This window comes from Nipponia nippon, unplaced genomic scaffold (genome assembly GCF_047370975.1).
Source record: "Nipponia nippon isolate SJK-2023a ecotype South Korea unplaced genomic scaffold, ASM4737097v1 scaffold_3, whole genome shotgun sequence".
Taxonomy (NCBI): Eukaryota; Metazoa; Chordata; class Aves; order Pelecaniformes; family Threskiornithidae; genus Nipponia; species Nipponia nippon.
This window is the reverse complement of record NW_028262347.1, coordinates 122,397,307-122,539,259: the sequence shown is the minus strand read 5'-3', so window position 1 is coordinate 122,539,259 and position 141,953 is coordinate 122,397,307. Positions and strand designations below refer to the sequence as shown.

At 40.4% G+C, this 141,953-nt stretch overlaps 1 protein-coding gene across 1 annotated transcript; it reads left to right on the top strand.

Annotated features, from left to right (window-relative positions):
• The first annotated feature begins 52,855 nt into the window (after positions 1-52,855).
• On the top strand, positions 52,856-131,795 carry CPXM2 (carboxypeptidase X, M14 family member 2). The gene is made up of 13 exons (XM_009475751.2): positions 52,856-53,318; positions 79,687-79,796; positions 86,191-86,330; positions 100,407-100,491; positions 101,030-101,180; positions 109,226-109,314; positions 114,494-114,617; positions 116,079-116,275; positions 117,142-117,321; positions 118,317-118,614; positions 122,780-122,919; positions 123,446-123,545; positions 128,873-131,795. The coding sequence occupies exons 1-13, from the start codon at positions 52,991-52,993 to the stop codon at positions 129,124-129,126; spliced, it is 2,196 nt and encodes a 731-aa protein (XP_009474026.1). The 5' UTR covers positions 52,856-52,990; the 3' UTR covers positions 129,127-131,795.
• Positions 131,796-141,953: the final 10,158 nt, after the last annotated feature.

The following is a 141,953-nucleotide window of genomic DNA, read 5'->3' as shown; positions in this document are numbered from 1 at the left end:
CACTCACACATATTCCTAGGTAACCACTAATGGGTTTGATGTAAAGTCCATTGCTGGCCACGGAGAACTTTTATGGAGTTTCCTCTTTAGTCGTACACAATTACTTTTCTCCATTGCAAAGAAATAAGCATTTTAAAATCATTATGAAATCTTGTTATTAAATGCATAAATGGACAGGATGCACAGTATTTTGCATCCTCATAGAAAGGATATGTTAGTTAATGAATCAGTTGCACATTACATGCTTCCCTCTTCAGGAAAGATATCTACATCTAGTTAAAAAAGTTGAGATATACAGACTCGAGAAAAAAAATTTTGAAAGCTATGGAGAAACTTTGGACTGTTTGAAAGCTTTTATTTGACTAAAATGGCCAAATTTTTATATAAATGTGAAATGATTCAATATTTAATTTCAAACACACCTGGTTAGGGTCACTATCAGCTACAATCTCTAGTCTTCCTCCAGGTGGAACTGGCCAGCATAGTCTACCTAAGCCAGGGACTTTTTTAAGAGATGAATGAAAATGCTTCCTGTTGATAATTTCCTTTCAAGGGCTAAACTGATTGTTTCTTCCCTGAAAGCGTGTTGAGTGGGTCAAATGAAGCTGGTATCAAGCTAGCAGGTATCAAAAGTCCAAAGAATCATCTTGAAATGGCTTCATGTGCCCCTTCAACCTTTGAATCCATGTCGGACCCCACAATACAGCCTACTGATGGATTCACAAATACATTTACAAATACTAAGGGTAACTATTCACCATCCTCCTCCATGAGGATGTATTATTCACCTCCTGTGTTTCTAAATTGAGAATTAATGCTGGAAACTTCATGAATGCTGAACGTTTCACATGTGAATATGATTGATGACAAGTGAGATTTTTTGTAACAGAAGTCCGTTTCTAGGTCCTTTGCCAACTGGTAATGCGCTGTTTAAAAAGGATTCAGTCTGGTGTTTGGAAAGCCTAAAGCAAGTAATTTAGGGAAGCAGTTCTAGACAACCAGAACAGATGAGTTCTAGTTCAGAAATGCTAACAGACCAAAAATGGTTAGAGACCTGAGAATGCACTATTTTACCAGTACAAAAAAAGTATCATGGCAGCATGAATCAGAAAATCGGAAGGAATTCCCCACTCTTTGCAAATGAAAAATTTTCAATCAACAGTTTATTTACACGGGAGATTTCTGCAAGCTGTGCTCTGAATTCGAGTCAACACTGTGTGGTCAGGATAACTCTCTACAGAATGTTTGCTAACCTGATCTGCCATGGTCAAATATTTCCATTTGGTTGTCAGCTACAACCACGATCTAATGATATTAGCTTACCAGCCCTAGAAGCTAATGAATGTATCTGCCATTATCTTTTAGCATGAGCATTAATTTAATGAACAAATCACACACGCTGGTTTGTGCCAGACTGATGTATGGTGCTGAAGTCTAATTTCTGCCAGCAGACCCATGCAGTCCACCAGTGGTCGGGGTCTCTCTGCCCTTTGCCTACGTATCTAATCTAAATCAAAACATGCTTCATGGTCAAAATTTCGACTTTAGGCTGAATCACACCCAGCACCCTGCTAGATCGAAGTCTTGCCTAGTTCTGACTCAGAGGAAGAAGAGAGGTTGGAGGTTCCCTGTGTGAAGGTGGACAGTGGTGACCACATGTGCCCAAGCGTGGATAAGCTCAACAGAGAGCGGTTGGTGCGCTGAGTGTCACCATGTTGTGTGCAGCACAATAACACGTGGAGAAGGGGCTATAGCTATAGATGATCTGGTAGGAGCTTGTGGTCCTTCCAAAAGTGAAGTCTCCAATAAGGATGCTTCTATGTCTTCATCTCTTTCATGAGCTCCAAAATATGATCTCTTGATTTAACGCATTGCAACCTTATGCTGTTGGGTAGTGGCATGGCTACATATCAAAAAGTAGCAAATTAACTGTCAAGAGGGGATCTTGGAGGTAAGGATGTTGCTCTCTAGCCCAGACTGTAAAAGTGGCATTGATCTGGTGACTCAGAATGAAATAAAATAACATTTGATTTTCTTGAGTGATGTGACAGCGCTAGGTATCAGACCCCTCTTCTTCAGGCACAGAGCAGACAGTGTACTGCTGCCATTCAGTGGCTTCACTCCCAACTCACAGCAAACCTCTGCATAGGATACAGCTCATCCCAAGTTCTTCCAGTTCCCTTTACCTTGCTGATGACAATTCTAGCTGTGAAAGGATTCAATATTATTGTTGTTGTTCACTGCAGAGCTGAGCAGACCTACATCCCCAGAACAGTAATTTGCTAAGATATTGGACTTACTATCAAGACAATATATTTTCATGTTTGCCAAAGTAGTGGCTCTTTGCAAAGAGCTGAGAAAATGTGTGGCTCATACTGTGTTTCCTCTTATCTCTGCTGGACAAAAGTAATCAGGCAAAGAGGCAGCTTTCCTGAGTGCGAAGGCATTGAGGAAAGCGTCGTTTCCAAATGTTCTCGCTGCTACTGCAGAAGAATGTGAAATGTTTTCTGTAAGACCTTGCGTGTTTGGGCCAAGCATGTTGGCTGGCTGGAAGAAGCACAGCAAAAACAAAGGATCTCCTTCTAAGAAAAACAGGCACTGGTTTACACAGAAAATGATATGTTGTTATCTGTTGAGCCCAGTGCACAGGCTTGTATGCTTCAGCTTAATAAACTGAAGATAAAGAGGGAAGTTCTCACAGTTCTGAATATATCTTTCTGCCAAGAAATTAATCTACCTTCCAACTAAGCCAAACGCTCTTTTATTAATGACAAAGCACAACGGTGTCACAAAAAGTTACTTCTGCTAAGTACCCCTAACGGAGGCATGTTTAATGATGCATTTCGTGAGTGGCTGTATTTTCTAACAAAAATGCTTGTGTTGCAGTACCATCTTGTGGTTAACATGGGCAATACTTTGTACCTGGACATGCATGCATTTTTTTCTACATGGAAAAAAGAAAAAGCAGGTGGAAAAAGAAAAAAATAGTTTCCACTTCTTTTCAGATGCCCACTGGACTAAAATTCCCAGTGCATCCAGTTGGGGATCCTATGGAGAAGCTCTGGCTCCGCACAGCCCCAGCATCCTTGCGGGCCCTCCTGGGGAGCTGCCGCAGGGTCCCACGGGCATTTGCCAGCACTAGTGCAGGCCATCATGCAGCACTTACCTCTGCATTGAGGGAATTTGTTGAGTCGTGTTATTTTAGTAGTACTTCTAGTTATTAATAAGTAGTCAGCTCAGAGCAGCTGCTAAACCGCTGTCAGGCGGTGGCCTGGGAATCCCAGTTTGCAGAGATGCTGCTAAGGGCTTTTATCTACACTTCTGTCATACAATCTCTCTGCTTGCATCAGGGGAAAGATGTCACCAGCGGCTGAGGCTGGGGAGATGCTCACCTCTGCTGATTTTGGCAGTGTCCTGCTGGGGACCCCAGCTTTTAAGTCACAGCTTCTGTGAAAATTCTGCCAGCTCTCTGTGCTGCCTCAATCAATAGAAACGTCCTTAAAATGATTGCCAGCATGGCAGGGGCTTAATGGACTGCCAGTCTGAAAGCTGCCATTGAAAATTAGAGGCCTGCTGTGTATGTATTAAGCCACAATTAGCAGAAAATAAGGTTTGGAAGAGACACAAATAGTAACGAATACATCACGTTTCAGAGGAAGGACACGCTTTCTGTCCCTCACCCTCGTAATTTCTGAGCATCCATTTGCTTGGTGACAAAGCTGCCCCTTTGAGTGAGTGTAGGTTGGCTGCTGGCACCCCCAGCCTGTTTCCAGAGGGGCACTGGGGATGCTGGGCTCCCCAGGTCTCCATCTGCCTTCTCCTGTCATGACCCACCAAATGCGCTGGTCTCCAACGATGTCTAAGGCTGCAGGAAGAGGAGGTAAGATTTGTATGCACATCTGTATCACGATGACTGCGTTTTGACTCCTCTGATCCTCACAGAGGTGAGAATTCCCAAGCTCATGATGTGGCTGGTTCATCATCTCCGATCCCTGGAAAAACAAGCCCCAAAGGGCAATATGAGTGCGGCTGGTACCTGGATCCGTGCCTCCAGAAGAGTCATGCCCTTCCTCTTCAGTTTGAATCCCCAACCCAACAGCAGGATCCCACACACTGCAATGCTCCCTCTTCCCTGACTCCCCATCCACTCACTTTCCTTTTGGCTATGGGTCACAAGCGTGGAAGATCTAAAGGAAAAATGCTGAAAATACAACTCTAAAACTTTAAAAATTGCTCTTTAGTTACTGACATAGCAGTTGCTGCAGTAATAACTTACTGCATGGCAGCGGTGGCACTGCAAGGCTGCTGTACAGGACATCTTCCCCAAGGAAAAACAGGCAAGCACTGTCATTTACTATCAAAGGGGGGGGGACACACAGAATAATTCACAGTTCTTCCCTCAGTCTGGGTATGTCTTGCACACTTACAAAATGATCTCTTCCTCTACTAATAAACAGGAAAGAAGAAAGGGTAGGGTTGTGCTGGTACTCAGAGCATTGCAGTGGAAGAACAGCCTCAGAGCAGCTCCCAAAACTTTATTTATTTTAGGCTACAGAGGCCTAAGCCACTGATGACTTGCAGGTAAGTTGGGGTTTAGCTTTTGATGAAGGTAAAGTCAGTGCATCCTGATGGATTATTGAACATGTTGGGTTTCTCAGACACCAAAGATTTGGGGCTGTCTTCATCACACATGTAGTGAGATGTCATGCCTCAGTGGCTGCTCACAGTTTAGCCAACCAAGCTGGGTCTTCTTCCACAGTGAAATTTTGAAAAAAGAGTTTGTAGAAAAAAAAAATGTGTTTAAAACTTCAGTGTTTATTTTTCTTGGCTTATAGACTTGTTTAACACATCCATAAGTCAGACAAGTGCATAATATAATTTAGATCATTCCCAGCTTTTCTGTCTTCCCAGCTCAGCCCTCGTGGTGACACACGGCATGTGTATATTTATTTATACATATTACTCTGGGCCAGAATTGACTTCATTTAAGTGACTGTTGCTTTCTCAGGACTTCTATGAGAAGAGCGATTATCGCCCCCGCCCCCATTCGGGGAACAGTCACGCTGCCATTAAATAGGCATTAAAGCAGATATACACTTGGATATCTCCAGCGAAGCTATCGCGGGCCTGGGTGGCCCCAGTTACTGGGGTGGTTAATTGGGTCTACACATGGTAACTTCTCCTCTAGTATGTTGAAATGAGAGATAGAAAGCAATGAAAACTGCTGTCCTTTGATAAGAGTGGGGGATCTGGGGCAATGTGGCCCTACAGCAGGGCAAGGAGGCAAGGGCTGTGATACAACAGCTACAGCAAGGGATGGAGGGGGAGCTGGGCGAATAAGAAAGAAATCCTGAAGTGGAGTAAAATTAAATCCTGGAGCAATGAGACAAATCGATCAGGCAAAATTGCACTGAATAAAGTAAAAATCAAGCAAGGTAGCCAAAAAGTAGAAGAAAGCAGACAGAAAAGTAAGCAGGAAGAGATGTACGGCTGTCAGATGAAAAGAAAAAAATTGGATTTTTTTTTAGAATTATGGAATCATTTAGGTTGGAAAAGACCTTTAAGATCATCGAGTCCAACCATTAACCCAGCACCGCCAAGGCCACCACTAAACCATGTCCCTAAGCACCACATCTCCCCGGCTTTTAAATACCTCCAGGGATGGGGACTCAACCACTTCCCTGGGCAGCCTGGGCCAGGGCCTGACTGCCCTTTCGGTGAAGAAATTTTTCCAAATATCCAACCTAAACCTCTCCTGGTGCAACCTGAGGCTATTTCCTAGAAATGATATAACTTGGAGAAACTATGTTGACTTGACTGGAAAGGTATCAGCTGAGCCCACTGCAGACTTGGCAAGGGCAGGACTCCAGTCCAGAGGGTGTGTAACAGATGACAAAAATATAATATGCCTTTAATTTTAGGCTCTGTTTGTGGGAAACCACGTTGGTGACTTGAGGTGGTGGGGTGTAATGCTGCAATGTGCGGCAGCAGCAGAGAGGTGGGTGCAGCACAGCGCTTGCCGAAACCCGGCTGCCTGCAGCGTTTGCACATTGCCACCCCATCGCCTCCAGCTGCAGCTTTGAGGGGTCACCAGGCATTTATTTTCCAGAGGTGTAGGATCAGCAAGAAATGAAGCGTGATTAGGCCAGCAGTGTACCACGAGAGGGCAGGGCATATCTGGAAATTCAGCTGCAGCTGGCTAGGCCCTGTGCAATGGCCAGACCCAGCTCCGCTGCCCTGCAGCACAGCCACAGCGAAGGACACCCGGGAGGTAGCAAAAGAAACCCAGGGCAAAGGGAGGGACGTGGCTGATGGTGACTGCAGCCAGGTGGGCAAAGCCTGCTGCCCTGGCTCGCAGCCTACGAGAGGTCTGCTCACAAAAAATCTTTTATCAGAGATTTCCCCAAAACAGCACGGAGTGGTGAAGGGAAAGCAGTTCTCATGCTACATAACACAAATGTATACATAACTAACTCAACATAACTCAGCATAACTCACACATAACTCAACATAGCTCACATATAACTCAACGTAACTCCTACATATCACAAAGAGCACCGGCAGAATTAGGCAAAAGGACCTAAACATGCCCAGCAATACAATTTACACACAGCATGGTGTTGATGCTATTCATGTAGTGGCATTGGCATTACGATCCCCCTTCTTTCTCCTGCATGAGCCTACCAGGACTGCGGTAGCCCCACACTTTCAAATTCACTATGACCCATGCTGCCGAATACAACCTCAAAGCAACTAATATGGATTTTGAAGGTACCAAATAAAAAATCACACTTCCTTATTGTGACTGGCAAACATCAGCCCAACTTCTGTGACTTTATTATTATTTCAGTGCATTATTTAGTTATCCTGTACCATGATATATTGGGAAAAGGACATATGAACAATTCATCCCCGCTGTAACATCCTTCTGTGACAGTTGCACACTAAGCAGGCAGATCAGTATTTATTGCATCATTAAACAATATTTGCTAAGTTCTGTGTTGCCTCACAGTGATATTACCAAACTGAGTGGTGTTGAAGCATCTGTTGCTTCAGTAGTACTATCTAAACCTGAAAAAAAATTTCTTAGACTGAACACCCCCCCTGTATTTAAATAACACCTTCCAAACAGGTGCATATGTGAGTCAGTCCTTGGTGGTGCTGTGTCATATGGCCCAGGGTGAATCCTGGAACATTTGTTCCCAACCCAAAGCCAAGTGTGCATGATGACGCCTGGCCTGATTCAACAGTTAATGTGTGCAAACTGGATTACAAAGTGTATTTCATTTCAGCAGGTGGTGCTGCAGAGCAGTCCTGTCCTTCTAACTGTGGCTGAGCTTTTGTGATACTGTATTTGAGAAGTACTGAATTTATACACTTACATTAAGCTGATTTTCAATAGTTTTCCTTTCTTCTATATGTGCTACAGAAGTGTATATTACTTAATAAACACCCTGGTAGGTATACGTTGCTGTGTAATTAAAGGCTGGGGGGGCTGAAGGCAGCACAGCATGAGCTAAGGCAGGTATTTGAAACAGAACAATTCAGCAAGCAATCAAAACCCTGAGCTTCTGAAGCCAGAAGGTTCAAAGTATTTGGACTGGCGTAAGTGTACTAGCATCAGTATGATGAAACCTCAGGAGGCAGAAGCCATAGGTGTCCAGCACTGCAGGAGGCAGGATCTGCTGAAGTTAACAGCTGGGAGAGCCAGGAAATTGGGAATTTTAACACTGTGAAGTTCAGGAACTGAAGTGCTGGAAAACTGAAGAAGTCAGGACAGAGAGACATGAAAGGCTCCAAGCGCAGTCCTAGCAGAGGTAGGGGTAAGTTGATTTATTTTAGAGAAACTCTGGTTTGTGCCAGAGAAATTTAGTCCTCCAACTGTAAAGGGAACAAACTAGCGAGAAGTGTTCACTGTTGTCTTGGCAGGTATCTAAGAAATCTTAGACTGTAAATCTTTAAAATTTGAAGTGCCCTCAGCTGTGGATGTTTAAAAATCTGTTGCTGCTCTTAGGACCACTTTTTTGAAGAGTTGCATATTCTTCGTTGTTCACATTTTCTTTACTTCCAAGAATGCTGCATCAGGGATTTGCCCCAGACAATAAAATACCCAGCTCATGGTTGCAGTCATTAAACCTAAAGGAAAGGAAGATGATCTTGCAGCTAATGCCCTTCCTTGGGACTCAGAAGATTTTAATGACCGTGTCTTCCCCAGACCCCCATCAGACCTCAAGGAAGCCTTTAACAGGACAGACCTGGCCTCACCTTGCCTGCCCTCGAGCCTGGCAAACATCAGGAGGCAAATCAGCCACATTGGTTTGGCATTACGCCTGAACTAATATTTCCCCTGAGAGGAAAAGATTACCAAAAGTTCCTTGTCTCATGAAGTAACCTGGCACTGGAAGAAAAATAGCAGGCTACTCTAGGAAACCTAGCCTGTGGATGGGCAGGAGACCACATGTAGCTCCTGGTGGGAAGCGTGAGGGACCATCTTAGAGAGGCTGGCAGGGCTTGCGTACAGGTATGGGGAGAAATTCCTCTGCTGCAAGGAACCAGCCTGGTATTTGCTTGACTGGTTGCTTCAAAAGGGCAAGGCAAAGGGGAATATGAGGAATGTACCTGATCAGAATAAGTAGCTTGAACAATATCCCGAGATTTTTAATACATGGAGCTTTTCACAAAGCTTTGTGAAGGTAGCCAGAAACTGGTTGTCTCTAAAGCCAAAAACCAAGAAAACATTGGGGTTTTTAATCATTTTTTATATTTGGAAATATGCACATTGTTCAGGAACTGTAATTTTGCATGCTTCTCCCCATAGCCATCCCCTCTCCTCTTTTTCCTGATAAACAGTTAAGGTAGATCCTCACTGCATTTCAAAAAAAAGTGTCTGCTATCTCATGGGACTATGGCAAAAAAGAGGGGAAATTTCTGTGTTAATAGTTCAGAAGACCAGAAATCTATAAATTACACAGAAGTCTGAGACGGTTTCCATTTCCAGAGCAAATACCGAGTTCCAGGCTTTTAGAGAGCATAGTTAGTGCTCCGATTAACAGCCTCAGTTACCAGTGCAGCATCTGAAGTTTTCTCTGTGACATCTTTGCAGTATTAACGTAGGTACTTTGCAATATTAGCATAGATACAGGAGCTTTCAGCATTACTTTTATGAAGTCTTTTAGGATGCTTTCCAATCGACATGATCTTACGATATCTACCATGTGCTTAAAGAAGAAAAAACTCTTAATTTACTAGAGGATTTTATAACATATTGGCAGTCTTACCGTGAAGAAATACCAGATTTTTATTTAGCCCCATTCAGGCCTGGTTTTTATAACGTTTGTCCTACTTTCTCCCAGAGCATCTGATTTCTAGACACATGCCGCAGATTTTCTGCTCTGCAGCTCACACAAGTCCCCAGAATAAGCTGAGCTGGTGCCTGGTTATCCTGAAAGCATTTTCACACTAGCCCACTTTTAATGAGCAGATGTAACACAAATAACACATGCTCAGGTTTGCAGGTTAGGCTCGTGCAAATGCTTGCACAATGCCTTTCTTCAAGATGCCACTTGAAGAAATCTTCAATATAATGAATATCCCCTAAATAAAGTGTAAATTGTCATTAAACACAAAGCCAAGATTACTGAGCCCAAAGGTGATTGTGAACGCTCCTGACAGTGCCAGCACGGCTGCAAGAGAGCCAAGCTGGACACCTGGATGGGGACGTGGAGCTACTATCTCAGGGCACGTTTTGATGTCAGTCTTTTACTGCACTCGTTAACACATCAAGAAGAATATTAAAGTATAAATATTTTTTCCCTGAATTAGAACCTTTCAAAGTTATTCCATGTTTAGTATATGGAAAATGTATACATCGAGACACAAGCCCAGAGAATATTACCCAAGAAAAGCACCTCTGAGTGTGTCACAATAGGAAACTTAAATGCCTAAAATGTATATGTAGTTATGTTCATTGCAGTTTAAAAATAATTTCACGTGCTTAAAGTCAATTATTTCCAGCATCTACTATCTTGTTTTTATGATTTATTTAATATATTTGGGAAAATAATTGTTTTCAGGTTGTTCCAGCATGAAAATTAGGTGAAACCCACCCCTGCACAGTGGAGCTGAAGCCCTGCACTCCCCTCTGTGTTGCAGTGATCTGGTTTGCATGTGGAAACCCTTCACCTTCATGAAGCGTGCAAGGCAGTCCAAGGGAAGTGCACAACCACCTTGCATCCTCCCATGCGATGGGCACCATGCTCCTCAGCGAGGGATGGAAATGAGAGCAGAGGCATTACTTTCAGGCTGCTCCTCTAATCCAGACAGTCCCTTTTCTGCACATTTTTTTCTCAGCGAAGGGAAAATCCATTTGGCGGGTGTCATTTCCTCAAAGCACCAGCTATTTGCCATGCTTTTGCATTTGCAGGCTTTATGGCACTTGTGTGACGGGCAGTTGGGTTTCAAGGCACTCTTACGAGCGGTGGCAGATACAGAGCACACCACCAGTCAATCCCGCCTTGGATCATAACCACGTCAGCTGCTGCCGTGCAGCCATAGCTGAGACTTAGGCACCTCGAGCTGATTTTTTCCTCTCCATTTGCACATGCTGCTCAAGTTAAACACTTGTCACCCACCACCCCCACCAGCGGGGAGAGAAGTGGGACCTGGGAAGAGAGAGGGCTGAGCGGAGCTGAGGGGCTCCACATCGACCATCCCCTCCCTAGCCTAAATGTGAGCTGGTTCTTGCTCTGGCAGTCCCAGCCTGGAGCTCTGCTGGGAAGGGGAAGAGTAGCAGGAAGGTTTCCCACAGTGGTGAGTTGTGGGAATGCTTTGGAGCTGGGCTCTGTGCAGGTAAATCATAGAATCATAGAATCATTAAGGTTGGAAAAGACCCTTAAGATCATCGAGTCCAACCGTTAACCTAACACTGCCAAGTCCACCACTAAACCATGTCCTCGAGCACCACATCTATCTGTTCTTTAAATACCTCCAGGGATGGGGACTCAACCACTTCCTTGGGCAGCCTGTGCCAGGGCCTGACAGCCCTTTTGGTGAAGAAGTTTTTCCTAATATCCAACCTAAGCCTCCCCTGGTGCAGCTTGAGGCCGTTTCCTCTTGTCCTGTCACTTGTTACTTGGGAGAAGAGACCAACCCCCACCTGGCTACAGCCTCCTTTCAGGCAGTTGTAGAGAGCAATAAGGTCTCCCCTCAGCCTCCTCTTCTCCAGACTAAACAACCCCAGCTCCCTCAGCCGCTCCTCATAAGACTTGTGCTCCAGACCCTTCACCAGCTTCGTTGCCCTTCTTTGGCCACGGTCCAGCACCTCGATGTCCTTCTTGTAGTGAGGGGCCCAAAACTGAACACAGGATTTGAGGTGCGGCCTCACCAATCCCGAATACAGGGGCACTCTCACCTCCCTGTTCCTGCTGGCCACACTATTCCTGATACAAGCAAACACCGACTCAGCTGGCTGGCAGCCCCTGTAGTAAGGATTTTGTTGCTTGATCTGAGGCCAGTATTAGTGGGGACTTAATGGAGCGAGGTCCTCTCACTGTTACTGCTGTCTTTGGAGCAGGCAGAACTAAAGCGGAGTATCTATCTGGAGCTGTCAGGGACCTGTGATTTCTGCTCCGGTACATTCGTCTGCTATCTGTCTCTGATTATTGTGTGTCCAGATCAACCTGCGGAGCAGCATAGTTCTGCTACTTCAAAGGATTTCTTACTGGCTAAGGATTAAACAAAAATTCAATCAAAATCACAAGATAGTATTTCAACTGCAACCACTTGAAGTTCCGCTCTGAAAATAAAGGCTACACAAAATAATATTGCAGACTTTGCACCGAAAAATGAAAAGATGTACTACAGTCAGAGTAAAACAAGGAAAAAGAAGATTCCTCTGTATGCCACCCCTACAGACACAAGCAGTAGTGAAGTGCCGCGATCTGCAGAGTGTGTTTCTGCCCTCTGATACATTTATGCATGCTGGGATGCGCTTTGTGGAGATGTATCTATCTTCTTGGCCTTGTAATTATTGCTTAGGAAATAATTCTACTGGCAATCCACTGAAAGGAATAAAATCCTCCTCTGCCCCTTCTGAGCACAGGTTGGTAAAACCCAGCAGGCAAAACCAGAGTGCAGGTTTCCAAGGACTAGGAGCAGACGGTGCCGCTGCATTGCTTCTCATCAGCATGGACATCCCCTCTGCAGATAAACCCCAGATGTGCACCATGGGGTAGGCGGGGTGGCTGCACAGGGACAGCAGGAGAAGGTGACAGCAGTGCCAAAGTCATCCGTGGAGAGAAGCTCCTGGGAAGCTCTCCAAAGCTCTGATCTGGGCCTCCTCCGGGTATTTCTTTTGGTGAAAAGAGACTTTCTTTCTTCTCTACCGATGTGTGAGAGTGGGATGGCATGAAGCCCACTCCCTCGGTCTGCGGGGACCTGGCACTTTGCAGGAGCAGCTGTGGGCGGTATTTCCCCGGTGGTGGTCTCACCATGCGCTGTGGGAAGGTTACAGCTCAGCACCTCCTGAGCAAACAGATGTGCATCCAACACATCTGCTGGGAACCGTCTGGTGAGTGGGAAGGTGCTTGGCTGTTGCTGGAGGGGCATTTCTCACAGCAGAAACTTGTTCTTACCAGCCAGCAAATCCAAACAGAAAGCGTGGGCTGCTGTCTCGGCCATGTGAGTTGATAGGCTGAAGTGGCCTAGTTTTAATAGAAGAGGCACTTTCAGGTGAAATGTTGAATCTTCTCAACCCCAGAAGAGCATGTCTCATCAAAATTTTATATGGCCTTGGGATCTTGGTGTTTTATAAACAAGGCATTTCCAGATGCAAAGATGAGAAAAGACTGGAATATCACAAATTGCTCATCCGGGGAAAAAAAAATTAAGACAGAAAAGCTCAGGAACTTACTTAAAATACACAGAAATTTATATACACATTTGGGAGTTTTATCCAACAGCAATACTGTTGCTTTTGCAGGCAACTAGAGTAACTGGGATTTTCCCACATTGTTCCTTCTCTCTTCCTGGAGGACTTTTGAGTTGAGGTACTGAATGTGTTGCTGGAATAGGTGGTGTAGTCTGGGGGGTGTAAGTCACCTCAGAAGGGGTTTAAGGGACCCTTCTGAACTAAACATCCACTTGTATGGCTACCTTGCACTGCATGGGACAGGACTTGATGACCCAAGCGGTCCCTTCCAGCTTCTCATGAAAGAAAATCAGTGAAAGATGTTTGTTGTTCTAGGGGTCTTTTTAATTGCCATGAGGAAGCTCTCATATAGTAAAGAAAAGATTATTATCAGTCATAATACTGTAATGCTAAAAAGAGGTTTGATCTCTCTGTACTTATCATCTGCCTCCCTAGTAAAAAATAGCATGCTTTTCCTTCATATGAAAAATAAAACAAAGCAAAAATTACTATTTGTGCTGAGTTTTTTCCAGTCCAGCTACACAAAAAGTCATTTTCCAAAGGTACAAAATTTATTTCAAGTCTTTAAGGAAAGAATAAGACATCTTTGGGCTGGTATTGTTAAAGTACTGTAGGGTCTTTAAAATGCTACATTAATTCCTATACAATCTTTTCCATCCTTTCTGGATATTCTTGTAAGGATTCAGATTGGTTTCTCTGTTGTGTATTGTCATTATTCATAGCCAGGGATGCTAAGGAAGGAGTAAGGCCCTGCAATGCTTCTTGTTGTGCTAACACAGAGTGGGAGAGGCAGCCTCTGCTGAGGGTGTCCCACAGCCTCTACACACACACACACACACACACACACAAACACACAAACATACACACAGGCTGATGCTGGCATTTCCTAACTTCTGAGACTTTTTAATCGCAGTGCTTTTTCAGTATGGATTTGGGTATCATATAGTCATATTATCCTTGGCAGGCAGTTGTATAACAATCCTGATCACACAATCATTGCAAGTTTTGGAAGAAAATGTCTTCCTTTCAGAAGAACAAGATCCTTGGCTCCTTTGGATAACCTCTTCCTAGCACCTACCAGCGAAAGGCTGCTCCCCTCTTTGACTCAGCTCTCATAGTATTTAACAGGTACAGTTGTTCTTCTGGCAGCAATACTGCAGTTCCTGGCAATTTTCAGAGCCTCTGATATACTGTACCCCACACAGCTACTTAGTGAACCTGGAAGGTATGGAGTGCTGAAAATCAGGGAAATACTTGGAAGTGCGCTTGCTTGGAAGGGCTGGGTGAGGTTTCCATGTCCTGCTTCCTCCACATGCCACTTGTCATTTGAAAAAGTTCTGATCAGGTTGTTAAATCACTCTGATGCTAATGTGCTCCAGGTGGTCCTACGCTGCTGGGAGCTGACATGTGTTTCATCACGGAGAGACAGAGCAGTAAGTGCTTATGAAATGGAAACACTGCGACGGCTGCCAGTTGTCATTTGTTCAACAAGCAGAACGGTCAGCGCTGATTGTAATGCACCACCACACCTCCAATGCAATCCCTGAACCACAAACAGAACCCCTGCAATAAATACAAATAAAGCCGAGAAAGGGCTGCTGAGATGTAAATAAATAAAACCATCTGCTAAAAATTGACCTCACCTCCTTTACGAAAGCCCTCCCTAAAACGGAGGGTGGCTGCCACATGCATGCGTGCTGCTTGCCTCTGTGCTTAGGGAACCATGGTGAACGGCATTTACAGGCTCAGAATGGATCCTTCTGGGGTCACTGGCTCTGCAACTGGATCCTTTTTGGTTCAGCGCTTGAGCCTGAGTCACGGCACCCTTCTGGGTCACCTCTGTTAAGAGCCTGGAAATCAAAAACGGGCAGTGGGATGCCTTGGCTGACAACAGGCTGTGTGCCATACCCATTGCAGTAGGAAGCCTGATGTGTTAACTTTTCCCTGAAGATGCCTGGTGGCCAGCCCCAGCCTCTGGTTTCTTTGCAGAAGACTATTACTTAGCATGAGTGGATGGAGTGTTATTTACACCTCAGTACCTTGACAGGAGTTAACCCAGCAACATTTAAGTCCACAGGAATATAATGTCCTTATGAGAATGAGATTTGTGTGCATTGGATACCCATTACCTTGCGTGTAGGTTGGGATTGTTCAGTGCCAGCACTGATCTGTGACCTTTAGCAGCCTAAGCCCTTCAGATTTGTAGGGATGTTGTGTGGAGTGAGAAGAGATTAAGAACCCCCTGGCCCAGGCTGGCTCATCAGAAGGAAGCCACAGACATTTGTTATTGAGAAACCCAAGGCCCATTGTTAATTTTTTTTTTCACTCTGAGTCTTTGACTAAGATTTTCAAAGGCATGTAGGTGCGGAGGAGGACTTCAAAGAGGTCCCAAGCAGGATACAGAACTGCGTTTCCCATGGGTGGAGTAGACCTAGGCTGCAAACAGAGAGTAAAATAGCTTTCTGATGGCAAGCATGGAGCACTTCAACCCTTCTCCTGAACATGGCCTGCGGCAAGCAGCTCTGCCTAGTCGAACATTGGCTGGAGGATAAGGAGACAGAAACAGGCAGTAACTGGACAGATGTATTCTGCCCTTTCCTGGGTCTTTCCCTCTGCAGGGCTGGTGGTTGGTCCTGCAGCCAGAGCACAAGTGATGGCCTGAGGAGGGTCAGACACCCCATGGCCTCCTTCCCCTTCCCGCAGTCTATCTGTACCTCATCCCGGTGTGTGGGATAGATTATACAGCCAGCGTGGAGATCGGAGCTCTTCCAGCAGTCAAAAATGTATGTTATGGCAAAGTCAACACCCAAATATAAAATGTCTTAGCAGAAGAAACTATCAGCCATCAGATTCTGTGACCAAAGACTTCTTTAAGATCCAAAATATTCTGAGTTAGCCAATACAGATGAAGGAATAAAAAATCTGTCCTTTTCTCTGGTCCGATGTTAGTAGACAATTTTAATAAATTTCTTGCTTCTGCACCTCAGCAGCATGCCCGTGCCAGCGTGGGCTTGGCACTCTGCCCATTTGGGTGATGCATACAGTCATGGCAAATAAAGCCTCCCCCCACCATTTTCTGATCTTGCAGTATGATCTTGCAGCTGACATGGACAAAATACCACAGCTGAAGGTCTCAGCACCTTAGGGTTGAAAGATGAGGCTAAGTAAAGCTTCTCCTCTCCCCTTTTTAAATGGTAGATTAAAAATTATTGAATTGAATCCCTTCTGTGTGGGAGCTCTTAGCTTGTAAAAGCAATTCCCATTGTAAACTTCTGGATAATAGAACATGGTATACCGACATATTTAGCATCTCCTCCATTTAACGGCAGTATGAACAGCGTAATTTTAATGGCAAGTTTATTATAATGGTTCCTCTTCTCTACTAAACCTCATACCGCAGCCCTAAATACTGAGCTCTTTTCAGCCACTAAATTCCCCCCTCCCTTTCTTAAAGTATCAAAAATGTCTGTTTGAGAGAATGAGCATCCAAATGTTTTCCAACTGTTTTGCTGAATTTGTCAGCTTGCTGGTTAAAAATATTTGAAGCCAATATTTGTTTCATTCATACTGGAAGTTCATTTTCCATCACTTCCTCTCTGCTTATGTCTGTCATTTCATCTACTAAATTTAAACTACATTTCTCAGTCTGTTTGTTAGAAGTTCTTTTTTTGGCTTCAAACTGTTATACTAACTAGCTACTATAACTAGCTGCTGTACAAACTATTGTACTAAAACTAAAAATGGACCATTTGTTTATGAAACTGTCTTTAGAACGGGGGAAACTTTCAAGCCAAGGGATAATTTTCTATTGAAATCTCACCATTTGGAGAAATTTGTCACTATTTCTGTCTTTATAAGCATTATATCCAGGTTTAAATTTTCCATTTATAAGGAAGCGTCCTTTTCCAGGCCAGTATTGCCTCATTTAGATTTAGTCTTGTTTCTATTCAACTCTGAATTCTCCTCAGGTTATTTGAGACCCACCATGTTTTTAGCTTAATTGTGATTGAGTACTGTTTGATACCATTTCCAAATATCATTTTCATCATTGTAATTATGCTTCTCATCCTCAATGTACTAGTCATTACTGGGAGGAGTTATACGTAATTATTATGCCAAACAATTATTTTTCAGATGTCAAACTGCAATGGCAATAGGTCTGCAAATCACCTCTCTGTGTGACCTAGCTGAGAGCACTGTGCCAACTTCTGGGTCTTCTGAGAGGGGAAAAGAAGAGCACTTCTACTGTGCACGTTCTGCATCTTGATATTTATCGATTCAGCTTTATCCTTTAATAATCCTGTTTTTCATCTACTGAATGCTGTGCCTTTTCAGCTGAGAAAGAGTCAAGTTCTGCATCTGTTCATTTTTTGGGGTAATATTACCATTAATAAGAGACTGGCACTTTTATTTTCAAGGGCAATTTATCATACTATATCTCCATGCTAAGTGATTGACAGGAAATCCAGTTTAATCCATTGCTTGTAGAAGAAAATCCCACCAGAATTTTAACTAGATGAAGCAAATGTGAATTATTTTGCTGCTTCTAAGTGGACTGCACACAGGTCCAAAGCAAAAAATGTCTTTGGAAGTTGACTTGGGAGTGCTGATACTAGACTGATTCTATTCATCCATCAAAAATACTGGATTTTATTGACATTATCAAGTACAAGGCTACTGTCTCTTACTAATCCTCAGCTCCTAGCAGTCTTTACTATCATACACCACCTCTGGGTTCATGTGTGAAAATCCAGGAGAGCATCTTAACTTTTACAAAAGATGTGTTTCAGCCAAAGCATCAGTAGGACATCTCATTCTGTAAAAGTACTGCTTCAGACCTCTGACAGATGTCAGTTTTACTGAGCACTCCTTGATAAGGTTGAGGATCTCCACTCTTGGACCACAGTGTAGCTGCAAGAAAACAGAAAATCTCTAAAAAACATTTGGTCACATAAGAAATCCTATACTTTCAGTTAATTCAGGTTTAATTAAAAGAAAAAATATTATATATTGCATGTGAACTGCTGCTAATCCCATGTATTGAAAAATGTGAGTCCAATCCCACAAAATGTGAGATTAATTAAAATAAAACATTTGGGTTTTTTCTGAAGGTTGCGTTTCCCCATTATCCATGGGTTTCCTATTTCATTTTCATGTTTGCCTTCCCAGCCATATGGGCTAGAATTGAACTTCTTTTTAAAAGAAAGTTGAGACTCTTACACATTAAATAAATTTAGCTGATGGACCTCTAAAGAAAATATTCATTACCAGGCAACTTGTAATAAAATCTTTCATCAGTGGCATGGTGTGTGCATTGTTGTTCTTTGTGGGCTGGCTTTTTCGAGTGTTTGGTGTGGAAGCTCTCAGGTGGCTGGCTGACTTCCAGCCCTCTTCCATGGTCAAGACAAACGTTGGAAGCCTACACAGTGAACACAAGTCCATGGATTGGCCTCATAATTGCTGCAGGTGAATTGGTTACTCTACAGGTAGTGTTTCTCAAAAGTCAAGTATTTGCATTCATCTATTTTCACAAAAGATTCTGCTTATACTTTTGACCTTAAAACAATGCCTTTCTGTGCTTTTACCATGACAAACACTATACAAATAAAAATGCGGTTTTTGTTCTAACACCTGAGACTCAGGAAATACCAAATCTATGCTGAGCTAAAGGAGGAGGAACTGCCAACACAAGAAAATAGAGCAGGCCTTGAACCAATTAGCACCACATGTTTTCATTTAATATATTTATTACAGTTTCTATTAAAAAGCCAGCACTTGCCCAGTTACATAATGCTATCATTTTGTGGATGGCAGGACTGGAACTGTCTTTATAAAATATGATATCATTTCGGGTCATTATTCCAAGAACTTTTTCTCTTCTGCTAAGTTTAAGGAAGTAGAATGAGGCTGATCTGATAGTTTAAAAGGAAACAGGTACAAATTTTGTAAAATGGTACTTGAGTCCTAGTTGTATAGGTACAGTGAAACGTACACAAAGACACTGTCACAATTCCAGTTGCCATCATAGAACCATAGAATCATAGAATGGTTTGGGTTGGAAGGAACCTTAAAGACCATCTGGTTCCAACCCCCCTGCCATGGGCAGGGACACCTTCTACTAGACCAGGCTGTTCAAAGCCCCATCCAGCTTGGCCTTGAAGACTTCCAGGGGTGGGGCATCCACAGCTTCTCTGGGCAACCAATGCCTCACCACCCTCATAGCGAAGAATCATGTTGCGTTGGACACCATTGATAGAGAAAGTGGAACAAATACACAAATCAAATGACTTTACTGCTGCTCAGGGTCTGCTACACAGTATTTTGTCTCACTTCAAATTATGCAAGCTCTTCACCTCCCTCAGCATGAGCAGGAGACTTGCCAACACCAGCTGATGTCACTAAGGAAAAACTCCCTGTGTTGTTGTTGAGGCTCTCAACAAGGTAATTTTCTCCAGGCTGCAAAGGTGAATGTAGCATGCCATCCTGAAATGGTAGGCTAGATTTTCCTCAAACTCTTAAAATAACTTTCCAATGTCCCAGATTATCAAAATGAAGGCCTGGAAAGTGCTTTCCCCGCACTGGTCAGGGAGCTTAAATCCATTAAACCTCAAACCTTAACTTTTATCACCCCTTGCTGCTGTCAGGCCCATTCCCAGTCCCTTAAGGTAATTTCCTGAAGGGTGGAGGAGCTGGTGACTTGCTGAGAGTCTGAGAGGGGAATACTCAGTTATCTATGTTGACATTCCTGGGCTGATATCAATGTACATCCACAGATTTATGTCATCTACAGATCAAGGCTTGGGGATGTTCCCATATCTTAAGAAAATAATACAGCTGATGTGCTCTTGCCCTTCTCTTCTTTTTTCCTCCCACTCTTCTTTATTTATCCCAACCTCTTGTTGCAACTTCCCCTCCCCTTCTGACACCATTTCCCATGATCAATTACATTATACTTATTTTTGGTTTTGGACTGGTACATATCATCTCACCATATACATTTCCAAACATGTTTCTATATGACATAGCATATATATTGCTAAACCTTGAGTTACATGAAGAATAAAAGGCATAAAGTCAGATGTTTGGTTAAAATTTTCAAAGTTTGATTTAAAAATTAAAGGAAGAGTACAAATATTAAAAAAAAAATAAAAAAGACTGGAAGAAGTGACATTTCAACACGTTATTCTGAAATCTCCTCTCTCTGCCCTGATTCATGGTTGAACTGTTTGTCAAGACTCTCTTCAAAATGGTATTCTGTGGATCTACTCTCTTTGCAGAGCTGGCAAAACATCTGAAAACAAGCACAGAAACAAGAATTGGTTTTCCTGTTGAATATAGGACCAATTCCACTGATTTCCATGGTATTCCTTGAGCGATAAGCGACTGTTTGACATATATTTTTTTTTTTAAAAAAAGGAAAATTCAGATCTAAAATCTAAATTGAGATCTCTTTTCCAACAGAAAATACTTTCAGTGTCTGATCTCATTCTGCTTAATGCCTGACATTGCTATAGGACTGAGTCCTTGTTACTGAGAAATTGTTTATTTAAATCACCACAAAATCGCAAATATCTGCAAATAAAGTACTCGAGGTTTTCTACTGTTGAGAACAAGGACTATATCCACAATGGCCTGAGTTTTGAGTATATGATTTCTTGGCCGTATCATTCTAAGTTAGTTAAATAGAACAGCGGGGTTTTGAGGATATTGTCTCTGGGAATTCCTGCAATAGTTACTGTGGGTTAGCATATAACATAATCACAGTCTTATAAGCGTTAAGTGTTCAAAAAGTAGGATAAAGATTATATTTCTGACACACAGCCAACTAGAAAATTACCCTCTTATTAATGCTTTAACCTGAGAAGAAAAAAACCTGTGACGCAGGACTCATTAGAACATTAAGAAATATAATAGGATCTTTTCTTCTTTTTGTTCCCTCTTTCCTTCAGTGATGATAATAATAATAATAACAACACAGGCTCTACCATTTATAAAATTGAATATATTTTCTTGGTTGCAACACAATGACTTTGCTTAGCTTGCCTGGACCGAACATGGCATTTGTTTATATAAATTTTTATTAACATTTAAGGTTAATCATAATTTTTTTTTCAGTAATCAGAAAACTATATTAATTTTTCTTGTTTTCAGATGAAACCCTATCCAAATGAAGCCAATGGGACATGTGTCACTGGCTGCAGCACTAACGCCACCAAATTCAGTACACGTTACATGTGTCGTGCACCACACAGCACAGTTATGGCACAAGGACCTAGGAACTTGAGAGGTGGGCCACCAAGCTGTCCCAGGTCCCATGTCCTTGGTGAGCCACATCCTTGTCCCCAGCACAAGGAAAGAAGGATGCTGAGTAACACTGTGGCCTTGTTCCTCCACAGACGGTGGTATCTTCTGCTGGGGACCGCAGGGTGATGAGTGCCAGGGTCAAGCAAAGGAAGGTTTTGGGGTAGATCATCACCTTGGCTCCACAAAACCTGAGCTCTGTGGGTCCTGTAATGACCTCTTCTCAAGAAACCTTCACAAAGGCACAGAGTGCATTTCCTCAGCTGGACTAGGGGAATCAACAACAATCAGGATTCAAAGCCATATAGATTGAGGAGTGCCACTGAAATCTGTCTGCTGGGCTGACCTTGTTTGTTTTTCTCTACTTAAAGAACATATCTGGATGTGCTTTTGTTACTGGAACAACCTCTGGAAAGCATACAGTGACTGCAAGCAACAAAACATATTTTATTAATGTACCGTGGGTTATTACCAAGACATGGTTGCAAATTTGGAAAAATCTGTTCTTGTTTAAATGTAATAAACAAGTTGGGTTTGAGATTTCAAAAAACTGTTTAATAAGATTTCTGTCTCTGAGTGTGCATTTGTTCACACTGATAGATATGAAGAATAACTTTATGGAAGTTGCACCAGAGAAAAATGAGTGTAGGAGGAGAACTAAGGAAAGGAAACTGAAGCAGAAACCATAGCCTCATGCTACGGGAAAAAAAGGAATTATCTGTTGTAACTTGTACGGGAAATTTATCTACTGCACTGATATTTTGACGCTGTAGTTGAGGGTGCTTTGAGAGTAAATATTATTATACAAAGAAAAAGAGATTGTAGGGTCCTGACAAAACTAGATGCAATTTGATTCATTGCCTCAAGTAATTCTTGCATGTAAACGGAAACCCCCAAACCCACCCCTACATACTACTGAAAATGTTCACTGTTTTGTTTTGTCAGCTGGGTGAAAGGCATGTCACAATTTGTTTAAAGAAAAAGCTTTTATTTCAGAAAATATATTTTCCAGTAAGTCACAAGAGACCAGCCTGTATAGCAGAAAGTGCAACAAACTGAGATCTTACCGTTACCCTGAGAATAAAAGGGTAAACAAAATATATTTCCTAACCTAAAAAATCTCTGCCTTCCCTGGACATACTGTGTGATGAAGCCACAGTGGTTTTACCTTCTAAAATATGAACAGAGTTCTTTAAGAAAAGAAGGAAAGGCTTCCATTAATGTTCCTTCTCTTGAGTCTGTCCTGGGGGTGTTATTTATTCTTTGTGTTGCTGCCTCCACACCAACAGTGTTTGAGTTCAGTGATATTTGCACACAAAATGTATCTACCTTTTCTGAGAACTCTAGATACCCATCATACATATACTGGTGACATTTTCCCTGGGACTTGTGATATTTTTGCCTTTAAACCCTCCCTACTCCCAATATTTAAATTCACATGCTCTTTGGGATCTGCTATACACATTTCAGATGCATCGTTTACCACTTAGTGATGATGGTAAAGAAGAAAAGACAAATTAGCCAGAAAAGTCCAGCTCCTCCAAGAGAACAGTAAATAGGACAACTCAACTTCAATTACCCTGTTGTATCTTGGGAACATTTTGAATACTTCTGGCTTGGTATTTTCCCAAAAAGTCAAAATTGTCCAGACACACTAATAAAAAAATAGACAACAATCCATTTCATTTCTAACTGGAGCAGATCAGAAAACACTCTTGCAGTTATTTTTCTTGTCCCAGTCCCAAACAACGTCCTTCAGCTCTGTGAGGTTTTGTGAGACTGAAGTCAGACAAAGAATGAAAAGCAGCCAAATAGTGGATAAACATTTCTCGGGGAAGGTGACTGTGATAGTCAGTCCATGATAACTCCCTGGCTTACCCTCTTTTTAAACGAAGGGGAAAACCTTTCATTACATAATAATTTTCTACAGATTTTTTAAAAAGTAATTTACAAAGGCAGTGAACATCAGCCTCTTACAATTCTATCAAAATTCTGTAATTTTTAAAGATGTCTTAGATATGTTCTGATTAGCTGAAAATAGAATCACTTGAGTAATCTTTTTTTCAACTAAGATGTGATTTTTATTAAAAATGGATGTTTCCATTAAAATATTTTCAGTTTTCTCTCTTTTTTTAAGATTGGCTCAATGTCTGTAAAGGCAACTGTGTGCTTGTGGGCTGCATGGGCTACGGCCTGAGACAGAGTTCTGACAGTTTATCATTCCCATAAAGCATTTTTATTGGAATATAAGGTACAGAGAGGCAAAAATAACTTTATTTTTTTGTTTCTGAAAAAAAAAAAACAATTGAGACGACAGCGCACCCAGGCTAAAACCAGACTGAAGACACTAAAATTAGATTCGGTTTCTCACCTTCTCATCTGGCAAAAAGTCTAAGTTAGCAAGGATTTGCTTTCATCAATTTGTATGCAAAGCACAATCATTGCTTTTTTTTTTTTTGCAAAAAAGGCTGAATGCTTTGCAGATAGTAGATTGAAGCTGGCATTTCGCTAAGCCATTTTCAATAGCGGTCTTTGCCACCATGTACTGAGAAGATGATTTTCCTTGCCAGAGAAAGCAGGAGATTGCTGTTCAAACACAGTGCACTCTGAAAAGGCAGCTGCAACTCCTCACCCAACGACTTCTTCCTTTGTCTCTGAACCAGATATTTACTCATTTTCCCCTTATTTACTCATTGGGAAAATCTCCTGACTTCCATAGTTAAAGCATTTTAACCAGAGGATGAGAGAGAGAAGAAAATGGAGGCAGAGGGGGAAAAATACTTTGCCTAACCCTTATTCATGAATTGAGATGGAGGCTGCTAATTGCCTCACATATTCACACCTTGATGCTATGTGTTTCAACCTTTCTCCCAAACCACATCAAAGCATCAGTCAACACAAATGTTGTCAGCACACATGGCCTCCCCCTCCATCACTGCCACAGAGCTCCCGTGGTTGGACAAGTGGTAGGACAACCTGCTGGGCTTTATCCCCACAGCTTCGTTACACTTAGGGGGTCAAAAATGAACATGCCGTAAGTCTGAGAATTGCTTTGAGCGCACGTGGTGAAATCGGCAGGTCTCAGTTCAGCGCCCCGGTCCCACGGCATGGGAGAGGCAAGGTTCATCGAGGCATGGCATGGCACAGCTGGCTGATAGTGACAACCACAGCAGCACAAGGTTGATGGTGGACGTCAAGGAATATTTCCTGCACATTGCAAAACCTGTGCCGCTTTGACAAAAGTTGCTATTTTCTTTCACGCTGGCTGATGCTAGAGTCCATGGAAGCTTGCTGGGTCTCCAAGCTGGTGAGCTCATGATACTTTTAATAATCAGAAGTTATTCCCATGTGCCTAGGTTGATAGACAGACTGACAGGATCTACCTGCAGGGTAGCTATTGCTCTGAAACTCTAACAGCAGCACTGAGGGACTGATGGGGAGAGGTGCTGGGTTTTCACGGCTCCCCTGGAGTCTGCAGGGGTAGGATTGCTCTGCGCCAGTGCAGGATAAGACGTGGGCAGAGAAACTCAGCTAGAAACAAACCCAGCATTTCTATTATTTGCTTTTTTTCCAGGAAGCAAGCCTGGAAGGCATTCAAAGCAATGAGATTATTTAATTTCTTTCTTTCTTTTAGTTTGTGTCTTTTGGGTGCTTTAATTCAACTGGAGCAGATTTCTGCCCATTACAGCCATGGCAGTGCAGCTGCCACAACACGGCTCAGCAGTGACAGCCACCGTGGGGCTGATGGCTGTGTCCTTTGGGGGTCTTCAAACCACCATGGACTTGTAGGGGAGCAGGAGAACCATCAGCCCTACTCATTGGGCACCAATTTCAGATGCCGCAAGAAGGGGGAGCCTGTGATCTGCAGCCAGGGTGGCTCATGAACACAGATTACAAGGTGGGAGGGACATTGCTCTCTTCTCCATCCCCTCTGCTTTTGTGCCCAGCCCTGGCTGCTGGAAGCAGAAACTTCCCTTTCCCCAATTTATACCTTCTAATTTTCACCATTGTGGATTTTACTGTTAATTTTCTTGCTTCTTCAGCTATGCTGTTTCCTTCTTATCCCCTGGATTCCCTAAGCTTTACATCATTATAGGGTGGCTGAACACTTTGTTTATGGTGGTAAATCTAAATTATATTCCTTAACCCCATTTGTATGGAAGATTAGTAGCAAAGCAGGCTGAAGAGAGGCGGTAAGTCAATCAATGAATTAACCTCCTGGTTAAATGCCATAGCATGTGACAGGACAAATGCATCATGATCGCTCTTTGGTTTAGAAACAAGGGAGACTAGCGCAGTTTATAATGACCTGGAATAGTTTGCCTTAAAAAATGACACCCCAGATGTTGGCCAGCAGACAAGGATTCAGCCTCTAGAGTCTCAACAATATGCTTGCAACATGAAAAATGTGCTCTTATCAAGGAGTGGAGACTCCAGGCTCAGTATTGATTTAAATTTATGAGCATATTTCAAAGGCAGCAGAGGGTTTATTTAGTGCAGATGACTGGCTGAAAACAGTATTTAGCTTGCTTCCCAGGACCGAGTAGAGAGGTGTATGTGCAAAATTGTACATGTAAAGCTGTTCCCATGCTGTACAAGGGGAAAAGCCCAATTCCTTCCATCCAAATGACAGAGAAGACAGATCACCCCTCAGCCTTGAAGGAGCAGCTCTGGTATGGGAGCTTTGCTTTGAGTCCACCTGCAGTACTGTGAAATTAGCTGCGGTGACAGCAGGAGTCGGGGCAACTCTTCATTTGTGTATCTGGAAGGAGAGAAGATAGGTGATCCCTGGTGGCACCTGGATGAGCTTCTTGCTCATTAATGAGGGCTGAAGAGCATCCTATTGCTTTCCTTGCATTCTTGAAGAAGAGACAGCTTATGAGAATGACTATTGAGGATCAAAGATTTACTGTGAATGTCCCTGTTTCCCTGTCGATTGGCCAGCTGTGGCAGGGGACTCTTTCTGAGGACATGTTCTTCCATAATTGTCCATCATGGATTGTCTCATGCCATCCTCTTCGGCAGGCTCACACCGTTTACTTTAGCTGCATGTAAACTGTCTCACAGGTCAATGTGACAAGAAATGAGGCTAAAGCAAAACCTTCAGCTTGCAAAAGAAACCTTTAGTATTTTACTATTCATTGATTGTCCAGAATTCTTATTTCTATTTTAAATTTAATGTTATGTATTTTTTAGGAAGGAATTCTAAACTTAAATGCTGATTGAAGCTTATACATTCTTACATACAGCATAAGAGAGAGATTTTAGATTTTCTTTAAAAATTAGAATCTTCCTTTTTATTTTTCAAGATCTTCTGCTGCTTTCCCAAAACTCTTTAACATTCTAGATGTGCCTTATTTCTTTCCATTAGATGACATATAGGTTTATCCATGATAAAATATTGGAGTTGAGTTCTCAAGGATTAATCTGACCATTTTTTTCTCTTTGATATACATTTTTAATGAATATATATATCGTTGGGATGTTTTTTAAACATCAGGAACATTACATGCATTTCAAAATGTACAAAAGATGTGCACTTCATTAAATACGATGACTAAAAGTTCAGGTGTCTTAAATTCTGTTCTTTATATAACTCACACTGGACAAAATTTAGAAAGATGATCTGATATCTGAGCCTATCCAGGATAGACAACTCTAGGTGGAGTTTAATAATAGATTCACAAGCTTACCTCCTTCACCCAGATAACTCAAAGGCAGAGAGAAACAAAAGATGGAAGTATAGAAGACAATGAATATAACTCTGAAAGACAGAAACTGTAGAAATAAATTATTAATGGAACAGCCTTGCTAAAAATTATATGGTCCTTTAAAACTATAAGATAGTTTTCAGGAACAGAATCTTGTCAGCTTTTAGAATGAGATGACTATTACATTTAAGTGAGATAGATTGAATTAGTCATGTTATAAAACCAGAGATCTGTAAAAAGAGATAATAATTTAACGGACTGCAGTTCCTAATGGAGACTTTCTGGAGAAAAAAAATCCAGTCTGGCCACAGGGAGAGCCCTGGCATCTACAGGGAAAATTGCCTGAAGGAGTCCAAAGCTACAGCATAACCACTGCTGTACGTCTTCCATTGACATTCCTCAATATCCAAATAAAGACATCCATCCCAAACCACAGGAACAGAACTATATCTAGAATTGAATTAGAATTAGAATTAGAATTAGAATTATTACAATTAAAACCAACCACAGTTAGATTTCTTAAAGAAATTAAAAAACATTTAGGAGGAAGCTTAAAGACGCAGTGATTCAGTGTGCAAGCGTCACTTGCCTGGTAGCAAGGTGAAGAAGGAAATAGTATGAAAAGTAATATAATAACAAAGAAAAATGTGGTGGATGATGCTGAGGTTGTAAACAACTGAATGAAGGGTTGTTTACTCCATGCCTTTTGTGAGACCTCAGAAGGTGAAGCTTTTATTTGTAATCATTTTGCCTGTATTTACATTGCTGCACCTATCATCACAAAGTTCTGCCTGAAACTTTGTAGATTAAATGTTTCTCAACTCTTCTGCAACCCAGAAAGCATCGACTAAAATTTGTCTTCTGGTCTGAGTGGAAACCCATTGCTGCTTTACTAGAAAATTTGCACTTAAGTTCTATTTTGAGGGCTTGTACCTGTCCTATGTACGAGAAAAATTTCAGTCGTCTCTAGATACAGCAGAGGCAATATGTGGCAGAAAATGCAGGAGAAAACTCATAGTTTAGATCTACACTTAGATTCAACATCTGGTGATTTAATCTAAATGAAAGCTTTGGGAAAAACAGAACATTTTGAGTAGAAGGGCCAATGACCTTTCTTTTTTTTCTGGATTATTTTAATAATTTAACAAGTATCTATTTCCATTACTTACAATTGGGAAAAAAAAACCCTGGCATCTTTTTAAAGGCATGTTTTCTTGTTGCAAATGCATCTGTAGTTAATATAAATCAAAAACCCCACAAAATTCTTCATGGCAATCTAGGGGAGGTTTAGAGGAGCAGACAAATGGGGATTAAAAACATGGCATAAAAAGTTAAGCTTGTTACTTAACAACTTCATAATAAAGGTCTTTGCTGCTCATATGATGTTCATAGGCATGACAGGAAAATACTACAGCTCTGTGCAGTAGTAAGTATGAAGTGATTGTCTTTTAAGTTGGGACCGTTCTCCTAACCTGAGAAGTGTTACAGCATAAAGTCACTCCAAACTGAACTATGCAGAGATATGTATATTATATACTACACTCTATTTTGCAGATAGACCCTGAAGAAAGAATTTCTCACTTAAAGGGAGGATAATTATATGGTCTTTGTATTTTGAGGATCCATCTGGAGAATTTTAATCACTCAGACAGCATGAATGGTTCAAGTCAGCTCTACTTACAATCAATTACAATGTGTAAGCAGTTTTGTCATTAGTATAAGCCAGCAAAAAAGGCACCTTGATAGAAACAATGCTGTTTACACTTCATGCTATAATATGTATTAAGATTTGTCTTATTCCTGATATTAATCCGGAAATCATGATACCAACCCTGATCAATGGATAGCAGCAGGGACAATGTTAGGACAAGGTGGAACTGAGAAGCAATGAAACATATTTTCCAGTTTAAGAACACTGACTTCTATTGAGTTTTTAAAAACATTTTGTGGGATATGCTGTTCTCTTTTACACATCAGTCCAGTGCCATAAACCTCTCCAGCATCCTTAGTAAACTCATCCTGTTACTAAGACCACAAAAGCCAAAAGAGCACAAAGGAGCCAGCACTGAATAGTGCACCTCGCAAAGGAGGCAAATATACTCTGAGGTTTGCTCCAAAGGAGCTAGAATAAAAGGTTTTGTAGGGTCATCTGTCAGCTGAGAGAGATCTAGGCATCCTCCAGGCTCTGAATTACACGAAAGCATTGCCTTTTGGTCCCCTTTGGACAGAGAAACACAGTCAGGTGAGAAAAGTAAAGAAGGAGATGAGACGCATAGAAGAGAGGCATTGATGGAGAAATTGCAGTCTGGATGGCAATAGAAAAGGAAGAGGATGAAAGACATGAGTGGAAGTGTTATGAAATGCTTGTGCTACCTCCAGTCTATGGAGATTTTATATATTGCTGTGCATTTCTCACAGTCATTAATAGTTATCAGACTCAGAAAAAAAAGCCTTGCATGTCTTTTGATAGGCTTGCCAGCTAAAGAGACCAAGAAGATCACTTATCCCCTTTCTAAATGTAGAATAGATTAGAGATAACTTGATTATCTCTGTAACTTGCAAAGGTGTTTTCAATACAAAGAGAATCTCAATCTTCACTTTGTTAAGCAGAACAAACGTGAAGTTTCTCATTATAAGGCATCTCTTATAGGCTTTGGATTATGTATTACTTTTAAAAAGTTCTGCTTCTTTTCCTTTTCTTTGTAGAACTTACATTTTGCTTACAATGGAACAGCTTACTCCCAGTTCCCACTGAAATTAGGGCATCAAAATACTTTTGAAGATCCTGGCTTAAGAGCTTACAGGTTTCACTAGTGACTGTTACATTCCTCCTGGTTCATGTTTCTCTTCTGATACCTCACATTTGATAATATCCAGCTACCTCAGCCACGTGGTCTGAGATTCATTGAATTATGACTGTTTAGCTTATTAAAAGGTATAACAAATACTGTTATGGCTACTGCTTAACAATGGGTTATTACAGGTTTTCTGTTCCATTGCCTTGTCAATAGCTTTGTTTCTTATTAAAACACTGTAGGTGGTGATATGTAGAAGGCAAAGAGCCTTTTACACCATCAGAAATGCAAAGTAGCTGCACTCTTTTGTTCTGGAGCAGTTCAGTACATTTCCCTAAAAGACTAACCTGGCTTCCCCATATTTATAACGATGAATAGATTTTATTGTTCATTATTGGAGAAGCAAATACTGACTCAGTACTGAGTCACAGATAAGAAAAGGCCACAAAAGGACAGTTCAAGTCTTTGGCATTATTGGGAGATTCAGACGTAGAAACTCTTGCATTACTATTGCACTAATAGGGAATATAGGTTTTAAGAAGCACAAGACAGGCAGGACTGTATCTCCAGCCCAAGTAGATTGCATACTGAAATACTGAAACCGAGCTCAGCTCAGAAGTGGTAGTTATCTCACCTTCCAGACATAGCAGATCCTTAGACCTGGGCTCATGTGATGCCTTTTCTTCCCAGATGAATCTAAGACCAAAGGGAATGTATTACACAATTCCACTTGGACCACAGGTCATGAATCAAATTAATAGCTCATACTTGAACTTTTAGTAAAATATTTTTTTATACACATCATATTACCAGCTAATGTTGTAAGAAATCCTTTGTTATTTTCTTAAATATTAGTTCGGCCTCAAGAAAAAACAAGAAAACATTTTGGAGACTTCATCATCATTATTTCAAGACTTATTTTTGATCCCAGTATCTGGAGCTGAACAAAAACATTTTCCTTAATTATAACTTCATGCAAAGATATTTCATCATCCTGTAGATAAACTGACACAGAGACAAAGAGTCACTACCTCTTCACGTCTCTTCCATTTTCTGCTTTTCTGATGAGAACATGATGAGGCAGGACACTGAGAGATAAAAATACCTACAGATGGTCTCTGCAAATTCACGTGGAGGTGATCTAAAAGGTTATTTCTTTGCCTGCCCATTGTCTCCTTTGCTCTAAGAACTTTCCATAGCACATTACAAGGCTTTTGCCAGCTCTGCTACAATGGTGGTGATCTGTAGTGGCCATGGAGCCAGCGTATCCTGGCCCCTGCAGAGTCTGTGGGGTGGAATTGTCTGGGAATCACCTGGTCCCAGGTATCTGCATAAATATGGAGACACCAGCAGCAAAAATCGGCTGTGAGGATTCCCTAGCATAGCACATCAAACCTGTTCAAATCCAAAAAGACGAGCACTTCCCCTTACTGAACAGGCGACTTTGATTTGATCCACTTCTGCATCCAAACCCAAGACCAGAAATTCTTGTTACAGGTTTAGGGATATTTATAGTAGTAATAAAAATAGTAACACATTGCTAATTTGAAATACATTATGATTTCATTTCCAGAGACAGACTCTGCTATCTGATGGCGATAGACATGAGTGAAGCCAGTAGGTGGTTAAAAGCAACATTTTATGGGATAAGCATTAGCCAGGCCTTATGCCCCTATTGCTGATCATGTTGAAAAACATGCTGGTATAGCTGGGGGCCTTATAGAAATTTGAGTCCTATATTCCTATAGGGGAAAATTAAATAAATAATTTTATGCTTCAATAGCTGTAGGAAGTGCTTAGATGTACCCTTTAATTTCCCTCATCAATCAGTTCAGATCGTTTTTAAATGGGGATCATAGGGGAGCCATATGCTCAGAGATATTCTTAACACATTGTTCAGTCTAACAGAACTGAATTTGCTCCGTAGGAGGCTAATTTTTCACTGTAATGCTGTATTCTGATTGAATTTCCTAGCAGTTGGTGGTCCGTTACATTGTACGACAAGGGCCATTTCAATGAACTCCAAAATAAAGTGGCAGAACAGCTCGTCTTGCTTTCTTCTAATTGCTTAAAACATCTCCATGTGTGAATGACAGCACAAAGGTTTTGCAGCGAACAGTGATAAGGGGAGCTGATCAGATCAGAGCAGAAGATTGTCGTGAGATACTTTGTTATTTGAAGAAAGTCTTTCCTTTGTCACAAAACTCATAAATGTGGCTTGATCTGCCTTTTGCTCTCAGAAGGAGAATGGGTCCTTCTTAGGCAGGTTCTCACCCCTCTGAGCACTCAACAAAGTCTGTGAGCTCCCCCCTATCTTTCCCTTTAATCTGCAAGGTCCTCTTATGTGGGGCTCAAGCTCTGCAACATTAAAAATTTGAAGGAAATCATATGTGCAGGTCCCACCTCAGACCCCTTTGTGTTTGAAAAACCGCATGCTTCTAAAAGGAGCAGTTAGGTCTGAAAAGTTGCTGGCATTGAAATGTCCGCGGTTGTTTTGAGAGGGAAATATTCACAGATGTCCATTTTTTTCATCCTTTTATTGCTTATGAAGGAGGCCTTTGGAAACAGAAGGGGAAGAAACTTTCAAGTCAAATGCAAAGTCTCCAGCTCTGTTCCCTAAAGCCACTCCTTCATCCTGGGAAGGTTAAAGACCAGGGCCTCCACCTGGCTCAGCAGCGATGGCCGTGAAAGTGGCACACAGGTGGCAGCTCTGCAATACGTCGGGAAGGTGCAAAGTGTGGTGTTGAGTTGTCTGCAATGAAATACCCCAGAATGGAAAATGTTCAGGTTTTCTGATATTATTTCTTTGTGTGAAAGCAGAGAAAGTGAGCCCAAGAACATATATTGAAAGAATCAGCAATAAAGGCAAAGCTTGCGTCCCAACTTCAGGCCAAAATCTTGTTCATTTTTTGAGATGTGCAGTTGTACCCTGGAGGGTGGCCCGGGAGGGAGGGACAGCCATTCACTTGCTCTTGCTCTTGAAAGGGAACAGGTTTCTGCATGCACCTCAGCCCAATGGCTGGGAGCTAAAAGGCAACATCACCTTGAAGGAAGAGGAGAATGAGCAGTCTTCAAGGCTAACGGAAATGCTGGCACTGGGCATTGCATAAATATAGCCTGGTTCTTCTTTCAGGAATGTGTAAATCAAGACTGAATTCGTTCTGAGTAAGAGATAAAACATTATAAACTGGTGTACACAGAGGAAAAAAAAAGGCAAGAACACTGTTTCTTTTGCTAACGGCATGTGCTCTTTGCAGCCTCTAGTAACAGCTCTCAGCATGGGAGATATTTTATATAACAACATCTGGCTACATAGTGCAAACAAAACAAGCATTTACACAAGGGCATGTGAAAAGGTTTGATATATGGTATTTATTTATGAATTTCAAAGAGCTGCCTGTATTTAGTTTTCAGTCAAATATTCCCTATGTCCCATGAAGAGACTCCATGTATAGGTTGTATACATGATCGGATCGTTTTGGTGTATTTACGCATGATGCTGAGGTAAGGTAACCTCTAATTGGCAGACTCAGATTAAGCAGAGATTAATCACAATTTCCACACAGTACAGAGAGATACGGCAATGTTTTCTGCGATAAATGTCACTAACAAGTTCAGAACTCAGAAAAAATTATCCCAATTTATATAAAAGGATTATGCACCAAATACATGCTATTTACTTTATTGTAAGAAACTTCTTGACGTGACGTTAAGCATCAAACACTAATACCAAGTTTTGATCAAGAATTGGAGTGGAGTCTCCCATTAATTAGGACCACTTTTTGTTGTTTAGATGGAACATATATCAGAGCACTTTCCTAATGCTTGTCCTGCAAGAAGATGAAATGTGCCTAATAATATAGAAGTCATATCTATGCCAGTCATTTGGTTGAGATCATGATGAAATCAGCCACTACAGGAGTATAAACTTTCTGCATCTACATGCACACCTGCTCATTTCTGCTCTTATCTTCCAGGATCCTGAGTGCACGAAGTGGCCTCAGGAATAAAAGAAGCATGACTAGGTAACTTTGTTGTTACTAAATTACAGATCTATAATGTCCACTTCATGCCTCTATGGGAAAAAAAGTATCATTTTCCAGTAACCAAGAACCCTAAGTTAGCTGATTTCAACTACTTTACCCAGATTTCTCTCCAAATCTTAAATTCAAGCCTCAGATGGTATTTCCAAACACTTTGTAAATGTAACAGTCTGGTGAATTCGTGTAACTAAAACTCAACTAAATGTGAAAATTCTGTGGACAACATTTCCATCAAAACACATTTCTAGAGTACCAACATACAAAACGTAAAAATTAGAATCATGTTAACCCCCCATCCTCAGCTCATGACATTTTCCATAGAGGAATGAGAAGCTGTAAATTTGGGATGGATTTTTGTGGTTATCCATTTTGAGCTACTACACAATACAGGCTAGAAAGGGAGTTTTATTTGGTTACTTCTACGCCAAAATTCATAACTTTTAAAGACATTCTCACTTCTCTATCACATCTGTCACCAGTTAAGTTGTTCCAATAAAGTTTAGCCTTGCCGTTAAACATTTGCAGCTCATTTCTGTTCTGCTTGTTATTTGTTTTATCAGTCGGTCTCAGCTACTAGAGCTGACAACCCCGTCATTTGCTGAGCCAAAAGAGCCCTCTGCTGTTGGAAACCTACTTCCACCCAGGGGACTTCTAGCCCACCGTCAAGTGTTTGGTTGCACAGTGCAGAAAACCAGTGGTTTTTTAGTTTCTGGAAGGCAGTATTTCTTATGCTGGCATCTTTCTTGTAGTTCTGTTCTGAAATGTTTCTAAAATTGGCAACAATTGTGTGGGTTGGCATTGCAAGCACTGGCATTTCAATTGTGGTGAAATTAAAAAAATCTCCCCTGTCTCCCTTTCTCAAATTTTTTAAGTCTCAGATTCCGCCCTGAAATAGTTTTTCTTCAAAACAACATTGAGAAAAATGGCTCAAGTTGAGACATTGTCTCTAGTGTGAACCAGGCAGCCGCAAGCAAAGATGCGTATGTGACACTGTTCACTCTTACAGAGAAGGCACCTTTCTGCGGTATGGTTTTGGACTATATGTTAGAGCATAGCCACTTCATCCAGAGTAGAAGAAAGGCATGAAGTTTTAAAAATGTAAGATGATAGTGTCTGCAAATGCAGGCAAGGCTACCAACAGTCTAAAAGCCGAAGCTTTCTAATTTATTTTCACAGCTCTCATGAAAATATGGCTCTCATTAAAAGTGTGGGAATGGACCTTTAAAAAAGGCTCTGCTTCTGCAAAGTGAAAACAATTTGCTGGTTGAAACTCTGGGTTTATGTTCTTTGAATGTTAGCTATGAGAGTTATTTCTATTCTGGCTGCGGTTACCCTTACCCTGACGGCTGGACCTGGGTGCCCTTGGGCTTTCCCTTGCGTCACCCAGCTGAATGCTCCGTCGTGCTCTGGGGGCTTCCAGGGGCTGAGTTGTGCAGAGCAATCCATGGTGAAGATTACAAGGAAGAAAGGAGGACCCCTTCTGTCAGGCAGAAGGAGTGTCGCAGACTGTTCCATCCCTCTGTCCACCACAAGCACTAAGGGGTACATCAAAGAAGAGAAAGGAGGAGTGGACAGGGCAAACTGGCTGCAGACACATCGTTAAGGACAGTCTTTCTTCCCTCTGACAGCTTGGAGAGTAAATTGACTCAGTGGAAGCCAGGACCAGGTCATCTATTCCAGAAAACCTAGGCAGCCAGAATGAAATACGAATTTTCTCCACACCAGATTTACAGCAATTCAAACCCGCATGTGCTTCAGTCTTGTGTGATCAGCTCAAAGCAGCACGTCTGGTGTACGTAGCTGTCGGCAGCACTGATGGGTCTCAGCATGAGCCATGCTGGAGGCTGGCTAAATGAACATGTATAGTCCTTGCAGCTCCTTTCATTATTAATTATAGTGGGCATCTATGTACAATCTCATTTAAATGGATCCATCACATTTGGGATAATTTCAAGGAAATGTTCAAGAAGCTGAACGTAAATAGGCTCCCTTGAGCCACAGAAGCTGACCTTGGTTCAGTCACCGGTGGCACTGCAGGAATCTCTGCAGATCTTACCCTGTAGTGCCTCCTGCATTAATTGATGCCCAACAGTCAATCTGAGCAATGGCTTGGTCACAAGATCTTTCTTACTTTTTCCTGATATTCAAAGGAGACTCTGAAGTTATAATCTATTGGCCCAAATCTTCACAGCATCTAAATTGTGTATATGTGATTAATTTTCTTACTGCTCTGGAGGTTGTTACCAAATCCCAGTTTCATTCTCCAATTAGCCTGTTTTGTTAATTAATTAGGCTTTTATATCCATACTGTGAAAATGTTTTCCCTAATAACTTTTGTTCCAGTTGGCCTGGCTTATTGGATTTTGACAGAGAATATGGAGGCTGCAGAGATTTAAAGTTACTACTGATTTCCTTTCCCACGTTCTCATTTTTATGAAATACAGATTACTGATGCTCTGGGTAAGGAACAGCCCGTAGCTTGAACTGACTTCTTAACAGACAACGGAGAATTTATGTGGGGAGATACATCGTAAGTAGCTCAGTCACAATAAAACGTTATTAATTGTAATTTTTATTGCAATGGGTCATTATGTAATGTAAACTGTGATAGTTTCTTTTCTGGTTTTGAGACAGATATTTGGCCAGACCTTGGAATGCAGCTTCTTCTTGGTGTCTGCCTACACGCAGCTCTGCTCACCATGGCCCATGGACTTCAGGGAAAAGCAGCAAGGCTAATGCATCTGGGGAGCTCCGAGCCACCGATGTCCATGTGGTGAACCCCCAGAGAGCAGAGGGCTGTACACAATAACATACTAATAGAAGAGGGAAGAAAAAAAAAAGGAAAAAGTATATCAGTCACAACTCACCATTCCAACAACACAAAGCAAACGATGGAAACGTGGTGTTTAGCAACACAAACCCTAAGCTGCCACGTTAATTGTTCTTGAAACGGTGAGGAATAGTGAAGTGGTCTGGAATAACTGACGGTGACTCTCCACAGCACATCTGCCCCAAAGCGTGCACCGAGGTCCTGGTGAAAGCGTGACATCGTGATGGACAGACAACATTCTCGGGGAGGCCATCAAAAGCAGACAGGGTTTCACACTCCTGCAGCTATTCTTGCATGGAGATGGCTTCTAGGCTGTTCGCGGGGCTGACTCACTGCCCATCTGGGGGATACGGCAACATGTTCTGGGCATCTTCTAAAAATTCCATTTACAGTTTAAATTAATCTGTCAGCTCTGGGCTTGTCACAGGATACATACTGGGGGGATCCGGGGACTCAAACAGGTCTGGACAGGAGGGATTGTTTTTAGAACAAGTATCAATACAATCAAGAAGCAAAAAAAACCCTGAAACTGTGGCTACCCTTACAGAGAGGGACACTCACACTCTCTTACTAATGACCTAGGATTGCTATTTGTGTTGAGCTCATTTGCATGTTATACTTTAAGGTTGGCTTGGCCGTTGCTGCTCTTTATTTGGTATTATGATCTGCATTTATTTAGAGATGTAACAGTAGCAACTTGAGCTAATCCGTTCTGACCGCTATCATGTGATGGAAGTGTTAATCGTTAACTATCCAGAGCCACACAGAAAGAAGAGTTAATTAATACTGTAGGTACCCACACATATCACCCTTTTATTAAGAAAAGCTGCATAATGACATCAGCCTTCGAGAATGTCAACAGACATTTTTAAGAGTTTCTGCTGCTTTTGTCCAAGAACATTCAGCTCCTCTGAGCTTCTGTAAAGGGAGTTAAATATCCAATTATAACAATTTTTACCATCCAGATCATGAGCCTATTCTTCAGAATTAGCCTGAATTAATGATAAGTGTGGAGAAAGGAGAAGTTACACATCATTATCAGCTGCATGTTTTTCTGGACAAAAACAAATCCCTGACCTCATTTTAAAACCCTCATTAGCAGCACTTGTAAAGGAGGTCAGCCTGCTCTGCATCCAGCCCGCAGAGCCTGGCCCAGGAGAGAGGGGCTGCGCTGCCCGGGGCATGCCGTCCCTCAACAGCTCTCGCTGCAACACCTCTTCCTCATGCTGGGCAAAGGCTTAGCGATCCATCTTACATCTGAAATGATGGTGATCCATGGCCAGTACCTCTGAGAAATCAGCACTGACAAAGCCAACTACCTATGACAAGTCCACAAATGTGGTCTTCTTGTGATACTAACCCTAAATTCAGGAACTGCAAAGCTTTCAGAAAATAAACTTTTCCTTTCCCTTCCCTTTCTTTCTTATATCCAGCCCTTCCCTCTCCTGAGGCCTATCAAAGAACCTATCTTTCAATAGCAACCTTTGTTATGTGATTTGGTGGCAAACAGAGTCTATCTGTGTGCTCCCACCTTCATCCATACTTTTTAGTACAGATGTGTTTCCTAATAATCTGTATTATTATTATATATGGGGCATACAAGGTACATTACAATTATAAATTTACATATATATAAAATACAGCCAACATTGTATAGTTAAACATTTAAGAACACTACACTTCAACAACTTTATAGTAACTGTATAAAACCACCAACTAATCCCATAACTTTCTATAAAAACATATGCACGTAACACACTTGCTGTACGCAGAAAGTTATATTTTGAGTATAACTCAAAAACTTGCATGCCAAATTTCTCCATTAGGGAAATATCCTGATTTCAGTGAAAACTATAAACATTCAGTTTTGCCTCATTTACTTTGGAAAGTACCTTTTCTATGAATCAACTATTAATATAGCTGTCGTCTTACCTGTTCTTTTTTTTTCTTTTGTGGCAAAGGAAAACCACAATTATGCCTTATCACCATTTTTGCCAGGAAATTTGCACTGAGATGAGACCTCAAAAGTCATGTTAACAGGAGGAAGACTCCTCCAATCCCTTTTATAAACAGGATGTCTGTAAGAGTAGTTGGTAGTTTACAAGTTGTAGGCTCTTCAAGAAATAATTTGGAGAACTGGCTGCAATCAGGTGACACTGTTTGAGCAGATGCCAAGATTTTTCCTGCCTTCTCCTTGTCAGGATGGTGAGGCACCATTCATAGTCAACCTATTAATTAATCTTCCTAACAGGAATTTTCAAAAACAAAGTTGTCTAGTAATACTGAGGCTGTTTTCAATATACAAATGCACATGAAAGTACAAGTGAATAATGCTAACAGTTCTTATCAGCTGCATAAAAATGCATTTTTGCCAAGGGGAATAAACAGAGAAAGTGAGTTACAGAAAGTTTAAGCAACATGGTCAGGTTCACACAGCAAGTCAGTGCCAGAGTTCAAAGCAATAATCAGCTCTACTATTCCTCAGCTTTCTGTGCTCGTGGCTGGACCATGTCTTGTTGCTAGTGCAAAGAAACTGGGCAAAGAAAATATGCAAGGAGCACTCCTGTGCCTGGGGGAAAGGGAGAAACTTAGAGGGAAAAACTTTTCCTCTCTCTTGAGTCCTAAATCTGATTTTGAAAGAGTGCAGTATCGCTGCTTATCTGTTTAGATGAACAGATACTTCTGATTCTTCAGAATTGGTAGCTTTTGATATTTTATTTATAGAAGCACAATTATAGTCCACTCCGAAAAGACCAGAATCACAACTGTCCCATTTTAAACCTTTCTTTATAGCACAGATATTTATTTTCTGACAAGGAAATGAAAGAGACTGACAGACCAAGCAGAAAGGTCTGTCTGTAACGGCAGTGTTACCTCAACAGATTGCTGTTGGACTGATAATAAAACCTTCTGGTTTCATCCTGTTTTCTTAACAAAAATGGCTATTGGAAAAATTTGAGGCACTGAGAACACCAACACTGTAATCAATGGAGTAAGGAGCCACGTGAAATGATGGCACAGGCATTAAGGACCAAGCTACAAAATAACTGCGTTGCCTGAAAGGGAATTGAGGTATAAATTCAGGGGGTTGCTAATTGATGTGGCCTGAAGAAAGTCTCTTTGGCCTGATGGAGCCCGGAGCTGGCTGCACGCCTCGGCACCATGGGGCTGCCCACCGGCCAGGGCTGCACCACTGGCCGCCGGGCTCCCCAGCACTGCTGACATGCACAAGCAGGGCTCTGTAAACACCATCTCATTAGGGCTTTTTGAAAAGAAAATTGTTGTAAATTAGAGCTGGGAGTGATGTTTGCACAAGGTTTACAGCCAGCAGACTTCACATTCCCGGCAGGTCACAGGAGGGATGAGGTTGTGGTTTGCATCTGAACCCTTGCACGTGGTTCACCTCTCCTGCTGTCGCTGTGGTAGATGAGCAATGGCAATGTTATTTATGCAGGAGTAAGTATTTAAATACTAGAAAGTTTAAATGAATAGCAACCAACACCCACTTCCAATAATCTTAGAAATTGCAAGGATTTTATTCCAGATTAATGATTATCCATGGCATTTGGCTGTCTGTCTGGAATTTACTGTGTCTTGCTTTGCCTTCCTCTACCCCACTGTTTTGTTTTAAGCTTCTGGTGTTTTCTAGGGTATTTTCAACATTGCCTTTTAAGTATCTTTTTCTTTTGTGACAGTCTTAGACAAGTAGGCAGGAGGAATTTACACATGATTGAGCACAATAACAAGAAACAAATATTTTCCATTGCAATTACAAGGTTGGCCTCCTCATATAAATTATTTATGGGAAAATACACTTAATACCGTTAGCCAGATTTTCCAAGATAAAGGAAGATGAAGCTAAAGTTGCTGCACTGTAATCCATTAGTCTGGTATGTATGATGGATCACAGTTAGAAGCGAACCATGTAGAAAGTAGCTGTAAGTGATCCTCCAGCTGACTCGAACTTTTGAAGCTAATTTTCCACTACCAAGATACATCTGTTACAGCAGAAGAAAACTTTCTAGGCACATCACATCCTTCTTCCCTGCTGTGCTGGCCCTCAGGTCGCTTAGACACAGTTCACCGTTGCAGCCCTGGAGGCGGTAGATGTTTGTGGATATGGGAAGGCTCATGACACGGAGCATTTCACACAGGAAAATATGACACTGGAAAACCCTTAGTTTGTCTGAGTGGATTCTTGGGTCTCTTGAAGAACTAACACTGCCCTGCAGTGAATTGCTGACATGTGAAGAGGTGTACAGGCATATAAGGGAGATGACCACTGATGAACCTCATGTCTACCTGAGCATTCTCCTCCTCATGGCTCAGAGCCCTTCGCCCATGTTCACAGACTGTCAAGCGACTCAGGAGAGGGAAGGACCTTCCCACCCTGCTCAAATGGTACTCACCAAGGTCTCGAAGCAAAGCGCCTGCTGAATCAAGAACCAAAATAATTGCAATTCTAGGATTAAAGAAAGAAGTGGCTGACAGCTCGGCTCATCATAAAAATTCAGGGAAGAAGATCTACTGCCAAAGACTGTATTCATAATAGTTTATGAAACCAATCATGACGCATACTCACAGCTGTTAAAAAGCCCAGAAGTTCTCAGCTGCAACCTGAATTGCACATATGGCAACTTCCTTGGTAGGACAGGTATTGTGAGTGAATTTTCCTTTTTCGTCTGCACTTGAGTTGTATATATGTGATTTAAATCAAATGTGCTCCCTTCTGTTTGGTGATGTGCTGCCTACATGTCTGGAAGCTCACTCAGGAAGAGTTTTCAGCACTCTGCCCTCCTCCCCTGCCTGTTAACCTTGCGAGGGGTGTGGAAATCACACACCAGAAATGTTGGTGCAGAAATGGCATCTTTGGACCATCGTTGTCTGTTGCATGAAAAGAGCAGCGGTACCTCCCCTCTACAGATGGTGCATTTTCCCCCAAAGGAGACCTATGACACAATATTTTGGCCAGGGCAGAGGGACTGGAAGACCATTGCAGCCTTTGGGAAAAGGGAAGCTGATGCAGAAATAAGAAAAAAAACCCCTAAGCTTGCAGCAAGTGTCCTGGGGGGACATGAGGCACAGGTAGCATGTTATGGTTACTGACGTGCTACACAACTTAGACACACACAAGTCTATGGGGCCGGCTACCGAGGGAGCTGGCAGAGGTGCTCACCAAGCCACTTTCAATCCTTTATCAGCAGTCCTGGCTAACTGGGGAGGTCCCAGTTGACTGGAGGTTAGCAAGTGTGACACCCACCTACAAGAAGGGTTGGAAGGAGGATCTGAGGAACTACAGGCCTGTCAGCCTGACCTCGGCGCTGGGGAAGGTTATGGAGCAGATCATCCTGAGTGCCATCACATGGCAATTATAGGACAACTGGATGATCGGGCCCAGCCAGCATGGGTTTATGAAAGGCAGGTCCTGCTTGACTGACCTGATCTCCTTTTATGACAAGGTGACCCTCTTAGTGGATGAGGGGAAGGCTGTGGATGTCTGCCTGGTCTTTAGTAAAGCCTTTGACACTGTTTTCCACAGCATTCTCCTAGAGAAACTGGCTGCTTATGGCTTGGATAAGTGCACTCTGCTCTGGGTAAAAAACTGGCTAAAGGGCCGAGCCCAGAGAGTGATGGTGAATGGAGTCAAATCCAGTTGGCGGCCGGCCACAAGTGGTGTTCCCCAGGGCTCGGTGTTGGGGCCAGTTCTGTTTAATATCTTCATCAATGATCTGGACGAGGGGATTGAGTACACCCTCAGTAAGTTTGCAGACAACACCAAGTTGGGTGGAAGTGTTGATCTGCTGGAGGGTAGGAAGGCCCTACAGAGGGACCTGGACAGGCTGGATCAATGGGCCAAGGCCAACTGTGTGAGGTTCAACAAGGCTCAGTGCTGGGTCCTGCACTTGGGTCACAACAACCCCATGCAACACTGCAGGCGTGGGGAGGAGTGGCTGGAGAGCTGCCTGGCAGAAAAGGACCTCAGGGTGTTGGTCGACAGCCACCTGAACGTGAGCCAGCAGTGTGCCCAGGTGGCCAAGAAGGCCAATAGCATCCTGGCTTGTATCAGGAGTAGTGTGGGCAGCAGGACTAGAGCCGTAATTATCCCCCGTACTTGGCACTGGTGAGGTCGCACCTCGAATCCTGTGTTCAGTGTTGGGCCCCTCGCTACAAGAAGGACATTGAGATACTGGAGCATGTCCAAAGAAGGGCAACGAAGTTGGTGAAGGGTCTGGAGCATAAGTCTTATGAGGAGCGGCTGAGGGAGCTGGCGTTGTTCAGCGTGGAGAAGAGGAGGCTGATGGGAGACCTTATCACTCTCTACAACTTCCTAGTGAGGTGGGTGTCAGTCTCTTCTCTCAAGTAACAATAGATAGGACGAGAGGAAACAGCCTCAAGTTGCGCCAGGGCAGGTTTAGATTGGATATTAGAAAAAATTTCTTCACCAAAAGGGTTTTCAAGCATTGGAACAGGCTGCCCAAGGAAGTGGTTGAGTCCCCATCCCTGGAGGTATTTAAAAGACGTGCAGATGTGGTGCTTAGGGACATGGTTTAGTGGTGGACTTGGCAGTGCTCACTTAATGGTTGGACTCAATGATCTTAAAGGTCTTTTCCGACCTAAACGATTCTATGATTCTATGTGCAGGCAGAAAGGACACTGAGCATAATGTCTTCTGGATCTCCATTCTATGTCCCCTATATGGCTCTGCTCTAATGACTTGATGCCTATGACTGTTCATTACAGTGAGTTCAGTTTTTCTTCATATCTCCTGCTCCCCTGTCCTGATTGAGAACCTTTGGCTCTCTTCCATACCCCCAAATTGCTGTTTTGGCAACAGGATTCATGTGCTTGAGTTGGTCTGAAGCTATCTATATATTGAGAAATCAGCTAACTATACAGAACAGAAAATCGTTACATTTGTAGTGCAGTTTTCCATCTCTGGGGTTACTAATTTGGCCGTGTTTTCACTAGTCGGCCAATTTTCATACTATGTGAAGGAAATTCATTTGCCAGCTTGATTTTTCTGTTCACTTCAAATGAAATCCATCAGGGATTCCAGCATCACTAGCAACAAGGGCACTGCAGATGGACAGACATCTGGGAAGACAAGCGGACAGACAGCTTGGTGACAGTGCAACACAATGGGACATGCATTTCCAAACTGCTAAATAAATTATCTTCCATGGGGCTTGAGAGAGTAAGGATAGAAAAATGATGCTTCTGTAACACCCTTGGCAGTTTGAATTTCTTGGAGATAATCCAGATGTATAGGAAGAGTGTGCCATTTTTGATATAATCACAGTTTTCAGATGCATGTTTGCAAGTGACTTCTACAATTTATAAAACGTCATGACCTCATGACTGTAATCTCATTTAAAATACATGTTAAGTACCCTTAAAACCTAAAGCTGTCACTCAGCATTAAATAATCAAAATATGTGAGTGCATGATGGAGTTCTCTGGAGAGAGAGGAGGTAAGTTTTCATTTTTCCTCATTTGCTGGCAAAGAGGCCTTTGGTAATGTTCCCTGCAAATCATCTGGAGCCTCTTGTGAGTTTCTGCCAGGATTTTGTCCGAAGTGAATAAAATACGGACGATGAATGCATTTGAAAATGCTTGTTTATATTCAGAAAAAGCATCATATTTAATACGGCTTCAAATCACCTGTGAAACTAGATGGGAAAGATCATTATGGTGCAGTGTTACGCCTACATAAATATCAGGCTAACCTCAAGGCTCAGATCTGCAGATGTCCCATTCCCCAGGTCTCCAGTCTTGCAGGAGGTCTGCTGATCTCATTCCAAAACCACTGCAAATCTTCTGAGATTTCCCATGAAATGGAGCCCTGAGACTGTGGCCACTGAGAAGCAGAAAAGGAGCAATGAGACAGAACACAATCACAAGTGTGAAGGCAGGGCTCGGTAGCAATATTTGTATTAAAAGCTGGGAAAGTGACACTGAAGCATCGGGGAGCCTGCTTGACTATGTAGCGCCTCACCATCTGGAGAAGCAACATGGTCCCTGCTCTGCCAGCCCTCTGGGCTCAGCCTCTCCCCCGATGTGCTGTGGTCAATGCCATACAACATCATGGCCAAAGAAGAGGGGCCCATCCCAAGGCAAATGTGTAGGGACCATGGGCAGGAGAGGAAAAGAAGGTCATAAGCAATAGTAGCACATAACAGCATCTTTAAAAATGCCAGGAGAATTCTGAACTCGCTTTGTACCAGTTTAGTTATCAACCCAGCTATAGCAATAAAAAAGAAATGAGAAACTCACTTGTCTGGATACTGTTGCAAAGGAGACAGCAATTCTTCTTACAGTTAGTCACAAGTGATTGCCTTTAAAAAAAAAAAAATTATTATTATTATTATTGTTGTTGTTGTTGTTGTTATTGTTATTATTATTATTATTGTTATTATCATTATTTCCAAGATAAACCATTTAAGTCCTGATGGATGCTTCTGGAAATTACTCCCCACTCAGCTGACAAGCTTATCTGGCCTCAAGTGAAGCCGAGATATTTTACTTGGACTGTGTTTACCATAACCAGTATGAAGCAAGCAAAACCAATCTGAACTGCACTGTGAGGCGTATTTGGCTAAGTTTCAATATTTCCAAAACTCAAATTCAGTAACCCAAATGTTAATGATACCCTTTGTGATAGAACTCTGTTAAAGTCAATAATATCTCTAACAGTGGTGGTCCCATTAATGAGTGGGATATACAACCACACTGTGAGAAATAAACTCTGTCTTAGAGATCTTATAGTTTAAACATACAAAGGGGATTAAAAAGGGAGGTGCTGGTATCCCAAAGGTCCCTTTCAACCTAAGCTATTCTATGATTTTTGGAAACTAAATACTTAAGATAGATTTAAAAATGCAAGGCAATTTTCACCATCCTGCTTCCTGGGTGGAATTAGTACCAAGGACCTATGTGGAAATATATATTCGTGTGTTGCAAACGGTTGGGCATTTGTGATATGAGATGGCAAAAAATGCTCTGGAACTTTATAATTTATGTTATGCCACATATCAGGAAACATCTGCATAGCCTTAAAGCTTCACTGCATCTTTAGAGCCTATCACTTCACCTTTCAAGGAGCTTTATCCAACATGCTGGCACAAGCCCTTTTTTAATGGCTATGAGTCAAGTTCAAACAAGTTTATTACACAGCTGTGAAATTATATTGGCATAACCGGTAATGTAAGTCTGACATGAAACTTTCATGCCTTCTGTATGACAAGTGAAAACTCATTTCAGAGCTTTTCTTTCCCCTAAATTTTTGCATTTTCACTGTTTTTGTACGTGAATGCATTATGGAAGGTAGTTCCAGCATATTGTCAAAAATATGTGACTATGAAGATAAACAAAATCAGCTCTTCCCACCTTCAAACAAATACATTAGCTATAAATAATGAAACGTCACTAAATATCGTTGAATATGTTTGGATTTGGACATAAGCTATGCAGAAACATAGTTATCATATGGAAGTATCACATTATGTGTTATTCACCCAAATGAATCACAGTCCTGAATACTACTTGCATCTGAAAGGAATAATTCCTTGCTGTTTTTTTAAGGACTACTCGCTGATGACGTTTCATTTGCCAGCTTGATTGCATTTGGCATGACAAAGATTTGTGTATCATCTTCAGTTCCCACCAGACTTTTGACCAGGACTTTTCAGGCTACACTTAGGCTATGAATATTGAAGAAATCCCAGGAAAAATGGCCTTTGAGTAGGTTTCAGACAAACTCCGCATTGCATTTCCCTGCTGCTGCCTGGGATGTGTTAAACATACTGCTCACACTCCGCATGGCACATGTACAGCGATTTTGGTCCAGGAAATACCAGACTGAAATGTGAGAGTCATTACTTTTTGAAATTCAAATGTTGGCAGGTAGGTGATGTCCATGGGAATTTGCTGGAAGTGGCTGTTTTCATACAAGTAAACCGAAAAGAACGTTCCAGCCACACATCACCCCCAGCCTGGCTGTGTGCACAGCAGGGGCATTTTGTCCCATTTTCTCCAACTGTTCCATAAAAGCACTGTCATCCAGTAATCTCCGTTGTCCTAATGCTGGCTCAGTCCTACAGTTAAAATAAAATGCAGATAAAATTTGCCCATTTTTGTAAAATGCAAAAACCCTCTACTTTAAATCATTGACGAATGCAGACCTACAGTCTTTCAAATGCTGATATATCAACCAAAAATAAATAGCATTAGAAAAAAAATATTATTACTTCCCCTTTTTGTACTGCTAGCATTACAGACTTTTTAATCACAAGGCAGCCTCTTCAGTCCCTTTCCTTATCCAGTGATAATCCTGCTGGCATTGATCCAGCAGTGGCTGCCAAATGCCAGGGCAATGTGTTGTCAACATAAAATCTACAGGCATTCTGGGGCATGAAGAAATATAGTTCCCATCATAAAAAAAAGAACTATTGCATTCTTTGCAAAAATGCCAGAAATTCTTTTTGTCTTTGTTTATGTCACTGGTTAACGTTGTCTTTCTTAAAATGCTGTTTCTTCTCATTGCTTCAGCACGGAAGGAAAAGTAAAGAAAACCCTGGAAAAGAGTACATAGAGATTTTTCATTTCTCCAGCAGAAATGAACTGGTGCAGATGTATCTGATCTAAATATCCTTAAATAATAATGATGATGGGTGCAGTCTCTGTTCCACATTCAAAACATTTCTGCCGTGACCTGAGCCATCACTTAAGATGATGACTTTGGGATGCTCAAAACACAAAAATCCCACAATTCCATTTCTTGCTAAGAAAAGGGTTCATACAGTGAAAATGGTATCATAGCACAGGGAAGTATAAGAGAACAAGGAACTTTTGTTTCCATGGCAATTCGAGCTTCTTCAGACACGAGCACAAAGGCAATATGCTGAATGATTATCCGAAGGTCATGTTGTTCTTACCATAAAAGTTAGAGAGAATACACCGGGCTAATTTCCCTGGTCAGAATGCGTGCTGCATTTCTAACCAGATAAAATAAGCAATTGCTAAAGGAAATAATTGCCTTCATTAATGTCATCTGTTTATTTAAAAATCTGCTTTCCTAAAGGAAAGAGCAGCCTGCTCGTGAGGGAGGGGAGCATAACTGGCTGTTCTTTAGACTCACTCATATTTCGTAGCATTATTTGATATGCTTAGAGACAAATGTTAAGATCCCGCATATTTTTGGCATCCCTCACCTGGTAAAATAATGACATTCCCTTTAAAGTCAAATGTCTCTTAAAAATGAGTAAAATGTCTCCATATGAGAGCTTGGTTTTGTTTCCAGTCGTTTTTGCAGCAAGAGCCACTCTTTCAAGGATCTGCCTTATCAACAAGTGCAAATAGGCTTTTAAATGCCTGGATACCCCAGGGATGTATGTGGTGTACGCAGGGAAGCAGAAGGACAGCTAGGTAGTAGCTGTCTCTGTTACATATGTAAGAAACAGGCATCTAAGAGATGCATAAATGTTAAATGCCGTTTACTTTGTATTTCCCAATGTCAGTTTTAGGTTTCCATTTCCTCTGAGATGGTTTGCCCTTGTCGACAGCAGAGGTAAATGCTTTATGGGGAAAAGAAAATGACTGTTTAAAAAGTGTAATTCTATTTTCTTGCTCCATTCTGTGCTTCATGATTTACTACAGATCTGAAGTACAAAGGAACAGAAACTTTACTGGGATTCGGAAGAAAAGTTATTTTTAGTGTTGTTTTGTTGCCAAGGCATATAGAAACCTTATGTGCTACCTCAGAAAGTTACCGTGGAATGGCAATGCAAGAGGGATGCCTATTTCTTCATCTTTTCTTTCCAACCGCAAAGCTTTTCTCCAATTAAAAAATGATGCACGTATTCCAAAGGAGATGTTGCAGGAGTCACTGAGCAGTCTGAATTTGAATTAAGCATAAACATGCAATTGTGTGATATAAATACAAATTAAGATCTTGAGCAGGACAGGGCTTACACATACAACTCTGCCTCTCTTCAGTAAAAATGCATTCCTGAACCTGAACTTTGTGAAGTTACAGTTGTTGACAACCAGATAGGGAGAAACAAGGCTGCAGAAGTGGAAGGGGAAGAGTGCGACATGCTGAGCCCTGTTCTCCCAAACGCAAACCACTAGTTCCGCTAAAGCCATATATTGTCAAAATGGTATATGTGAAATAAGAGCTTGGAAACACCATCTCGAGGCATAAGAAGGGCAGAAAAGGGTGGCTCACGCGTGTCCTCCTGCTGCTGGCACCTGAGCATCTCCAGCTCGGGGGTGACACGGGGACTGGTCCAGCTAAGGACAACTTTTTGCCTGTGGCTAGGGGCAAGGGGGTTGGGAGTGCCTCTCTTTCCAGGGGTGTTGCTGAAACTGGCTCAAAATACACAGCTCAAGAAGTGTTAACTCAGCTTAGAGGGTAAACCATCATCTTTCAAATAAATACTTGTTGGGAACAGAGGGGGAAAGCCCTGCTCGTTTGCAGATAACAGCATGTTGTGTTTCACTTCAGCAGGACAAAGATTTAAAGCAAAGTGCAGAATGACTTACACATTATCCCTGGCATCGGACCAGGAGGGGAGGATAATGTGTGTTACAGTTGTGCTACAAAAATATTAGTTTGCTTTATCTCCTTGCACATCAACTGCAAGTTTTTAAAAGCTATTGTGATAGTTCACAGGCAAAAATAAGGAACAGCCCTTAGGCCAAAAACATCTGAGCCTTCAGTGAAGTTAATACTCCCGTGCCACTCTAAGAAGAAAAAACATCTCCTTTCCTTTAAGTTGTATGTTACTAGGATGCTAACAGAGAGGAAAAAATAGTAAAAGCATCTTACAGTGAGGAAGACCAAAATTCTGCCTAGAGACAGACTTTTGTGTGGTCCCAGCTGGCTGGATGTATGCACACCCCAAAAGCAGAGAAGGGTCTGGAAGGAGCAGCACTGCAGCCATACGCACACCCATAGAAAGCATTAAAATTCAAGAGAAAGAAAGATAGGGGAGCTGGTTAGTGACACAGGTCAAGACCCAGGAATAGATATTGATAGGTGTGTTTGGGTGAATAAATCTTTCTTAAGGTAAGTACATACGGAGCGAAAAGAGAGAGTTATTTGTGGTGACTGCAGGAGGTGCAGGAGTGGGTAAGGCACTGCCTGAAGTTCTGCAAAGTTCTTACCTGCAGAAGTGGAGGTGTGCAAGCAAACCTGCTGCTCCTTCAGTCTCTTGATGTGTCTTGCTGGGTATGTCCTCGTGGCTGACCATGATTTCCTCACCAAGCTTCTCTTCTGTCTCAGGTGTCCCCAGAGGAACGCTCGGGCATGGCTTCTCCTGTTTCCAGCAATGTGCAAGCTCATGTGGTGGCGGTTCGCCTCAGATCACTTGGTGGGGAGGCCCTTGCAGGGACTGTCATCTAACTGCTGTGCATGGAAACTTCACTGAAGTCCTCACTGCTTTGATGCATTTGCTTGTAATCTGCCAGCAAATTCAGAAATTATTAGAGGCAAGATGAAAGAATGAGATGAAACATTGCTGGCACATGATTTGGCCCCTAATTTTACCACCAGCACATCACTTAAACAACATGAACATACAGAAATGAGTTGTTGGATATATGAATAATAAGGTACTGTGATGGGTGATCTGGGTAACATTTGGGTGAATATTTGTGTCACTTAAATGTATTTTTTTAAATGTAAGTATATTTTACATGTAAGTACTGGTCTGACATTGGCAGGAGAAGATTTTGGTGCTATACTCTATGCAGCTATAATCATGCATCTACATATGTACAGCTACTATGCACACTCACCTATTAAAGACATCCAAATCTAATATGACACATTGTTATAATACATAAGATAAATTTTTTAAAAGCCCACACAGTTCTCTCTTTAGAGAAAAGGTATTGTACGGAAGAGAAAATACATGATGTTTACATACATACATTATTGAAATGTACGCATGTAAAGTTGCCAAAAGCAAATAGTGTAAAATTCCCCCAAATTGTGTTCCTCAGATCTTTAATTAATGTACACTTGACTCTATATTTTATGAAAATACTTTTTGTTATGCTTGGAAATGTAAATCCTCTACTGTTTCTATGTTTCCTTCTCCGACCACTGCAATGGGTTAAATAATAATTTGCAGCTAAAGCTCCTTCAGTTACCGAAAAAATAGGTCATTAATGATGTCATGGAAAAGTCTATTTTTCTATTACTTCTCTAGGTATGTGAATGTCCACAATATTTGCAAAAGAGTGACTGTGCTGCAAATGGCAACAAAATTATACACATTTTCTGTAGCTTGTGCTCTGCCCTCAGAAGTCAGGACCAAGGGAGGAGAGGACTGGATACTTTGGAAAGGGAAAACAAAGCAAGAACATCTGTGAAATCGCTAAGACGGGATATCCAGGATATCCAGCCTGCCACTGCATACAGAGAACAAGCAGTCTGTGTCACACACCATATCCAGTGCGTCTTAGCTCCCACACTTCAGCCGTCGCTGCATACCCAGTGCCAAAGGTGACAAAGCCATCTATTCCAGATAAAACTATCTGAAAAGTTTGATGTGAAGCAGTTTTCCATTAAAGGATTTAAAAAAAAAATTCTAATTCAGTAAAGCAATGAAAAAGCAAAGTATCTTTTATTCTAGTTTTAGAAAACGAAAATTCTTATATTTAAAATAGAAAAAAATAATAGTTTTCAGATTTTAAAAAATGTACAGCTGAAGAATGAAAATAGAATTGCTACTGAAAACATATTTCAATTTGCCTAAAAGGAAGGACAAATAGAATCCCTAAATTGCTTTTGAGATAGTGACTAAGGAAGCAAGGATGATCATTGAATATACGGGACTGGATCACCAACAGTCTGGAAACCAAATATACCAAAAGATACAGGTACTGAGATATGAAATTATGCTTACTATAGTATTAAAGTTATGAGAAACACACACAAAATGCGATTGCAAAGGCAGAATAAAGAGTGGGGTAACAGATGTAATACTTTCTCTTAGATGACTGGACAATGGCAAGAAATACAATATACATGATGAAAATATAAGTCGGTATTTTCAACACGGGAGTAAGGATTCATATTTCATGTAAGCCAACTGCTGCACATTTCCTTCAGCACTGAAGGTTATTTTAGAGGTATGAAAAAGATGAAAGATAAGGTTTTATTCTCAGACAAATTGATTCCATTAACGACACTGGCTTGCATGTGTGCAGCTGCTAGCACAATACATCCTAATCTGTTTAGAAGATGTTTCAGAGAGAACAAAAGTCAGGATCATTCCAAAAAGAGTGAGAAAAAGGGCCACTGATGAAACATGTCCTTCCTGGTTTTCAGTTGGGTTGAGTCCAGGGAGCTCCCATATACCCTAGGAGAAGCCTCTTATAAACTGGCACATGCTATGTGTTGAGTTATAGTAGTTATATATAAGCATATATATTTATATATAGCATATATACATACATAAAGCATATATATAAAGCATATAAATATATATGTTTTATATAATTATATATATATAAAAACTAATATAAGGTATGCATATAAACTCATATAAGTTTTTTATATATATAAACTAATATAAGTTATCTATATATAAACCAATATAAACAAGGGAGGCTGAGATTGGTGCTGGAGAGGGATCCTGCATTTGTCAAAGCTAAAAAGAAAAATAATACGATGAAAGGGAATATAGCACAACATATATGGGATGAGGATTATTTGCCATAGACCCCCATCACACGTGTCTTCACGTACGCCCAGGGTCAAAGTACAGACAGATGAACCCTGCCAGATGCAGGCAGCGTTCATTCCCGGCTCTGTGTGCCCACCCGCATCTGCACAGCATCTCCTGGGGGAGGGAAACACTTTTGTACGCAGGCTGGGAGGCAAAGGCTGGCTGCCAAGTTTACTTTTCTTTGAATAAATGCTCTCTTGGATTAGCTGCGTGCGGGAAGACTAAAGAAACTGTTAGCGGATTTAGCTGAAACAGTCTTGTAACTCGGTTTTTGAAAGAAAGCAGCAACGACAAAAAAATGAAAGGCAGGAGAGGAAAAGCAGCAAGCTAACCGCGCTGGAGATCCCACCTGCCAAACGCCAGCGGAGCGGAGCGCTTGTCCGTCTGGCTGGCTGGGGAGCCTGACGATCACATGCATCCCCGTCCTGCCCCCTCCCTCCGCAGCCCTCCGTCCCGCTGCGCTCCTCGCAACTTTTGCAAAACTAGCCCAAAGCAGAGGCACTTTTCGCAGGCAGGCTCCTTTAGCCCTCTGCCTCTCCCGGGGGGGGGGGGGGATTGCCAGCTGCCAAGGCTCTCTGTTTTCCCTGTTTCCAAATAAAGTTCTGGAACTTGCAGAGGAGATTTTTGCAAAAGCAAACGATAATGATTGCCCTTAGCAAGAAAGGCTCATGTTCTTCTCAACTCTGCTTCGCTCTCTGCGCCTTTGGGCTGGCATTGCTGGGGGATGTGTCCCGGGCTGTACCCATGGACGATCAGGATTATTACCTGCAGGAGATTAGCAACAGGGATCATTATTATTCCTTTCCATATCCCGGTGAAGAGTTTTTTCCTTTCACGGAGCAACCTGGAGAGCAAGGACCTATCCGCGCTGCAGAGACAGAGGAGCACCCAGGGTTCAAACCGAGAAAGAAAGAGTTAAAACCGAAGAAAAGCAACAAAAAAGGAAAATCTGTTCTTGAAACTCCACCAGGTAACTTTCCACCTCCTCCTCCAGAACTTGGAGTCTGCTGAATCTCATGCTGACTGTGACTTTTAGCATTAACGAATATCCAGTTAATGGCAGCCTTGGTAATAATAACCATAAATGTGCTCGTGGTGGTGATGATGACAACACATTAATTTTTAATATCCCACAGAACAGATCTACAGAGCTTTCGTAGGCTTTTTAACCCTTTCCTCATCAAGTAAGGAGATTTCAGAGTGGTAATGTATTCATTATGCTGCACTCTAGCTAGTATATGGACTTTTCCTTCTTCATTACACTTGACAACTGGCTTGCTTTTAAAGCTGCTGTTCTATAAGCAAAAGAAGCGGGACAGATTCCGTAGTAAAAGCTGACTTTATATGGTGACACCTTTCTTTATCCCTTGTCATTTTAATCTAAGAGAGCTTCCTGAATTAATTTTACTTATAAATCTGTGAATTTGAGATTTCACTTTAAAGCCCTCCAGAGGAAGATATGTAAACAAAGATCTTCCTGTAAAAGATTAATCCATAACAAGAACAATTTAATTATTGACCTGTAAAATAAAGAAATTAAACAGCAACAAAAATGTCTTATAACAAAAAGGCCACCCTTAATTCCATTTTGTATTTTCTGCATTTGATTGGATGAAAATATGCAATTATTAAAGTTTTCAGAAACTTGATCAACTTTTGCCATCCAGTTGTTCCCATCAGGAGCTAATTGTACCACCCTGAAAGAAGAGTAATTTCTTTCTCTGTTTCCCAAATGCATGGTAGATCCTTTACTGGTTTGGGACACTTAGGAGTGAGTTTGGCCCGTGTGATGAACTTTAGAGTTGTAAAATTTGGGGCCAAATCCCACTCCCCTACAGCTGAACTCCTCTTTATTTCAGAAGGAAACTTTTAATGTTAACAGCTAGAGCATATGGCACAAATTTGCAATACAGCAAAAAAGAGGATCAAAGGTTGTAGAGTGACATTAACTTTTCCCAGTTACATCTAGCAGATAGTAAACAAAGTATTTTCAATTTAACATTAACAGTAACAGAAATTAATTAGCCTTTGATTAGCAAAGATCCGAGTTTTTATCATAATTAATAGTGATAAGAAAATACCATTTCTGAAATCTGGAAAACCATTTGTGGGACAGGCAGTCTGGATTGCCAGTGTAACTCGAGGCTCACATCACAGATGAGAGCAAATATACCTTGTCCGGAGGAGCAGGGACACGAGACATCTGTGCCCTTGGCTCCATCAGGGGCCAGCAACTTCCCAAGCAGGCAGTACTGCCTGGCTTATTAGGTTTGTTATCTAACTATGGACAACACATGGATTTTAAAGCTACCTAATTAGGTACCAGGCTTTTTCTTGTTCAGTGTGCTGGAGACAATACAGATTTCTAGCCCATAGTGGGATGTTCTGCAGTTCAGCTCTACTTTCACCTTCCCTGTTGTCTTTTTCTCAATTTCCCCGGCACCATGGCTTCATACATACTCCACCAAACATGGAGCACCAGGACAGCGATGAGAATAGCATCCAATCTGTGAGGGTAATGTTCATTTATCTTTACAGACAAACGTCTTCCTCGTTCCCCACCCACTGCACTGAGCATCTTACAGGTGCAGAGAAGCAGCAGCCGTACCAATAACTACCTCCATCATTGTGGAGCACTCATCCCTTCCAAACCTGGTTTAGTTTATGCACTGCAGAGACAGCAGTACAAACTTCAGCCTATATTACACTGCTGACCTACCAGGGAGCATACTGAGGTCTTACAGGCAGTCTGAATTTGGTCATTTCCTAAGAATGTTTGATTTTACAGCTGGAATTTTACAACTGGATGTTGGTCTCTTCTCCCAAGTAACAAGCAACAGGACAAGAGGAAATGGCCTCAAGTTGCACCAGGGGAGGTTTAGATTGGATATTAGAAAAAATTTCTTAACCGAAAGGGTAGTTGGGCACTGGCACAGGCTGCCCAGGGAAGTGGTTGAGCCCCCATCCCTGGAGGTATTTCAAAGCGCTGTAGATGTGGTGCTTAGGGACATGGTTTAGTGGTGGGATTGGCAGTGCTGGGTTAACACCTGGACCTGATGATCGTACAGGTCTTTTCTGACCTAAATGATTCTATGATTCCATGAATCACTTTTGTTTTTCTATACAGGAAATTATGGAATTAGAAAGGGAAAAAAAGACCTCCTCAAACCTTCTCCAGAAAATACTCCACTGTGTGCCAACCAATTCACTTGTGCAAGATTCATCTTCTAATTTACTGCTTTTTACTTCCCACCCTACCTGACTCTCCGAGTCCAGGGAGTCATTTTATTTCTGCATTCAGTCAGGTGAGGTCCTTCCTCAGCCTCCTTCTCTTCCTTGGCATGGCCAAGCACAAGGTCAAGGGGAGCATGGGAGAGGCTCATGATGCACCACCAAAACCAGCTGGAAATAATTCAGTCCCTCCTTCCACAGCAGGCACACACTCTTTTGACACAGCTGAGCTACCAAGCTCCAAGCTTTCACCAGCCATGTGCAATAAGAGGCTTTAAAGCTTATGAGCTTTTAAAAAAATAACCAGGTGTACAACAAACAACTGATCCCCTCCACCAAACTTTCGCTCCTTGCTCCAGCACATGGAGACTTGACACCAACTCAACAAACTGGCTGTTAGACTTACTTTAATATGGGAAAATGCAGTATATTTCCTTGGGAGCGGCTGAACTATTTCAACTGAAATAGCCATAATAAGCCCTAAGGCAAACACCCAGCAAAGAGAATGGTTACCATTCGTTAAAGATGTAAGTGAAAACAGGGGGGTTTCAGCAGGAAGTATCAGGCAATTTTAACTGCAGACAGTGTTAAAAGTTCTGCCTGTATTATTTGAAACTTCTCCTTTCTCCTCTCCCAAAGGCAGGCAAGGGCCAGGTCCTGCCAGTGCAGTGACCTCAGTGCTTAGTGCCATGTCACCATGTCACCGGGGATCAGTTTGAAATGAAGATCTGAAAATCTAGCCCCTCACTGAGGTGCCTAAATAATACATACCTATAATTTCTCACATTTGGTCTGTTAAGAGGACAGCTAGAAATAATAATAGCAGTTGACAAACAGATATCCATGAATAGTAACTATAAATCTGGCTGTGTAAATATGTGTGTTGTGTATATATGTATACATTTATGTGTTTATAAATATTTCCAGACCTGGAATTAATCTATTGGACATGCAGTAAATAAAAAAATTTACTTTTTGTGAGGCTCGCTGGCAGCCAGGCATGCGGGATTAATTAATTGTAACAAACAACAGTCTGGCTGGGAGCTGGGATGAAGAAAGCAGAGGAACAGGAACGTGTGATCTGCCCTTTGGCTGAGCAGCTGGTACTGATCAGCCCTAGCTTTGAATCAAAGTTGAAATCAAACATAGCAGTCTGAAGGACACAGCACATAACAGATGACACGAACTCGATTTATGTAAGCTAATTACTGAAGGTGGTGAGAATATAGATATTTTCAATTTGTGAAATATTAATGTAGAAAGAAATCCTATTGATGTCAGTGGAGTTGCAATGTTGTTTTGGTTTTTTTTAAGTATTATTAGAATCAATATTTGCAAATACTCAATTCAGATAATAACAGTTTAAAATATCAGTCTGCCTCCTTGCCCTTTAAATGACTCATAAATGAAGTGGTACTAGGTCATCCTTGGAAGGTAAACAGTTGGATTGACAGGTTTCTGTATATACGTATTTCCATTTTCTCATTCCATCCCTGTTTGTTTAGGCCTCTATCCAAAGCCCATTCAAATCAGTGGAAAGAGTCTTGTTAACGTCAATGTTTTTCTTTTATGAGGCCTTTAACAGAGTTTAATATATGCCGTCTCAGCTACCATCTGTGGGCGGACCCCTACAAATGCTAAGCGAGAGCTTTATGGGGCTGAGGTACCCACGAACACTGCTCAGTGTTGCATGTTGTTCTGGGTCATGACTGAACAGTTCCCACCATCAACCGTTTTGCGCCCAAATCTGCCACAATTAGATCTGTAATTATTTTGATTTATAAAACTTATACTTTTTACAGTAGTTCTTGTTCTGGCCATACCTCAATTCTGACTGCCTTTAGAAAATAAAGGAGTGATGTTTATTTATATGGCAGTTCTCAGAAAGGATTTTAGTGCACGTTTATTTTGTATTTCACAGGTCTTGTGGTGTTTGATCTCTGTGCGATCCAACATATGTGTCTGTGTAGTAGTCATGATTTCCTTTGTCTTGTCTTACCTGTTGCTTTCCCCAGGCTTGATGGAACTCTTCAGATGCATCACTATTTACTTGCCCCATATTTGTTTATTTTTGTGTAATGTTGCCACCTGTTCAACAATGTAATTCTTAAGGGTTTTGGTTTGTGGGTTTTTTTTTAATTTATGTAGGGCACAGGAATCTCTTGGATGGGTCAGGATCTCATTGGATCAAGTGTCTGAGAAGGAGTCAGTGAGGGCTAAAGAGGATAAAACGGCCAATGCAAGCAACCACGAAAACTATCTTGTGGAAAGAATTTGAATGTATAAAAATAGACTGATAGTACATTAATTGAGGCGTTTATCAAGATTAAGATAATGAAGGCTTGGAGAGAGATCAATGAGTGAATAAGGAGGAAAAGATGAATCATAGAGATGTTACTCAGGAAAAACTGGAAAGATTTTGTTGTAAAATGGTGATGAAGACCTGAAGAGAGTGCGAAGTTAAAAACATGACAAGTTTATGGTGTTACTGGCATTTGAGTGGTGAATTTGTTCGCTAGGAAGAAGATAGGAGAGAGTGATGTATAAGGCATTGAACTGATAGCTGAAAGCACTTAAGAAGAGGTCACCAAGATACACCAGGTTTCCAGCTAGAACAGAAGGAAACATAGAAGGAAAAGGTAGTCTGTGAATCAGCATGGCTTGCCAAAATTGTGGGTTTGGATGGGATTAGCTAGAGCAAAGATGGAAAGGTGGGAGGCTGAAAACAGATAGGCCAGCTGAAGGCATACCTAGAGAGTTAGTTTGAAGTCTAGGAGCAAAGGGAATCATCAAAGTCAACGTTTCCCAAAGACATTGGAAGTCCAGAGTGTTGAACTTTGCTGGCATGTTGAAGGTGGGTTAATGCCTCAGAGCTCTGGCTAGGAAGAAGTTGTTAGAAACATTGGCAAGGTGCCTTTGTTTGGAGTGCAAGGGCTGAAAGCCAGACGGGGCAGGCGACTGGCATGGGTCTGGCAGGGAGCAGAGCCAGCAATGGCTTTCAGCGGCATGCCGGGGAGCTTAGAGGGAAGTTGTGAAAGGAAATGGGGCAGAGCTGGAAATGCAGAAGAGATTCACGGAGAACAGGAAAAAGGCTATGGGGTTAGGGAACTGAATCAGAGGATAAAATGAAGGTTGGGGGATGACTGCGTACATGGGCTGGTATGTAAGCGAAGGCTATTCAGTGATACATTACTCATCTAGGAACTAAGAAGAAATAATCACAGAATTACCCATATGCTGGGTAATTACCAGCGCTGCTGTTTTCTAGCCCGTTGGCATACTCTCTCTTAAATCTTGTAGCTGGCTTCCATTCCTGAGAAGCCCAGAGAAAGCGAAGCACTCCTGTGACCTAGAATGTAGATTGTCATTTTGAAGCTTTTGCTTAAACTTCTTATACTACCAACTTTTAAGAACAAACTCATTGGCCGTAGGTGCATATCCCATGAATTTTAATAGATCTGTATCACATCCTAATTGCCAGATGTGACAAGCAAAGATGAAAACATGTGGCTTTTAATGAGCTTTCTTTCATCTACCAGCTTCTATTTTCTCCTTAGCACTTCTGCAAATATGTAGAATAATGAAATGTAACATAGCCTTTCCATTTAAAAGCCCATCCTTCAAAGAATGTCACAACAAAAGAGGATAAAGGATGACTAAGAATGAATAATGAGCAATGCCCTCAAAATTGGCCAAACCTTTTTGATTAGCATCTTTCGTTACCCATGGCTTCAATGAATAATGCAACATGAGAAAAAAAAAAGTCAGAATAAACACATTTGATTATGCTAGAGAAAAACGTTTTCTACGATAATTCTCCTAGCAGTCTTCTCTGAATTCAAACTAATTTTTAAGGTGAGAAAAATACCTCTTTAAAAAAAAGGATGGTTTCACTGAATAGATTTTTATAGTATGAACCTGAGTCTAGACTTGTTCCTGAAATGCCAGCATATTACGAGTCACTCATTATTTGAATTCATCCTTGGTTTTTAATGTTATTTTCTGTTCAGTGAGCTGGCTAGACAGGTCAATCTGATGGTTCACAATCAAATTTCACTTATTTCTTTTGGTTTTGGAATTAAGACTTCTGTCAGCTATGTGAACTTAGAATCTGTCAAAAAGATGAAGTAGTGGAAGGTACAGTGCAGAAGAAGCAATTTCTTGAATTTTCAACATCTGAGCCTTTTCTTCCTGGGATTTTTGAGCCTTGGCCAATTCATTGCCTATGTAAAAAGCAGACTACCAAAACATTTGTTGTCTGGGTACAGAGCTGAGATTTGATTGTCATATTCACACATAGTGGTTGCTTGTGCTTGTATTATTCTTATGCAAAGGATGCATCAGATCTGGTCTTCTTGTCAGGCCTCTGGTGTGGTTGTGTCTTGTGGTACTGCTTGTTTTATAAAGCAAAGCTTTTTGAAATGAACATATTAATATGTTCCTTTAGCACTACATTTTTGGGTACTCAAGGAAAATGGGAACAAGCAAAGCTCTGAGATAGCTGAAATTATTTGCCTTTTAAAATCCAGTGGTTACACATGCAAAACACTCCATGGCTTTTACTCAGCTCAAACAAGCATTCACTGAGAGAAAACAGAGGTGATTGATAGGAATAATTACTCATGTTAGAAAAAGACAATCGCCTTTAATCTTTCTGTCCCTGGGAGCTACCTTAACAGACAGTTTGGTCCTATTTAATTCAGTAGGCCATGAATCAAAGACAGCATTCGAGTTTCCTTCATTTTTGCATGGGATTTCATTCAGGGATGGTCATGGCCATCATATCTGTGCAGTTACATCTCCAGTGTAGATGTTGCTTCTCAGTAACCTGCCTTAACACACTATCCATGCCCAGGCGAGAATAAAGCGCACGGACAATGGAATAAGGGTATTTAGAGGACACTGTGGCCAGCCCCAAGACAGGTATCTAATGCTGCTGCTGTCTGATTATTTTCCTGCTGGGGACTTCTTTTCCTGAGCCACAGATGATGCTGATCGCTGATCACTGAGCACCAGAGCTACCTTTTTCAGGGGCTTCCTAGCTCCTCTGGAAGCCTTGCTCTGGCTATTTCTGTTGACTTCCAAAGGTGTCCGGTGGGTTTTTTGTGTATCATCTCATCAAGTAACAAAAACCACCTACATTAAGCCCTTAGTGAAATACACTGCAATGTTAATTCATTACTTCTGATGCAAACACATTTCTAATTTCCTTGTAGCACAGCAAAAGGAACATTTATGATTCCATTCCCCTGTGGTTTTATCATCCCAGTGTGGGGAAGAACAGGGTACTCTGGGTGTCTGCTGTATGCTGGAAGGGATGGAGCACCGTCAGAGAGGAGCAAGGCATTTTATTCTTCATGCAGTCACCAGGCAGTGCTAAATCAACTTGACAGGTGTAAAAGGAAAACTGTTTCTCTTTTCTACCCATAGCTAAAAATGGCAACAAAAAAAAAAAAAAAAGGTGAGAAAAACAAGAGTGGGAATGAAGAGATGCCAGATGGTGACTCTGAGAGTCAGAGTGCCTATGAAGACATCAGAGGGAGTATGTGGGGATCATTTAAGGCATCTTTGGAGTACTTGGGTTTAGCTGTTAATCTCTCTAACCCTGTTTGAATTAAATTACAAAGGATAGTCTGGTGAGCCTGCTGGTAGATATCTAGGTCCTCTTTTGGACATAAAATAGTTCCCTTCTGATGGGTAACATACTTGTATTGGCAAGCATGGATTTGTACCATGTTATTATAGGTTAAATGGAGATGAGGAAAGATAAATATTTCATTCCTTGTTTCCACAGTGATCTACATCATTGTTCTAAACACAAAGAAGTTTTAAAGCAACTTTCTGATCCTGGAGAGGTGTTTAAAGGAGCTGTCTTATAAATGGGAATCAGGCCCAATACACTGTAAAGTATATTTTACAAGAATGTCTTGTAAAAAACTATATGAGATACTACTAATATGTCAGAGTTGGAGGAACACATTTTACTAGTGGATTAGGAAGAGTGAAAGATTTCCTATTCCGACACATGAGTGAGCCCCAAACCTGCACTGCATGGTCTGTGTGGGGTGCATCACACTGGGTCCACTGGGGTTTGCTATTGCAGAAAATCGCCAAGAAGTTGGCAAGCTTCAGCAGACCATAGTGACTTCCAGTAACTATTGCTCATGGGTGAAACTGAATATCTGATTTAGTAGTGAAAGCACCCAGATACAGTATTAATCTTCTGTTTACTTGTGGTTACTAACAGTATGGGAACCCTGTAAATGTACAGGTCTGTAAATAATAGTAAATAATACAGTTCTATCCTGCTTTCACACAAGCATTACCAGGATGCTGTATTTGTAAATTTGCTGTTGCATCCAACAGTCCAATGTAATAAAAGTTGTTGTATATATAAAGTTAAACATAGCTCATGTACTGGCAGTTAATTTAACTCTCTTTTTTTTTGGTTAATCACTTAAAGATTTATTTGGGGTTTTATCTTTTTTTTTTCATTAGCATGAATTGCCTGGCAGACTTCTTGTGTGACTATATGTCAGACTTGGGCTGCTTGTGTGTTATGTGAGGTGTGTACCTGGCAATAGTGTTATTCTGCTATAATCAACGATTCCCAAGGACCAAGTTTGACTAACAACGCGACTTAAATTTTCATGAAGTCGATATTAAAAGATTATGTGCATTTTTATATTTATAAACTTCTAAAAGTACAGAAGTTTTGAAAGAGGTGTGGTCTTGTTCTCAAGACAACAGATTAAAATCTAAGAGGGAAACTCCTGTCCTTAGACATATGGCCACAGGTAGCGATCATTTTGGTAGTGGTGATTGAAACTGTAGTTGATATTTCTCTATTATTTCATCCATGGGGAGTTAATGCAAATATCACAATAATCATCAGGGCAGGATTTCTCATCCCCTAGCCCTTAGGTTGGAGAATCATGCTCATCTTCATTCTCCAGCCCCCATTCAGCTCCTTTTGAGCTTTATGAAAAGAGGAGCATCTCCTGCAGCGTGGGCTGGGAGCACCTGTGTGCCTCTAGCTTGATGTTCAGCCACTTTCCCTGCAAGATGTGCGTTCACGTCAGCAATGAGAGTGCTTTAGCCATCTGGGCAATCGTTTGAAGTCAGATAAAGGGAAACATCCTGTTCTATCGCCATGTCTGGTGGCCATGTTTCACCCAGAGCCTGGAGTGTGGGACATGTTTGCAGTGTACTGATCTGTTCAGGAAATGCGGACAGACAAATGCTTAGTTTTGAATCCTAGTGCATGGTAGACAGATCTTCACCATCCAGAAGGAGACACTACTGGGTACGCCCCAAAGCTGAAGTCCCAAAGTCTATAAAGGGAGTCAGTTGGCCGTAAGCACCAGAGTCTTGTGTTCAGCTTGTTCTTTTGGACCTCAACAGTTCATCCAGACAATGTCTAACAGAGCTTCCTAAATCTAATTTGTTTGTTTAGATTATGGTGCTTGAGCACTTCCTGTAGATGATTCCTTCCTCACACTCCCACGTATCGCAAATTTAGTAGATTTTGTGGTATTTCCCTTCTTTTTGGCTCTACAACATTGAGCCTCCTGGCTGGGACCTAAAAGGGAACCTGAGGGGGAACCCCAAATGTCTCTGCTTGACTTCCAGGGTTTTCCTTGGCCTATGGAGGGGCTCAGGAGGTCTGTGGTCTCCATTGTCCCCAGATTTGCCTTTTACCTGTTTCCTCATATGAACTTTAGAAAGCAAAACCATCTCCCATTTCAAGGGGCGTTAAGTTTGACAAGAGAGTACAGAGAGAGGCCAAGTATCTCCTTCCTCTAACATATCCAAGATTTACTGCAAACTGCCCGAGTATGTGCTGAGAGACGGTGGTGTTTGCAATGGGAGTAACTGAAAACCATCTTTCTCATTCTTTCCCAGAAATTAGAGTATTTTTATGCTCTCCTCTTCAGACATACAGTGTTTTATGGTGACAGGTTTATGGCTCCTCTCTACTGTCAGGGTCCTCCTAAAACATCTGTCAAATGAAAGGAAAAGTTGAAAGTATCTTAGAAGAGCTGATCTCAAATCTGGATGTAAGTACTCCCTGCCACCACCATTAAGACCACCCTTTATGCCAGATTTGGCTTTAATGCATTCTTTTTTCCCCAAGATAATTTTCAACAGTGTAATGGGTTTGCCCCATACACCTGACAGAAGATGTCTGAACACAGGACTGGATTTCAACCCTCCTAAAGATTTGTCGTTGGCTTAGTGCAGGAATTGCTATTTCACCCAAAAAGCCTTCATATGTGGTTGCCTAAAACGAGAACTTAAAACTTCATCCTTTGATAACATGATTTTTCTCTTTTCCCCCTTAATTGCTTATGTACTGAGAAGTCACAGAAAACATTTCAGAAACAGTTAGAATTATATTTGCCATCACAATTTGGATGGCAAGTACCCTGCCCCAAAGGACAGACCCAGTTTTATCCCACAGAGTATTTAAACTACACTTTCTTTACGCACTTTAAATTCCAAGCAAAAATTCCACTGAGAACTCTGCCAAAAGTATGTCTGGGTTATATATGGCCTATATACATGGCTGGAGGGAAGGCTGGAATTTCCCATAGTAAATTTGGACTCAGATCTGCTCCAGGATGTGGGTCACCCAACAACATGGGGACGTACACAGTCTTCAGTGCATGCCATTGGGCCAGGAGGCTTCCCCTAAGGTGAGGCAATAGCTCTTACCCTGCTGGTGAATAGAGGGGAGAGGCAAGGTGAGGCGAGGTGAGAAGGGTCCAGCACCCACCCCAGTTAAGATAAAGAGAAAAATTGCTTACAGCTCTTTTGGAAGATTTTTTTTTTCCTCAGGCTCCTCTGGATGCTTTTGGATCCCAGCAGAGGACTGCAGTCCAAAACTCTTGCAGGCTCCTCAGATGAGTGTCTGATATCTGGTCCAGTTCCTTTGCATCAGGTATTTCATTAGATGTATGTAAGTGACAAAAAGCAGCCCCAAAAAGTCTTGTTTCCATCTTGTAGTGGAACAGATGATTGGGGGATCATATATAGAGGCAGAAAGCTATGAGTCTTCTTCCAAAGACCTTTGAAAATGCTGACAAAGTGAGTCCAGGTACTGCAGATGCCCAGAGATGGGTGGGATGTATGAGGCTCAGAGAAGAAAATGGATAAATTCCTCAGTTGCCAAACTTGCAGCCCGGGAGGAGTGAGGGTTGAGGTATCTGGTCACTGAAATCACAAGATACAGCATCTGCTCTCTGCCTGAATGACTGAACTCTTTATTTGAAAAGAGAAGAAAACACAAGAGGTAATGTACTTCTGATCCAATTTTTCTGCAAAACTGCTCCTTTTTGCTTAGGATCTGAAAACACTTCTACAAAAAAAATAGGGTGATGTCTGTCTGCAAGCAATAGTTCAAGTCCACAATGAACAAAGAGTAAAGCTCCCAACCAGTAGCTGAAGGCATTTATTGTTATTTAAAACTATTAAATGAAAGGGGGAGGGAAAAGTATGGTAGGTCTACTTTCTAAATAATCCAAATCATGGTGAGGGCTAGTAGCATGTGGAATACAAAATATTGCAGACACATCTGAATTGTTTGATATTGCTTATATGCAAACAGCAAATATGTACTTGGGGTTTTTTGATGCTTGAATGCTAGTCAAATGGCAATCATTACTGATGGATTGCGTGAGAGCCCCTACACTCTTACAAGAGGAATAGAATGGGAAACTTTTCAAAACATGATAAAAAAATGCAGGTATGGAGTTATGCAGCTAAAATGCCACAGAGCTTTTTGAGAAAGTGGAGAGAAAATAGCACGGAACTATTCCTCTGCAAAACCATTCCATATTTCTGTTCATTAATCCTGAATCAGATTTTTTTCCTCCCAATTAGCAAGTTGAAAAATGGGCGTTTTTTTATGCTCAGGGAAGCTTGCCTTGAAGCTTTCTCTATTCCACCTCTTTTCAAGTGCAGAATACCTATGCTTACTAAATACTTCCAGCTCCTGCGAGTGGGAAGGAGGATGGACTCTCTAAGGCAGCAGTTGTGTTAATGATAAGTCTCAAATCATAGCCTGCACTTTTCCCATTAGCACATTCATATTTTGCAGTGGAGACAGGGGCTCTGTTGGTGCCAACACGGGCTATTGCTAGCACAACACCATTCTCCAGGGAAAGGATGTCAAACCTCACTGGGCAAGCAGTATAAATTAGGGTTTATTTGAATGCTTTCCTGAGAAGTCCTCATGGGGTACACAGGCTGGGAAGTGCATTGCCTTCAGTTTGGGTCTTTGGGCTTTCAGACTTGAGCAAGCAGACATGCATGTATGCAATTTTAAACTCACTAATAACTCACATTTCATATCATTTGGAGCTTCGGACACACTTAGCTTTGAATCAGTGAAACCTCCTATGTGCTAAATGTTTACCCTGTGATTATAAGCCTTTGCTGGGCCAGGGCTAAATTGTTAAACAAAGCAGAAAAGATGTTTAGACAGAATGAATTTTGGGAATCTTTTGTGGGCTGCACAAAGCTGCAAGATCGTAGGAAGCTGGAATAAGGAGGAAGGACCTCTGAACACTCAGTCATTTGAGTTGGAGAGGTGCCCACGCTTTCAGATATGTGTCTGAACCTTGCTTGAACTGTTTCAGCTCCTTCGCTCTGTAACATGGAGCTGGAGCTTCATAAGAGCTTCCCTGCTGAACCTCCAGTTCTTCCCTCCGATCAGATTAGAAAATCAAGAGCCATGTCTTTCTCACGGTATTTTCAGCATTTCTCTTTCTGTGGGCAGAAAGCTCAGGGGCTTATGAAAATGCTGAGTGCTCAAAATTTAAAAGATATTAACTGAGCTTTTAAAACCGCAGAATCCTGGTGCTTGCTTGGTCTTGAGGCATTCTTTTTTTAATTATTTTTTTTAGTTCTCTAAATTGGTTTTTCCATGACTAGCTTGAGGGCAGGTAGAGAGGGGGAAGTAAAATGGATAGACTATGGTATGTGCCATTGCCTTTTTGACAATGAACATCTGAAAGCTAAAAAGTCATCTGGAAACTGAAATCCTTTGGGAAGTTGAGCAAAAGCTCATGGGAAGCACAGCTGGTGAAATGTGGGAAAGGGAGAGCCTGACTGCAGAGTGCATGTGTGTTTTCTGAGCTCCTTAAAAATCATGCCTTTTTCAGAAATCACTCTAGGGAACAATTAATTGCCTGTGCAAGCTGGGCTCTGTTCTTAGGTTTCTTTATCGATGGTGAATTTTCCACTGGGATTCCTGTGCTCTCCTGGGGTTTGTGTCCCCACAGGGAGCCCAAACAGCAGTCATAGACCTGCTCCCAGGGGAAGCATCCCTCCTGCACCCCTCCTTGCACGCCAGCAGTTCCCCCCCTCTGCTCTTTAGGCTCTTCCTTTCTTTTTGCTTTTTTTCCCTTTTTTTTTTTTCTTTTCTTTCTTTTTTTTTTTTTTTATTTTTAAATGAGGGTAGTCACGTTTCAATCCAGGCCTGGATTTGATTTTCTCAAATCTTAGAGATTTAATTGTTTCTTGAAGTTTTACTTCCTTTTGCTTTGAACTCTTAAATGCTCTGCTTCCAGGGTGCTTCTCAAGGGTGCAACAGCTTGGATGTAGGGTGCTTTAAAGGAAAGAAGAAAGATCTTTTATATGAGTTCCTAAATCTTTTGCTTTTCAGGACTTCGGGGTGTATCCAAAGAACCTCTGGTTATTTTCTATGTGCACTTGGCAAATTTTTCATCCCTACACTGCAACAGTTTTCCACTGTTTGAGACTTTAAATGTATTAGCCACTTCTGACTTTTTAGTACAGTCTTAGAGCTGCACTTGAATCAACCACACAATTAAAAAAAAAGTCCATCAAAAACAATAATTAAGTGAAAAGCAAACAAGACAACTAAACTTATTTTTTCTTTTACTGTGCTCTAGAAAATACAAACAGATTCCTTTTTCAGGGTTAGGAAAGAGCACAAAGTTTGAGTGCAGGTTAATTGTAACCACACAACTTTCTTCTGAAATCATTGTCTGAGCAATAGCTCCAGGCACTACGGTGACTTCTATGCTTTATGAGAAGTGTTTGGTTTTATTCATTCCTCTTATTATTTCATATGAAATAATAACAACAGATGTGATTTTAGAAAAAAAACCATATAAATGTCTAAACTCACTGCTAGAGCAGACACACCAGGTCTCCATAAAACTGAGACTTACACTTTATAAAAGGTTTTAAAACCAAGTTGGATTGATTTTAGGTATTTCCTGTCACAGGCTCTCTATATAGGTCAAGTATTTAGCCCAGATGTGCAACCTGGAGGAGGGCTAGGCAGCCACTCAGACCAGCCTGTGCAGGGCAACGACTCACTCACAAATAAACTCTGAAGCTTGAGCAGTCGCTCCCACCCCCTCAGCGATGCTTCCTCGTGTCAGGCAGCCAGTACTGCTGCGAGAGATGGAGGGCTGTTCATCGCAAGGGGTATAAGCAGAGTTGGGCGCTGGAGTGTGATGGTTGGCTTGGCAATCTCTGCTGAAGTGGTCAGCACGCCTTTGAGGGTCTTCTTGCTTGTGCATGGAGGTGTGTTTACAGCTATGTGTTTGTCTCCATGCAGAGGAGGCAAATTTTAATGTTGCTTCTGATTAGCGGCATATTCTTTGGAAAGATTTAAAATTGGCAAAGATTAGTTTTTCACGTACCAGCAGGGGAGGAATGACTCTCGGAAAGATGATCCTGTACTATTCACCTAGGTCTCACTGTGGATACAGGCTATTTCTATTCTACATTCTGTTGGTAAATGCATATTTTTAGTTTTAATCATGAAAAAATGAAAGATGACATTTCAACTCACAGCTAAGATGACTAATGACTGTCTGCTGCCTAAAGGCATAGCTCATACTACTTCATCATGCTGGCTCTGAAGTTTGCTGGCTCCCACCAAGAGCTAAGTCAGAAACTAAACAGCCTACTATGAAACGCAAAACTGAATAGCAAAGTGCTTCTCTCTTCATCCCTGATTTACTTGTCTTAGGCTTTGGACTGCTTCATCAAAGGAAGTTAATGCATCTGTTTCAATATCGTATACACCAGGTTTTCCACCTTATAAAAAAGTAAAAGAAATACAGTTTGGTCTATGCTAGAGCTTAACTTGGTTAAAACTTGAATAACATTTAGTAGTGCTGACTGGGAAGTGACTGATTTCAGTCTTTCTCAAGTGTAAATTTAGTACTTGGGAATGGGGATAACTATAGCAGTGGCGATAAAATTTAATGGCTCATCAGTACTAATGAGACCTCCTTTACAATCTCTCAAGTCTTTCCTGCTCTATGTGTGTGGGCTTCCTGTGTGTGCAAGGGAGAGCGAGAAGGTGAAAACTGGGTGATAGCAGAGTGGTGCCACCTATTTCAGTGAAATTAAGTGTTTTTAGAGAACTGCTGAAGCTAAAGGTCTACTATAGCCCCAGGAGTGTAATTCTGATCCTTGTGATGGAGCATAGGAGCAGCTGAGGGAGCTGGGGTTGTTTAGTCTGGAGAAGAGGAGGCTGAGGGGAGACCTTATTGCTCTCTACAACTGCCTGAAAGGAGGCTGTAGTGAGGTGGGGATTGGTCCCTTCTCCCAAGTAACAAGAGATAGGACATGAGGAAACGGCCTCAAGCTGTGCCAGGGGAAGTTTTGGTTGGATATTATAAAAAACTTCTTAACCGAAAGGGTTGTCAGGCATTGGAACAGGCTGCCCAGGGAAGTGGTTGAGTCTCCATCCCTGGAGGTATTTAAAAGCTGGGTAGACGTGGTGCTTAGGGACATGGTTTAGTGGTTGACTTGGCAGTGCTGGGTTAACGGTTGGACTCGATGATCTTAAGGGTCTTTTCCAACCTTAACGATTCTATGATTCTATGATTCTATATACAGCCCCTTTCCTATGTCCTCCCATGTGGATCCTTCCCTTGTGCTGCCTGGGATGCCTGTTTTGCTCCAAAAGGGTGGCTCTGCTGCAAAATCCTTAAAGCTGGCAGAATTCTTGGTAGATGTATATTTCCAGGGCCCAAAGTTATGGAAAATTTTTAGGTTATGTATGTTTAAGGAATTTCCTGACTATGCTGTTACTCTGTACAACTGCACAGCAAACGTGCTATACCTAACTATGGATATACTTGCTTCTGTATAAAGTTGCTACTACAGCTTTCATAGAAGAGGAGGAAAATAATTGCGCCATAAGTCAGTTTTATATTCATACAACTTTTTTTATGCAGTTGTACTATTTTTGGTAAAATACACTCAAATGGAATTGTTAAAGTGGTTAAACTTTAGCACTTTAAAGGTGTCTCATTTATTGGGCCAGGGTAGTATCTTAAGATAGTAGCTATTTTCTGTCTTGATTTTGTATTTGTTAATGGTATTCCAAGTGTCAATGTTTATTTTTAATGGCTACAATTAATGTTCTTATTGTAGAACCTTTGGTATTGCAGTATACCTCATTGATTTGATATTTTAAGCTATTTCTGGCATGAACACATTGGACAGATATGTGGTTTTAATGGTAATTTTAGTCCTATACCCAGCCATTGTGTGAGCAGGCTCAGTTTTTTTCTCCATCATTTGGCTAAGTCTATTTGTTTGGCTCTGGAGAAGAAAGGATGGTTCTCATTTTTGATGGCTGTACTCAGTTTTGTGGCTTTAGCTGGAATTACAGAAAGTCTTCATCCTGTGCTTCAGAAAAACATCAGAAGAGACATTTTACAATTAATAGCACAGAAGTCAGCCTTAGTCAAAGCCCATAATAAAAAGTTAAAAACTGAGATTATATTTTTCAGGCTGTATTTTTGTAGGTCATTAAAGGGAATAATATGTCTTTTTCAGAGCAACTAAATACACATAGTCCTTTGTAGAGAAAGTGGAAGACTTGTCAGAGTTGGGTACAAATGAGAGGGTACCTTGTATTACTGGCTTCTGGAAACCTTTCCTGGGGCTATGCCTACAGTGATACTTAATGCCTCCATAAGCTGACAGTCCGCATTGAATACAGCTTGTACTCATATCATTCCTTTGGTAATGGCCTGGATGCCATGACCAGGTTTGCAAGATGACTCCCGCCCTCATCCTTTCCCATGTCAGGTCAGCAAGGTGGTGTTCCCATGGGCAGCGAGGGAGAAACTCTGGGGTGCCTGCCTGCACCTCCCTTTCCTCTGCCTTTCTCTTCTCCTAAAGAGACATGGGGAAAGAGAGATAAAACCAGTTTAAGACATGCAAGAGCTATGGACAAGTGTTTCCACACCTACTCACCTCTCCACCTGGAGGAGTGTGCTGCCTGCAGACATGTATGGGTACGGTTGCTTCTTCCCTCTAAGCACAAGGGCCACAGGCAGCAAGAACCAGATCCAGGAGGAAAAATGGAAAATGCTTCTTGTGCCCAAGCATGCTGACTTTGTGCATGTGGGGTTGCGCTCCTGTATTGCCCATGTCATAAATCACGTCATCTCCTAAGGAGGCTGTACGGTGGCAACAGTAGGCAGCTCAAGGAATGTATATGGCGTCTGGAATTTAGATAAGCCACTTGAGTCTGAAAGCTTGGCCAGAAAACTCCCAGAGAACAGGCTTTCTGGAAATTCCTGCGTCCAGCTGTGCCAGGAATAATAGAAGCTCTTCCTGCTAAATGTGCTGTTTTGTTGCATCTAGAACCAGCCACAACCTGGGTTTGTGAGGGAGCAAAAATGTGAAAAGTAATGAAAGAAAAAAAGAAGTGTACTTTCTGAATCTCAGAAATGTTTGGTTTCATGTCAGACGTGACCTAAAGGATCAACATAATTCTTAATTTATTCTTCATTTGCCTTTAATTACTGAATTTTCCTTCAACCTTGGAAGCAGGAGAAGAAACACTTTTACCATTGCATAGAGTCTGTACCCTGCAACTTTTCAAGTAACTGTTGTGCCCAACCCTGCCAGCTGGTGCACAGTGTCCAGGTGGTGTAAAGAAAGCATGGAAGCGTTTGGTGTCTTTGCACCACGGGAGGGCTCTGGGTGTCACTGGTATCAGATTTGGTGACCTTGAAACCATCTCAGGGCTTTCACTCTCGCCTGCTGCCTCTGACTCCAGCGGACACCTTGCCTGTCCAGGACTGGCCTTGTGCCATCAGGCAGGAGTTACTTGCAACATCTCTGTAACTACCTCCTTTCCTAAAGAGCTGGTTCAGTTTTTGAAGCATGGGTAGTGCAGGACACATGAAAGACCATTGCAGCAAATCTTCTGGTGGGACTCCTATCAGGGAAAAGAGTGTGTTTACCTGGAAGACAAAGCAGTGCCTAGCTAGCAAGCTAGTATTAAAAAGCACTTCCCTCCCCCACAGGCTAAGAGGCTGTCAAAACACAGCTCCATGGCCCAGAGGCAGCCCCTGGAGAAGATGGTTGCAAAGAAGAGGCATATTTGATCATCAAAAGCAGCTCTGAGACATCAGATGGGTAACATTTGTGGGAGCCTCACTCAGGCTTTGCCCTCACCTAGAGCCCATGAGAATGTTCCTCCTGATTTAAGGAGGCTTTGGGTCAAACCTCTAACAGAGTTGGGTTTTGTGGCTTCTAACCAAAAGCGTTTGTGGCTTTTTTTTGAGTTAATCTTCAACAGCAACCATAGGGATAAGTGTATGTTGCAGTGCTGTGATAAATATTGCCTTTTCCTTCTGAGACAAGTCCCCGACGTCTTAAATCCCTGTGCAATATTTGTTCCCTGTCCTAGAAAAATGTACAGCTTTGATGCAACATTAGAGAACAATTAATGTTGTCTTAGGATAGAAAATTTTGGCATCTATTTAATAATGTATTTGATCTATGATCTGGGACCATAATTCAGTATTTTAACTTCTATATAGGGGATTTGTTGTAAGTGCACATTGCTTGCTTTGTTCTTTTAGTGCCCTGGGAATGGGTTTATAAGAAAAAGCAAATAAAAGCAAACTGTGTGTGCTTGAAGAACCTTCATCTGTCTGTACTGTTTCAATTAATCTCGGGTGCATGGGGGCTGGTGGGCTGAATTCAGGCCAGAGAAGAAACTAGTATGTATTGCTAGCAACACTTAGGATGTGAACAAAGTCAGAAAACCGCTCAGACTGAAATGCATGGACCTGTTTCCAGGGAGAAGCTGGGCCATACCAAGTATAGAGTCTGATTCATGAACATCTGTGGAAATTTCACACTTCCACGATCACATCATCAAAACAGCAAAATTTAGCTAGACCACATTCCCCCCACAAATGTCCTAAGACTGTAAATATAACAAATTATTTAGAAAACGGAGAACCTTGTTCTGTTTAATTCAGCCCCCACAAAGGCTGTCCATCACAGCGAAGCAATCAAAAGCTATTTTCAATAAATAGCAGGTCAGCAGAAATGTGCTTTTACTGTTATTTCACCTTTCAGGTGCATTACAGTATTAAAATACTTTGCATACCTGTGACCTAGGTATTACTTGGGACACAGGACTTAGACAGCGAGAGTTTCCATTAAAAGTTTCTGCTGTTGGAAGATGAATTATCAACCATACTTTTCATAGGGAAAGCTCTAAACTTAGCTGTTAGGGTAAAATATATTATATTGACCTCATTAATAATTTTTGTCCAAGACCATAAAGAATAGTATTAGTAGTATAATAAGTGTTAAAGTCTTCATCCCTCAAGATATATGTTTGATTGTGTGCTTGACTTACCTATATCATAGCTTCATAGATTTGCATCTTTGTTAACTATATGTTTAAGTGTTTTGCTTAAACAAGGCCTAAATTCTGCACCTGCACAGGGATGGCCCAGAAAAAGAAACAGGGAATCAAAACCTAAAACTAAATCTGTCTTAACGACACAGGATTTTGCCATGAGATACCTGACCATACTGTGTTGGCGAGATGTGTGTTGAGTCCCCAGAGAACAAGGTCTCCAGAGAAGGGACGAGTCTACAGCCAAGTCTGATAGGCAAATGGGTTTACAGAAAGAAGAAACTGGTATTAATTACAGTGATAGGCTGCTGCTAGAAATAGAAATAGCATCCTAGAACACATCATGCTGGCACCATACCTGCTTCCCTTCCAACAGTGACAGATCACCTCTGTTGCTGTAGGTGTCTGCTGGCCACTGTCATGCCCCGACTTGGGCAAACTCTGGCCACACTAAGGCCAAGATGTGCAATGTGGTTTTGACCCTCTAAACTGACCAGCATAATTTTTAAAGATACTTCAGTGTCCGTGTTGCTGCTGAATTCAGCTATAACTTGGGATGTGCTGTGTTATTGAAAATCATACGGGCAGTATATGTTTTGATGGAAAATGTATGGCTTAAAGAAATCAGTTATACTGGAAGGGTGATGAGGTCTTCATACTTATCATAGTGATGTTCTTCTGTTGACTTTGGTGCTGCAAGCTCAAGCCCCAAAGACAAAGGTACAGATACTGACAGCAACAACAAAAAATTCTGGCACTAACACCATTCTTCGCATAGATAAAATTCTGTGTTAACCCACCGTCAGCGCTGCCTTGACCTCCTCTTGTCTGCTGTGAACTGCTGTATCTCTGTAGCATGACATCCTTTCTCCCCAAACAAACATTTTGAAGTGCAAGGAGATTCTTACGTATTTAAAAATGACAAAGCTCCTGGAGCTAAAACACATTTAAAATCATCACAAATAAAGTACATTCTGCCTCCAAATGTCAAGGAGACTGTCAGAATGCACAAGGCTGATATTCCTCCATTTCTAGATCTGAGTATCACTGTGCATGAGGAGTTAGACAAGAACAGACTTGCAGGAATTGAAAAGGATTATAGGTATGGCTTTTAAAAATATAAGTGAAAAGGAAACTTGATGCTTCTTTTTTCTTTCCATTTGAAAAACTGAACATATTCCTAAATTGATGGAAAATATGCTGTAAATAAAACAATAATTTGTCTGTTTTGCCTCTGAAAGAACAGTACAGAATGATTTCCTAAATGCATCTTTATTAGATACAAAAGCCATAAAGACAATCTGTGCTTGTGTGACAATCTTTATTTAGACCAAAAGAAAATAAAATAAATGAATAATTTAGGCAATAAAGATGAACAGAAGTGTTTTCCTTGCCCTGTTCATACATATATCTTCTACTTACAGAATTAATATGTTTCTAAGAATGCCTGCTAATACAGTTTTATCATAAAGAACAGCTAATGTTGCAGCAGAGCAGCTATAATTATAGTGCAGCTGTAAAGACAACCAAGCTGGCTCTGCAGAAGGTGTTTTTTTTGACCAGCATTTCAGTGGAAGATGCTGCATCAGTAGGGCACAGCCATCAGGAGGCTGAAACTACTTTCAAACCTGGGCTAATATCCTTGCACAGAGCCATGCTGAGATTGCGAGATGAATTGGTGTTGGCTTGAGAAGAGAGCTTAGTAGCTTCTTCAGGTAGTGCTCTCGGTATAGGCAAGCCCTAAATTGTAACTGGTAAGTTCAGATTTCAAGAGATGAGGTTGTGACTGAAGTAATTATCAAGTGTTTCCCTCTCCTGAGTTCAAGGGACAGGCGATTGCTGACAGTGTCGAAGTATCAGAAATGCCTTGCTGCCCGTAGGTGGGATACAATCATCTGCCTGACTAGCAGAAGCATAACTGAAAATAATGGACACTGAGATATAGCCATTTAACATAGCTAATAGGAAAGCTATTTCGAAATGGAAACCTCACAAGAACACTCTTCAAGATACAAATGTTATTAAGTCTGAATCCAAGCCCCATCTCTTTTTACATCTTGGAATTAATTAATTTGATCCAGACATCTTATTAATGGCTTGCTTCTAAAGTGAATACCTATTCATGGTTGCAAATAACGCACAAAATCATGGTTGGATATGGGCCAGGAAGAGAGAAATGCCCATAACTCAGCCTCTTCCTTGCACCTGCAAGCTTAATGCTTGCTTTTCGGTCGCTCTGAAACATAGGTACTCTGGCTGCATTTTGTTAGTAAGTTGTTATGTACATAGTATGTGGATTTAAATGTCTTTCAAAGCCATAGCTGAATTTCCTGTATTTTATGATTACTTTTTCAACCAGTTAAAGAAATGACCAAATAACTAGGTCATTTCCAGTTGAATCTGTGTGGTATGAACTGCTCCGGTTGTTCATGCTACTCAATTTCTGTAGCTTCTGCAAGTGTTTTTCAAACTAGCATGGAGAATACAAAATCATTAAGACAGTCTTATTGATTGTGTGTCAATTTTCATTGTTATATGGAAGATTTCTTAAATAAAACATATTAAAACAATACTTTAAGAAGTACAGTATTTATGAATGCCATAAATCAGTTTCTTTTCCTGTACGTTTTTCAAAAATAGGGTTTTCCTGGTTATCTCTAGTAGCTTTAAGGCAGGGGACACAGGTACCAACAAAATAATTTATCTAAAATTAAATTCACAGTATGACTCAGGATTTATTTTTTTTTAGCAGTGAAATGGCAACTTTAAGTGGATGGTATTGTATTATAATGAGTAACTTGGAGTTAATCTGATGAAGCCATAGTGAAAAATTTGCCCCCACCATCTCTGTACATTACAGATTGATATTTTGGTCTAATGTGCTCCTCTCTTCATCCCTTTATTAACTCTGGAACTCATACGCATGTGGAAAAAATTAATATTCCTAAAGTGTTAATAGTCAAATATTATGGCTATAAATAAAAGACATAATTTCATTTAAAAGCAAAATCAACGGTCTTCTCTTGTGGAAAACAGCACAAATTCCATACATCAAAGCTACTGCAAACAATAGGCTTGATGACTCCAAGAATATCATCCCCGTGCAAAGCTGCACAGATGGAAACATCTAAAGGTCAATGGTCTTTTATGGAGAATCCTGCTGCTCTGTTCCCAGTTTGGGATGCTCGCTGGAGAAAGAGGGGCCAACTGTGAAATGAATGCTTTTCATTAATTTTCAGTTCAGTATTGGAGCAAAATACTTGATTTTTCTTACCAAGATAAAAGAAAAAAATCTTTACATGATTTGGTAAGTTAGTGAAGTCACAGCTTAAAGTCTAGTTCACTTCCAGAGAAAGCAAGTTAGGTGTTCTCCTACTAATTTATATAAAAAACAGTAAAAAATAAATTCCTGGGTACTATTGAACCGATGGTAAAGATCCTGATGATTTCACGTGAAATAGCATAAGGCTTGAGCACATTGAGAAAGGAGAGCGTATTGTTAACAACCTATTGCAGTTTTCATCAAAGGTATCTGTACTGCATATCGTAGATACCTCCTGTCTACTCTTAGAGCCTAATCTTGCTTTCATTGAAAACTCCTGTTAAATTGAACATTTCATAATATTGGCCTGTTAATCTGATGCATTCACAGACAATACAAATAATTCATCCTTGAAAAATAAAGAGCAGTCAGGCATGTTTAACTGAGATCTATATGAACATTTTTGAGTCTACTATTAGGCTTCAGTTTCTCTAGAAACAGAAGTAATACACACAAATACATGCAGGCAATTCTTGCAGCCTGTAAATATCCACCTTGCAGTCTAAGAAACCCTCCATGAAATCCACAGGCAACCCAAGAATATTGCAGTTTTATAGTAAATTAGTAACATTTCAGTCTGAATAAAACCAAACCCACTTACTGTACATACACTGGCAGGTGTATGTCACTCCAGGTAACTTCAGCCAGGTCTGACAGGCTCAAAAATAGTGCCTTTCCTGCAAGTTTCATGAAAACAGGGCTCTGTACAGAAGAGAGCAAAGGTGAGGAAGGGAACTGCGGATCGTGTGGCCGTGTCCCCCACGGAGCAACGATGTGCTGGCGATCCCCGGGGCGGCTCCGTAAGCCTTTGCTCCTGTTTGGTAGCAGAGAACGGGCTGTGAAACGCAATCTGGAAGAGACCGAGCTTCAGTGGATCCATTGCTGATGGAGCTGGCTGTTCACTTTGTGAGAAATTTTCTACTTTTTTATTAACTCCTAGCAGAGCAGTACCTGTAGATTGCCCCTTAGCCTTGTTAGGTGCAGTAAAAACATCAAATTAAATTATATTTTATAAAGCGAGTGTGTAAAAGCAGCTTGTTTTTATTTTCAGCTCAGAACTGGCATGGGTACTTCTGGATAGGTTTTGAGTGTCTGGGAACGGTGAGACTATTCACAGAGCAAAATATACCAAAGTGCAAAAGCATTTGCAGGATTACACCATGAGATTGATTTCCAAACCTGTCTTGAGGACTGAACTTGTTAAAGAAAGGCAGGCTGTTCCCAGCTATATAATTTACTCCCAGTAGAGATCTGTCAGAGCCTGAGACTTCTTCCAGTCGGAGTACGATGAAAGATGAAACACTCTCTAAAGAAATGCAACTAAAACGATCAGCCAATGAAACAAAAATCCTCTGAGCTACTCCTTCCTCTGGCTTTCCTTACACATCCTGTCTCTCCTCTGCTTTGGATAATTAGATTGAAAGCTCTTTGAAATGAGAAACTGTCTACATTTTGTCTCTTGTGTAAGACTAAGATCACTGCTGGTACTTTAGAAAATACACTAATATTTAGCATCTGTCTTTACTGTCTCTGATGGAGACATTTGGCCCTGGATTTGTGTGAGAACTTTCCTAAGGATGAACAAAGAAATACTAGCGTGAATTGACAGCACGTGACATTCTTCCTGAGGGATTTTAGGTTGTTATGAGCTCAGGAAGAGCATGGGAAAATCTCATACGTTTTGCCAGTTTGTGCACAGTAATGCAAAATGACACCTGAAAGTTAGACATGGTCAGGATGAGATTCTCAGGTACGTACCCGCATGACTTTTTGGTGAGTGATTAAATATATATATCTAAGTAAGTTGGATAGAGGTATAGAGCATGGGAGTGAGCTCTTGGACAGTTCTCCAGCAACCATGGCACAAGCAAGACGGCAATCCCAGCCGTCAGGCAGGTGGTGAGGAGAGATGGTTTGGGGACTGGAGGGGTGGTCTGGGGACTGGAAATGTGGCCTGGGCTCCACGACTGGTGCTCGGCTCCTGTCGCTGTCCCAGCCCGTTGTGCAAGTTACAGCAAACCTCCCACACTCAACTGCAGAAAAAATCTGTCCTCTCTCCAAACCCAGAAGTAATACGGCCATGGCAGTGCAAAACCTAGTCTAACCTAAAAGTACCTGATCGAAATAATAAGTATGACACTGCTTTCCACCTCTGCCCCATGCAGACTTTCTAATTCCAGCTGGAGCTGACTTCAGGGTCTCTAAATTGTGTTCTGTTGTACAATTTAGGTGCTCCCAAAGTGTCTCTCTGTGCTTTTGTTCACCTTCTGTGAAACACCGAGAGTGGGTCTTCCCCACCTCACCATGGTATTTTGAGGATAATATGCTAAGCGTTGTGAGGGACTTAAATACTGTGGTGGCTGGGGTCATTTTAGAGCAGAATATTTTTCTGATAATCATGAAGTAGACTCTTTCCAACATCTTATCTGCCAAAGCCAGAGCTCCAGGCTCTAGTTTGCTGCATTGCTGGCTAGCTGCTAAAGTAACGGCATCTGCTTTTCTTTCTTCAAGGCTTTGCACAATTTGGAGCTTAGAAGGATGGCCCCTTGTTTCAAAATTGCCCTCTTTGTGCTTAGTCATTCCGTCTGCAGAGCTCCGCTGTCCGGCCTCCCAGATCTCTGTAACAGATGCTATTGTGCAATGTGAGGGACTGATTGAAGTTTCCAGAACAGATTTTAATTAGAAACATAACTTCATACAGTAGCTTGGAATGAGTACGGGGCCGGGGGGGAATCAAAACAAGAGATGAAAAAGATAATGCCAAAAAGAGAGAAAAAGGTCGTTTTACTGGCATTTAGTACTGAAAAGCACTTGACAGGAAATACTGTGCATATTTGTGAAAAACAGGAGCATATAGCAAGCAGTGATAACTATCCGAGACCCTCAAAAAGCCAGATCCTCAGCTGGTGTAAATCAGCATTGCTTCAGCGATTTTATGAGAGCTGCCATTTCTCATTGACTTCAGCGGTGCTGTGCTCATTTATACCATCTGAGGACACCAGCCAGTTTGGCACAAGCGAAATCCAGAAACTTTGAATACTTGTTTGTTTTGTGTTGCTTTTTTTTTCTTTTTAATTAAATTTTAATCAATCTTTTGTTTTGTAGATTGCCCTCCACTTGGTCTAGAGACATTAAAAATTACTGACTTCCAGCTCCATGCCTCTACAGCGAAGCGGTATGGCCTTGGGGCCCACAGAGGAAGGCTTAATATTCAGGTAACATCAATTTTTCTCCTAAGTGGGAGAATGGCTTAAGGTTGTACTGTTGTATAAAGAGAACCAATGGATGGTTATTGGTTCTGACTACTTTGTCAGCTCATGTAATTCAAATGAAGGAGAAACACTGGAATTATAGAAGTGAGTAAGGTTGATGGATAACCTTTAGATTCATGGGGCTTAGGTAGAAAAAACTCCAAACTTAGCGTGCTGAGGGTGTAAATCCAAACAGACCTCTATGAGCAAGCAAAGGTGGAGGCAGCCCAGAAGTGCTCCCTTCCCAGCTGTGGGGAATCATCCCAGCTCCCTTAACAATCAGCCTGGAAGGGAGCTCACACAGCAGTTGCTTTTTTGTTGTTTGCCTGTAGTTAATGACAATGGTTAATTGAAAGTGTGGTTTTAAGTGAAGCACTTGCCCTAAGGCAGCTTTTCAGAGGCAATGATTATGCTGCCAAAAAATGCTTCAATTCGGAAGTCAGTAACATACAATCTGGTTTGGCTTCTTTTATTTAATATTACAGATGTGCTTAGGTGCTTTGCAGGACCAAGTTCTATTTTCCCACTTCTTGTGTTTCTGTTTTTCACTTTATTAGTGCTGTTTTCTGAATTACAGTCTTTTCCAGTGTAAAAATGTTACTTTTGCATAACAAAGTACAACATTTAAAACTCAAAGTCATAAATAGGATACTAGCAACAAGCCAATAGTGAAAAATCTCTAAAGACTATTTCATTTATTAGTTACCTTTCATTATTAGACCTTCCATTAGGTATTAATTTTTTTTTCTCCAGCTGAAGGGGTTTGCTAGTTAATGAACTTAGACTGGGACTAGGAAGGATGAGCTCTCATCATCAGTGCAATTTCCCATGGTGCCCACTGCAGTGTAACGGTGGGCAGCTGCTGGAAGGAGGGACCACTCTTGGCTTTAAAATCCCATGGTGAGGTTGCTCCCCTTTTGCTTCAGCTTTTTCTAGTGCCTCTGCACAAATGGCTCTGTGAGCTTCTCTACAGGGAAAAAACCTGCTCCCCTCTTCATTTTTTTATTGTTTGTTTAAATGAATTAATTTTGGTCCAAAAGCTCAGTAAATCTTTTTGCTCTGTAGCCATGTGAGCAGCAGAGCCTGCTGGAGGTGAGTGGCAGGAGCCCGCGGGCAGCACCGCGGTGGGAACAGGCTCTTCTTTTCCAAGCCAGTGTACAGGTACAGTGGGTTGGGCGCAATGCGAGATCTCACCTGCAGCCTTCATAGTTAATTCCTTTTGAGATCTGAGCGAGGTGGTTTGCTTCTTTACTTCATATTCTCTGCTAGGAAAATAAAAAAAAAAAAACCTCATGAACACAAAAATGGTATGCAGATGATATTCAGATAGGTTCTATAAGAAAGTTTAACTAGTTTATTACAGTTTTGTTTATATAGTATTTGGTTTCATACATAAAAATATATGGTTTTATATATAAAATATATAACATTGGGGGTTTATTCGTCTTTGTTCAAAAGATGGTGCCTTTTTTTGCTGTGAACGAAGGCTTCACGATGTCATGCTTCTGCTTGATACAGACTTCCGTGTTGTCATTTTCTTGAGTTGTATGAATTCTACGTGGATTGATTCTCCTTATTATCCAAAAGCTGTTTTTACTCTTTTCTGGTATAGGGACTTACCTGATCCCAGGACCATGGGAGGCTCATATACAAATAACCCAACAACACCTGACTTACAGCAACGTGACTTCTCTGGCTTACTTTTCTTGTTTAAATGTAGCCCTTTTTCTCTGCTACATCTTTACCTCTAATAAAGATTTCTAGTAATCCTTGAATCAAAGGCTTTTACCCTTACTGAAAGCTTATATGTATACTGTAGATACAGTAATTACCTAAACCCCTTGACCACTTAGAGTTACCACTATGACTGGCAGTGTTAAAAATATGGGCTTGCATGTATTTTTCTTTGGATAACTCTTCCCTTGGGATTAGCTTAAAATTAATAGCACTTTAAAATTTTTAAAAGCCACTTAGAATTTGCACATCTCTTCCCTGTCACTTGGGTCTCAGTGCTTAATTTTACTTTGCATTAAGACTTCTGAATTTCAGTGGTATTTAAAAGACATATGCTTATAACCAAGAATAGGTACTATGGGGACTGACATGCCGGATGGGTAATGAGGTCCCTGGTGATTTCTGTTTGCTGCTCAGAAGGGTGGGTTGTGGCATGCTGGGGAAAGGCAAAAGGCACTGGGATTGAAGCAGCTGTGTTTTCATGCTGTTTAGTACTGCACCTGAAGAAAAACACTTGGCCCAAGTCAGAGAGGCCAATGTGCTGCTGAAGTTTCACCAGAGCACTATGCTATATGTTGGGTGATGAGCAATTTTATGGGCTGCTGCCCTTGTGGCATGGTCTGGGTATTGCCCCAGTGCCATCACAATATTCAGGTGACTCTTGTGTTCCTCCCTGAAATAAGACAAAATACACTCTCTGCTCAACTTCATCATTTGATGCCAAGTCAGCTGAGAAGCTTAGGGCTCACCCTAGGTAACTGGCACTGCCCCAGTTCACAGGGAATTCACAGAATAATGAAGTTTTTCAAAGGCTTCTGAGGGTTATTTTTTTCAGTTTAGATTATTTGAACTGTGTTAAATTAATCAGGGAGCATATGCTTTATCTGAAGAAGGACAGGCTTAGCAGGACTGGATAAGACTTTCTAGGATCTGCTTCTCTTGGGACCTTGCACTGTGTGGGACCTGATTTTTGCTCCCTGTCCTGTACGAATGTGGTGGTTAAGCTGGGACCTCTCGAGGGCAGGAGCAGTGCTACTAGAGCCCTGTATATTGGAGATCCAGCCTGCAACTGCAATAGTGGCACAACCAGGAGTAATTTAACATCATCAGGGAAAATCATAGCATAAAATAATATTCATTGAGGTGGTCTGCCTTCAGGGATAAAAGTCATTAGTCACTTGTACAATAATTAGCAATGGTTAAAACCTGAAAAAATTAGCCAAATTATGTTTCTTCCCCTTCCTCGTTTTCCTGGTTGGAGAAATCCAAACAACACTGAAGATTAACCAAGTAATGCAATCATGTGTATGCAAATAAGCAGGTTGTGTTGCCTTTTGTCTTTTCAGTTCTTTGTTGCACCAGTTCCTTTTAAAAGCTCCATTACCAAAACACAAGCAAAAGACAGAATTATTGAAGTTCTGCTTTCAGCCCGTGTGCTTTAATTCTTCTCTACTGGCAGTGGTTGCTATAAATATCTGTGATGAGTAATGCTTTTTTTTTTTTTCCCTCCCAAACTTCCTATGGTAAAATAATGTTTGTGATCACCCTGCTGGGAATGGAGAAAAGTTTAAGCAGAAATGGTTTGATATTAGGTATATTTTTACTGCTGCTCCAGCTCACTTGTGACAGAAGACTGACATTTCTTTCTTCATTTGAATACATTAGGCAGTAATATCTTTCTCCTTGTTATAGAAATAAGGCTTTTGGAACAGTGATAACGTGAGCAAGAGTTTATTCTGTCTTGCACATGTCTAACTCGGAAGAGAAACATGAATTAAAATCAGAAGTCATATCAGTTGTAAAGGAATTGTAACCTTTTGATTTCCCTTCATCTTAGCTTCTGGGTACCTAATAAACAGTTGATTTGTTTTATTTGAATTACAGTTTTTAACATTCACATTTATAGATAACTTATTCAGGAGTGACAGAGAAAAAGTCCTTTTTCTTATATCAAAAAGGTATTTTTTCATAAGACACTGCATATTGAGAAATGTTTTTGCATTTGGCTGCAAGTGAAATATAAGCTGGGTTAGACTTTGAGTTATTCTTGAAAATTCAGTGAAGGAAAAAAGGCTTTGCTTAAGACCTAGTCCTTACTTCCAATTTTCATTAGCTCCTTCACTCTCCTACTTATGAAGATAATGTAAGTAAGTGCTTAAAATGTATAGCTTAAAGTTATACATGTCATAACTTGAATCCATTATCTCCATTAATTCAATATACAATTTTTAAATTCAGGTAAACATCTTACTGAGAAAACGTATCTTGATCTATATTCTTTGATTGAATATTTGATGATAACTGTTCTCATCTTTCAGGAATGAAAATTTTTGTAAAGAAATTTAATAGCAATTTTAACTACTAAATATTTGATTTTTGTAAGGATTTTTTTAATGGAAAAAATATTTTGAAGTGGCCACAGGGCAAATTCAAAACCTCAAACACATTAAGAAAAAATACAGACTTGAAGCTTGAAAAGAGACATTTTGATGCAAATTTGTTGGAATTCTTTTCCTTTGGAAATATTTCTAACAAGCACTTCTCATTGATTAAACTTTTTTTTTCCCCTCTCTTCTCTAAGCAGTACTCTGTGATAGTTATACCCAGACACGTGCTTCTTTTTACCTAGTAAAAATATTCAGAGAAGCTGATGTCAGGAAATAAGAGAGCAGGAAGAAGTAGCAGCACTTTTTTTCTTTTATGCTCTCTTTGCTTTTATGCTCTCTCTATTTAAGTCCATAATATTTTGAGCTGTGCGTAACTGTAAGCATGTCCTTTAGACTCCCCATATTTGATACACAAATTAAACACATGCTTAGCTTTATTTAAGTCCTGTTGAAACCATGGAGACTTGAGTACGTAATTTAGGGTTTCTTTTTTTTTTGTTTTTGCAAATAAGCTCTATTTCTCTCTTCTGCTTCCCTCTCCTCACTGTAATGTAGAGGGGAGATTTTCACCCTGATAAGCATCACACCAATGGAAAATATCCTTAGTCTGAATGAGGACCAAGGATGCCAGCTGAAGCAAAGAAAGATATGGGTATTTGCTCCGCAGAAATTGGTGGGATTTCATCAGTGTGAAGGGGATTAGCGTGATGCTGGTTCAAGGTGCCCTGCAGATCTTAACACTTCCTGGCAAGCATTGGTTTTAAACCCTAAGGCTACTTCAAATTCCATCTTATTTTAAAATGCATTGAAACCTTTTCTTGAAAAAGGTTATAATTCAGGTCAGTGATCATATTCATATTCTCATGTTTTCCCTTTGTTCAGTTCTTCTCGAACAATTTATCTTCCATTGTTAATAGAGTTTTTCTCTGTATCTTGTACCTTGACTTTTAAACAAACTTCACTTTAAAATATCAGAGTTAATACATAGAAGTAGGTGGCTTAATGTAAATTTGGTACATGCAGGAAAACAAGTAATTTTTCAGCTGCCCTGTCTCAGATTTGAATACCTGAGAAAACAAGAAATTTTAGGAATAAATTAAATTGTTTTGCAGCACTTCCTTCAATGCCACCAGCCTCGCATAGGGAAAAGGGGTTAACAACTGCATCTTCTCTTTGCGAATTAGACCCCCCTGATGCCTATTTTGGTAGAAACTGTCTGTAAAAATGGAGGTAGACAGACCTGTCAGTCTCTGCCATTGTAACCCAGCTATGACTAATATCTGCTAATACTGCTCAGGGGGAAGCTGAGGGATAATTCAGGAAATTTAATTGACAGTTTTATTCTTGGGTCCTTCATTTATGTTTTGTATATACACACTGCAACTGAAAATATACCATCGAACAGATAATAGCTGTATACCAGAACTTTAAGATCTGTCTTTAATGTAAACTTACAACATTGTCCAGACTCTTCATTTATATTTGGGAAATATTTAATATTCATCCTTTGAATTGCATGGATGGCAATGATAAATCCACATTAAAAACAGATGAAATATCATAAAAATACACATAGCCTCAGAGAACCATATGGAAAAGCTACTGCTCTCTATGGCAGTAGCCAGCTTGGTGCAAAACATTTCCTGGGCTTTAGTAATAAGATAAATATCTGAAGACCTCAGATGCTATGTTTCTTTAAATGCTATTTCAGATGTATTTAGAATACAGCTTGCTCAAAATACCTTGCAGCTATTTCTTTGAAAATGTTGAGAAGACTGTTTGTGGTGTTCTTGCCAACATAAACTGGGATATAGATTGGTACACAAGTCAGAATACAGCTGGGCATTCCCAAATTTTTGACCTTTGGTTTTAATTTGCTTAAGGCTTGAATATCCCTAGTGATGAAAATCAATAATTCTGGGATTGAAAATTGGTGGGAAATGGTATTACAGGTGGACTGAACTGAAGCTCTGTTTATGCTCTCTCACTCTAACTTAAGTTTATATGTAATGGTTCTTAGCTTTTGAAGGGAATTTGCACCATTCTCCCTGCTTCTAGTAAGAAAATGTTTAGGTTGTTCCATACAACTGTTGAAATTGACAGCCTCAGGGGTCTTAAAACAGAGCCAAAGGAGCAAGTGGAATGAATAATGACTTCATGTTTTGTTTTCTTTTTCCCATGAAAGACTTTCAGTTTCTTGGTTCTGGTTTAAGAAGACAATTTTGCCTTCTTTTCAGGCAGGTGTTAACGAAAATGATTTTTATGACGGTGCTTGGTGTGCAGGAAGAAATGACCCATATCAGTGGATTGAAGTAGATGCTCGAAGGCTAACAAAATTCACTGGAGTCATCACACAAGGAAGAAACTCTCTCTGGTCGTAAGTACATGCTTACTTTTCTCCACGAGATTCTGAGTTTTCAGACCAAGGAGTTCATGCTGTATTGTGCTTTGGGTTTTTGAGGAAAAAAGAAAATGGAAATGGTGTGTGACCATCAAGTAATTGAATGGAGGAACAGTAAAAGACAAAGTGTTTTTATATGGCATAAAATACAAGTTTAAAGGTAGCAAACTTCTATAGTCGTTACCTACATCTGGGAAAGGAAGCACCATGATTCCCTCAGATTATTTGCCTTTATGCTCACCTTGTCAAATTTGCTTGTGTGTAATATTGGAAAAGAATTAGGAAGTTTAACCTGATTAGTATGTCATACTAAAGAATAACCAATGGTCTTTGAGATTTCCTAATACATAGGCAATCACCAAATAATTGGTAAAATTCCAAAACAACATGATTTTTAAATGAGCAGTTAAAGCAAATTTTATATCTATACTCTTTTGTTCTATAGAGGAATTTATAATATAACCAAAACCCACACAGTATTTGTTGACCAGAACTGCAGCGTTTGGTAGCAGGCATGTTGTGCTGTGTTTATGGATGCTGGGAAGACTCCAGGTCAAGCCTGCTTGCTAACATGCTTTTAGGAAGGAGCACTTGCCACGAATAAGGCGGCCGCCTTGCTGCATGGGTCTAAGGAGGCAATCCAGCCATGTGTACCCCAGGAACTCAGCTTTGGTCTGATAGTGCTGCCTGCTTCCAACACTGAAAGCATTTGTGAGCTTTCTGGTTACCGCTTGTGTTACAGAATGAGTATATGGCGCTGCGAAAAAACTGCTTTGCACAGACTTGTGTGTATTTACTCCTTTGTGACCTGCTTCTGAGTGTAGCTGCCCAGATTGCTCTATAATAAAGCCAGTGTGAATGGGGTCAGAATTATATACCAGGAAAACAGCAGTCAGCTGGCATAAACAGGAATTGGAAGTGACGGTTTATTTTTTTTTTTTTTCCCCTGATCTTTACAGTGTTCATTCAGTCTGTTTTAATTTCTCGTTGGGTCTCACCGTGTTATGTGAGCAAATAATCCCACTTGTGCTCCTGGACCTGTTGACCAAGTATGCAGGAGATGCACAGCCTGAGATCTGTTCTGGTCAGGTCTCCTGCTTAAGAAAACAAGTGTGTCATATAATAAAAAGCAAACCAGAAAATTACCACTATAGCTAAGAAAAAGAGGTTTTTTCCTTCTATAGTTTAATTTTCTGGTTGTTTTGGTTTTTTTTATTATTTCTTTTACCATTGCTGTGGGAGTAGGAGCCTTTTTGCCAATAAGGTTTCTATATTTATTCCACATTGTTCTGTGTTAGGCAGATAATTATTGTAGCAAAGTCTTATTCTTTTCTATATTCATACTCTTGACATTGCTGTTCATATCAACACCAGTGCTGCACTGCTTTGTCTTGTCATATTGCTATTTTTAGCTCAGTTATATTGCAAGCTTACAGCAGGACTTGATGCTCTATTTATAGTTGGTATTCCTGGTGGTCTTTTTTTTGGCTTGGTTTTTAAATTACTGAATCTTGCTTTTGCCCTCTTCCCCCACAAAGAGTTGGTGGGCAGATCTCTGAGGGTCTGCAGTAGGAGCAGGGCTGATGCTGGGAGAGCAGGTCCAGGCTCCTCCTGGATTGTTACTCAGATTTGCAGAGAAACAGGCACATTTCTGCTTCATAGAAGCAAAGATGGTTTCAACTGGACCAGCTGCACTGTGGGGTGAGCTAATGTCTCCTGGAAAGCATGTCCTGTAAGATCAAGCTCTGCCCCGTGGAGGGGCCAGGGGAGTGTGGAGAAATGTTCCCAGGAAGGGGTGACTTCCTTCCCTATCTCCACCTTCCACACAAGGGACTGCCATGGAGGTGGCTTTTCTGTTGGAGTGTGATGGCCTCCATCTCACTTGGTATCTCTAGATACAGCCTTGGCTGTAGGACTGTTTTCCCTGGAGTTCACCTCATTTTCTCTCTCCCCTCATCAGATTGAACAGATAAAATCAGCGTAGTTGATGTTTGTGTGCTCTGCTTCTGCATGTGTAAGTCCTTAGATTTAAAAAATATCTTGGTATTCCCTGAGGTACCAAAGTAGATGTTCCTGTTTTCAAAAGAGTTTAGGCTGAGGTATGTGGCCCTCATCAGAGCCAAGAGTGGTGTCCTGGGGTTTCCAGAGTCTCAACACCTGGGAACATCATACCCAGGAAGGTGGCAGATGCTGCTTTCTGAATTAATCATGTCATTGCATCTGAAAGGTGATCTTCTCAGTATGACTTTCTACCCTGATTCCTCTAGCAGTCAAAAAAGTGAGAGGAAAGGAAAAAAAAACCATGAAATCCTGGTGTGGAGAAGAGCTACGCAAAGGGAAATTGAATCCAGACAACAGTAGAGACCCTGAGCTTGGAGCACAAGTTGCTTTAGGGTGGGGTTCAGAGGCACTGATGGAAGCTTTGGTACTTGTAGCAAACTCAGGAGACAATGACCTGACTGTAGTCATAGGGGCTGCATGCAGTGAAGTGACTTTTGTAAGCCAGCCCAGGAGAAATAGGCTGGTAGGACTCTTATTGTTGTGACTGTTTTTTGATTGTTGACTGTTGGCAGGTTGTTTTGTGACTGTTTTGCTATAACGAGCGCTAGAAGCAAAGGAGACTTGATAGCTTCCTTCTCTTATACTTAGCTACTCACTGTGATGGTATCAAAAAGCACCGCTTATGATATGAAAGTCTGCACAAAAAGATGCCATTCTGTTACCTGAGGCACCTTCCCAACTTCATGAAGGTATGTGACAAGAATATAGTGCTTTCATAACTAATAGAAACATATGTTGGAGAATAAGTTATTTCAGGTAGGAGAGCCAAAAAACAACCCTCTGATCTGTGTTGTATTAGAACCAAAAGTCTGCCAAGCTTGAGAGCCAAGGTAAGATTCTTATTTAAGCCTTGGAGACTTTACCAGCATTATATTAAAAAAAAAAAAAAAAAAATCAAGACACTAGGATATATGCTAAGTTCACCAATGCTATTATGTGAGAGTGATAAAGAATCAGAAAAGCAACCTTTTTTTCCCTTTTTCCTCTGTGTATTGAACAAGAAACTTTACCAAAGTGGAAAAATTTACTTAACTGAAAGTCCTCCCTGAACTTCCGCCTAGATCAGATTTGTACCTCTCCTGGTCCCTTTAGCTTCCTGCTGCTGACTCAATGAGGACATGTAAAATTACAAGGGAGGTCAAGCAAGGACACCCCACTGAATCCTGCAGCAAATAACTTTGCCTTTATTGCTGGGCTGCAAAACTTGAGTTATTAGCAATCTGGCCTCTGCTTCTGCTTGTATTTCTGATGGTACAGCCAGAGCTAGTACACTGGTGGTGGAAGCAACCCTTTACTCCTCTATAACAGCACTGGCAACGGTAGTCTGGTTTTGCTGATGGCCCGCTCCACCCAGAGACAGCCTATTCACATCAGCCTTGCTCATTGGTTTCTTGGAGCTTTATAGGCAATGGATATATTGCAGGTTACGCTTGACACAATGCAAAGAACACAAAAACGCACGGCTTTGTGGCTTTCTGTATGCTGGCAGGAACTGCTTCACCTCAGTTATTCCTCTCCCAGTTTCTCTTGGAAAGTTGCTATTTCTTGTCTGTCTTCCCCTGCAGGCTGGGGCTCTCCTTGCCTGTCCGGGGCTCTTCTGTTTGAGACGTGAGAGCCTTGAGGAGGAATAGGCCAAGGTGCAGAAACGGCTCTTGAAAGCACAGATGACCTGACTAGAGAAAGGGTTGGTTAATAACGAATACTTGAGTTGTTTAATCATTTCCTTTTTAAGGAAAAAACACTTCTGAGTCAAATTTTATGATCAAACTGCCTGTCTGTGAATTCCATGATAGTCATGTGGAATCAAATCTTTCTGCCTTTTTTTTTTTTTTCCTCCTTTAACAAGAAAAAAGAAGTTTTGAACTAAAACTCCTGAATTTGAGGAGTCCTTCCTTTTACCAGTCAAAGCAAGCATGTGGACTCAAAGGCTTTTGCTGTTCAGGCACCTCAGGCTTTCTTGGGAAACCTGAAGTCATGGCAAAGCACTCTTTTACCATCATAAATGGCAAAATCTGCTTAGATTATCCAGAAGATCTGCAGATGTTGAATTTCTCAGATAAAGTGGGGCCCAGCTGCAAAAACTGGGACTCCTTTGATTTTTACACTGAGGATATCCAAAACACAGAGGTGCCACAAGTGTGGGTTGCTATGAATAAAAGCTAACTCCTTGAGAGTGGGCAGAATATCAGTTCCTTTGTACGAACCGAGAACATCTGGAGATCGGTGTCTCTGGGCAGTTATCACACTCTTTCACTATAAATATTCAGTAGTTGATAGACTGACATTGGTGACATCTCTTTGCAAAGCTGTTTTGTTTGTCTTCTCAGGCTAGAGAAAGTTGTGCGAATGATGTGACATTTTAGAAAGGCATGTGACATCCTCGTTGAAGAGGTGGATGGTGCCGTGGCTGGGTTAAAAGAGGGTTTATGGCTGAATATTTGGGGGAGAAATACAATATATAATTCTTTATATTGCTGCCAATACATCCTTCAGTTTTATGAACAAAGTATCTTTAAAGAACTGCTGAGGCTGTTGAGTGGGACACTGGGAGCAGCACTGTGGAGTTGTGCCATGTATTTAATGATGTGATAGTTTAAAATATACACTCTCTTGACAGAGGGAGAAAAAATATTAATCACTCTTAGCAGTTTGGCAAGAATCTAAAAATATAGGAATATGTGTTTCCCACAACCCAAACAATCTTTTGTATCAAGAGAAAACCCATAGGTCTAAATAGACTTAATGTGTACTGACTGTAATACAAAGCTTCTGACTGTTTCAACACAGAGGATGTTTTGATTTTTAGAAGAGGACGCCGTGTTTCAGGGAGTAAGATGTTTTTGCGACTTGATGCATTTTATTAAAATTAATCTTTCAACCATGTTAAATTATTCACTCTCACTGCATGTCATGAAATAACAAAATGACAACAGTAATAAAAAGCATGGATGAAATAATTTGTGCAGAATGCTCAAATTCCAAAGAAAAATCCTGAATTTTTTAGAAAAAATCAAAATAGACTTATTTCCAAGTATGTTTTCTTTAAGACCTTTCAACCTCATGAAAATATTGAAGATTTCTTACTTTTATGCAAGATATTTGTCTTTAAGAAAAAAAATGGGGGGTGGTAGTTTTCAAAGACCGATTTGGGTAGAGGTTAGTCCACATGTCTTGCAAACCTGCAACAGGGCTTAAACAGGCAGGGTGGTTGGAGGAGACAGCAAATCAATGGTGGTGCTGGCTGGAAGAAATAATTATGGTGACTTATATTGCTTGCTTCTAAACTGACCCACTTTTAAACTGGTCATTTTTGTTCATCACTGTTGAAGCTATGTTTTAACTAGAAGCTAGTGTAGACACCATTACGTGCTCCCTACTGTGTCACTTGTTTGACTTCCTTGTGCTACTCTATAGGGATAACAAATAATAAATATCCAGTAGATTTGATCTTGTGTCTGATCATGCTTTTGCTAAAGACAAGACATTTGTAATTGAATAGGGGATAATTTTGCAGTTTCCCATGCTACACCCTCATCCTCAGCCTGCTCTGTGTGCAGTGTAGCCCTTCATGATCCCCCAGCATCCCTTTTGACAAACACTCCGTAGGGAACTGTAGGTCTGTGGCATGCTGGGTGCCTTCCAGAGATGTAGTTGAGGATAAACTTAGGTCAGTGCAGTTTACTTGCTTCTAATTTTGGCGGTACAACATTCTGCTCCTTCCTTAGTCACAAAATGAATGTAGTGGCCCAAATTTTAATTTATTGCTATACTCACTGGCAATTCCTCATTTGCTGAGGTTTGCTTTTATGGATAGTCTGTATGTGAGGATTGCAAGGTGGTAAACTTCCTTGCTTGCAAGAGGGTAAAAATTGTTGCTTCCCCCCAGTTTATCAGCCATTCGTGATATCAAGACCATGGTCTCAGCAGTAAGATTGGCTTCATGAAGAGATAATCACATCAGCATCTTCAGTATTCCAATAATCAGAGTATAAGGAGCAGTGATAATCCTTTCAGTGTAACAGCATTAGCATTTGGGACTGTATAGTTGTTACTCAAAGGTATCTGAGTCATTTCTACAGTTACCTAAGAAAACAGAAGAAGGGACAAAATAAAACAACAGTGCAATGCTGCTTTTGAAAGCATAGTAGAATAAACGCGAAATCCTGTCCAGCTCACAAGGACAACAGACATACGCGGCTTTGACTTTCAAAGCAGTACCTCCTATTCCCATGCAGAGGCTGTGAAAACACACCCTGATGAAACTTCAGCAAATCCAATGAAAATGTCTCGATGTTTTATCCAAATCATGTAATAAAATAAGCAGCTGCTGTGTACTGACTTGAATTGTTACGGTGCATTAAATCAGCGCAAACAGTTATTTGCCCTGACTGGGTGACAGGAGCGCAGAGATTATTACAACTTCCCCAAAGTCAGACTCTCATAGAGTGAATTGTTCCAAATACACTGCCATCTTATCAAGTATATTGATGGGAGTTATAAAACAACCTGAATTCAGTGTAGAAAAATCTCCCTTGATATATTAATGTCACTAGTTATGTAATATAGTAGTGTTTATGATTGGTTTTCTTAATAATTTATATTTTCTGTTAACTCTGGCTTGGTGGAGCCATCTCACGGTCTTTCAGTTGTTGCAGCACTAAGAGTCAGCCTTTGGCAGCTTCAGCATCGAGTGCTCTCCATCTTTTTACTCAACTTTAATTCCTGTTCCATGTTAATATTGTACCTCGATTCTTGTGCCCTACACAGGATTTTGGTACAGCGTTCATCGCTGCCGATGAACACTCACCATCAGCTCCCAGCACCGGGGAGCTGGGTTTGTGACCAGCTCCAATGATCCCATGTAGGTGCAGTTCTGACAGCACACCCAGAAACGTATTTACACTTTCACAAGTTTGTTTGACAAAAATGTCAAAGCTGATGATATTCTGTTGCGGGTATGATTTGTCACAGTGCTCTTGCTCTGGTTACAGCTCTCTTGCTGAAGACATGGTGACCCACCGTGCAGTGCTGGGAGGGAGCAGGTCGCTGCCATCCCCATGAGGAGGGCTCCTGTCTGGTTAACCACTCCTTTGTACTGGGAAAGGGTGGTGGTGTGTGGAGAGAACCTACTTTGCACAGTGAGGCTCACTGGGGATGTTCAGAAGAGGAAGGAAATCTTTTTAACCTCTGTGGAAGGGACTGCAATGGGCAGTTTGCAATCAAATGAGCTGAAGCCTTTAGGAAAAGGATACATCAAATGAATACAGGCATCTGTTGCAACAGATTACTCACACATATTAATCACAGCCTTGATTTGTTTTGCGTGTGCATTACGACTCGTTGCAATGAGAAGGATTGTGGGGGGGGGGTTACCTAGGGGACATCGGGCAGCTGCTCCTCTCCCCTCTGCCCGTGCCCTTCGCAGCCTTCCCGACTCGGCATCCCTTCTGCATGCGCAGCCTTCCCGACTCGGCATCCCTTCTGCATGCGCTGAGAAGCGCTTGGCCACATCTTTGTGTGCACTTGGTAGGTGTGAGCCCCTTCAGCATTACCTTAAATATGCTCACAGCTGTGCACACAAATGGCAGTATTTGCTGGTTACTGCCAGAGCTTTTCATTTTCCATTACTTTAATATTCATGGCAAGGAGACAAAAAGGCATAGTGAGGCGGTGCCTATATAATTCAGATTTTTCTCCTCAAATACGTGACAGATTTGCAAAGATGTGATAGGCACAAACAAGAACGGAAAATTAAAAATGTCACAAAAGGAGGTTTAGAAGAAAAAGAATCACAGCTTGGTTGTGTTTAGCAGAAATAGAAGATATGAAAGGGGAAAGTCTGGTGTAGGAAGAATTTCAAACACAGGCAGGCCTCTTTGCAAAGTGGCCTGAAATGACAGGTGTTAAGACCATAAAATCTTGGGGGCAGAGGATGTCTTTGACCCCAAACACGAGGCCTGGCACCTTCAGGTGTCACTGTCTGAATGTCCAACAGCAAAAGGAAACACCCGCAGCTGGCACTGGCTTTTCTAGAAAGGTCCAAAAGTCAGGGATTAAAATCTTGTAAAGCCTGGCTGTAAGTGGTAGCTGTTGAGTGGGAAATGCATTTGCAACCCCAACTCCTCCTCACCGAGAAGAGAGCTTTGAAAAATCTGTGCTTAATTCATTCTGAGCAAGTGAAATTCTGGCCCTGAGCTTTTCTTCATAGGGCCTCTGAAGAGCCAGATTTCAAAGCATTATATTCATTTAAGTCAGCTAGAAGCAATTTTAAAAATTAAACATTCAAAGATTTCAATTATTAAAAAAAATACCCTTGCTTGCTAGTCAAGCTCCAGCTCATAAATCATATTTATTTTAATTAGGTTGTAAAACTTGCTGGGCTACCTGTTGTTAGCCTGAGCATTTTTTTTTTTTTTACTTGGCTTGTTTTTGAAACTGTTGGGCAGTGGGTGATGTAAAATTTTAGCAGCATAAATATTATTATAGAATATTAATATTAATGGTTTTACATTTAATTGCATGAGACTATAAATTACTTTTTCAAGCAGAAAGCCACTTAATTGCCAGCATGCTGATTCTGTTGCATGAGTACAGTTTAATCTAAGGTTTGCCTAGCATTTTTTTTGGTACAGAGATTCTGCCATTTCAAGTATTTTGGCTTGTCAATATATTACTGGAGGATACACATCTGTGTGCCTGTCTGGTTCTGTTTTCTATTAATTTTAGGGTTTTGTAATGCAGATAAGTCAGATTACCATGACAGAAGAAGAAGAATATGGTCAACTGGAGCCAGGTCCGTTGTAGATGATGCTAACGTGAACTCTGCCAGTGTTTGCTAGTCTCATCCCCAGCATCTCTGCTACTGTGGGCTTGAGCTTCTGCTGACTGGCACCTGCCAACCTTCCTCATTTATGTCAAATGATGTGTGGTTTTAGTGATGTGAAAAAGCATCCTTAAAGACTAGTGTAAGAGTCTCAGATTTATTTCACTTGTTGCTTATTCAGCTTTCCATAATTGAGAAGCTTGGCCTTAAAATATTACATGCAGCAGATGCTGTTCAAACAAAATAAAACCGTATCCAAGTAGTCAGAAGTCTCAGCTGATGTACTCGCCTGCTGAAGGCTGGGCAGCCAAATGCCTGGCATCTCTCCACTGCTTCTCATTTAGCACTTGCTGTGTGTTGTGCTGAGTTGGGATTCATCTATGCGTCTAAAGAAAAGTAAGAAAACTATATCGGGGAAGGCAAGGCAGAAAGATGTTTGGTTGTTCTGGTGCTGTCATGATGCCTTTCCCTATGCTCAGTAGCCTGATGATGTGGTTAGATAAGGAAAAGCTGATCCTCTGGACAGGAGCCTGCCACAGCTGCAGGAGATCTGCTTTTAATTCTCCGCTATGATTCAGGTTTCCTCTCTGTTCCTGGGAAAGTCACTTAATCCTTCAGCTTGTCTTTTCTTGGGTGAAAATGGACAAGCTGGGCATTTCCATGCATCACTAGAAACTGAATTTAAAATCGAAGATGTTCAAATAAGCCTTGCCTAAAGCTAATGCCTTACAGGTGAAAAACAATTAATTAATAATAATAAAAAAAATCCACCACATTAAGTGAATTTGAATCATATTTTGATTTTCGCATTTACTTTCTGTGAAATGAACTGATTAATGTTGTCTGTAGATACCGAGATTTTTCAGATAGGTTTCCCCTGAAGAGATAAGGCTGGCATAAAATTTAAAAAAGATTATTAATGGGAAGCACCTGAATCCAAATGATTCCTGTCAAATCTCTATCTTGTGATCCTTTTCTAGCATTGATGAAATTTGTGAGGCAGCCATGTAAGTGGCACTTTGTGCTAGAGCACGATGAACTGGAGGTAACCTCGAATACTTTTGAAGATGCTGTCACGCAATAACTTCTGTGTTGCCTTGCTTCCTGCCAAGAAAGGGCTCGATAATTAACACACTCTTTTCTGAATGCTGGCATAGGACTTTCCCTGAATTATGTCTCCTTGATCCTATAAAACCAACAAATATCTGAGGAATATAATTGTAGGTCCAGGGAGATTTTATAGAGTGAATTCAGAAGAGCTTCCCTAAAACAACAGTAGGGACATCCTAAGTACTGTAAAGCTCTATCGCTTTCTTTCAGCTTTCCTTAGATAGCTTTATTGTTCAGTGCTGATGGGCCCCGAAAAGATTTGATGTGACGTGCTGCAGAAATTTGTGTCTGCAAATCCCCAACCCAATGAGATGGATCTTCCTGTCATCAGGTAACAACACAAAGCAGATGACATCCCCCAGTACTTCTAGCACAAGACTTTGCTTTAGCTGTCACGTTTCTGTGATGGATTTCCCTCAAAGCTTTAGATTTCTGTGTCTACATGAATAAACTGAGCACCATGTATGTATTAAACTCTGCAATTCCAGGAAGCACTGTGCTTACTGTAAACAGACTAGCTGTTGATTCGAGCATGTGCAACACATCCATCTGCTTCCTAGAAGCATCAGACCTCCTGTGCTGCACATGTGTAGAAAATCTGCGGGTTTAGTATGTGAATGCTCTTCTGCTGGTCTGTATCTGTAGAAATACCTGGGATTTGAAGATACTTAGCTGCCTGGTCAGAAGTGCTGTGCATTAGCTTCTGCTAGTTTTCCAGATACTCTGAACGCAGGAATGCATGCAGCATTCCCCTTCCCCACGACGGGGAATGTGATATCAAGGCAGAAGGTGCCATTTCTGAGGGGAATCTGACTTTACAGCAGCCTTCTTAATATTGACAGAAACTGTTTTTCTTAGGATGTTGGAAAAAAGGGAGAAGAATTTAAGCCCCTAGAGGTGGTTTTGCATTTAGTGCCAGTGGGAGAAGGATCTGGTCACCTGTGATGTTTTTATTCTGCATCTCCACAAATGCAAAGTGGATGCTTATTCCTTACAGGCAAGCACAGTTAATAAGGCGTAGTGTGTGACCTAATATATTATTCTGATTTATCTCCTCCCATGACCCTCTGTAGTCCTTCTGTGCAGCAAATGCACAAGACTGGACGTAGAATCATTCGTATTTTAATTGGCAGACTGCCTCTGAAAAACATGTTACTTGTTGTCACTCAAGATGGAATATGTGTACGGCTGATTAGTATACATTTTCTTTTGGGAGAAGTTTGAACCCTTGTAACTCTAGGGAGTGAGAATATTAAAATATGGTAAATAAAAGTCCTAGCTGGGAAATATTAGTGTAACAGCAACCTCTTCTCATGCCAGTAAAATGAGCCGGTTCTTTTAAAAACTTTGTGTATATACCATGATTTTCTTACAAAGTTCTCAATTATTCACAATATCCACTGTTATCTTGTTTTCATGTGGTTGTGATATTCTCTTTGAAAATTTTCTTTCAGGTGTAGAGTAATGAATATGGATGCATTGTGTTTCTTCTCCTAATCTTATTTGTGCAGTTGAAGTAAAAAAGTTTTGTAATACTCCAGAAGTATTGCTGTCTTTTCAGTTTGTAACATTGCCTCTTTTGGTCATTTACCCTGATTTTGAAAAATGTCCAAGAATATTAAAAAAAAGAAAAAAAGAAAATAAAAAACACCAAAAATCCCCACACCACCATTTTATGTGCACTGAAGAGGTACACTACCACCACCTCCCCCATTCAAACCCATGAGTTTTGCTCTCAAACTTGGTTTCTTTTTCATTGGGAAAAAGTTATTTTTCCTCTTCCTGGAGTTTTGATGTTGCCCAGATTCCTAATTTCAGTCTTTGCTAGATGTAAATCTGTGTTCCTTCAACTTGTGGTCGCAGTGAAATTTTCTGGTGCAACTGCCAGGTTATTGCAGAAGTTGAGGGAAGAAAGTGAAGTTCTTTATAAAAAAATTCTACTAACTCTTGTAATGTCCTGAAGTCACTGTCTGTTTTGTCATATATCATTTTACAGCCACGAAGTCTTGAGATGCCAGCATGGCACTTCACAGATCTCCGGCAAATCCCCTACCCCAGGAGATCTTCCGCTGACAGGCAGACAATTTGTATTTTCAGAAGGCTGCTAACTTCTTAGTTGTTTAACCAATGTTGAGGTAGTGTGTTCGTTACAGGTGATAGATATATTCATCTTTTCAATGCAATAATAAAAAGTTCAGTCTGCTTGGCAATAGTCAAGATTTTTCCATTTCAAGTAACATGAATGGCAATATCTATTCATTGAAGACGACTGGTGAAAGATTTGCAAAAGACTAGTTTAGCGTGTAAAACAGAGCTGGGTTTGTTCAGTGGGTTTTTTTCAAAATCCCATGATATCTCACCTTTGACTTTTGGGGGTATTAGTATACTACATACAGAAGTGCTTTTCAAAATCCCACTAAACGCTTATCCGATCTTTGGTTTTAGGCATCACTGTAAGCCTGGACATCAGTTTGAATCTTTTGTGTCAGTGGGACCGCTGTTACTCAGAAAATGGAATAGCAGATGGAAACCTAAAGTTATACATTTTCTGCTGCCGTGCATTGACTTAGGCATTGAATATCTTTCACTATTTTGTGAAAGAAGAAGCTGAGTGAATTTGTGCTGATCTTGTGGCTGATGAATTTGCTCTTGTTCCACCCCTGCCTCTTTTTTGGTCTTCACTAGAAGCCTGACTCTCTTATAGTGAATATATAAAGGCTAGTTTGTCCCTTTAAATGTAAACACAGTGAAGTCAAGGTGTGTGTTCATAGGTAGTTTGCTCATATTATTTGTTGATTTTAAAAGAAAGAAAAGCAAACAAAGTTATACTTGTATGGATGCAGTACAAGGGGAAGCTTTTCTTAGGTGTGTCTGTCCTTCCAGGTATTCCCTTATCTCCGATCCATATGCTCTGATGCTTCTCCCATAACTTCCCAAATCGCCCCTATTCTTCTTTCTAATCCCAAGATCTTTCCTTTGGTTTCAGTCCCAGAAATCTGACTGTGGAATTTAGCTAAGAACCCGTGTTCAAGTATGACTGCTCTAGAGGACTGTTGGTTACGCACAATCAGTTTATATAAGTGAAAATATAATTTAATCATCCTGGACTGACTTTACAGTACAAAGATACCTCCGAGCCACAACTCTCCTCCCAGTCACTGCCAGGAAGGTGTTAGGGAAAAAAATAAATTACTGCTGCCCTTTCAGACCAACAGATATGACAGGAGAGTCAGGGCACTACCCTCTCCATAGCCGTATACACATTACCATGGGGAATGCCCAGATGCTGTAAAGGCTACATGGCTTTAACTCCACTCAGAATATAGGAAGCAGTATTTTATTTCTCCTCATACTCTTCTTTAGCTAAATACAGAGAAGGCATAATTCAAGTACAAATGAAGATTTTGCTTTTTTAGATTAAAGGGGATTTTGCCATAAATCAGATAACAGGCCACTAGAAAGATCAGGCTACTGAAGATTGATCTCGATATTGTAGTAGCGCACTAGTACTGTGATCAATTGGACTCTGCTGTGCAGAGACAGAATGGTCTCTTTTTTCCTATCTATTGCTAATAAATACAAGAATGACTGCAGGGTCCAGTCATTCTTGTATTGGAAGAAATGGAAATTTTGCTGGCTGAAATTCACAGGCTCTTCATCCTAGAGGATTTATTACTTTTTTCCATCCTCTCTGATAATAACAGCAGAAATAATAAATGTCCTGTAGCTGACAAGGTAAGACTTTTGAACACTGGATGTGTCTGTTCTAGATAAGCCGTTTATCCTGAACTCTGCATATAAAAGGAAAGGAGAGCAGTAATCCCTCACCTCCTAAAATCCCAGAATATTATCTTGGTTTTTTGCTTCTACGTGCTAAGGTTTTTTAATTATCTATTGAATTTAGATATTCATGTCACTTTTTCCGCCAAGTGTTGATGTGACTTTGCCAAGTGGGATTTCCATTGCTAGCAGTCTTACAAGCTTTATTACATTAAACACAATTTGCAGTCATTCTAAATGATGAAAAAATAACTTAGATACTCTTTGTCTTTTTCAAGGAGTAACTGGGTGACCTCTTACAGAGTATTGGTGAGCAATGACAGTCATGCATGGACTGCTGTCAGAAATGAGTCTGGAGACGTGGTGAGTATCACGAAACAGATGTTTTATGAAGAAGAGTAGAGGTGGGAAAGTAAGGGCTGTCCACATGGAGTTTTCATTTGCCAGATTAGTCAGTGTAAGACTACAAGGCAACATCTCTCAGTGATCCCATTAATTTTAAGTACAAATCACATAATACAGAGAGGGACCCAGAATATCCTATGTGGCAAATCTGCATGTGTCTGCCTACAGATGTGAATGCCACCCTGGCAGTGGTCTTGCCTATGATGAGATATGTTTCTTGTTGCATGGCCCGTGCAAGGGTTAGCATCAGTCTGCTGATCCCTGAGGACCTCGTGCCCATGAGGTGCCTGTTGCCAGAGAGAAGGTGTGGAGCTCTGGCTCCTTTGCCCCTCTCTGAAGGGCATGGGGGGATTGTGCTCTTTGAAGAGCAGTTCTGGCCTGAACCACCATCAACCTGGGGCTGCACCAGGTGACTTTATTTGTTTCTATTACCAAAAGTACTAAAAGACTTTTTGAAGAACTGATCTTGCCATTTTCCTATGTTCGGCCTGCATAGATTTTTGAAGGAAACAGTGAGAAAGAGATCCCAGTTCTCAATATGTTGCCGGTGCCTCTGGTTGCACGTTATATCCGTATAAATCCTCGGTCCTGGTTCGAAGAAGGTAGCATCTGTATGAGACTGGAAATCTTAGGGTGTCCTTTGCCAGGTAAGAGTCTTTCTCAATTCATGTTGACATGGCTGCCTGTGCCTAGACTCAGAAATTTTATTTCCTTTGGACATCTTTGCTTTTGATATAATACCTGTCTTTAGTGAGTAGAGATACACAAAAAGAAACAAAAATATCTGTCGAGATACATGGACAGTATCAGGATAACTCTTCAAATGCAACCACATAGTACCTATAAGTGGCTTTATTAGTAAAACAAGATTGCATGGATGATCTAACAAGATTTTCTCTGTTGTTTGGGCTGAAGTGCAGTGCAATTAATCTTACTGAGTGCACATGTACTAGGGAGGCAATAGGATTTATATCGGGACAGTCACTTGTAGATGTCTTAAGCTTCTAAGGTAAGAAAGAACCATTAAAATTATGTAGTCTGATTTTTTAATCTTTTTTTATTTCATTGTACAGGCCGTAGGACTTCCCTGAATTAATTTGCAGGCAAATACTGTGACTGAACTAATGCTTATCTTGTAGGGGGGAGGGAGGGGAGTTGGGGATGTAAAGAATTTCTAGCAAATTTACAGTGTTATCAAATCCCGTATGATCCCTGGTAAATCTCAGGTGAAGGTAAATGGTCCTGTCCTTGGTAAAGACTGTGGAAAAGGCACGACCTGATGTTTAGCACAAGCTTCAGGTGTTAGCTGTTTCTCTTATCATATGAGTGCTAAATACAATTAAGGTTTTTGCTAAACAATGTATACAAAGTGAAACCTTATACAAGACCACTTAAAAAAAAGCATTCTATACGGCAAATTATGGCAAAGCCATATTTCTGTTAAGCACATTGAAAATAGTGTCATGGTGGATTTGTGTCTTCATATGTGTGTATATATATATAAATATTTGAAAAACTATTTGTTCGAACCTTTCCTAAGTTGCCTATTACTCATTCCACATCTTACAACTGCTTTTTTTTTCTCTTTGATCTTAAATTCTGGCACCTTGGGGATAGCTCTCTCTTTTTTTTGCAGGGGACTATGAATAGTATTTTCAGAAATACTAGAGCCAGAAAGAGAACTGCCTTTCCAGGGCCTATTGTTACTGCTTTAACTGCTCCTGCTGCTGTTCAGAGACTTGCTGCCTACAATTCCACTGTTGATGTAGGGTCTTCACATTGCAAGCAGAGGTAGCTTGATTTTTGTCCTTTAGATGTTTAAATACTCATGGAAAAAAACAATCTGGGGCACAGAAGGGGTAATTCTCTGACAAAGAGAAGTATGGGGCAAGTATTGTCATAAAACAACATCTGTAGGTGTATTACCATGAAGCAGTGAAAGTTAGCAGCACTTAGACAACTGCTTTTCTGGGGGTAACAAATGCATCCTGGACTGGAATGGCAATGACCAGGGATGTCCTGTTGTAACTGAATATTCATGGTTTCAGTAGGATTCTCATTTATTTCAGCTATGGGTTTAGAAGACTCCAGCTCTGTGGGTTGCTTGTTTCCCGCTGTACCTTTTACCCTGGAGGGGCAATTCCAGAGCCAGTATTTCCCCTCAGCTCTTGAAAGGGCTGTCGAAGAGCAGTGATCTAATCCAAATTCCTATGCAGGTTTGCAGAGGATCCACTCTATAACACAGGGTGTGAGGCTGAAGGAAAAGTCTAGCCTTTGTCAGCACCGTGCCTTTACTGGCATGCAGGACACACATGGAGGTCTCCAGGGAGTAACAGAGATGACACTCAAGCCATTTTGGAGAACGATTTGTAGGGAATTTCTCACAATCCTTTTCAGTTCTGTAAACCGGTACTTAAAGAGGAAAGAGCAAAAATGTCGATATTTGGAAAGGTGATTTTTTATTATGTACACCAGATTTTTATTAGGTATACACCCATACAGGGCCAGATGCTGTTTTGCAGTGTTAGCATTTGTCATCCTAAAGCGTCAGGGGGCTGTATCAGTGGGTGGAGGTGTTACGGAGGTAAGAACATATCTGCGCTTCCACCACTGTTGCAATGAGTGCTGTTGCTGCTTGTTGCGGGTCTTGGATGGGCATAGAAACAGCATCAGTGCTTCTTCATGGTAGTTATTTATTGAGTTAATTGCCTGCAGTGGCTGATTCAGTTTATTCTTGAAGGAAAATACTAGAATCATTCATTGAGAAACACAATGGGAATGGGGTATGTTTATTCAAAATATAATTGGACTGAAAGAACTAATAGGTTTTGATAAGCTGCTGACCCATCTTTTTAGCTCAGAAAGAACTGACGTTTCTTTCTTCTCGCTCATTTTATTCATGGCACGCAAGGCGCTCAAAACAAAGCTGTTCCCCAGGTTGCAGAGGCCTTTCCATGCACGTTTTCTTCCTGTGGGACGTGACTTATTTTTGCAGTTCCCTGTAACTGGATTCCTCACCCTTTGTTGGTGTCATCTTATTCCTTCCAAGTTAGATAACCGGCTGGTTTGGCCGTGGGTCCAGCATCTTTGATAACGCTGCTCTAATACACTGTATTGACTGTGTGACTAGAAATCAAGGGTTATTTTCTGACAGAGGTTTCCTCCATAAAACTGAGCAAGTCTCCTAAATTCATCAAAATCAGGAGGCGGAGCTCTGTCAGTTCATACACTTCTATCCATTCCAAAGCTTAAAGACCCATGAAAGAAGTTATGTGATGCTCAGTTTCCTTGAATACCTGGTGTGGTTTTGATTATATTTGCACCCTGAGTGTGAACATACAAGAAATCAAGTTGTCAGGAGGAGCAGTTTGGTTGCGTTTTAGAGCTCCCACGCACTGTGTCCTCCTGAGGCAATGGCAATGCGCGGGCAGATGGGGCGTAGGGAAATACCCCAAGAAAAAAAGGGGAGCTGAAGGGAAGTAAGTCATTTTTCATGACTGTGAATTTCTTTTCATGTCTTTTAAACTTGTAATGTTAGGTTTCATGTCTTTTTTAATCCCTGAATAAATTAAGCAATTTACATTCAGTCTGTACTCTATATCAGCTTTCCATCACGTAGGCTCACAAGGGAGGGTAAGAAAGGAATACCAGGTAAAGAAGAAACCTGAATGAGATATTAATATTCTAGGAAAGCTTGTTAGCACTGGCAGAATGTGATGGAAATGGTTAAAAACAGCTAGGACCCATTTCTGTGGGTAGGGCTCTGATAATAAAACCTGCTGCATATGCTAGGTGCACTAAAAGATGGACAAATTGTAAGACAACACTATTTAGATAATTGGAACAGAGAAGTTACCGACTATCTAATGGGCATTATATAAGATGATTGTAATTTTTATCAGTGACATGCTTATATATTATTCATAACATACATTTTTGGGGTATTGTAGGCTAGTTTTGACAAACAACCTTTTCTAGACTATTGCAGTAGCTTTATAAAAAAAAGCTGCGTTATCCAACTGTGTCAGTACCATCTTTCAGGCAACAGAAGTGATTTGCTGTTTCACCAAGGGAAAAACATTTAGCTGTGGAGGAAGGTGCCAGAAAATCCTACATGTAGCAGAGAATCAGTGCTGCCATTTCTCACTGGGGAAAAAGAGGACAAAAGCACCAGCATTTAATTCCCTCTCCAGTTTCCAAAAATGTTAGTATTTACATAGATGTAGACTGACACGCACAATCTTTTGCAGTTGCCTCAGAGGGATGGATGTACTTTCTTTGCCTGTTCTTTCTCAAACCTAAGGAAAATCAAAAAGAAAATGCATATGATCAAAAGTACCCAGAGATAGGAGAGAGAAAATTAGCTGAGCTCTTCATGCATTTATTTATACTGTAGAGTATTCAAGGCAATAGGCAATTATTTTAATGGAATAAATTTTGTGATTAAATTTAATTTTTAATAATTCTTATATAGAAAACTATCATTGGTATCATGATTATGCCATCACTTTCAACCCAAGATAAAAGATGAACTACTCTGTAATGGAGTACTGTGTTTTGCAGTGGATGCATCCTTCAGTCCTATTTTCATTCCTTGGCTCTTCTTGCTAGTCTACGTGGTTAAGCCTTGTAGTGGGCTCATTTTGTATAAAACTGTAACTTTCTACAACTGTCTTTGGTTATAAGTGATGGTGTATACAGCAGTACTAAATTCAGTGAACTACTTGTAAGAGTAAATTTTTGCTTGGAGTGACAGTCTGTCCTTGTGTTCTGCTTTTATCATTGCAAAGCTAAAACTTAATCTTGGGCAATTTAAAACTTTTTTGGGAATTTGCCTGAGCAAAGACTGAATAAAAATGAGACCAAATTCAATAGTTCTCCTGGGAAAGGCCAATGTATTATGTTTCTCCATACTCATCAAGACAAATGTGTAACATCCTCCAGAAATGCAGTGGGTGTCATTAAAAGGTTTTCTTTCCTATTTTATTTGTGAAATGAAGTGTTTACTATTCTGAAGAAGTATTAACAATCCTCAGAATTACCATTATTATTGAATCAAACTGTAGGAAATCATTAGAAAGATCAAATGTTGGTAGAAAAGCTTCAAGAAGCAACTACTACAGGTTAGGAGTTTGGGTTTTCTCTTACCCGTTATTATCATTCATTATGCTTAACTGGAATTAGTTATTTGATATTTGACTATACATCAACATATATAGAAAAGAAGCCATCTATAGTCAAAGAATATAATTTCATTGCTGATTTAATGTGTGATGCTAATGCTCACGACTGTCATGAAATAGATCATGTGGAAAAAAACTTACAATCATCTGATATGTCTGCCAGCAGATTTTTTCAGGATTACATGTGTGCTGTCTGCGACATGTTCAATTTTGTGAAGACAAGTCAAATTCACTTATATTACACGGAAATGAAAAAAAATCAGTCATTTGCAAACTGGCATGTTGAGGTTTTTAAGGCAGTCTAAAGGATTTAGACTAGAATATTCTTTTTATTAAAAACTAATCTAAATCACTTGGATTGACTTCATTATCTTGTCCATGCGGAGCACCGTATGAGCACCACTTCTGACTTTGCAAGCTCCATCAGTATGATACCATACAACTCACTGTAGGGCTTCTGTGAGAATGAAGCATCTGTACAAATCGTGTTGGGAATGGATGCAAGTTTTACTCACTAAATGAGAGCATTTTGATAACACTGTTTTCTGAGTGTTGATTTCATCTTCAAGTCATTGCAAAGCTCACTTCATACCTTTCCAGTGCCAGTTAAAAGAACACTGAAAACTAAAGGAGGAAAAAAAGACCAACACACATTGTTGGTAGCATAATAACTGGAAAACCACTGGAAACATTGGACTCCGTTGCTTGAGGTGCTGTGTAGAGCTGTAATATAACAGAAAATCCCTTCTATATGTCAAACTGCTGAGCAATCGGTCCTCTCTGGTGCTTTTTATGGGCAGTCCCCAGAGCTCTCGTGCTGGAAAGTAGTTGGGCATTTTGGAGCTTCCTAGTCACTTGTCCATCTTTACAAAGAATAGAAGTATGAAGGTAACAAACTTAATTAACATTACTGGTAATATAAAGATAGATTAGTGGTAGAAAAAACTAATGTAGTCCTCTGTATAAATAAGACTGCCGTATGTTTGCAGGATCTTTTCTCCTTGGAAGAAAGAGAGACTGTCTGAGGTAGTGCCATGAATAAATGAGTGTATTTCAATTCTAATTCTTCTGTGGTTTGAGTTTCTTAGTCTCTTATTCTCTGTTTTATTAAAGAAAATAATTTTTGCCAAAGTGGACCTAACCAGCTGTGCACAAGACTTGTATGCTTTTCTACATTTTAGCTTTTAATTTTCTAATCTGTATTCCTGCTGCAGCAGAAATCCGGTGATCCAAGTGGACTCACAGTAGAGCCTGGCAAAATATGCGTGTTAATTCTCTAGGGAGCTGTCAAATTGTGCACTGTTTTTGAGGAAGGACCAGAGATACAATCATTCTCACTGTACAATTTTTTCAAGTTTCCACCAGCTCTACAGCATTCACAGTCATTCCCATGATATTAATGTTTGATGTATGGAAAAAGTGCCAGACTTTGAAAGGAATGGGATTAAAGTATTAGGAAAAAATATTATCATTTGCTGTATATTTTGGCTTGTGGTGATAGAGAAAGCGTTCAACATCCTGGCAGCTTTGTGATGTTTGTTTTTTATATTTTTACAACAGAGGGATATTTTTGCAATAGTGAAGATATTCTGTGTGGCATTAAACACGTCAACTCTTTCTAGAAGAAGTGGTTTTTTATGATTTCCATTTCTGAGTCATCAATAAATCAATGAATAATTTCTATGAATTAACATGGGTTGACCTTTAAGGGTTTGGCATTCCAGAGTCATCTGCAGGGTTAGGGCAGCATCATTGCTGTCAGTGGACTTGCATCAATTTAGCCTGCAGTTAGGTTGGAAAGACCTAAAAATGCAGGTGAATTATGTGAAACTTAACCCTTTGGATTCTTCAAAACTTTTTTTTTTTTAATAAGCAAAGAAATCTTGTTTCTTCACTTGCTTAGGCTCTATTTCAAATCCATTTCCAGGTGGTCTTGTTATAGAATAAGTTCTCACTGGAAAGGAGAGACTGCATTGAACAACCAGATTTTGTTGAGGCAAGATGGTTTGTTGACATTTTTCAGTCATATTTGTAGAGTCAGCATTCAACTGACCTTCCACTATTTGTGCTGTAGATTAGGGAATGGAAGTGGAGACATGCATGTGAATGAAGAGTAAAGAAGTGGTAGAGAACATGGGTAATGTTACAGGGAAGCTTAATGGAACTTGCATGTTGCATTTAATAAATAACTTAAATAACTCAAAATTTGCTTTCCTTCCACATAAGAAAAAAACCCAAATACTTTTAGAATTTTATGGAATAACAAATTTGAGAATTTAGAGGTTTTAATGTCAGAAGTATGAAGCTTAAAAATGTGAAGTTATAAGGTATTTTGAAGTGTTTTGAGTTTTCCATAATTTCATTAAGTGTTTGCTGTTGCAGGATAGTATCTATGTATTCTTCCTACTAATAATTATGCTTTTTTTCCCCCAAAAAACCCACAACTGATAGGTGATACTGTTTAAAAAAATAATTTTTCTTCTCTAGAGACTGTCTTTTGACTGTGTCGCAATAAGACAGGATGATATTTAGGCTTTCATACTTGGCTTTTTTTCCAATAATTTTAAACCAAATGAAGATGATTTTGTGTGAAGGGAAACAATTTTTCATAACAGCCTGGCAGCTAGTGGTTTGGCAAACGATTACTCAAAGCTCCAGACATCCCAGATATGGCAAATTAAGGAATGTGTCCAATGTTTTCCAAATAAACTTGTTTATCTTTAAAAATAAATCATAATAGTTTAGGCTAGGAGCACATATATCAGGAAATATAAAGCTGAGCTCTAACAGTCTTGGCCTGTTTTTTTTCCAGGTGAATGTCCTGGAAAATCAAGGAAACAAAGGGTTTTCTTCTATCCACATATTCTCCTTTGATACTTCAAAACACACAAACCATAAATTATATCCATATAGAAATTAATATGCTAATTTTAAAGTAACAAAGACCTCTGTCTTCCACAAAAAATGTTTAGGAGAATAATCAGGAATCTTTAATACACACAGTAGATCCTTTCTGTGTTTTGCAAGCAGTGCGTAGGTTCTGGAAATACTCATCAAGAAAACTAAAGGATAATTCCTTGTAATAGCAAATTAATCAAATAGAAAACATTTACTGGGGCTTTTTCCTCTGATGTGATTTTTTTTTTTTCCCCCCACTCTTTTGTCTTGCATCTGACTCATCACTTTCCAGTGTCTTTTGCCCTCTTCTGTAGCCTTAGGATGCCCTTCTGCTTTTCTGCTGGAGTTTAGTTGTTCGTGCAGAGTAGCTGTCTAGCAAGCCGATGCCTGCTGCCTCCTTGCTTCTGTTTGGATCTATCTCAGCTGATTTGTGCAGTAATTAGAAAGATTTCAAATTTGTTGTTTCTTTGAGTTTTGCTTTTGAAAACCTGTTTTAAACACATATAGGACAGTGGAATTCAGATTTCCACGTTCCTTGCATGCGTTATGGCTAAGCATCTTTATATTTGAAATTTATAAGCACATGAAAATTCTTTTATTTCTTTTCTCAGACCCAAATAATTATTACCACAGAAGAAATGAAATGACAACCACAGACAATCTTGACTTTAAGCATCACAACTACAAGGAAATGAGGCAGGTAGGCAAAGAGGCTGGTGTGTGACCTCCTGGACATGGAGGGTGGATGGGTGCAGGTCTTCGAGCTCTTATGGAATCTGAATTCTACCTGTTAAAAATATTAAACAGTCTCTGCAATCGATTTAAAATATCTTTTTTTTTTTCTGTTTTAATCTATTAAAAGCAGCAATCTATTAAAATCCCAAAGTTTTAATTTGCACGTCATCTGACCTGAAACAGTGACACGACATGACAGAGGGAGTATTTACACATAAAGTGCTGTCTTTTTTCTCCCATGTATATTTGAGTGGTGAATGTTACAGTGGTTTCTCCTTTCAGATTTGACCCTGACTTAGCCATCAGAATTCTCCCATATTTCAGTGGTTTTGAATAATTAGAATAAAAAAATAAAATAAAATAAAGAATAAAAAAAATCCTGTTAGTGTAATTTTAAATCTACCAGACTCGTTAATCTCGTTCGTCTAACTTCAAACAGGCAACCTTGTTGTTGTTGTTGTTTTTAATCTTGCATATCACCACAGACACAGGTGTGCATTGTGCTAAAGAAATATTTCTGCCCTCTTTCTCTTCAAATATAAAGATAATATGTTTGGACTTGAAGTGTGTGAATCATTTGCTGTGTGCTGAATTTTCAGTGTATTTATACTGCATGAATCACTATTCATTTTTATTGAGCAATTGTGTACTGAGTCACACATTTATTTCGGTGGAGATTTCATGGCCTATATTTCTTAGCACAAAGATTAGACAAGTAGAAACTCAATTGGCATAATTACTGTCAAAAACAATAAAATAAAGTGTATTTTAGATTCTCATTGCAGAAAGACAGGTTGGACAGGTTAGAAATATCTTGGGGAAAAAAATGCAGCTTTAAAATAGAATGTTTTCCCTTTTCTCATAGACACAGAAAAGTTGCGACTGTGGCTGAGAGCTGGTCACTTGTGAACTGTCTTTGACTGTGCTCTCCCAAGTGCTGGTTTTCCGTATGTCAAAATACAAATTTTATTTAGAGCTTATTGGATTCTAGTTGGGTTCTGCTGCTGGTAGGAAGAAGATTGTGGGTTGGGTTTGCAATAAGTCTTATATCCCCAAAACTATTCTTAGAACTTAATAATTTCTTTCTTGAGTGTAAAGTAGAACAGTAGTTGTCAATCTCCAGAGTCAACTTATTTTTTTAAAAAATACTGTGCGTTATTTGTCAGTTTTGTTAGCTGTTTCCCTGCCAGCCATCTTAGAAAAACACTGTTCTTTGAAGTTATTTATCATAAACACTGAAGAAAGAGGAGGAGTGTTCCCTGGGCCGTGTTTCGGAAGCATTACATTAATGGCAATATGTCAAGTATTTTTAAGAGTGAGGGATTTTCTTAGTGTCAGGCTATTTTAACTGAATGCTCTGTTTAGGAAGATGAAATTCATAGTACCAATTTTTTCTCTTAAAAGAACATTCAAGATTCTTCTTTCAGTCAATGGGAACACTCGCTGTATCTTGTATGTGGAAGTCAGGATTGTCTCACAGTCCAAAATATTTGCATGATGTATTCATGCTGTACAGAAAGCTGTTAAAATAATTGATAGATATCCCCAGAAATAGTTTGAGATGGACATTTTGAGTACAACTTTGTCTTTGAAATAGACTGAAATAGCTAACCTGGATCATATCTTTCTTAGGAAATAGGGGTGTTAATTTTGAAATCCATTTAACTGGATGTGATTCATATCTTCAGACACACCAGACTCCAAGTACCCCTGAGGTCTTGTGTTGCTCTTCATAGCCAGCTGTGTTTATGAAGCGATGTAATGATAATGCAGAAAATTGAAGAGCACTGTGTATGTTGCCAGTTGAACAGGTTTATTTGAGGGTAAAGCAACCAAATGCAGAGGACTAGAGCGATACCCAGCAAACACCCTAGGTTGCATGCAATGGCAGGTTGACAGTCTCTGTCTGACAGTCTCCAGGCTCAAGGAGGAGGTAGCTTCTGGTTTGGCCCGCAGCAGAATAAGAAATATGGAGATCTCCACAGAGGATAACGAATAGCCCTAACCTGAAAGGCAATGACTGAGAACCCTTTTGCCTCCTCTGGGTGTAGATAGCACTTAGACTTCCATTTAATACACCTTTTCTGCAAAATGGAGGAATTGGACCTTCAGAGACCAGTTTTGCAGGGCTTCTTCAAAGACTGTATTCAGTCTTTTTCCAGGGCATTAATAGGGTAAATAATTGGTAGTGACAAACAAATGGGAACTGTCAAATAAGAACTGCTAGTGAATGTAATCGTGGAAGTGTTTTACAGTCCTGCTGGTCGTTAATAAAGCCCTGACTGACTGTTATCATCAATTGTCTGTGACAGTTTTTACAAAGCGCAAAGAAAACACTGTGACATTTCAGGTGACCTATTGTGCCGTTTGTAGGAAATGGGTATGAGAAAAGTAAACATGAAATATGTTCATTTTCAGTATTGTATTTACATATAAACATTTAACTACATTACTACATCCATAGTGTCATAAAAGAGCCACGGTGAAGTCTACTACAGAGGCCCCAATTCAGGAAAGGCTCTTTGTTCGACTCAGAAAGTAATCACATGCTTGCAATTAAAGGGGCAATGGGGAGTTTACTGAAGGCCAATACAAATATTTCCACTGATTGCAATATACTTTGAACTTGGTTCTAGACATTTTTCTCACTAGTAATGAACTTTTAACATGCTTTTAACTGCTTTCCTAAATCAATGCTCTGGGTATCCTGTGCCCACTGCAGTGCCAGGCATGTTAGGAAAGCTTCTGCCCTGGAGCTTGATTTCAGAGACAGCTCTGAGAAGGTCTGTTCATCTCCCCGGTTTCACATTTTGGGCAGCTGCATGGATACAGCAATACATCAGCCCGGAGGGATTTTCCTGTAGTTTGAAGAGGGTGTGAGGAGAGGAATTGGTAAACACAGAGCTGAGACAGTAGCATTATTTATACATTACAGAAAGTGGGGTTTAGCCTGCTAAAACAGACCTTCTTTTAATGCAATATCTGTACTCGTTGGCAGAGTGAAAAAAAAAAACCACATTTATCTCTATTGGAGAAAAACACAGTATCTGATCCCATAATAATCCATTTCATCCTCTTGTCAGTAGACTATAAATCTATAATCCACACACAGTAGACCTTGGATCAGTTTTGGTCTGTGAGGCTCTAGTAAGAGGTCCATGGCTCCATATCCATTGATAGTATTTTTGGTTCATTATGAGTGGGTTCAGATGTGGTAGCTCTTGACCATGAAGATTTAAGGCAGTCTGTCTCAAAAAGCTGGGAATTGACTTGTTTAAACCAAACACTAAAAAATATAAAACAACGTCCTCTGGCTTCACATGTGTGTTTCAGCTGAAACAACAAATGATGACATACCCGCTTACGCATGCCCAGAACGTTAAAAAGAGTTCCACGGAAATAGCTGGGAACTCATAATACCAGCACACTCATGATGATGACAGTGGTGAAAAAAAGTAGATATGAAACTAGACAATACACTGAAAGAGCATAACGGACTGTATTTTTCAGGCAAGTGCTGAGTTTAGATTTGCAAAAGAAATCGTTTCTCGTATGTATAAAACCAACATGTGAGATGAACAAACGCACAAAAATAGCCTCTTTTCAGTCTCTTTGCAACGTGATTATAAATAGAAGTGAAGCATTTTATGAGAGGAATTTTAATGATGTTCTTCCCAATGTGAATTGTGTTTCCACTTAGGTTTGCTAAATGGTGGCATGGGAATCGGACACATCTAACTATTGCATTTTAAAAATCATCAGCGTTGCGATCATCCAATATTATTTCTAAATTAACACTCTGCGAGCAAAGAGTTTTGTTATGCTTCAATATTTCTTCAACAATGTGTGCACCCTTGTTTATGAAAAGATTGTCTAATTACCAGTCTCTAGGGTTCCAATTTACAGTGAGGTCCTTATTTCTTTCTTTAATGCCTTCCAATGAAAAAAAAATTAAGATAGAAAAATTCTCATCATGTAAAGCTATTTGCAATAGCTTCTTATTAATAACATACATTTTCAGTCTTGTTTGTAAATTTTAACATTCAGCTGAAATGTCACAGTAAAGTGTTTGTGGGACAATTCAGACTCCAGATATCCTTAGCTGCATGACATCTGTGTAACTCCATTGGGTTAAACAGAACTACACCCTTTAACCATGACCTTCCCAATGCACTTTATTAAGCACTAAGGCTGTTTGATTATATTTTGACTATGTCATGCAATATCTGCAGAAACAACGAATAGAATAGATTTTGATGATAGGAATGTCTTCAGTCCGTCTGTTGGCATATCCATTATTAATCTTATTTTTTGCTGAAATTTGGAAAGCAAAGTCTGAGGAATCTGTTATTTACTGAAGGAGTATATCCTGCTGTGTTTATGGAGTCATTCAGATTATATTTATCTCATTATTTTGGCCACACCAACACTGCCTTAACTAGCGATTATTCCATATGAGATTTCACACTGTAAATCAAGAAGGGTGGGCTCGGTTTCTACCTCAGCGGAGGCAGGTGTAATCAGGATTCACTGGGAAAATTGTGTTTAAATGGATGATATCATTCCCTCTTAGTTTGCTTTGAATTAAGTTGCTTCTGCATAGGGCAAAGGAGAGAGAAATCTCCTTACTGGTCAGAGTGTGTCTGTGGCAACCTGTAACGTGTATGCATTGCCGTGCCACTAATGCCCTGGGTCATCTCAAGTCACTTAGCTATAGCAAATCACAGAGTGTGCAGAAGGAAGTTTTAAGGTGGATAATAATCCCCCATTGCATAATGTTTTGAAAATTGTTTGGTTGTATCGTAGTAATGTTTTTGTTGGTTTTATTCTTATTGGACTTCCCCCTCAAGTCCTTAATTTTGTGATAATAGTACAAATACATCTCATGTAAGAAAGATCTTGAACCTCACCTATGCTGTGGTGTTTCAGCAGACAGTATTCAGCTTGTTCCAGCTGAACAAACATTACGATGTGTGATAGCAGAGCCATAAATTCATGAACTAAACATAAAGCTTTTACAACTAAGAAATAATCAGAAAAGAAAACGAAGAGTTTTTGCCACAACCAATTTGGAATGAAATAATTAATAGTGGATCTATTTTGATGCTTCATTGCCTAACTCTGTGTCATTTTTTTGTCGGCAGTTGATGAAAACTGTGAATAAAATGTGCCCGAATATCACAAGAATTTACAATATTGGAAAAAGCAACCAAGGACTAAAGCTGTATGCTGTCGAGATTTCTGACAACCCAGGAGAACACGAAGTTGGTTAGGATTTAGTCTAACTAAATCTGTTGAAGGGTGTTGGGATTTGGCTCTTTTTTTCTCCTCATTCTCTGTATCTGCAGTAATTATCACTGATGGAGTTATATTCACAGCAGCAAAGATTTCAAATGTATGTGGGAGGAACTTCAGCGCTATATTTCTAAATTGGGAAGAGGAGGGTGAGCACAAATAGAAGGCATTTTGAATGTGGGATCAAATTCTTTAATGATGATGAGTTTTATTCTTTAAAATAACAAATTAGAAGTGAATTTTAGTACTGGGGAATGGATTTTAGTTGTGGGGATTTATATAGCTTTGGATAGAAATTTACCTTTTCTATATGGGGTGAATACATTGCAAGCAAGGACAGGTCAAATCTCCCAAATCATCCTTCACTGGTGAGTGTGGGGGTACAATTTCCTATGGTGATATAATCCTTCAGGGTAGAAACTCATTCAGTCTTTGGTCCTTCTGTGGAGAAAAATAAAGATCTCACTATGATAGTGCCTGGGGCAGCTGTTGGAATAAAGGTGTCTTGTTCTTGTCCATAAATACCCTGCTGTGTGTTCATCCCACCCAGGGAAGAATGCTGCGATGTGCTCCTAAGACATCTCTCTACTTTGCCATAAGGGATGAAGCACAATAGATGTAATCTCTCAGTAGACTTGGGGCTGACCTTAGACTGCAGTCTCTGAATCTCAGACGTTAACACCAGAAGAATTCATCTAATCTGCCTTGTTCACTTACCTATTTTTGAGAGTCCTGCAGCAAACACACAAGGAGCATATCATGGGCCAGACAAACTGGGAGGGTGGATCCAGCCACAAGCCATAGCTCGGCCAATTAGGGTCTGTCCTGTTGATGTTTCCAAGTGTTATTCATGCAAAGGACAACTAAATTATGGGGCTTTTTGTAACAGCCGGCACTATTCCTAACCATCTCTGAAGTAGTTTGTAGTTGAGTGCAAGTATTGTGGCATTCAGTATAACCTCGAGAAATATATGTGAACCTGTTTTTTGATTAGTGAAGGAAAAGGGGTGTGTGAAGTCAGAGATCAATCATATACAGTTACTGACTGTTAACTTTTAAGAGCCTTAACATCTGTCCTAAAGAACTACAGCATTGTATTTTTCATATTATTTTTAGACTATCAGAGCTTTTAAAATCTACCTGTAACATGCTGAAATTGTGAGTGTAATTAAAAATCTGTTTAATGGAAAATGGGTTTTGGAGGTTTTACACAGTGTCTTCAGATATCACTGATACATAAGCTTGTTCTTCTAAAATAGCAGCAGACAGTAATTCTTTGTTTCTGTAAAGTTACATTTTCACCTATCATTTGTTCAGTTAAGACATTTCTCTAGCTCTCCTTAAGTGAAATGTTGCTGATTGACATCAATGAAATTTGGTTAGATATTTGATTTGCTGCTCTTACCACACTTCTGCCCCATGTGTTTTCAACAGGTGAACCCGAATTTCGGTACATTGCAGGAGCTCATGGGAATGAAGTGCTTGGACGTGAGCTAATCCTTTTGTTAATGCAGTTCATGTGTCAGGAATACCTGGCTGGGAACCCGCGCATTGTACATCTCATTGAGGATACCAGAATCCACCTCCTGCCCTCAGTCAACCCAGATGGATATGACAAGGCATATAAAGCGGTAATATGATTATGAATATATCAAGGAATTATTTTCTTTCTATTAGATTAATGAAATGTGCTCTGGTTGGCATTTTTTATTTCAAAGATCATATTTTACAAGCAATCAAAATAAACAAATTAAAAAATAAACACATCAAAGCAAACACAAACCACTGAAACGTCTTACTCAGAAAAAAGGCTGAAAGAAACAGTATTCTATGCGACATTGGCTAACAGGAAGATGTGTACAGAAAGGAGGGTTGCCAAGACTGCCAGAACAAACCATACTGAGGTGTATAGATCGATGGGAACACCATTATGGAAAATGGAAAATTCATACAGTCTGTTTCTCATGAGAAACCAAGCTAAGCACATGAAAATTTGCATTCCTCCGCAGCTGAAATTTAATAGTGTGTCTTTAAGGAGAGCACAATTTGTTGGGCATCGTAATAATTCAGTCTGGAAGAAGACAGACACCAGGAGGAAAAATTGCAGGGGCTGGTCAAATGCACTGGAAAATCTTTCAGGGCAGTTTGTAGAAGACTGGAATACAAAAGTCGCACTCACAGCCATGGAAGGGAATATATGCCATCTCCGTTGCAACCCAGGGGAAAACCAGTCGTAAATAGAAACCTTGAAAACAAACCAGAACATTTTGGCTAACCCTAAGTAATTTTTCATGGGTTTTGCTTCACCTCATTCAAGGTTTCATACCAAATGAAAAAAAGCCAGTTATTCATTTCAGTTAATAAAATAATTCATCCTTTCATTTCTCTATACAGAATTATCCCCAAACACTTTGCTGAGGGCTGACAGGTTGCCGTATTCTAAATAAACACTTGACTTTTTTTTCTTCTCTTTTTTCTTTTTTTTTTTTAATCTAAGGGTTCAGAATTAGGGGGCTGGTCTCTAGGACGATGGACTCAGGACGGCATTGACATCAACAATAATTTCCCTGATTTAAACTCTTTGCTCTGGGAGTCTGAAGATCAGAAGAAGAGTAAAAGAAAAGTTCCAAACCATCACATCCCAATCCCCGACTGGTACCTGTCCGAAAACGCTACCGTGAGTAAGGCCAGAGAGAGGGGCACACAAAGGCTGGGGCAGGCTGAAAGAGTGAACTTTACAACATTTCTCAAGAAATGAGTAACTTGTAGGTGAAGTTACATACCTGGTCTAAGCTACTTCTTTAGGCTTCCTTGTTAGTCAATAGAAATAAAAATGCACCACAAAAGTACCATTCACCCCCGTATTTTAGAGGCAGCCCTTGGGAAGGGAACTGCTTCCCGGAGGATCCTCTTTTCCCTGGGCTATTGCAAGAACCTGGAGGACTTGATACCCAACTTCTAGGCAGCAACAGGTAGACGAAGAGAAACCCACTGCAGGGCTCACTCCTGTGAATCAGGCTTCTCCCTAAGTTTGCCGTGTAGATGAGCTCTTTGCACACTCAGTCACCATACAGATTTCTCCTGAGATTTTCTTGATGTTCTTATTTGAAATAACACAGCAAACACTGAAGCATGTGCAAAACCAACGCAGTGGCTTATGCTAAAGTTGTTTATTGGATCGTAGTGCCAAAAATATAACTTATTTTTGCATGGCCTTTTAAATATAATGGCAACTATTTATAGTGGCTGAGATTCCCCTAGTTTTGAGGGGAAGGGACTTAACTGTGGCAGTTCTGTGGGCTTTAGAAATATTTCTGTGCTTAAAATCCCTTATTTTGAAACTCATTTCAGCCGATGGCGGGGGGGAGCAGTGTCATGGTCTGACATCTCTGGCGGTTGCTGCTTTTGGCCTCACTCTGCATAGATGTTCCTGCTGCATAAATTACTAACATTAAGGTTTTGTTAGTTTTTATGGGTTGTGGGTGACCTCCCAGTCATGGCTGGCAAGCACCATAATTTAAAGAAGCCCTCCTCCTTGGCCACATCTCTTGTGCTGGCTACTCACTCCATGCTAAGAAACTCACAGTGGGACTCCTGTGTCTGGTCTATCTTTGAAAGAAGATTATCAGATTTCACAGGTTGAATCAAAGCTGCTGTTTCTTTTTCTCCCAGGTGGCAGTTGAGACGCGGGCAATAATAGCATGGATGGAAAAAATTCCTTTTGTGCTGGGTGGCAATTTGCAGGGTGGAGAGCTGGTGGTGGCGTACCCCTACGATATGGTGCGATCGATGTGGAAAACCCAGGATTACACACCTACCCCAGACGACCATGTCTTTCGCTGGCTTGCGTATTCCTATGCCTCCACTCACCGCCTGATGACAGATGCGAGAAGGAGAGCGTGTCATACAGAGGATTTCCAAAAGGAGGATGGCACTGTTAATGGAGCCTCCTGGCATACCGTGGCTGGAAGTAAGTGTCAGTAGAAATTGCAATTAGCATTACCTTGCTAAATATGATAATGCCATTAGTGTCTGGTGTACATTGCAGTGGCAATGGTAGTAAAAGGAGAATTTCCCCATCTGAAGGTCTGTTCAGTGCATTTCATCAGGTATCAGAGGGCTGAAGGAGACTGTGTCACTAATACCTGGTGACCATTTCATTTACTACTGAGGTTTCCGAAAGTGCACGTGCAATACGTTAGTTTTATGGATTCTATACCTTCAAAATGGTTTGCCAGGACAAAACCAACCCAGTCTAAACCCACTAGCAGGGGGGAACTTGCCAGCCTTTGCCATCTCAGAGGGTGCCAACAGAAAAATGCTGCCAAACAGCAGGGGTAAGCAGCGTCAGAGCCGAAGCAGTGACTCCCAAACCAGTCTGGGAGCCTGGGAAGAAACTCCAGTGGCCCTCGGATAAGAAAATCCTCATTTCAGCCTCCTGCTTGCTGAACTTGGTTGCAGATCATCCTCACTCACATTCACTTTGGCTTCTAAAAACATGCCACAAAAAGCTGCTGCTTGCCTGCTACCATGCTATTTTTAAATAGAAGACCTGGATGTGCTTACACTTAAACTTTGCATGGGCTCCATAGGCATTTCTGCTGCCAGAATAAATTACAGATTGCATCGTTCACCATATGCCTAAGCCTGTCACCCTGTCAAGGAGTGCAAAAGGGAAGCCGTGTCCTGTAGTGCAGACACAGCATCGATTTCCAGGAAAGCCCAGTTAGAAACACATTTTTAACAGCAATGGGCACGGTTATCTCTGGGTGTACACTTCGAGCAGGCTCAGAACAGGCACTCTGCTGATTCATCATAGTTCTACTCAAAATCTTTGGTTTATAAGTACATAAGTTAGACAACGTATTCTATGAAATTAAGAAGTGAGCTGTCCATCTGCCATCACCTGAATGACAATAGGAACAGCTACAGCAGTAATGGCAAACAGATGCAAGAGAGCGTCTGTGCAGACCACGTTTTATTGGAGCTGGCTCTTGTTTGTAACTCGCAGGTAGTTTCACTGCATAAACATTTCTAAATTTTGGACACAACTTTTATGGCTTTTACATTGGCCCGTGTAAAGTTAATGCTGGCCAGCCTTTAAAGGCAAGAGCCAAGAATTAACTTTTCAAATATTTTTTCAGGAGGTTAAGAAGTGCTGGGTGAATTTGGGGGGGAAGACTGAACTGCTTAGATCACGAGGCCAATGCCCGACAATACATTTCTACACACTTCTGTAAATTCTAAAAAAATACTCTGAATGCTGACTTGACTGCTTAATAATCTAATTTATGAGTTTAATTTTTCTAAGTGCTATAAGAAACATGATTATGAATCGATCCAGAAAAAATGACATTGGCCATGTCACTAATAGCTGTCACGCTAAGTTACATTAAGTAATGACATACAATATAGATGCTGAATAGTATCTTGATTTCTTAGTAAAAATTGCATATTGGATTTGGTTCATCTGATTTGTTTTATTGCTTTACGATGTTTCTCATTATACTTTACATCCTTCTCTCTTCCATTATAATAAGACTTCCAAGACTGTCTTTGAGAAAAATGCTGGAATATTGCTTTTACTTTAAATTGTTTACACCTTGGACTCCAGACCAAAAGATTTGGTCTCCTCAAAAGATTTGGTTTCCATTTGAGCTCAGCTTCCAACCTGCAGAATGGTTTTAGACCTCTTCTCTACATAGACAAATGGAAGAGAGTGACTGGTATTGCAGATATGTATATGCATACATATATATGTATTGCAGCTGATAGTTAACCAATGGTACCTTGCATTGTAAAGGGTTGTCCAAATACAATTCTAGATTTGGAGACAGATTTTCCCTATGTTTTTTCACTCTGTAATTCCATGACTATATAGATGTGGTTGTATAGCTCACTCCACTTTTTCTGTCTATTTACCTTTCAGATCAACATGTAACACTTTCTTCTCCTAAACCCCTGCTTGCTTAATACCTGGCCTGAAGGTGATGCCACAATCTATTCCTTGCAGAAAGCTGCCCCGCGTGTCCTTTGGTGTGGGTGTCACCTCCCGGCTGTAGCACAACTTGAAGCTGCCCATCCTCTCTCCTCATCTACCTGCTGCCTGGCCTTGCAGTGATCATGCATATAAACTTTTTGCTGCTTGTGCCATGGGAAAATTTAGAAGGGATTTTTCTAATTCCTTTTCAGCACCAGAGAGTCCCTAGAGAAGTATGTGCACCACAGATATCTTGCACAGATATCAAACACCTCCGTATGCCTTTGAACCCCAGCCATACTATTTCCTGCAGATATTTTGGAATGCAATGAATGCAAGTTCTTCAACAATTTTATGTATAACGTTTCTGCACTGGATGAACTGCACAAAGGCAAAAACCAGATGAATTTCGTTTTATTTCCAGTGTTTTCAAGGCTGGATTTGCATGTTTGAGACACTACATGGAGAGTTGCTCCTGGCAACGTTAAGCCATTTTCTTAAATACATGTATTAAAACTGAGCAATTACTGTGTATTGCAAAACATTTCACAACAGATTAATCAGGATGCGATACACTATGTGAGGGGAAAATAGCTGTGGCTGTTTCTCAAACGGAGAGGAAGCAGTTTATGCAGAGTAGCATATGCCGCTAACTGATACTTACGCTTTCCCCATCAACGAAAAGGGAAAGCTTAACATATATAATCTGTACTATATAATCCTCCTGCTCTGCATCCAGAAGGCGCTGAGGCTCATTAAATACTGGACTACTGCTCTATGGTAATTGGACAGGACTAGGGTTTTTTTTTAACTCTTTTCAATCAGAAGCACTTGGTGAATGCATTTCCTGCTAATCTTTGCCATGTAAAATATACCAACGATCATTAATAAAAGTTTTTTAAAATAATTTTTTATTAGAAATGCAGGTGGAATAAGAAATGAAGCTCACATCATTTCTTCCTCTAGTGTTCATTTACTGTATCATGTTATCTGTGTGATTGTGGAGAACTAATAAATGAAATTTCCCAAAGGAAAAATAATTGTGAGAAACGGGAGAGAAACCTAGAGAGTCAAAATGTTTGAGATCTCTATCTAAATACAGTCTTCCTTAGTGCTCAGGACCTTTGGAAAGGTCACAGCGCTCTCTGTAATGTAGACTTAAACTGCAGCTCCTCAGAGGTCCGAGGCACTAAGGTCCCTGGGTTTTGATTAGGACATATTGCTAATGGAAATCCCTATTGCAGAGCAGTGGTGCAGATTCCAGTCCTCTGCAAAACCATAATAGGGAAAAACCAGAATAGATCCTTTCATTCCTTACAAGATAACAGACACCATATATAACTGAAAAGAATTATTACTACCTTGATTTTTCTGGCTTTCCTATCATTTAGATTACTTACGTGGGAAAACATTTAGACTGAGAAACTGTTTTGTCAGCTGTTCTGATAAATCATTTTTACATAAAAATCACTGTGGGCACATTAATTTGCATCCCGACATTTAGGGTTGTATAAGTTCAGTTAATGGCCTCACATCCATGCAAGGTAACGTAGACCGTCCCATTTCTGCCTAGGGCAATCATAAGTGAGAGCTGCTCCATGGGAACGTACCCAGGACTAGTGAAGCTTAGTGCTTTCTTGAAAGCAAAGCACAAGGTTTTTGCTGTAAAAAAAGACCTTTCCTAACATCTTCCTGGTGTGCTTCCATCTTCTCCATCAATATCACAGAAACTTGATCTGGAATGAGTTTAATTTGTTTGTTTGTTTGTTTGTTTTCTGCTAAATCTCTATTTCCTTTACACTTTGTGGTGGCAGAAGGATGCTGCTCTTTGGAGCAAGGGAATGGGGATGCGGCGTGGGCTGATACAGTGGCCCATGCTGCCATGCTGCAATCTTGTGTCCTCTGTTTTGAATGTGTTGATGGGACGCTGTCTTTAGAGTTAAATGTACAGCTCTGATGTTACTCTGGTGTTTTGTTATAAGAGACTTGGCATTTCTAAAAAACTTTTGCCCTTCCACGTCTGCAGACTAAGTCAGCTAGAAAAATTCCCACTTTGTGGTTAAATAAGTTATATTACTTTGCATAAATTAACCAGATCTGATCAATAGATTAAAAGAGGATATAAAATTGTTTCTTTTTTGCCTCCTATTGACAGGCATAAATGACTTCAGCTATCTGCACACAAACTGCTTTGAGCTATCCATCTACGTTGGCTGTGACAAGTACCCCCACGAGAGCGAGCTGCCCGAAGAATGGGAAAACAACCGCGAGTCCCTGATTGTTTTTATGGAACAGGTATTCGACAGAAGAACAACTTCTGAATAACTTGATGACTCCTTTCAGATTGAAAGGGAGTTTAAGATTTCTGATATTTTTCTTGCATGACTAATTACATGATTGTTGGTGTTTGTGGTAGAAACCTTACCTATAAGCAATACTGGCATATCACTTCAGCCAGGTTGTTTTAACTTAGGAGGACAAAATAATGAAGCTTATTAAAATTTGACCTGAGTGCAAAGCTTGCTAGAAATGACTGCCAGGAAAAAAAAACTTACGTCTGCTGCTTTATCTGCTTGTTTTATCTGTCTCTTGAATTTGATGCCTCAGGAATTCTAGCAGAACTTGGAAGCTGGTTCAGAAGTAGCTAGTGCCTGGAAGGCTGATACTGGGTTAATAATGATATTTCAAAATTGCATGAACCGTAAAGTAGGAATAGAATACACTTAATTCGCATACGGAATTAATGATTTGTTGTGTCTTCCTAATGATAGTACTGTTCATTGCTGTGTAATATATATTTGTTTGTTTATTCTCTCAACAGGTCCATCGAGGCATCAAAGGCATAGTAAAAGATGTGCATGGAAAAGGAATACCAAATGCTATTATTTCGGTAGAAGGTGTTAACCATGACATTCGCACAGGTAAAAAACCAAAAACATCAGTGCAAATGAAGACATTTATGGTTTAAAAACAAAATACAGAACCTCATTGCAACTTTGACCTTTTCTCTGAGAAAAGCCAGCAGTGCACAGTCCAAGGCGAGCGTTGCAGAAGGAGTGGCACATGAGGAGGGAGTCACTTCTTTCCATGGTGCAGCTGTGTAGACAAGAACAGAACTATGGCTTTCCTCTCCGCCCCTCTTCCTCTTTCCACCTCTTTTAAAGTATTGAACAAATAGCCTTTTATCTGCCCGAAATCAATAGCCTGAGTAAGGCTGTGTCTAAAGAGCTCTTTTTGCTCCTTTTCTCATGTTTTACATAGGTAGTGCAAATCTAACCATGAATAATTATAGCGCTGAAAAACAAGGGTGTAGGTCATGCCTTGGTGGGCAAAGAGTGTTTCTCTGGCTATTAACAGTTATAGGACTGTGAATGTGTCGGAGATGTGATTTAGAGCTGTGTCCAGAGGAGGAACAGCTGTTGCAGGGACGGGGGAGTTTCACAACCTGAAGAGCCTCCTGCAAAATATCACAGCTTTATAAAAGATCTTTTCATGGGGCTCGGTACAGATGCTGCTTTGCACACGTGAATTTCAGCCCAGAGAATTACTTTTGTATGTATAGTTTAAAAAAAAATGCACAAATGGCTATTTGCCTTGTTAGCACAGTCTTGATCTACACCCAGACACAGATATATAAACTCAGAGTAAACTCTAAGCCTATTTAATGGCCTGGAGAGTAGTTCTGGCACTGAAGAAAGAAATGCTTTAAACGGACACTAGCCATTTACAAGATTAATAGTAATACGTGAAAATAGTTGTTGGCAGGTAGTGGACTGGATAGTGTCCAATGGCCATTGTGTTTGTGTAGGTACTGTACCATGATTTAAGACATGCAGCCATCTTAAATGGCGAAACAACAGAGGGGATATAGCAAGGAGAGGAGCAGGCGGAAAGAAATAGCAAAACAAGACGTCAGCAGAAGTGATTGCACTCAAACTGCTGGTTGCAAGAGGCTATCAAGTTTTCTGTTGGATGTTTATGGAAAAGTAGCATCATGGTGAATAATCAGATAAAACATATTGTTGTGTACTCGAGATTTGGTTCAATATTAGAAACGCTAATTTTATGTATTTTTTATGTCCTGACTGGCATTCTGGGTCTTTAATTTGCTGCCACTTTCACGTGCTTCGCCACTGAGGTACAGTATGGCACGCTTTGACACGTAAACCGATTCAAGGCTATGGAATATCATAGAGTTTTAGATAAGAGACTTCCAAATCTTTAATGTTTGCTACAGTAGATTATCTGAGCCAATAATAAATCTTGGAATATCATAACTTAGTTTATGATTAATTTTATTTCAGTGCTACTGTGTCTACGTTGTAAAAGAAAACATTGAATGACAGATATTTAATTGATTAGGCAATAGTAATTCTGCCTTAAATATTTCAATATGGGACCACTGTGAAATGATAGCAGGAATTAAAGTAACTAGTTGTTTTTTCTTGTCTTGGAAGTCTTGGCAGTCTTGAAAGACTGCCATAAACTGTAGGTTGTGTTACTCTGTTAACAGAATATATGGCTCTGGTTGAGGCTGAGTAAATGCAACAAGTGATTAATCTCTAGCTCTCAGTACACTGGATTGCCACATGAAAGAAAAATCAACACTTTAAAGACAGCAAACATGCATACAGAAAGGAGTCCTAGTGGCATGTGTAATAAATGTGCAAGATCCCAGAATCCACTTTGTAACGCTCGGGGAATCTTGCTGCTATTTACATCTAGACTTAGAGCTGAGCTTCTATGGCTCAAGGCCATCTGCACTTGTTAATAAAAATAAAAGCACTTCTTTCATTCTTTTTAATTCTTCTTTTTAATGAGACATTTAAGCTGACACTCTATTTGGGAATCACTTGTAGATGGGAACATAAAAGTTCTAACTTGTTTTATATTATATAGATAACAATGTATGTCTCATTAGTCTTTGAAACTAGAGAATTTATGTTGGAGCCAAAAAGCTAAAATGACGTGCATAACTCCAGAGAAAGAAGGCAAATTGTCAGCAGTCTTCTTTCATTTATACCTTTTAAAATGAAAAATGTATCCATTTAAACCTCTGTGTTGCCTTGATATAGAAATAGGCCAAGCAGGAGAAGAATTGTGGCCACTATCTCTATTCACATTAAGTTTTGTTTAAAGTGAGCTAAGCTGTAAGGTACCTACTGCTTCTTTGAAACATTAATGTGGTCGACTACCCTGTAGAGCCAGACAAAAGTTGTCTGTAAAGGCCCTCTAATAACATTTCCTTGTTCGATAAAATTTCTCTGCTGCTTCTTGTGGACAAAAAAAAGTGCATGGAAAGCACTTCTTTTTTACTTTCTCTTGGATGTACAATATATCTTATGGGAAGAGAGGGTTGCTGACACTAAGCTAACAATATTAATAGGCTAATTGAAGTCATCGATTCTGAGAGTAAGAGCTTTGTGGGAAATTATTCCATTTTCTCTTGATGCAGATGTAACTATTGATTAAGTCTGAGTGATTACATGTTGTTACGGTTAGATGTAGACTGAGCTCTATGAGATAACCTTTGGAAAAGAGTTCATCAATTGGATGACCAAACGCACCTGGACACCTTTGTTCCCCATGGTGTAAAGGCAGTTTTGTGGGTTGCTTCCTGTAATTGCACATTTTGGAAATCTCAAAGCAAATCTTGATGAAGAAATGTACAGTCAATGAATAAAAACTTCTGTATCACTGCCTGTACCAGAGTCCAAAGAAATATGCATATTTCTGTGTGATTTTTGCAATAAAGCATAATTAATTTAATTTCACACAATGTTCAGAGAAATTTTTGTTAATATTTTGGTAAGTTTCATATGATTTCAGTATGTATTATGTAACAAAACCCAAAGATTTTGAAGTAGCATTTAGTAATATTTAGTAAAATTGGTCTAAGCTAAGCATAATTCTGGTATTATAACTCTCCAACCTCATTCCTGGCTGCCTGTTCAGTAGAGAAAAGTTAAGTTTTAGTTGTTATATGCACTGCGTGTGCAGCACTATGGCTAGCTTTCCTGGACAGTCTTTAGTAGGTAACAGAGCATTAGGATAGATTTTTATAATGTATTTAAATTAGTAAAATTTGGTACCTTTAATTGTAAATATGACACTTAATTGTAGCAAAGGTCTGTCCTGTCAGGCTCAAGGAGTATTCTTCTTATTTGAAGTGTTTATGGAGTCTTCTGACACATTTAATTTATAATAATACTATCTTTGTATTTTTATGTATTGTTATTTTATCTAAGCAGACATGGCAATTCTTTTCCAGACCCAATAGGAGGAGATAGTCTGCCTCCAGCCTGCTCCCACTGGAGCCTATTCTTTTAGCAAACCTATTATTTACTAAATTTACCTGTATTTTTAATTGTGTTTCTCTTGCCATCTGCTCTGAAATTTTTTACCTACTGCATTTAATCCGATTTAAAAAAAAAACCTTTTATTCTGGTATTAAATTCTGGACAATGACAGCTGACAGAAATACTAATGTCTACTTACTTGTAAATGGAAAGGAGGTAAAGTGCATCCTGCTAACAGTTTAATATCCAGCTTTGTAATAATTTCCCTGTGGTGTGTGAATGTGTAGATTTTTTTCTGGCCTTCTGTGCGGGGCTGTGATGAACTGCCTGTTAAATATGTCAGAAAAATGTGGGTCAGTTTGGAAGTCCAGGGACTAAAGCCAACCCATGAGCAGGGATGCGTTCACAGCCATGCACAGGGTGATCGATAGCCTTTTGCCAGCCCTGTAGTATCGCCAGAGCATTTACAGCTAAAGATGAGCCCTTAGGGATAAATTCAAGAAACTTGGGCAGCTTTATGTTTTGTGTTTTGGTTAAGGTGCCAATGGACACAATAGTAAGGGAGAACTGAAGAAAGAGCTTCTCAGAGAGCCCTTCCTAAAAATGCCTGAGTCCTGAGAAATAGAAAATCTGGATCTTGATCATCACACCAAGTGGGGTCAAACTGGCTGAAAGAAAAACCCGAGCAAGCTGGTATGCAAGAACTAACCTGATTGGCTGTGCTTCTTGCACACAATTTCACACTTGCATTCAGAGACTGCAATAGCAGGGTATGGTTGAGATTGCTGTTTTGCTAACACTTGCTGTTTGCAAACATATTCACCATTTTACCAAGCCCTAAATTAAAATCATATTTCTCTAAACAGAGGCTAGCTAGTCTGATCTTTTCCCAAATGTAATATTTTTATCCAAATCATCTTTGGTTTTTGCCATACACTGTATTGCAAGTGACTCAAGGGTAGTGATAGTAAGGTTGTCAGTTTTTATTGGTGTTAAAAAAAACCAACCCCTCTTCATACAAGAGATGCCGCAGTTCTATTTATATATAGAATTGCATATTTGAATATACACCTTCCTTCCACAGTCGGTTTTCCCAGGATAGAGTGCAAAACTAATTTTAGATATCAGTGTTTCACCTTTTTCATTCCACAGCTAAGCATACTCGCTAGTTAAAATAGTATTTAAAAAGAAGTCTAAAACCATCCTTATGTACATATGGGTAACCTGAGATCATACATGGGAAAAAAGAAGGAAACAGAAAATCCTAATTCAATGAGGTGTTAAAATACCTCTTGCTTTATGCGTGAGTAGTTTAGTTGATTACAGGAGCTCTCTTCATGCACTTATAGGTAAGCAAGTGGTAAAGTACACTGATGAATTATAGTTTGTAGGAAAATTAGTGTAATAAAACTCAACGTAAGGTTTTATGGAAGGGGATATTTACTTAGCTCTCTAAGTGAGTTGATATTATGCATTCACACGCTTTGCATACTAAATAGCACTAAAACGCGTGTGTCCAGGTGGTGTGGCCAGGATCATGAGTGTGATGTGGGTACCTTACTGGAGCTTCTCTTGATTGGTTAGTTAGAATTAGTTTGGGGAAGGTCTTTTATACCCCCCAGGAATCACCAGCCATTACAAGGTGACCCTTTGCCTCGGGGTCTTTTTGACTTCAACTGACAGTAGTCTTAGGCCAGATTGAAGCCCATTGTCCTTTTTTCATCATTTGGAACATATGTTGGAGGTATGTTTTCCCGTAGGGTTGGTAGGACGAGGAGGGGTATATGTGATGGGGAGCAGCTTCATTGACACCCTCCTGGTGTGAAGATGCAGGGTTGCTGTCTGTGCTGTCATCTTATCCATATGCAGATATTTCTGTATTCTCATAAACAACGACTTCCTCAAGGAGAAAGGGCCACTGTCCTGACAACCATCTCTTTTCCTACCAGGAGCTGATGGGGATTACTGGCGTCTTCTCAACCCAGGGGAATACGTGGTGGGTGTGAAGGCGGAGGGTTACGCTGCCGCTACCAAGACCTGCGAAGTCGGCTACGACATGGGAGCTACCCAGTGCGATTTCACCATCTCCAAAACCAACCTGGCGAGAATCAAGGAGATCATGAAGAAGTTTGGGAAGCAGCCGGTCAGCCTGTCTCTCCGGCGGCTCAGGCAGAGGGCTCGGCAGTGGCGGCAGCAGCGATAGACCTCAGCCCGGCAGCCCGCGACGTCCACAAGCTCTGCTTCTATCAGCCTGGCTGTAGTCGTAGTGAGAGTTACATAGCCCATCTCTTCATACATATTTCTCTGCACGAGGCCTTTCTGTTAGTGGAGCTGGATGAATAGTGGGGTTTTTCAGTTTGGTGAAAAATCGGAAACAAAATTCAAGTTGAACCAAAATAAGCCCCGGTTTGGGGGGAGAAGCAGGAAGAATGTAGAAAGATGTTTTGAGTTAACCTGGAATGAAATTTTTTGCTTGTTGGGTTATTTAATCCTTTGTAAATTTGTTTTCTTTAAAAATAGAAAAAAGAAAAAAAGATATTTACAAAGGAGAAGTGGTTTTTTGAATGAAAAACTGAAAAATGTTGATTCTAAAGTATAAAATTGGTATATTTTTGCAATTTAAAAAAGTTTTGACCCTCTTTACATTTTACTCTCATACAGGAGGAAAGCTGAGAGGGGACAACTTCTGCTGAATATCATTAAAATTTGTGTCAAAATTTCAGTCCCACTTTCCCTGAAAGTCCGCCTTTCGACAAGCACCATAATATTTGGGGAGAAAAACTGAAGCGAATAACCCTCCTTAGCTTTCCTGCTTGGGTTGTTTATATATAAGGGTGTCTTGTGATTCCAGAGTTTAATGCCAGGAGTGGTTTTCTCTTCTGGCTTTTTAAGGCTGCGTTTTTACTCCGTGAACTAAACCTAACGAAAAGGGCATGGGATAAGGACCATTGCAGCACTGTGGCATGGCAACCCCTCGCTAACCTGGGAGAAGGACTTGAAACAAAGCCTTTCCTGTGGATATAACCAGTCCTAGCTTGCATATGAGAGGAGAGGTTTGGTCACTGGCATGTGCATAGTTCACAAATCCACTGACATCATATTTTTTCTTGATTCTGGCCTTCCTATAAGTGCCTTTTGTGCTCATGTACACCTTGTACCACTGTCTTCCATGACACGCAAGGGATTTTGTATTCCTCTGCGCAGTCTGCTCATCTTGCCACTGCAGCTGTTGCTGCTTTTCTGGCCTTACGACTCAGAGCAGGATTTGTGCTTTATCATTGGCTTTTAAGTAACAAAATTGTACAGCAGGATAGGATTGAGGTTCAGGAAAGGTGCAGATCAGATCTAGGAAAGAATGAACTGAATAAACAGTGGTCAAACTATCAGCTGACGAAGATCAACTTTGCTCCATTAGCTTCAATGTTACGAGCTTAATTATACCAAATGAAGGGCCAGCTGTATGATTTTAGCCAGTCAAAAGTCTGCGGCTAAATAAACATCTCTTAATATGCTTGGTAGAAAGACTGCGGCATACACTTCCAAACAGTTCTGTTTAAAACATTTTAATGGCTATTACAGTTTTTGCCTATTTGATATGATTCTTGGAAAAGATGTTCACCAAAGTATCATTCAAAACAAAAAATAAAGTGTAAGTAGATAACTTACTGTAAAAAATACCACGTGCCATCTGTATTAAATCTTTTTTTCTTGTCATTGAATCTTGTAAACACATAAAAGGCAAAAGATTGCAGAATGAATAATATCATCATGAACCCTTGCGTAATAAATAGTCGTATTCTTAAATTTCTTAGGCAATTCCAGCCCATGCTTGTTCTGCAGATACCATTAAATAACAGCAATGTATTTGTCAGCAAGGGCTCAAAGAAAATAGAAGAGTGCATACATAATTTTCTATAACTGAAATTATGGAGCTCCAGCTCCCAGTCAGCATCATTTAAATTAAGTAATAGACTTAAACAAATAATCCAATTGTTACATTAGCATTTGGAATTATATTTTACATATTTCACTCTCTTTACCACCCTTACAACATTATGTATGCCATACATTTTTGTAAAACAAATATAACAGCAACTTGTCAAGAAGGGTTTTTTTGGCAGCTGAGAAGGGATTAATGATGTCTTTGTGCAGGTAGCGATGTGAAATAATTTTGGAATATGGAGTAATGACAGCAGACAATTTGTTAGCAGTTTAATTTGGCTTGTTCATTGGCATATGTAGATTTTGTTACCACCACAATAGATCAGGGCCATACACGATTTTTTGTGTTATGAACTGATGGAGTTTCTCAGGTGACTTCTTGAAATGTTTCAGGATGGTTTGAGATTTACTTTACAAACCTAGAGGTCCCTATGCTTTGTTCTCAGGTATGAGATTATCTCAATGAGAAGTTATTTTTTATTTGATAGCAAGAAGTGGATTTGATGGGAAATTCTTCGATGTCTATTAGCTAAAATTAGATGGACTCTGATTGCTGAAGACCTCGGTAACATCAGCTGCTGAAGACAGTGGCCTTGGTGCTCTTTACTGGCCATGACTAGTGCTTACACATACTTGGGCACAGCAGAACTATGACTAATGCAGGTGACTTTACTCCATTTTAGTCCAGGCATTACTGAATAAATGGCCTAATAGCTGTCAAGTGTACTTGTCTGTGCAATTGTTTTTTGCTTGTCCAGCACCTTTACACTAGAAAACACTCAAGTTCAAAGGAATTTTACTAGGAACTTCAGATGTGTGAATATCTCGTGCCGAGATAAGATGCTTTTGTCTGCCCTGAATATGATTGAACTGATGTGTGCCCTATTTACTGCTATAGTTATGCACTCAGGAGTTAAAATGTTCATTTGCTTTGAAATATATAGCACCATTATTTAATCTTTAGATAGATCCAAACCACAAACCAATAAATCTGGATACCAGTGTTTTCTATTTATCTACCTTTTCCATGTCTTTGGAACAGGTAATTTTTCCTAAATTCTGTGCTTTTAATCTCTTTTCCTTTTAGTGTTGTAGGAAAATAGGCAACTCTGCAGAAATGACAGGAAATAAAGCTTGAGGATGGATATGCTCCTTTTATAAATACAGATCCATTTTAACAGCTACTTATACGAGGACTTTGCTAAGCTTTGATCATCCCTGATATAAAACAAAAAAAATAAAATCCCTTCCAAGTAGTAAGAAATTCAACTGCACAATCTCACCCACACAGTGAAGGTTAAACAAATAAAAGGTTAAATTCAGGACACATTCTGCTCTCCTTGATAATACCAGCCGTCAGTCATCTGCTCCCATGCAGAGCCCTGACAATCATAAAATACAACAGGAGCTGGCTGGCTTCTCCTTGACTATCCATGTCATGCTATCCAGCTATTAATTTTTTATCTGTTTAATTATCATAATTTTTATCACCCCGTGTCTCAGTTTTTCTCATCCATCTCGGTAGCTACAAGTACGCTAACCTCTCAAAGACAGATCTCAGTATCTGCAAATCAGCTTGGAAATGCTGAAGCCAATAAAACTGTATCTACTAAAACTATATCTACTTACATACGTTGGTATAAGTGTAGCGAATCTTGGTAATCTCTAACCCAAATTTAATCTGCTGGCACCAGAAGACTGTTAGGAGAATCTGAGTATCCCTTTTACCAGGAGGCTGAGCTCTGTGTGGGCAAAACACACTGATAAAATTAAATGTAAATGAAGTTATTGACTATGCTGGTGAAGAAATGCAATTTTTCATTGGATATTTTAAGCCCGTCACATATTTTCAGCTTCTGTTACCAACTGCTTTCCATTCTTTTATCCATGTATAGTTGTGGTTTTTTCCTCTCACTTCAGCTCATTATTTTCAGTGAATATGGGACATCTTCCCAACGTGTGGATTTCGACAGTCAGTGACAGAGTTATACAGCCAGATTTACTTGCCTCTTTTATCATGCTGTGGTAGGTGGCTGACCTTTTTGAGAAACACCAGAACAGAGATGAGTTAACTTAAAATAGGGTACAAGTGGTTTCACACCAACAACTTTCACTAGTTAACCTTTAAAAATTGGCATATAATATATTTGCTATGAGTCCGAAAATGCCTGAGTTTGGAGGCAAATGTGCCTCTTTACCGTTTATCTTTGTAATCAGTGTCTGTGTGAATTCAGTCATAATACCAGAAGCCTGAGGGAGGAAGTATAAAAGCGCATACAAGTCGTATACATTGTGGTAGCATCACCTCCTGCTGCAGTACACTGCTATGCCGGCCTAGAAATATCGTAGGGCAAACAGCTCTGTGTACACCTACTAACTATCCAGCAGGAGCCCAGAGAAGCTCTATTTCATACTCACTAAGAAGATACAACTTTCAAAAAGTCTTTTTCTTTTCTTACTGGAGCAGTTGCACACATGGAAAAAGGGTCAGTGGTTTTTACAGTTGATTTCATGGATAATTTTAGTACCACTTTTGCCTCTGCTTCTTTGTGCTATTATAGCAGCAAGCAGTTTTCTCAGTCCTTTTCAGTCCTTAATAAATACTTCTGAATGTTTTTTGGCTTCAGGTGGTTAACTTATAGAAGTTTTAGGTCTTTATTGTGGTATTTCCTTAATTTTCCAAGTTTAAATCACATCTATACACTTAGCCTAATGTGCTTATTAGTCTTTCATTTCTTTTTAAATGTCGTTTAGCGTGAGATGACATTTTTGTATTTCACTGTAACACTATAATATGATTCTTGAGCTGCAAAATTTATGTTCAATTAAGCCGTTATGGTGAATGTAATCTTGTGCCTGGAACAGTAAGTCAGTAAATAACCATCCTCCGCCGTCTTCCACTGATATAATCACCATTTTACAGCATGCAGAGCCAGTTTCAGTCCAAGTGAGACTTACAAACCCACGAAGTCCACATTCAGATTTGCAGGACAATTTATTGATGAGTTGTTGTGGTAGATTCTCTGTCCTCTTAACCTGGCAAGTTACCCAAGTTTATTTTGATAGAGATTTGGATTACTGCTTCACAAGAAAATTTTAAAAAATGCTCTTATGCTCATTACCTGTTCCTTGCTCATTAGGCAGAAAAAAGACATTTCTATGCCTTTCATAAATGTCAGGGGGGCTGTATTGACTGGACAATTTTTGGTATAACCTTTCAACTCATAACTACCTGAAATGAATATATTTATCAGTAAAAAATGCCAAGAAAGGGATTTTGGAAAGCCTGTGAAAAAAGTTTAGGCGGTGAACATAAAGGTACTTTATAGCTGCATATTTATGTACTTAATCTGCCTCTTCAGTTATATGAGTGCCTTTAATCATCTGCTGTAGTGCCAGGCTCAGAGAGGTTAAATCCATCTTCCCCTCCCCTGTGTCTGGTGGTTTGTACAGGCTGGATTAAACAATATCCCACACAGTTTTCTGCTCGGACTACTTTGCTTGACTTTATTTACTAAACTGATCTTCAGAGACCTTCCAGGCACTTACCTCTCCCCAATTAGCCAGGCACCCAGATGAAGGTCCAACCTTCATCTGTGAAGGTCATCGGAGCATGGCCGGAGTGCCAGCATCACCTCTAGATGACATTTGGGCTTCAAGGTACAACAGCACTTCTGAAAGTGGGGGTTTTTTCAGCAAAATACTACAAAGCAGCGTTGCACTGCTCTGCAAATGCCTACTCTTTTAGCTTAATACTATTCTAAGAGAAGGTGTGGGCAATTTAGAAAGCTCTATTTTTCCTGATCAGGACATCGATAAAGAAAAAGATGAAGGACTGATGAACAGTGAATGTTGAAAAAAATAAGATTAAATTATAGGTCCATAAGGAATGCTTTGCATTTAGATTTATGAAGACTTTATGAAGAAGTGACAGATGTATTTAAAGTTGTCTTGCAACACCTATGAATTCCATATGAAAATGAGCACTTTCCCCAGTGGCTTAAATAATAAATCATCCTGCCCTTCACTCCATACTGCGAAATTGCAATGTCCAGTCTAGACTGGGGCTAAAAGCAGCTGAAAGGTGCTGCCTCAGAGGGTAAAGCATCAATGTGCACAGTGGCTTTCAAGGCCAGAAAAAAGTATGTGGAATAGGACATGTGCAGATCTAAAGAAATATATAAATACAGAGTCCCAGGATGTAGCTTCAAGCATGGCAGCTTGGTAAGTGCCCATACGGAGGGAGCCGAACCAGGCTTGTGATAAAAATATATACAGAATGGGCTCTTCAATGAGAAGAATTTGCATCTTACCCAACAAAATAAAACCAACAACAACAAAAAAAAGCAGCCCAAAACAACACTTTGCTTTTTGCAAGCAAAATAAGCAAGCAAAAAACCTACTCTGCATGTTTGAAATAATATTTATGAATTGTAATACCAAATCACCATTATGAACAGAAAGCTTTCTCTTTTCCATTCTAAATCTGTACTGTATATTCTGAAATACTGAAGTAATTTAGAGAAAGCAGTTAGCAACAATTCCCACACATTATTATAAGAAGTAATATCAGCCTCCTGATATTTTAATTATTCTAGTCATTAACTCCCACTTAATTTGCAGAAGCTGCTTTCTAGAATTCAATACACCACTTATGTCAACAGCACAATCATTCTTATTAACTCTGTACTATCCCAAGAGCAACAAAAAAGAGCATTCAGGGTAAACCATCATTTAAAGATCCAACAAAATTCAGCCAGCCTTATTGTCAGCAAGTAAAAATATGAAAAATGGAATTACTTTTTGTGGTTTAGATGTGACAGAAATTCAATACCTAGGTTAATAAGGATCAATGGCAGCATGATCTCGCTTGAATAGACGTGGAAGATTTAAATTTGATGTCTATTTCTTACCACAAGGATCTGGATCTGATTACATGGCTTCAGGGTTTTTTTTTTAATGTAAAAGGCATTAAAATCACATTCCTATTTATTATAGTTTTGTAAGCCCTCTAACTCACAGGTGAACAGAATCATTCATTTGGGTGTCTCCTAGTGGCATGCCACAGCTCTAACCCAGCTCACTAATCAGCTCCTGGTGGCTCTGAGGTTGGATCAGGCTCTCACAAGCAGAACTGGTAGATTTACAGTATAATCTGGAAAGAAGTGGGAAGTGAATGGAAAAACAGACTCTGCTTCTATGATCTACCCTGTATCTGCCTAAATGCAGAAGTTTATTTTTCTATGTTTGCTAATGAATGGCATCTAGAGTCACTGTAATGAACGTAATGGTTTCTGGTAACGTTTCAACCCCTGATGGTTGCACTGAAGGACCAAGACCATCAAGTCAACAGCTTCACCAGAAACAAAGTGTAAGCCGTTAAATCTACCTATTCATTTTCATTCTAAATGGTTTTCCTATTGCTTGTTGCTATATTGTCATTTTAAAATGCTAAAATATGTTGCTTGAGTGTTAGAAATGGGATAGGTATTCTTCAGAATCACATGGTATCTGGTTTTACTGAAATTTCAGAGCAGTGTTTCATTGCACACTGTATAACACTTTTGCCCTAAGAAGGTCATCAAGGATCAGTTTCATGACTCTTAGTCACTGTAAATTTGAGTACTGATGGTACTGTATTGTCAATAACCATATCACCTTCAGCATTAAGTGATGTGCAGAACATATGTGATTTGGAGAAAACCCAGCATTATAAAACCAGTTTCTTGCTAATGAAAGTGTTCATACAAATTAATTGATGAATTTCCGTCTTGGCTTCGGAAGCAATCTGTCATTCTTAAAGCAGTATGAGTCTCCAGAGAGTACTTTTCAGATTATCACATTCTTTAGATGTATTATTAATTCCTTGACTGCTGGATGATTTGTTGTTAGCAGACTGAAAATCGAATGTAATAAGCCCTTGAGAATGATGGGGTTTTACCTGGGCACTTGCTTGATGGCTTACTGGTACTAACTCTGGGGACAATGATGAAGAGCAAACTTTCCCTGTTTTTGAAAATGCACCATTAATGCTAGTTGAGAAGAAATACTATGACCAGATCTGCAGAAAATATAAACCCATAGAGCTTCCCTGGAACTCATCCTTGTAATCTGCAGGGGACTTGTTAGCTTCTTAGGTCCCAGCGTTTGGGAAACGAGAACAAAACAAGCATGAGATTGGGGTGGGGAGAAAGATAATCAGTTTTTCAGAGAAAAGCTGAAGCATGGAAAAGAGGATTCAAGTTGAAAGCTTCTACTCACCTATTTGTCCTGAAAAATCTTCCCTGAACCTGTCCCTGAATTCTCAAATAGTCCTTGTTTTTGAAGCAGTCAGAGAGATGACCAACGAGGAACAGCCTAAATGGTGGCATTTGAAGATTTCCAGTCCAAACCAGAGTTCCGAAGCAGATGCTGGCATGTTTTATTTTTCCCCAAATATTGATAACTGTAATTTTTCAAATAACAGAAAATGACTCTGAATTTTAGGATCTGGCAGGAAGGAGAAGACTGAATATTTTTTGCACCAAGAGACCTGGAAGAGAGCTGGTAAAACTCAGGGTAGGAAATGGGATGGTCAAAGAAGCATTCCTTCAACGAGTTGATGTTTTGACATTAATTTCATGTTTGGGGTGAAGAAGGAAATGATGTTACATCTCTTTCATGGCAGGAGGATGGACGGTCAGTGGAGCACACGTGAAATAAGTCAAACCAGTGCTCTGTTCGCCTCCTGTTGTCTAGAGTATTTGGCCCATACCAGGCACAGGCACGGCTCTGAATCATCACTGTCCCAAAACAGAGAATCTGGAGAGAGGTGTTGAGGTTCTAGAAAGATATTACAGAAGTATCATGAACTGCTAAGGATGTTGAAACGATCCATTCCCAATTTAAAATAAAATCCATGTCTGTTATTAGGCAGAAAAAAAAATCTAGAGAGAGAGGAAGGAGCAAATAAGGATGTTAAAAATAATAGAGTAGAAATGAGTCTCTGTGACCCACAGCAATACTGGGGTGTGTGTTTACGTGCCTTGTGTGGGCATGTTGCATACACTTCGTATGTTTACTTTCAGTAGACAGAAGCAATTACAAGGACAGGCAGCCCTCAGGGGGCATCAACACTGCAGAGCTGCCAATTGTTTGACATTAGAAAAACCAAACTGTACGAATGTAGCCTTATTATAGTAACAATCAGAGCAGAGCGTAGGAGTCTGTAGTATTTATCAGCTTTCCTGATTATTTCTCGTTGAATTTGGTTCAGTGATGAAGCTGCAACCCAAGAACTCAAGATGTAAAAATACTGGTTTTAACATCCCTCCAATGCTCCAAAAAAGAAAAAAAGGAGGGGAAAAAGAAGAAATAAAAATAAAAACACCACCCTGCTGAAGAAAATCCCAAAGTCTCCTGTGACTTCTGTATCTGAAAATGCTGCCTTGAAGTATTTAGGAACTTGGCCATGTTTTTCTAAAAGTCAGGTTGTAAAGAGGCTTTAGAGAGGGAACAGAAACAAATTCTCCTCTGTTGAAGCTATACAAAACATACTGATATCAAGATAAAATTGCCCAGCCACTTTGTCACTGCATTTGATAGACTTTCTTATCAGTAATTGAAAGACAGTGGTCATGGCTCACCAAGAGTTATTTTTTATCTGATTCCTACTGTGAAAGTAGGATGATTTCCTACATCAAAATTTGTGACCCATCCCCACTTGAATGTTTATAAAAGGTCCAGCACATCGTTGGTGCTGCTGTAAACAAACTATTAATAAAAATATGTAATTTGAGCTCTGGTATAATGCTGACAACCCTTGTATTTATATTACAGATCTCCCTGGAGGAATCTCAGCTTTTGGTTTTTTAAAAGAAATAAATGTCTAGCCTTTAGAGTTGTAGAAGAAAGCCAAAGATCAGAAGTTTGTAAGCATCTGAACAAACCATGGCCAAATATCTATGCCCTCAATTTTATTTTTCTGTTGATTTCATTATTTTTAAGCTGAACTCATGACTTTGCATGAGCCAGACTAGAAATTTTTAAGACATTTTACTATTATGAGGATGTTATGTTTTTCACTTGCTGCTTCCTAAGACTGCTTCTCTTATAGGAATTTTGTTTATAACATTAACACTGAGCTTATAAGAACGTTTTCTGTACTTAGGAGATCACTTTAATCACGGTACCCTATTGCCTTTGCCCCTTCTTCCCTCTCTAAGTTGTACGCACAGTATCTTAAGCATTAGCCTCCCAGAGACAGACCCATAGTCCAAGTCACTGCTGAAAATTGCCCTGTTTTGGTGGGAAAAAAAGTTTTGTAATGTTCTGCTGGCAAAGGGGAGAAATGGAGAAGAGTGACAGTCCCAAGAGAGAGAGGTGTCGCGGTAAGGAGACGTGGGAGCTGGTGTGGATAACTGGCACATCCCGCATTGTACATTTATTGTAGTTCGTACAGAAAACTCCCTGAAATTCAGCTGTAACTGCCTCCCTTCAACTAGCCATCTCCTCTCAAAAGCTGATCACTTGTTTGTGATAGTGTAAATGACTGAGAGAAACAGTGCAAGGGGCAAGAAAATAATAAGAGAAAGCCTAAAAGAAACATACTGCCAGTATACTCAAGCAAAACATCCCAGAGGGAGAAGAGGCGAGAGAGAAGAGACTTGGGAGCAAGAAAATGGTGGCCTTGTTTTTCATTCCTTCAGGCAAACAGTACTTCATGTACAAATAAACTGAGTAGCATCACCAGTGCTTCTCTCTATAACATTTTTTTCTCATGAACACAAAGTGGGAGGGGAGGGGATGGTGGCAACAGTATTCACAGCAGTGTTTGGTAGGTTTTTTTCAGTTCACTGATATGTTGTTCCAAAGGCAAAGGCACAATTTCCAACCTTCTGCAAGATAAATCACCTTTAACAATGCACATATCTGCATGTTATAAACAAATGTATTTTGGAAAAGCTAAGAAACTAATTCTAAAACAGTACTGTATTTCTTGAGTAGAAGTTCATGGGAAGCATTCCTAAATAGGAGACGTCTTCTTAAATTTATAGAGCCTTTCAAATACCCCATATGCAAGCATGTTTCTTTCTGCAAGGCAAAAAAACAGAGTTCTTAAAACCCTGATATAAAAACATGTTAAACAATTTAACAAACAAAAAACAGAGCAGGAGAGGTCTTCATGGTCAGTGTGGTTAGCTTTTTCTAACCACTGATTCTTGAGAAGTCCCAGAAGATATCTGAGGTCGTTGTCTTCATCCCTTTGCTCCAAGGCAGGAGCAATGCACACATCTACCCACTCTGTCCAGGCAAGCAAGTTATTTAAAGCAAGCAGTTACACCACATCAAATGACAGTAGATGGCTGCGTGGAAGCTCCCTTGTTTTATGCACATCAGCCAGTTGGACCAGAAGACTGAAGAACGTCGTATGGAAAGACAAAAATGTGCAGGCTCTATATAAACAGAAGTCAGGACGTATATCTGCTTTGATGGCTTAATGCTTCAGTGCCCTATTCATAGAGGCTGCTGCTGCCAAGCTAGCACTGAGGCTATTTCTGTTACGCTGCTGCTGGAGGAAGACTCTATGCATACATGCATTAATGATGAGAAAAACTCTGATAGCCTACTGAAGACCAAGCGTGCCACCAGGTTGGGTGCTAGCCTGCAAGGTACCCCATAGCATTTCAGATCAGCTCACTGTAAGCAACAGTGCTCATGCCCCCCCCAGCCCAAAATATCTGAAATATCTTGAACAACTTCAGTGACTCAGCAGCTCCCTAAAACTGTGAACAGGCAGGGGACAATTTGTAAACAACAAACAGAGCTAAATTCAATCAGCTGTTCACAACAAATAATTTGTGTGTACGGTTAAAGCAGATAATTTTAATGTGAAAATTATGGCAAATACACAATCCCTTTAATAGGATGATTAAGAACTGTGGGCTCCTGGGGAAAACATTTCAGCAGCGTGTGCACCTGCATCTATTAAAAGAAGCAAAATATACAGAATAACAAGCAGTAACTCATCAGCCCATCTGTGGGTCATGGCATGGGCCGGTAGGAAATGAGATGGAAAGGGGAAAGAGAGAATACAACGTAAGGCAGCCTGGGACCATGTACTGAAGGTCTCGAGCATAACGCAAAACATAAAAGGGTGTTGCTGGTTCAGCCCATGGTGTGGAAGCTCATGGGTGGTGCAGGTGAGCCAAGCAAGTCATCAGGGCCCACACTGGATGCTTACCTCCCTCAGGAAAGTCTTTAAAACCGATGGAGGTTTTGGAATGCACATGGAATTTGGGTTATGGAGGAAGAAAAAGGAAAATTAGAAAGGCATAGGTAGTATCTTCACCACCTGATTAACTCGGTCTAATCTGCTCACTTTTACCATAGACAAGAATATGCCTCAGTCCTTCAAAGAAGTCTATGCAAGTTGGCCAAAAAATAGAGGAAACAATCTAAAGTAATCAGTTCTTCTGCGATGATGATCTCACTGCCTATGTATATTCATTGTTTGCTGGTAGGCAGCAATGTTCTTTGGGTCCTCTTGACATAGGAGAAGTGAAAATAATTATAATTTCTAAATACTAGTATTTTTTATAAAAATAATTGACTAATTTTTAACAGATAATAGATTTTATCACCTTTGTAGTATTCCTTTGGAGGAATACATTTGTAAAACACATACATATTCATATGCGATATAAATATATACGTATATAAATACAAAAAATGCATAGATATATATTCCCTTCCTCTTCTTTCTTTTGCATTGCAAAGGAGGAACAAAGTATGAGTAAAAGTATCTTTAGACGGCTACTGCCTGGGTCTACAGAGCAGTGATACATTGCTGGTTCCAGAATTATAACAACATGAGCAAAACAAGACCCAGGAACCTTATTAACTGTGTTTATACACGCCCAATAATTCATAGCTGGAAAGAGGCTTTCAGGCAGCTGGCCGGTGCTTCAGCCAGCAGTTTATCAGACCTGACACACAAGCTTTCACTGATGAAACGTTTGGATTGCACACACGCCTTGCTTTCTACCCTTCTTTAGAAAACCTCTTTTGTAAGTCAGCACTTTTCTGGCTAGACCTCCTGCCTGGCTC

Excerpts from the sequence above, each read along its gene's own strand:
- CPXM2 (XM_009475751.2), top strand. The coding sequence starts at position 52,991 with ATGATTGCCCTTAGCAAGAAAGGCTCATGTTCTTCTCAACTCTGCTTC. Across the intron at positions 53,319-79,686 it reads TGTTCTTGAAACTCCACCAG|ATTGCCCTCCACTTGGTCTA; the intron begins GTAACTTTCCAC and ends TTTGTTTTGTAG. Across the intron at positions 100,492-101,029 it reads GAAATGAGTCTGGAGACGTG|ATTTTTGAAGGAAACAGTGA; the intron begins GTGAGTATCACG and ends CGGCCTGCATAG.